The 144179-nt window shown below is 41.6% G+C and overlaps 4 protein-coding genes and 1 long non-coding RNA gene across 25 annotated transcripts; 4 read left to right on the plus strand and 1 right to left on the minus strand.

The window, feature by feature from the left end:
- Positions 1 to 18942: 18942 nt before the first annotated feature.
- LOC134161817 (uncharacterized) lies at positions 18943 to 20549 on the plus strand. Its single transcript, XR_009964104.1, has 3 exons — positions 18943 to 19157; positions 19553 to 19623; positions 19718 to 20549. It is a non-coding gene; the product is annotated as an uncharacterized LOC134161817 (long non-coding RNA).
- Positions 20550 to 20553: 4 nt separating this feature from the next.
- Positions 20554 to 31127, plus strand: LOC134161978 (sperm-associated antigen 4 protein-like; the record flags this gene model as incomplete). Its single annotated transcript, XM_062615374.1, has 7 exons — positions 20554 to 20658; positions 20884 to 20968; positions 21146 to 21261; positions 21366 to 21533; positions 21861 to 21947; positions 22487 to 22576; positions 30942 to 31127. Coding segments are annotated over 7 exons (837 nt in total), but the record flags the coding sequence as incomplete, so codon positions are not given.
- An 8824-nt stretch (positions 31128 to 39951) lies between these two features.
- SUPT20H (SPT20 homolog, SAGA complex component) lies at positions 39952 to 73834 on the plus strand. Of its 16 annotated transcripts, none has more exons than XM_062614999.1 (25): positions 39952 to 40078; positions 41595 to 41695; positions 42920 to 42948; positions 44057 to 44115; positions 44233 to 44299; positions 48865 to 48994; positions 49465 to 49568; positions 50092 to 50208; positions 50339 to 50392; positions 51206 to 51345; positions 52555 to 52711; positions 52789 to 52845; positions 53392 to 53463; positions 54379 to 54536; positions 57725 to 57757; positions 59699 to 59816; positions 61792 to 61900; positions 62119 to 62277; positions 64026 to 64338; positions 65396 to 65550; positions 68088 to 68143; positions 69509 to 69625; positions 71766 to 71871; positions 72380 to 72507; positions 73303 to 73834. In XM_062614999.1, the coding sequence occupies exons 2-25, from the start codon at positions 41689 to 41691 to the stop codon at positions 73438 to 73440; spliced, it is 2583 nt and encodes an 860-aa protein (XP_062470983.1). In that variant the 5' UTR covers positions 39952 to 40078; positions 41595 to 41688; the 3' UTR covers positions 73441 to 73834. The 16 variants fall into 16 exon arrangements, 15 of the variants coding, with proteins under 15 accessions (XP_062470983.1, XP_062470980.1, XP_062470987.1 ...); XM_062614996.1 differs by having other exon boundaries at positions 41595 to 41691; positions 42913 to 42948; XM_062614995.1 differs by lacking the exon at positions 39952 to 40078 and adding an exon at positions 40748 to 40823 and having other exon boundaries at positions 41595 to 41691; positions 42913 to 42948.
- EXOSC8 (exosome component 8) lies at positions 73761 to 83906 on the minus strand. 3 transcript variants are annotated; one of them, XM_062615033.1, is made up of 11 exons: positions 83791 to 83906; positions 82260 to 82296; positions 81089 to 81152; positions 79941 to 80014; positions 79340 to 79385; positions 78336 to 78441; positions 78204 to 78249; positions 77869 to 77965; positions 76732 to 76852; positions 74377 to 74483; positions 73761 to 73975 (listed from the first exon to the last, which is right to left on the minus strand). In XM_062615033.1, exons 1-11 carry the CDS (start codon positions 83805 to 83807, stop codon positions 73860 to 73862), a joined length of 831 nt encoding a protein of 276 aa, XP_062471017.1. In that variant the 5' UTR covers positions 83808 to 83906; the 3' UTR covers positions 73761 to 73859. The 3 variants fall into 3 exon arrangements, with proteins under 3 accessions (XP_062471017.1, XP_062471019.1, XP_062471018.1); XM_062615035.1 differs by lacking the exon at positions 83791 to 83906 and adding an exon at positions 83428 to 83642; XM_062615034.1 differs by lacking the exons at positions 82260 to 82296; positions 83791 to 83906 and adding an exon at positions 81469 to 81583.
- ALG5 (ALG5 dolichyl-phosphate beta-glucosyltransferase) lies at positions 83638 to 111480 on the plus strand. Of its 4 annotated transcripts, none has more exons than XM_062615032.1 (10): positions 83638 to 83657; positions 85049 to 85220; positions 86464 to 86510; positions 87182 to 87250; positions 92017 to 92109; positions 93672 to 93785; positions 95077 to 95136; positions 98003 to 98154; positions 108928 to 109013; positions 110199 to 111480. In XM_062615032.1, the coding sequence occupies exons 2-10, from the start codon at positions 85055 to 85057 to the stop codon at positions 110309 to 110311; spliced, it is 900 nt and encodes a 299-aa protein (XP_062471016.1). In that variant the 5' UTR covers positions 83638 to 83657; positions 85049 to 85054; the 3' UTR covers positions 110312 to 111480. The 4 variants fall into 4 exon arrangements, with proteins under 4 accessions (XP_062471016.1, XP_062471013.1, XP_062471014.1 ...); XM_062615029.1 differs by lacking the exon at positions 83638 to 83657 and adding an exon at positions 83975 to 84172; XM_062615030.1 differs by lacking the exon at positions 83638 to 83657 and adding an exon at positions 83975 to 84130.
- Positions 111481 to 144179: the final 32699 nt, after the last annotated feature.

Genomic DNA, 144179 nt, shown 5'->3' on the forward strand with positions numbered 1-144179 from the left:
GACAGAAGTGTATGTTTGTGGATATTTTTTTCATGGTTATTTATAGTAGATGAAATTGTATCTGTCTCCTGAGTGTATTGACCATCCATGATGCTTCAAAGGACATCTCCCATTGACTTCCATCCAGCCGTGAGTCCTTAGAATTTCTACAAACGTAACCATAAGTTCTCAGACTGGGCAGCCCCTTGACCATTTACTGGCCACCAGAAAATGACTTTTCTATTAGCCCTGTCAGGAGTCTTCCGATAACACCTTGGACTGTGAGTGATATAGCACTGAGACTTCATTTGAGTGTTGTATGACATGGGTCAATCAGTACTGAATTAAATCTTCATCAAAATGTTAAAATAAAACCTGAAGTTAAAGGTATTTCTTCTTTATAAAGGACCCATACAATCTGGCTACACTTTGTAAGCCTTGAAGTCCAGGAAGGCAAACCTAATGTCTGGATAAACTTAAATTGAGGCATTTCTATTTATTCTATGTAATGCATTCTCACTTATTTGTTGTCATGAAATGTATAATTTTTTTTCATATATTATGTAGCAACTGCTGCATTTGAAATAGGTAGCTGTCTGAAATGATATAAAAGTTGTTATTTCAGAAGGCATTAGTTTCAGACAGAAATAGTAAAAAGCAATGCCAGAGACTTCTCCACCTGGACCAACTTCAAAATCTGATTTTTTGTCTAGCAATTCAGAATATTCTTTGCTGAGGAGAAGGGTGAGGTTTTGTAATTAAGCCTCTTCATAGCATCTGCAGAACTGGATAGTTGCCATCTACAGCAGAATAATGCTGGAGTTCTAATTAAAAACTTCATCAGTATGTTTAACTGTCTTAGTATTGTGAACTTAAAATAGGATTATTTACATGACATAAAATTTAAAATGTACAAGCAGGACCAGTGTCCAACACTTCGGGCATGACACAAAAATGATAGGTAGATTAACAGGGAGATGATTAGTGGGACAACAAAGAACAAAGGCTGAAATTATTTCCAGATTTTGAAGATGACATGTGGTGTTTCCTTACCAGATCTAGGGTGGCATTCAGTAGACTTACAGGAAAAACATGGAACTATAGCTGAAGTCCAGGAATATACCCCTACCACCAAAAAGGACATTAAACTCAAATGCTTAGTAAACAAAATCTTCCTCCAGCCTACATAATCAATTGAGTTTACAGAATGACCCAGTTTATTGAAAAGAGACACCTAACAGGTGATCAGCTGAACAGTCTTCTAAAACCGTTCGGCTGATTTCAGGCAACCAAATCCCACCCTGTTCCCTCTACTGATCTCTCTCTTCACTGTATCAGCATCTAAAGTACCTCGCATGAATGTGGAAATGTCAACTGCGACACAGAACCTTAGCTGTCTATAGCCTGGACAAGTTTCCAATCTTGGGCTCTTGAAGATAAAAATACCTGAATGATATATGCAAATATGTATGAGAATTTAAAATATAAATCGCATGCCCTGTCTAGTGCTCAACAGAGATTACAGATGTACAGAAATACAGGAACAGATGGGATGTCCTCAGGTATCAAGTCCACTTTTCCACACCTGTAGAACAAGTTGTAACCAAGAAATGTCCATTCCTTGCACTTACACTCACCAGATGCCATGATACACTTCCTGTTTCCCATACCAAATGTGATACTAATAATACAAAAGACCAAAAGCACCAAAAAATAGCCCTTGACATATGAAGAGCTTAGGCAATAATTAAAAGCACCATCAAACTGAGAGTATACAAATATGTATGATCTGCAAAGGCAAAAAGCATGCTATTCCCTGACAGCAGTTTGTTCTGGGCAGAGCAATTAACATTTCTAGCAAAACAGAACAAAGACAAAACAAAAGAGTCCTCATACTGTAGAGGGACCTAGGTTAGTGAACGATGCAATATGCTGTCTCTAAGGCCACAGGCCTTGGGCTAGCCAGTCTCTTCAGTTAGCCTACCTGGCTGCACACTCTTCCCAGAAAATGAAATGGAACTCCATAGGAAAAAGTCCTTAGAATCAGGAGAAGTAGGTGTTAGTATTGATAAGACATTTATTTTAACACATAAACAGGAACTACAAAACAACTTTTCATTACCATTATGGACCAAATTGGCTTTGTTTACATAAGAAAGGGCCAAATATTCTTGATTTCAGTATCAGTTCAAAGTTTTAGATTTGTCATTTACAGCATATTGTACACTAATAATAATAATATGAAAGGAAAAAAATAAAAAGCCAAAATGAAAAAGAAGCAAATTCCCACAGGAAAACTTTCTGGATTCTCTACACAAAAAGAAGATGTAATGACTATGTTCTATCTGGAAAACAACAAAAAGAAAATGGCTTTGAGTCAATGATCTTAACAGACACACATGAGGCTCATAAAGCTGAAAAAAAGTGGCTGCTAATAGCTGGAAAGAAACATATACCTTCAAACAAAATTATGACCTGATATATCAGACAAAGTTACACCATAAGGATACTTGGCCTTCTCACCGGCTGAATTTTTCCATGCAGTGTCAGTTTAGCAATATTTAATCTGACTTCAGAACAACTTCTTCATAAAAATATTATGTTTACTGAATAGCATTTTAAAACAGAGATATAGTGAAAATTTTAAAATTCTGAGGAACACAAAAAGAAGTATAACATAATGACATTCTTTCTGGGATTGAGAAGCAAATGAAGGGCCTTGCTTTCAGCTATTTCATTGATCAGTTATTAGTTTTACTATAGCTAAAATTAGTAATAAATAACTTAATCTAGATCTCTCTTAAGCACCTGAGTCTCACTGTAGATGAGTCCCAACTGCTAATTTAGGTGTCTTAATTGAAAGTGTAGACCAGCAAGATCACTATTTGGTATCTGTTCAATCTGGAGAGACAGAAACTGTGCAGCTGGTTTCTGATACCAGGTTCACCTGTTCACTACTATGCTGTACCTGGAAATTCTTAGAAGAAATGTACTCCTGACAGCTCTGAGAAGCTCAGCACCTCTTTCATGCATAAACCAAACCAGGTGTTCCTCCAGTCCCAGGACCTTAACCTCAAGAGCTCAATTCATGAGGTGTGTTCAGAGCATAAACAGTGGATAAATCCCTACTTAAAGGAGAACGAAGTGTCCCTCTTTCCAGCATTAGTGGTTGCACAATGGTTAGTGTGATTAGCAAAGATGTGGTTGATGGCCATTTAAGTCCACTCCTTGCTTGGGTGATTAAAGACCGTTCCTGCTTGCCTAAGTAAGAAATCTGCCTCCTACTCCTCCCCAGCTCTAGGATGTTCAGAAAAGTGATTTGTAGAATAAGACAGTGTGAGGGAAGAGCTGCAAAAAGTTGGAGCTATTTTGATAGCTTCATTCTAATTGAGCCATTTTTCATGGATAAAAGAACAAGAAAGCAAGCGAGTAAAAACTCCAGAGAAAGGGATGATAAAATATAGCTCTAATCTCTGTATTTTGAGAGAAAGGACTGATAAAATACAGATCTAATCTCTGTATTTTGACGGAAAGGACTGATATCCAGCCTCAGACCACCACAATCCATCAGCCAATCCCAAAGGACAAAAAGATTGTCATCCTTCCCTCTTTAGAGCCTCACTACCCTACCTCTACTGGGTAACCAAATTAGTTTCAGAAAGCTTCCAACATGCAGCTCCTACATGTTTGTAGGAAAGCTGCTCTCAGGTGGAACCCCAAGGGCCCATTCACATCCAGCCTAACACCCTTAATGCTAGTGACAACCATACCTTCACACAGAAGCCCATAGCTCTGCAGCAGCAATGCCATGAGTAATTCAAAGGTTTAACCAATATCCTTTCATCTTTACCCTTAGGAAGATTTCCAAAGTGAGTTAAAGGGCAATATTCCCCAATTCCAAGATGTATTAAGTTGTTCAGGCTATCAGCTACATCATCAACACATGACTACTATGTAGCAGCAATGCTTGATATTCATTTTTGCATTTCGGAGTAAGTAGAAGGACTAAGATGCTCCGTCTTCTTAAATTGAGTGTCCTGAAAGACAATATCATGGGAAAATTAAAAGGTGAGAGTTAAAATGCTTATAGCAATTGAGGTTTCAGACCTGGCAAAAAACAAAAGAGTCATGGAATCATAAAACAGTTAGGGTTGGAAAGGACCTTATGATCATCTAGTTCCACCCCCCCCTGCCATAGGCAGGGATGTCTCATACTAGACCATGTCACCCAAGACTCCATCCAACCTGGCCCTAAACACTGCCAGGGATGGAGCATTTACCACTTCTTCGGGCAATGCCGCAGAAAATATATGGACTCAGTCAGAGATCAATATGATCAGACAAAAGCCGTTTATTACAAAGCCTTAACCCCTTAAATACTATTTCTTACATCCACTTACAGTGATTTGGCATATTATGATTGGATACATGTCTTGAAGACCCTTTGCAACTAGCATATAATTGGTTAAGCATAGGTGTGAGAACTTGACCTCGAAAGCTTGCCAACAGTCCACAGTTCTCATTAACTCAGTGAATTCCAGCTTCTTCTTATCTTGCTTGCTTAAGCTTCCTTGGGCCTCTCACGGCCTTGCTGTATCTTTCAGGATTATTCAGAGTTTATGTACCAATTATCCATTCTCCTGTGAGAACACTGTCTCCACATCTCCCCCTTTTTGTTTTATATATCTTTTGGATGACTCTACTTGAGCAGGGGATTTGGCCTAGATCATATCTCCAACATATGCCAACTAGAGGCTGCCTGGGCCTGCCCCTTTTTTCTGCTGTATGGCTCTCTGATAACAGGCTGTATAGCTCTCTGATCCTTCACATCAAGGTCTGGCATGGCATGTGTCCCCACCGCTCCACGCCTGCTGGGTTGCAGCCAACAGCGGAGCTAAAGGTTCTTCTTGGTGGCAAACACAGAGGCCAACCCAGTCTTGCCCTTGATTGTGGTAGCAGGCATTTGGTCAGCCTCAGTCCTTGCACCTTGCTGTCAATGCACAGTTTCACCTGCTTCATCGAGTAACAAGTCGCTACTACAGCAAGGCACACACACATTTACATTAGCAGAGTAACTATTACAGGGTGCAGCAGCATGTTGAAGATGCTGATGGCAGTGAAGGACTAGCCAAAGAAATTTCTTACCAGTGGAATTCTCCCACCCTCTTAATTTGTTCCATCACCTCCTTTATAACACTACCATTGTATTAAAATCTTTCTAGCTTTTGCCTTAGCATTTTCTAGCAGCTACTGCAAATTTCCATACTCTAACAACTCTTTTACAAGTGACAAATCTATACAAGGTGTAGTTTCTTATTAGCAACTAGTTAGTAAATACAGGTGGTTTTATACACAAAATCACAGCCTCTAATAATAGCTACTTTACAAGCACACATATTCAGGATGTTACTTTTCATCTGCCCCCAAGTGATGTTTTGCAGTTATTTGTTCTTTCTCTTCCTCTATCTCGTTCTGCTTGGGGTAATCACGGTCAGCTCCTGTAGCTGAGGCATCAGGTTTTTCCATTCGTCTGTCCAGCTCATGGCAAGGCTTGACAAACTTTGCAGGCAGTCCAGGTTATCAGTTCTTGAGAAGTAGACAGGTTAAACTGCATATGTGCAGCATCATTGCTGTTTCCCCCCCCCCCCCTTTTTTTTCTTTTTTTTACCCCTGTAAAAGCCGGCCTGCTGGGCAGCAGCTACAGCCGCCTGCCCGCTTCAGCAGCAACTATAAATGTCTGCCGGCAGCCGCACTTTTACATTAACCCTTTCATGCCCGAAATGTTAAACAGCTACCCGTTAAACTTTTACATGAACCCAACAGTACACAAAACACCGATTGCCCTCAACACACACACACACACACACACACGTGGGATCCCACAAGCACACGCCACACAAGTTCAATATTTGAAACACAAAAAGACAATTATTACTCCCACTACACAGTCCCACGTACAGAACGTGGCATAAGGACCCTGTGGAGACTAACAGCAAACCAGGTCCGAGAAGCATCATTGCAGTGCGAGGTGGCAGGCTCAACCTTAGCGGGCGTCCCCGCAGAGGCTCTGCCTCCCCCACAGCACATGAGGCTTGGGCTTTTATACTGACCAAAATGCACACTCATTCCGACACAGGCGGCCAGCCTGTGCTGGAAGAAGTGGCCAGCAATATCTGCAAAGGTCTCCAAAGGTTGATAGAAACCTGGACATACTTATTTTTACCAAGTTCTAGTTCATGAGTATCACAGAGAGACTGTATTAAATGAGTCACAGTATGCTCAATACCCCTGATAAGAGCATACAAAAACCTTCCCACCACCGAAAACACACACAATACGCCTGTACCCTGTGTTTGTCTCCCTGTAGGTTTGGGGGGTGTGGGTGGGGGGTGGTGGATGGTGGAGGGTTTTTTTTTGTTGTTTTGGTTTTTTGTTTGTTTGTTTTGTTTGTTTTTTTTTTTTACTTTAACGTAAAAAAGATTGCTCCCTTCACTTTAAGAAGGACTGAAAACATTCATAAAACAGAAGTCCTAAGCTGAAATTTCAATTAATTCAATCACTGACAAGGGGGTTGTCCTGGGGTGGTGCTGACTCTTTCCAGGGTTTCACCCATCAAGCCGGCACCCACTGCAGACCAGAATCTGTAGTTATACACATATAACCTCGACCAGTTAGTTTTACTTCTGCAGGACCTTTCCAAATGCCGGTTTCCAAATCCTTATACTGGACCAGAATACCCGGAGTTTTAGTCATATAACCTGAACCTAATGCCTGACCATGTATTATAGCAGGGGGGTCATTAAAGTCTCCTGTCAATTGCACAAAATTCATAACATATACAGCTTTCTGTATCCTTGCTACTGGTGTATGTCCTTCTTCCTCCGTTTTTTGTTTTTCCAACAGTTGTTTCAAAGTTTGATGTGCTCATTCAATAATAGCTTGTCTTTTAGTACCCTCACGATCACCCTGACCTTGTTGTAGAAGGGGTTTAACAGCAGCGGCGAAGGCAGTAGCCATGTAGCCAGCCTTTTCCTCTGCTGTGCTCACTTTAGAACATGCATCCATCATTTCTTGAAGACCAGCAGATTTTGGCAAAACCTGCAAAATACGCTTACAAGCTGGGTTAGCGTTTTCCATAGCCAGAGACCTAAGCATGGATTCTTTAGCATTAGATGCCAGATCAATATTCTTTTCAATAGCCTCTGTCAATCTGTCAATAAATTGCATATATGGCTCAGTAGGTCCCTGCTTTAATGATGTATATGAAGGATTAGGTTTTCCTGCTTCCGGCACAGCTCTCAGAGCAGCTAAAGCCAATTGCTGTGCTTGCTGTAAAACTTCAATTTTCATACAAGCTTGTACTCCATCAGGGTGAAATTGTCCCTTTCCCAATAACATTTCAGATGAAACACCATGCAAAGGGTGATGAGGATTACACTCTAAATTCTCATCTGCAGCCCTTGCAGCAAGCTCCTCAAACCCACTTTTAAAATGTAGGAGCTGTGAAGGAGTCACGCTCTCCTCCTCAGGAGACTCCCACCCTGGCAAAAATTCTTGGGGACTAAGTTCAGGGGCAGTAGCAGCACGAAAAGGGTTAAGATCAGTTTGTTTCGGTTGCTCAGTAGCCGCTACTGACTCCCGAGTATCAGCTGGAGCTACCGCCGGTAAAGGCGTTGTTGACACAGGATAGGGGAAAGGCGCAGGGTCCTCAAACTTTCGTACTGTACTGCACTGCACACCAGTTTTTGGCCAGAATGTTTTATGCCTGAAGCAGACGACACTACCATGGCTGTAGCACCGGGTGCTGAATCTAATGTAGGTGCTGAGCCCTGCTGTTGTGAAGGCGAGTCAGAGAGAGCTGTAAAAACGGATTTTGCTGCCTGTTTCTCAGCCTTCATTGCGGCTAGAGTCCCTTTTAGTAGTAACCAGGGGGCAGCAAGAGACTTCGCCTCTTTAAACCCACAAGCAACTTGATCCCACAGGCGTGCCCCAATTTTTTTCCAAGTCCCGAGATCAAAAGCTTCATTAACCCCCTTGATCAGCTCTTTTTCTTTACTCCAGAGCAACAATCTTTTTAACAGATTATTGTCATATTCTATCCCTCTCACTGAGAGGATATGCTGGAAGAGCTTAAGGATGACCATTTTTTCTTTACTTAATTGATTCCCCATCCTAACCCTCTTCCAGACCCCTTCGGCTGTTACCTTATTTGCACTGCACAGTGTCTTCCGGGCTCACTAGGCTCTGTTCCGAGGCGACCACCTCCCAATCCTGGTCCTGCCAGATCGAACCCAGCCGACATCCCTGCGGCTCCGCGTTTTCCACTTTCTTCGGTGCCATGTTCTTTAATTCCTTCAGTTTCAAATTGAAAATTATGGGGGGTCCCTGTTCGGGCGCCATTTGCCGCAGAAAATATATGGACTCAGTCAGAGATCAATATGATCAGACAAAAGCCGTTTATTACAAAGCCTTAACCCCTTAAATACTATTTCTTACATCCACTTACAGTGATTTGGCATATTATGATTGGATACATGTCTTGAAGACCCTTTGCAACTAGCATATAATTGGTTAAGCATAGGTGTGAGAACTTGACCTTGAAAGCTTGCCAACAGTCCACAGTTCTCATTAGCTCAGTGAATTCCAGCTTCTTCTTATCTTGCTTGCTTAAGCTTCCTTGGGCCTCTCACAGCCTTGCTGTATCTTTCAGGATTATTCAGAGTTTATGTACCAATTATCCATTCTCCTGTGAGAACACTCTCTCCACAGGGCAACCTGTTCCAATGCCTCAGCACCCTCACAGTAAAGAACTTCTTCCTTATATCTAAGAAATGGTCCGGGATTGCCAATGTGCTATAGCAAAAGTTGAATAAGGACTATGATAGCAAATAATCAACTGGTCAGTGTGTCTCTTACAAATCAATACTGATTTATTTGATCTGTCTACTGGAATGGCAGACTGTCTTCTAGAGACAAGACTGTATCATGCAGCTTTTCCTCCTTCGTGAAAAGCTCCACATACAGCAGGTCAAACTATACATTTAATATTGTAGAATACAAGCTATGAGAAATTCATTTTACAGTGTTCCTCACAAACACATTACAGAAAAGGGTCTTTACCTTTTCTTGTCACAATATATATCACCCTTCATCCTGACAGAGATAAGTTTATTCTGCACCTCTTACAGTATTGTGAAGAATATAGGTGAGTCCACATTGTTTTTCCCAACCTTAGTCCACCAAGACAAGTGGAAAATGGAAGGCTGACAAATTCCAGCACATAATCTAAAGGATTTCCTTTACTAGAGAGTATTGACAAATGTGCAAACACATCACATAGCATCCTCTTGCAAATACTGGTATCATCAGAGCTGCTTGGAAACACAACAATAACTTCCATTTGAATTTAATCAAGTTCTGTAAGGGTAAGATTCCTAAAAGATTAATCCAAAAATCATGGAAATAATTCCGGATACACAACCACATATGTGAAATTTTAATTTATTGGCTTTTTCAAAAACTTAAGGATGGAGAGAGATTTCATCCTCCAAAAATGCTAAAACCAAATACTAGCAGACCTCTCAAAGCTCTCAAACTCAATTTAATGCTCAGTCTCCTGGCTCTGCTATGGTCTCTTCAGTTTGTGTTTTGCAGCTTCACTGCTCCAGAGCCCCATATGTCAGATGTCACCCTGATCTGGGATATGTCAACTGGTCAACAAAGTTGGTCAAAATGGCCACTGGGCAGGTAGAACAGCAGCAAAGCCAGGAGCACAATCCCACTCCGTGGCCTACAAAAGCCAGGAGCATGATCCCACTGCATGGCTCTCTAGAGCAGCCACTCTGTACTATCAGCCCTTCCCTGTGGCACCCCCAGCACACATAACATAGAGTGTCCCTACTCCAAAAGAAGGCATGCATTCCTCCTGTGATGCTACATGCACAGCAAGGAGCTGGTGCTGCCATCACTCACCCCTACTTGCAGACACACATCCATAACACAGACATCAATCTGACAAATGAAACCTGTGTATCTGAAGTTTTGTCACTTGAGAGAGATGTTTTAGACATTTTGGACGCTGATCTCATAGCAAACCATGGCAAAGGAATGAGTGTCACTATTAGCTTCAGGATAAATACCAGTTTCTTATATGTTTGGCTTTCCTTGTCACAAGGAGGAGCTGCTTATCTCAGGCTTATAGTGAACAGGGCAAGAATAAGCATGTCTCCTTTCTTACACCAGAAACAATACCAAGATCCCCTGTCTGCCTTCCCTTCACTTTGATATATAATGGTGTGGACACTAATTAACAGTTTGTATAGGTTTGCCACGAGCATCCTGGCTCCCTCTTGCTCTTGCATGTATGCATTTTACAAAAAGGACACTATTAAAGAACAGAATAAAATAATGTTAACAAAGGACTGATCATGTGCTGTGTTTTATTCATTCATAACAAGAAGAAGTAAGATCTTGTAAACAGCAGGTAAAAGTCCATGGACTGGGTGTCAAGCTATGAAATCTTATGTCAAAGACCTTGCCCATCATGCAGATTACAAACTGTGTTAACCCATTCCTTCAAAATGTAGCTGAGAAAGTTACATGACTGGAATTAACCTTCGTCCTACAGAACTAAGAAATGTCCTTTACACCTGTCTCTGATCTTCTTTAGACATTTAAATAAACAGTGTATAAAATGCAATCACAAAACTAGAAATAAAGTTTCAACAATTAAACAGAAATCTAGGGATATATGGATTTAAAAATATATTAGTTATTTTTTTTTGTCATTGCTAACTCAAGCTTTATGACTTTACAATAACCATGGATCTACCAATAGGTCTACTTCAGCAGTAAAAAATACATCTTGTAAATTTCTAAAATTTAAAAACCTCTGACAAAATTTTCACTTCTGGCAACAGGTTAAGGGATTTCTTACTAGCTGATTTTAACCTTAGCAGTACAGCCCTGACCTCTAGTGGGCTGACTGAAATAGTCATGCAGGCAGGATAACACAATAATTTGTTTTCAAAAATAATTTCCTTTAAAGCTGGAAAATGTAGAAGTTCCAGGAAAGTCACACAATCAGGCAAGGACCAGCTGTTTTATTAAACAAATGAAAATTAGCTACAGGCCAACAGCAGTGCTGTGTTTGCCTTACACCAACATCTGATTGATGAGGTGTTTATGACACTCAGCAGATGAATGCTCATTCCCGTTGGGAGTTCTTTATAAAGTAAACCTCATTATTAGTCTCAGCCATTTGCATAGTTCGGTTGACTTCTCTTTTTTTTTTTTTCTTGGGGGGGGGGGGGGGGGGGGGGGTTAACTTAACTGTTGCCCAAGAGGTATCTGTCATTGGATCCAGAAAAACAAGTAAGTCAGGTTAGGGATAAGTACACTGGAATTTTTTTGTAATCTAAGAATACCTGATTGCTGCAAAGACTTACAAACCATTAATACATTTAGTGAAAACTTAACACTTCCATGATACACTCCAGATTTCAAAGATTAAGGATCTTAGGTTTCCTGTTATTTTTGTCCCACAGTGAAAATCAAATCCAGAGCTCTGAAAAGATTACTGCAATGATTTTCCAGTGAAATATGGGAGACTTCAATGTGAAGACTGCAGAAAATATGCAAGACGCAACATGAAATTTATCTGTCTTCATCCAGAAGGCCAAAGAAAGACACAAAGTGATGGGAATGAGGTCTGTGTCTTTCAAATCCCTGACACAGGGTAAATGATGCATGGAAGGTCTTAACAGCATAGCTATAGTTACTCTGCTGTGCTCCTCCCTATACATCCTAGAGTGTCCAGCTAAGAAGTGCTAATGAAAGCACTCACACAGTTGATTCTCTTTGTTACATTAGGTACCTACATTAGTGTAAACAAGGTTGTTCTGATTTACCATGAATAAGCAAAAGGGAAACAGACCAAACTAGACAGACAGAAGATAACCAGGCATCATTTCTCCAATAAAAAATAATTAAAAAATGAAACAAAGATACCTCTTCAATAGTCACAAATGTCCCATATTTTCACATCATCTGTATATGTTCAACATGCAAATATGCAGATATGTTTTCCAGACTCTGGGAACTGCAAGTGAAGACCAACGAATCTGTTTTTTATGAAGTCTGGAAAATTCAGCCCAAGCAGCTCATCCAAAAATTAATTTTGTGGAAATGGTACATTGCTTATTTATTACAGAAACAGGTTAGTAAAAAATGGTTGTTTTTTCTTAATCTTTGAAGGAGAAGAAAATATCCTTTTTTCTATCAATCATTATTTTAGATTAATTAACTCAATATCCACATTAACTTTGTTCATAATAGAAGTACATATGATTTTTGCCAAATGAAAAATAATTTGACAAAAAATCCTAGGGATTCCTGAGCCTGACCTAAATTCTGTTATGCTGAGATTCGTGCATTCAGACATCACTGCACTAATTAGAGGGCCCCATTTCATTGTTCCAGTATGGTTTGCCTTTGCAACCTTACTGTTTAGCAAAGCCAAGTTGACCACTATAATCTGTCATCCGGTACCAACTGGTATTGGACAAATCTTCTCCCTGAGATACTTAAAATGTAAGAGATGGTATAAAGGTAATCCTCCCTTTATATGCTAGAATACTGCAGTCCATTACATAAGCTTGGCATCATAGACATACTTAATTTTTCAGCTGTACCTATACTGACCTGCGTTCTCCTTGAAGTGCTCTCAGTGCCAAACTCCTCCAACCAGAGGCCCCCTGACTTTTGGATAGAGAATAACAGCTATCCCAATTCCAAAATCAAGCAATGGATTGACCAGAACATATTTATAATTAATATATATATTTATAATTAATATATATATTTAATAATTAACAACATTAATTATTAAAAGCATGCTTTGGCATTCTCATAACAGTTTCTATGTAAGCACAGGACAGGAAAAAGACCAGCCAGAGTGGCCTTTATTCATAAAGTATAATGCAGACTGCACACCCTCCTCTGGCCTTAGCTAACCCTGACTGCCTGCCTTTAGATCATCAGGGAGCTAACCTACTCTGACCATTGTCCATCTCCCCATTTCCCACTTCCTTCTCCCTCCCTTTCTTAAGAAAACAGAAAAACTGCACCCAAAAATCACTCACAGTAACCTCAGCCTCTGGCTTACTCTCTGTGGCCCATGATGTTTCAGATGTACTAGCGGCCTGCTGTAACTTTTTCTTTGCTTTATTTGCTATCCCAAGGAGAATGCTAGCTCCTAAATTCAGTCTCCAATTTCCACATTTCTGTGTACAGAAATCCTAGCAAGTCTTTACCCAACTCATGTCCTGTTGACCAGTTTGTGCTGTGGCCAGTAGGAGCTGTCAAGTTCAAGCATGACCAAAGCAGTGAAGAATGGATGGTAATTAAACATTCTGGACCAGGTTGCCCATCCTGCTCCCCCGTGTCTGTGAGATGCTGGTAGGAGTGAGACAATCTGTTATGAAGGGCTGGGAAGTAAAGTGTTTGAGATATAAGTGCAGGGTAGAGCAAGATGGAGATTTTGAAGAAGTTGGAATTGTTTGTGTAATAGAGGTTGTCTCCAGGTGTACAGCTGTGGTGTGAATGCCCTGTTCATCCTCCTACAGCATCATAATGTCCTTTAATGCAGACAAGGTAGTTCATATTTAGGTAGCCTTACTGCAACTGTCATCAGAAGAGAAAATCCAAAGTAACTCACATGGCTGGAACTGAGTAGCTTCAACTATTACATTTTTCTGATAGAAATCATAAATAATTTGCAATGATAAATCAACTTTCAGCCATCAAACCAGAAACTCAACAAAGATGTCTAAATCACTGAGTGTGTCAGAACATTCTGAAAATCAAGGCTGTTTTTAAGGTGTTTCTGGCTGAGCATCCCAAAACTGAGGAACAAGAGCTTTTGCAGAAAGACTCAATTTGAGATGAAGACACCTAATTTAGGTGTCTATGTGTGCTAATGCTTCCATAGTCACAGGAGTTCATCAAGGCAGGCCAGAAGTCCAAGAGAGTGACTCGGCTGACTGCCACAGGCTGACTAAAGGCAGCAGTGCAGTACCATTTTAGACTCCATTAGGTAACACCTCCAGCTGAAGAATAAATGTCCCTTAAGTCTCGTGTCATATTTTCCAGTCCTGAAAAAGTGCTTAAGATACTCCAGGGCAACACAAAAGGAACTAGTTACCTTGAAGCAACCGAAGCTTACCCATGATACCTACTTTAGAGTGAGCTAAACTGATTTCTAGGCTTTATTGAATATAACAAAGATCTATGCTCCCAGCTCACCTACAATTACTTTATGTGTCTTAATTATGTACTGAATCCTACCCCAAAACACTTAAAAATACTCCACAGTATTTCATGCTTTCTTAATGGCTGCTACTTGAATTTAAATTAAGGGGTTTCTCTGTAACTTTATGTGTGCATGTTAATGAAGGAAAACAAATGGTCAGACAACAAATTGAACATAAATTGAATAAGAATATTGCTCATCTCTATTTGCCAACAGTAGAATTCTATTTAAGCAATCAAATTAGAAATATCTGGCTACAAAACATTGAATGGTTATATCTGACAAGGTGTATCTGACCTTAAAAATAAATAGAAGCTGTGGGTCTTCAGCAAATCGTTTAAGTTCTAAATATGGATATACATACCTATGGCAGGAAATGTTAGCCACAGGGCTTTATAGCTGCCCACACAGAAAGTCAATGACATAACAGAGTTAGACTTCAGGAGTTTGTGGCTCTTTGCCTCAGGTTTCATTCACATGCCCAGTCTGTCTGGCTTGAACAAAGAGCTTTCTACTCATAGCACACCATAATTTCTTTTTGCATCTGTACTCAAATGAGACGAACCATACTTGAATCACCGTCTCAGCCTGAACATATAAACCTGACTCAGATTCATATGCTTGCATTTTGAATAAAACAGGAAAACAGCACATGGAATGAAACAGCACAGGAAAATGAGAAACAGGTTTGCAATTTTGTACTGGGACAAGTGTATCGCTTATGGCTACAGAACTCTGCTGCTCTGTTCCCATGAATGCATCAAACGCACCAATCATACAAATCTGTTTATAGACAGCTAGCTATTATGAACTGTTTGTTATTGATAAAAAATAATCCAATTCAGATAGATTAACAATGAGACTGACTCCTCACAAGTTTTTACAGCTAAAAATCCCACAGTGCTGACATAACACTTGGATTTGAAAACTCTTGCCCTATCCTATCTTGTATTTTTATTGTTTGACACAATTAGCAAAGTGAAACATAGGGATAGTAAGTTTGTCCTGCCTAAGAAATTTGAGGAAAAAATTAATCTAACAATAGATATCACAGATCCAGAGTCAGTCTTTGACTGATCTTATTACAGACAACTGAGCTCACTGTTCTTTGTAATTTATAGGTTCTGGTTTATAAACCAGAGGCATAACATCAAGAGGCATAACAGGTTCTCAGCAGCTGCTTTTATGTAAAAGCCATTAGCTCATCAGATAATTCAGGACCTGAAGTGTCCAACCTCCTGCTGACAGCAAGATCAGCTGTGTAAGCAGACCAGGTTGCTCAGGATTTTGTCCAGTCTGGACACCAGGTAGGTAAGAAATGCACTGTAAGAAACTGAGTTTTGATTCTTGTCCCAAGAGGCATCTGAGGTTGCACGTGCAGGAAAATACCTTTCCAAATGAATGGATTCATTTTCCCTCAAGTTTCAAGGGAACAAGAAGCATTGCAAATACTTCTGTTGTGGCTCATCCTGCAAGACAGGGAGACTAGCTATTCCCTCTTCCTTCTGTGGGGCTATGAGTGTAAGATCAACTGATTTCAAAGCTTAATTCAGTGAAGAAACAATGCTGAATTAATAAGTATTGTCCAGTATTGTTCTGTCAGCATTAAAGAATAAAACCAACTTTGCAGACCCAGGGCAGAACAGCCACACCACACTACAATTGAACGGGATGAGGAAGAGACAGACCTTAAGGGAAGCTCTGTCCATACAAAAGCAAAAAAGGGTTGGGGAGAAACGGCTTTAATTATTTATTGTTGGCATTTTCTATTCTGAAGGAGAAAGCATTGTTTGGTAGCAAGAGCTTTTTGTGAAATTTAGTGAGTAAACTGCAAGATGAGTTGTAGTACAATTTCTTGGACTGCATCTACCTTACAATGCTTTGCATGTGTAGGAGGAATGGTAATCAAGGAGGTTTAACTGGCTTTTTAAATGAGATGCTGCACAAAGAAGAAAATGAGAAGATGAATAAATTGAAAAACAGATGGAACAAACTGAAAGGTAGTATAGATGGAATACCACCCATGAGTTCTGATTTTCAGTTTTTTTCACTGGAAAAGTCACCAGATTCCCAGATCAATCCTGTACCTCCAGCTTAGCTGGAACACCTGGGTTCAAAATCTTCACACACTTTTCCACATGGATTGTAGAGGGCACTGGGAGAATACAAAACCAAATGGATTAAGCTAACTGAAATCAAGAAAATATGACTTGCTTTAGGAAAGTCTACGATTTCCCAAAGTATGAGTAATTGGAGATGGCAGGCTTTACCATGAAACCCACTGTGGTTATTCAAGACTGTATAGGAGTTCATATTTCAAATTATCTCAGCCTGATGTTCAGGATTCCTCAGAATGGAAGAGGTTGGCAAGGATGTTCACCTAACATTATAAATGGTTATATGACAAGGAAAGCATGTCTGCTGCTCCAAAGTTAATCACTGAACTCAGAAAAACCTTGAATGTAAAGCCTCCTGTTCTGAGCAAGCATAGCAAAAGCCAGAAATGTATTGCATTTGTATCTCCATCACCAATCTTTTCTATCCCAAAACCATCATCACAAGTCTTACAATCTTTCCAGGAGGGTAAGAAGATGGACAGAATCTCCCAAGTGTTTCTTGATGCTTATTTTTAATAGAATTATGAAGAAATAAATATATTTTATTTATGCAGATGCTTTGTAACTCTAGCTTTAATGATCTTAGACGTATTATTGTCATAGATGTGATTTTTAGCTAGTTAGCTCCAATGACAAACTATCTGCAGTGAAAGACTGATTTTCAGTAAAATGCTTACAACTAATATATGCCAAGTGAAGCAGAAGGTAGAATGACCATACTAGACAATGGCAAGTGTTCAAAACACAGTAATCACAATACTCTTTATCACTCTGTTAAATTTGGCCATGTGTTCTCATTTATTCCATCTGCATACAGTAAGGAATGCATATTGTTTCTGATGAGGGGAGAAAGAGGACATAAAGAAGCAGGATGTTCAGAGAATATGCAAAACCATCCATGATTCTGGGACATCTAGTTCTGTCATGTTGCTGGGCAGAAAGACATTGCCTGACTATCTCAAGTTGTCCTGGGTTCAGCAGTAGCTGGTTTTCAGCGCAGGGCTGTGATAGCAGACCTGCTTCCCACACTCTGTCATCTCTGGCTAACACAAGTCCTGCAGATAACAACACATCAAGGGTCCCGGTCTCCCACGCAGCAGCCTTTACACCTTGATCCTCCCTTAGCACCCAGCAAAAGGGGAGATGGGCTTTGCAGCATGATCGGAAGGTGAATGTGTCTGGCCTCTGGCTCAAAGGAAAGGGGGAGGGGGGGGATGAATGTATCCCTAGAATGAATGGCCTCCATGCACAGCCTCATTTGCAGCACTGTTATGGTTCTGAATGTTCCTGTGCCAAAAAAAAAGAAAGGCTCCTTCGGTTATTGATATTTCTGCATGACATTTATTTTCTTTATACTGTTATGCAACCCTTCATCGACAGGTGTGGTCACAACATTTAGGGTCCCCACGCTAACAGGAGTGCGAGCCCAGTAGTTTTTATCCCTGTTAAATATCAAAGAGGGATGTGAAATGCTATCTGTTTTTAAAGGACATTTGTTGAAATCTATTTTTGTTGCTGCTAAAAATACATATTTATTGTGTGGCTAGGAAAGAACTTGGTCTGGCTTAGCAGCTGCTCAAAGTGATGTGTACATGTGCTTTCAACCTCAGGTACAAAGCAGGGTCCCTTGGTCTTCGGTTTGACCATTCAGAAGTCACTAGTGAAAGAGCTCCTGGCAAGTCTGGTGTACAGCTATGGCATTTTCCTTCCCAGTGAGTTGTTTCAGCTACTGGAAAGGAGTTCCTGCTGCCAGGCGGATACTACAGTCACCAGTATGCCCTCCTGTGCAAGATAAACACCTCCTGTGTAAGACAGGTGCAAACACACTGGAAAAAGTCAGGCAGCAAAGCAGGCTTATCCAGACTCCGGACTGAGGCAGGTGTGTGGGCGAGGAAAACAGGAGTTCATGGCTTCAGGAGTAAAAAATATCCTCATCTGACATGCAAAGTGACCCTCCCATGGAAACACAGATAAACAGAGATTCCATGAGGGTCTCTACAGCCATAATGCCCTCATGAAGCAGCTGAGAAGGGCTCTCCTTGATGTAGTTCATGTACTGTCCCAGACCAGGCTCTCCAGAGAATGGGAGTTCCCAGTTACTCCCAGTTAGCCCTAGAAGGGTTTTCAGTTGCCTTTCGGACATCCCAGTTACCCCAATTACTGTAGTACTCCAGGGATTACTACAGGTTCTTGAGGGGTTCTCAGTTACTGCCTGTTCCCCTGATGGGCATGGGGTTGCACTTGAGGTTCCCAGTAACCCCCAGCAGAGTTCTTTTTGTGCTCAGGGGTTCCCAGTTACTCCCAGAAGGGGTTTTGGTAGCCTTTTGGGGTTCTCAGTTACTCCCATTTCTGAAAAGCCCTCGGTTGCCCCAGAAGGGTTCTCGGTTGCCTTTGAGGGTTCCCAGTGGTTCCCAGAATTGTTCTGGGTTGCCCTAAGGGGTTCCAAGATAGCCCCAGCAGGGTTCTGTCTTACCCTCAGGGTTCCCAGTTACTCCCAATTGCCCCCAGGGTGTGTTCCTCCCAGGCGTCCAGGGCAGTCCCCCTGAGGTTGCCATGGGCACCAGCAGTTCTCTCTTGTGAGATCATAAAGCTGCCCCTTAGAAAAGCGCCCCACGCGGCAGTGGGGACAGTGCGAAGCAGTGCTTTCAGCAGCTAGCAACGCATAGCGAAGAGGTGCTGGGATCTCGTGAGGAGAGAGGGCTTTTCCCTGTGCCCGGACAGTGTGCTCAGTCTGCAGAGATGCCAGCCAGGTTGGGCAGCTGGGAGCAAGGGGGCCCAGAGAGCAGGGAGGGATCGTGCCACAAGCCTTGTGTGCTGCCTGGCTTCCCGGCAGCAGCAGCAGCAGCCCCAGAGCATGGGGTCTGTCTGCCCCGCTGCCCTGCAGCACAGCACCCCCATTCCGGGGACACAGCCCTGACCCTTCTCTGGGGAGAGCCAAGCAGGGCCAAGCTGTTGTCCCTGTGTCAGGCCCAGAGGTCTTTGTGTCCCAGACCTTCTCAATGACCTGCAGGTCTTGGGCCCTCAGGCGTGCAGCTGTGCTGGGCACACATGGAACGTGGTAGCCCAGCGAGCTCCTAAATGGATCCCTGGCAAATAGGTGTTCCAACCCTGGGCTTTGGCAACAACAGCGCTCCCTCTCTTTTAGACAGCTTAACACCTGCCAGAAGGACAGAGGGGGCCTGAGGCTCCTTTTCCTGCTGCTTCCCATCCTGTTCAGTGAGTATCCCTGACCAAAACTGGTTCCCTCAGTCCTGGGAAGAGGGACCAGCTCCTGAAGAAAATAATCATCTCTTGACAATGTGACTCACAGCTCTTGGCTACTGGTGCGGTGCGACGATGTGGCTCAAGGATGTGTTGTGGGTAAGTGCCTCTTGCTGTGGGGAAGTCAGCATCTGCAAAGGCCATGGCTCTGCCCTCCTGCCTTCCCTGAGAACATGGGGCGCCTGGCCAGAAATACCCATCACCACTGGGGCGGTGTTGGGGGGAGGCACCTGTGCTCATCCTCCAGTCTCCTCAGTGGCTTGATGGAGTTCAGAGTGGGGCTCCTCCTCAGTGACCTCCACAGGGTGGCAGGCTGAAGAGGGGAGCACTTTGCCAGAAGGTGCCTTTGCTGCTTGCATACCTCTTGGAGGGCTGTGGGGTTCAGATGGAGACCCAAAAGCTTCTCTGCTGAACGTGGCTGGTTAGGGAGCCCAACCTTTGGGTCAGGGTTTCTCCAGTGACTCAAAGCAGCAGGATGTTCTTCCAGCTCTACCTAGGGTAGTCTCCTTTGGGAAGCCCTGGCAGTGATCCTCACGCTTGTGCGGTATGTTAATTTTGCAGACGTCCAGGCCTCACGGGGCTGAGCAGGAACTACTGGGGTAAGAGTGCTTTCTTCCTAAGGGGCACACCCTGTGGAGCTGTCTCAGACGGCCTCGTGCTGCCTGCCCTTGCCTTGTGTCCAGGGATCTTGATCTTCCCTATGGGTGGTGGAAGGGAGCCATCTGTAAGCCGGAGGAAGGAATGGGGCTGGGGGATGTGGGGTGACCCAAGCCCATGGGACTCTTCTCTGCATGGCATTTGGAGCCTGCCCACAGGGGCTGGCAGCTGCTGGTCAAGACCTGCTTTTCCTTTGCTTCCAGCAATTCACAGGCTTGCGTGAATCAGGACTTCAAGCAGAAGGTGCCTCAGGTGTATGCTGCTAGGGGAAGAGTACTGAAGATTGTGAGAGAGGTCCTCAAAGACCATGCTGTCCAAGAGGAGCAAATAGAGGTAAAGCTGCTGGGGCTGGATCACAGACCTCGCTGCCTTTCTGGGCACCCTCCTGTTGCTTCCTCTCGGCACTCTCAAAGTCATCATTTTTTTCGACAGCTCTTGCCTAGGGTTGTCCGACACAGAGATGCTCCTCGGCTCTGTGCCAGGACTCGGTGTTCATGCAGAACTGCCCCATGTGCCTTTGTGTTCACTGCCATCTTGCCGTTCCCACTTCTTCCCCAGGAAATTCTGCAGTTGACAGAGGTGGCAATTAAGAAGGTGCTTGAGAACTATGTCCCGATGCCTGACTGGGCTCTGGAAGCCATAGGTATGTAGACAGAAAGTATCCCTGCCATCCTTCTATGTATGGCACTGCCCCGGGCTCTGGCACTGCCCCGGGCTCTGCTAAGCTCTGCTTTCAAGCCTGAGAAATACATGGTAATGCACTGCTGCTCCTCCTAATCTCTGGGCTGTCTTAGTCAACTTCTGTCCGCCTTCATGTCAGGTGCCAGCATCGATGAGGAGAGGACATCCAAGAGTTACGGTGGGGAAGGCATGATGACCTGGCTGCTTTCTCGATTCACCTTCTTATTTGCAAACCCTCCAGTGACAATCTTGCAGGTATGACAAGGGAAGGCCTGACCTGTGGTTCAGCTCTTTGCTTTCAGGTTGGCAGACCAAGTGCACAGCGTTTACTGCTGATGGTCATGGCTTTCTGGTTTCAGCCCAGTGTTACCCCTGGCAACTGCTGGCCTTTCCATGGATCTCAGGGCCATGTGGTCATCCGGCTGCCTGTGCACATCTGGCCAACAGCTTTCACCGTCTGGCACATCTCCGAGGCAGTGTCTCCCTCTGGGGAAGTCAGCAGCGCCCCCAGAGAGTTTACTGTCTTTGTAAGTCTTTGCCTTGTGCTTCTCAGGGGGGCTGGCCCAAGAGAAAAGCCATACCTGAGATGTGCTTCTTGTGTCAGCTCCTCTCAGCACCCCATCCCCTATGGGTACGTGGGGGTTCTGTGCCTCTGGGAGCTTCTTCTCTGCTTCATGCCCAAAGATCCTGGAGCATGTGCTCAAAGCACCCTGACCCACAATCACCCTAAGCTGTGCTAGACTACTGCTAGAGCCCAGGGAGGTGGGGAAGGGTTCCTGGGTTCAGCCTCAGCATGCCCTTTTCCTGGTGCCCTGCTGGAGCCTGACCCACTCTCTTTGTCTCTTGTCTTCAAGGGAGTGGATGAGGCAATGGCAGAAACTCTCTTGGGAACATTTACCTACGACGTGCACAAGGGGATCGCTCAGACGTTCCATGTGCAGGTACTGCAAAAGCTGTGGCAGAATGCCTGGGAAGAAGGCAGGGTTGTCTGCAAGTCCCTGGAGGAAAGAGTGCAGAGTATCACCCCAGCCAGCCCCTGCTCTCCCATGCTCCTCGCTCCTGTGGGGAGGATGGCAAGAGGAGACCAAATGGGGCTTTGCTTTGCTGCCAGAGACAGCTGTCCCACCTTAAGGGCTTTCCTTTTTCTTCAGGCAGCACAGAGAAAGCAGCAGTGGGAAGGGGACCGGGAAGGGAAACAGTCCCCCTAGAGCAGATGGTGGGAGTGAGGACGGCAGACATCTTACCTTCAGTGGGACCCTCCTCACATCCCACGGCTGCCCAGGCAGCAGTGCTCCTCCGGTTCCCAATGCTCTGCTCAGCAAGGCTCCAGGGCCTTTGCTTTCCAAGCACAGAGGGCTCCTCCATGGCCCTTGCAAGGGGACATGTGGTTGCCCTTGCTTCCTCCTTTCGTCAGGAGCCCCAGTGATGTGCTGTGGCTCTGGCCACCTGTGTAATGATGGGTCCCCTCATTTCTTTACAGAAGGAGCTTCCCGGGACCTTTCGTTACATCAAATTCCAGGTGCAGAGCAACTGGGGAAATCCAGAGTACACGTGTGTGTACCGAGTACAGGTCAGTATATGATGATCTTACGTCCATCCGGTACTTGCTGTATTAGTGTTTTTCAAGTGTGGGGCTTGGGCTAAGGTTTTTATCCCATTGTACTTTATGGTAATGACTTGTAATACAATAGAATCATTGATCATGAAATTGATCTGGCTTATGTTCCCAGTGTGGTCACCACCTTTATACTTTGGGAGGTATATGATGGAGGTGCTTAGCAATTACACATCTTTTTTCTCCTTCTCAGGTGCTCAACCTGGGAAGGAGACATCCTTTTACCCTCCTAGTCGTCCCCCCAGACCATTTACATTTGAGAGTTTTGAATTTTTTGAATGGCCTTTTAATGCTGTTGAGACTTGTTTGCTGATGGTGATGGGAATCACCATGCTAACACGCATACAGAGTGTGTTTTACCCACTACTGATTTCAAGAGTTAAGCAGATTCAGGTTTGGGTCTTGTCTGGGTCAAACGACGATGTAGGAGGACCGAGAGATTTTCCCTGAGGCTGGACAGCCATGAGTGGCAGGGTGTGTGGGATAGTATGGGCAAGTATCTAGGTCAGTGGGCCCCTCCAGTACTTTGGAATTTCACTACTGAACAACTGCAAAATCCAGAAGAATTAGTAAAACACTTAAATGAGGTGTGTGGTCATTCTGGCCATACCAGAGATGGACAAATCATGGCAACGTGCTGGGGCTTGGCCTATGCTTACAGGGCCTTGTTCAACACTATCCAGCACCTTCAAAAGGAAAAGAATGTCGGCGGATATGAGGGCAAAGCAACAGTCGCTACTCAAACTTTGGCTGCAATGAACAGCACAGCTGTCCCAGTGGCAAGTACAGCAGCTGCTCAAACTTCAACTGCAACAGACAGCGCGGTTACCCCAGCTCCAAGCACAGTAGCTACACCACCCCCAGTAACAAGTACAGTTGCTACTCAAACCACAGTGATAATCACTGCAGCCAAACCAGAGGACCAATTCGTACCAATATCAGTTGCCCCTGTACGCAAGAGAACAAGCAAAAAGGAGGCAAAAAGGGTGAAGCGAGATGAAGAACCAATGAATTCACCACCCGGTCCAGAATCTGATCAGGAGTCATCATCACATGACGAAGAAGAAGAAGAAGAGGTAACTTCTCGACCTCGGACCTCAACCGAGCTGCGGAATATGCGAAAAGATTTTACCCGTCAACCAGGGGAGCACATCATCACCTGGTTACTCCGATGCTGGGACAATGGGGCTGATGGTCACGAACTAGAAGGTACAGAAGCCAAGCAGCTGGGATCACTTGCTAGAGAAGGGGGAATTGACAAAGCAATTGCAAGAGAGAAAAAGTCCCTCAGCCTTTGGAGGAGGCTCTTGGCAGCTGTGAAAGAAAGGTTTCCGTACAAGGACGATGTTACGAGTCGTTCGGCCAAGTGGAATACTATAGACAAAGGCATCCAGTCTCTGAGGGAATCGGCCATCGTAGAGATGATCTATCACATCAAGCCGAATAACGGGGATACACCTATAGATCCAGATGAAGTTGAATGTACACGACCCATGTGGCGAAAACTTACACGGAATGCACCGTCATCATATGCCCATTCATTGGCAACAGTAACCTGGAATGACATAGTACCACTAACAGTGGATGAAATGGTTCATAAACTCCGAGAGTTCGAAGACAATCTCACCCCTTCCATCATCTCAGCTGTGAAAAAACTGTCCCAGGACATCGAACAATTGAAGGACAATCTATCTGATTTATCCGGCTCCTCACGTGTACCAACACACGTCTCAGCTATTAACAAAAGGCGTCCTATTGTTCAAGAGAGGAGATACAGGAGGTATACGCCACGGGGTACCCTATGGTTTTACCTGCTGGATCACGGAGAAGACATGACAAAGTGGGATGGAAAACCTACTTCAGCTTTGGAGGAACGGGTGAGTGAACTGAAGAGGGGAGCAAGGGCCAAGACTGATCGTCCCATGAGAGCTACGGCTTCAGTCTCTGGTGATCAGTTTCCCAGATGGAGTGGAAGAGCTGATTTTACTCCAGCTCCTGTGATAAAGAAGAATAATCCCTTTCAACATGACTTAAGTGTCCAATGCTGTGACGACTGTTAGAGGGGCCCTGCCTCCAGCCAGGTGGAGGTAGGGGACAATCGGATTTACTGGACTGTGTGGATCAGATGGCCTGGCACATCAGTCCCACAGAAGTATAAGGCTCTAGTAGATACCGGTGCACAGTGTACCCTGATGCCATCAAGCTGTCAAGGGGTGGAACCCATCTATATTTCTGGAGTAACAGGAGGATCCCAAGAGTTGACTGTGCTGGAGGCTGAAATCAGCCTGACTGGGAGGGAATGGCAAAAGCACCCTATTGTGACTGGTCCAGAGGCTCCATGCATTCTCGGCATAGACTACCTCAAGAGAGGGTACTTCAAAGACCCAAAAGGGTACCGGTGGGCTTTTGGTATTGCTGCTTTGGAGACTGAGGAAATTGAGCAGCTGTCCACCTTGCCTGGTCTCTCAGAAGATCCCTCTGCTGTGGGGTTGCTGAAAGTTGAAGAACAACAAGTGCCAATTGCGACCACAACAGTGCACCGGCGGCAATATCGCACCAACCGAGACTCCCTGATTCCCATCCATCAGCTGATCCGTAGACTGGAGAGTCAGGGGGTGATCAGCAGGACCCGCTCACCCTTCAATAGCCCCATATGGCCAGTGCGAAAGTCTAATGGAGAATGGAGACTAACAGTAGACTATCGTGGCCTGAATGAAGTCACACCACCATTGAGTGCTGCCGTACCGGACATGCTAGAACTTCAGTATGAACTAGAGTCAAAGGCAGCCAAGTGGTATGCCACGATTGATATTGCCAATGCATTTTTCTCAATCCCTTTGGCAGCAGAGTGCAGGCCACAGTTTGCTTTTACTTGGAGGGGTGTCCAGTTCACTTGGAACCGACTGCCCCAGGGGTGGAAACACAGCCCTACCATCTGCCATGGACTGATCCAGACTGCACTGGAACAGGGGCAAGCTCCAGAACACCTGCAATACATTGATGACATTATTGTGTGGGGCGATACAGCGGAAGAAGTCTTTGAGAAAGGGAGGAAAATAATCCAAATCCTGCTGAAAGCCGGTTTTGCCATAAAACGGAGTAAGGTCAAGGGACCTGCACAGGAGATTCAATTTTTGGGAATAAAATGGCAAGATGGACGTAGACAGATCCCCACAGATGTGATCAACAAGATAACAGCAATGTCTCCGCCAACTAATAAGAAAGAAACGCAAGCTTTCTTGGGTGCAGTGGGGTTCTGGAGAATGCACATCCCAAATTACAGTTCGATTGTAAGCCCTCTCTATCATGTGACCCGGAAGAAGAATGATTTTAAATGGGGCCCTGAGCAGCAACAAGCCTTTGAGCAAATTAAACGCGAGATAGTTCATGCAGTAGCCCTTGGACCAGTCCGGACCGGACCAGATGTAAAAAATGTACTGTACACTGCAGCTGGGGAGAACGGTCCTACCTGGAGCCTCTGGCAGAAAGCTCCAGGGGAGACTCGAGGTCGACCCCTCGGCTTTTGGAGTCGGGGATATAAAGGATCTGAGGCCAGCTATACCCCAACTGAGAAAGAAATACTGGCAGCCTATGAAGGGGTTCGAGCTGCTTCGGAAGTGATTGGCACTGAAGCACAGCTCCTTCTGGCACCCCGGCTGCCCGTGCTGGGCTGGATGTTCAAAGGCAGGGTCTCCTCTACACATCATGCAACCGATGCTACATGGAGTAAATGGGCTGCACTAATTACACAACGAACTCGAATAGGAAATCCCAGTCGTCCAGGCATTCTAGAAGTCATCATGGACTGGCCAGAGGGCAAAGATTTCGGAATGTCACCAGAGGAGGAGGTGATGCGCGCTGAAGAGGCCCCACCATATAATAAACTGTCAGAAAGTGAAAAGCAGTATGCCTTGTTTACTGATGGCTCTTGCCGTATTGTGGGAAAACATCGGAGATGGAAGGCAGCTGTATGGAGTCCTGGACGACAAGTTGCAGAAACTGCTGACGGAGAGGGTGAATCGAGTCAGTTTGCCGAGGTGAAAGCCATCCAGCTGGCCCTGGACATTGCTGAACGAGAAAAGTGGCCAGTACTTTATCTCTATACTGACTCATGGATGGTGGCAAATGCCCTGTGGGGGTGGTTGAAGCAGTGGAAGCAGAGCAACTGGCAACGCAGAGGTAAACCCATCTGGGCTGCTGCACTGTGGAAAGATATTGCTGCCAGGGTGCAGAACCTGGTGGTGAAGGTACGTCATGTAGATGCCCATGTACCCAAGAGTCGGGCCACTGAGGAACACCAGAACAACCAACAAGTGGATAAAGCGGCTAAGATTGAAGTGGCTCAGATGGACTTAGATTGGCAACGTAAAGGTGAATTATTTTTGGCCCGGTGGGCCCATGACACTTCAGGCCATCAGGGCAGAGATGCAACATATAGATGGGCCCGTGACCGAGGGGTGGACTTAACAATGGACACTATTGCCCAGGTTATTCATGAGTGTGAAACATGTGCTGCAATTAAACAAGCCAAGCGGTTAAAGCCTCTTTGGTATGGAGGACGATGGTTGAAGTATAAATATGGGGAGGCCTGGCAGATTGACTATATCACACTGCCACCAACCCGCCAAGGCAAGCGCCATGTGCTTACCATGGTGGAAGCAACCACCGGGTGGCTGGAAACATACGCCGTGCCCCATGCCACTGCCCGGAACACCATCCTGGGCCTTGAGAAACAAATTTTGTGGCGACACGGCACCCCAGAGAGAATTGAGTCAGACAATGGGACTCATTTCCGGAATAACCTTATAGATATTTGGGCCAAAGAGCATGGCATTGAGTGGGTATATCACATCCCCTACCATGCACCAGCCTCTGGGAAAATCGAACGGTACAATGGACTGTTAAAAACTACACTGAGAGCGATGGGTGGGGGAACTTTCAAGCATTGGGATACACACTTACCAAAGGCCACCTGGTTGGTCAACACCAGAGGATCTGCCAACAGGGCTGGCCCAGCCCAGTCAGAACTGTTACATATTGTAGAGGGGGACAAAGTTCCCGTGGTGCATATGAAGAATTTGCTGGGAAAGACAGTCTGGGTAATTCCTGCTTCAGGTAAAGGCAAACCCACTCGTGGGATTGCTTTTGCTCAGGGACCTGGATATACTTGGTGGGTAATGCGGGAAGATGGGGAAGTCCGATGTATACCTCAAGGGGATTTGATTTTAGGGGAAAACAGCCAGTGAACTCAATTGTATGCTGTTGCCTGCTGTGTAATGCTTTTATAGCCCATCAACTAGATGTCTCCAGGTCACCAGCGACTGGCCCTGACTTCCCTCCAGCCATCATCCCAACAGAGAATGAACTTTGAACATCATGGACCGAATGGACTCGGCAGCATTATAGGGATTGGTCCATGCACTAAGAAAATGATTTTTCCTCTTGGTCTGTATGTATATGGATGTATATATGTGGGAGAGCGATGGTGTATTGAAAAATGTGGGATCTGAGCACGACGTGAATGGTATGGAATAAGGGGTGGATAATGTCCTGGGTTCCGCAGTAGCAGTCATGTTTTTCCTTTGTGTTAACTGGTACAGTGCTGTGTTTTGACTTCCAGTTTGAGAACAGTGTTGGTGAAGCCGATGTTCTCGGTTGTTGCTAAGTGATGTTTACCCTGACCAAGGACTCTGTGAGGCTCATGCTCTGCCAGGGAGGAGGGGAGGCTGTGAGGAAGCAGAGACGGGGCGCCTGACCCGGGCTAGCCGGGGAGGTATTCCATACCACAGCACGTCATGCCCGGGGTGAGGGGTAACTGGGAGTGACCCGGAAGGACAGGGGTTTCCGGGTGGAGCTCGTTTCTCTTGGCCGGTGGTATCGTATTCTCTTCCCTTGTTATTTTCCCTTATCATTGTTGTAGCTGATAGTAGCGGTGGTGATTTGTTGCTGGACTGTTTTTGTCTCAACCCGTAGGAGTTGCACTCTCTCGATCCTCCTCCTCGTTCCTCCGGGAGCGGGGAAGGGGAGAGCCCCGGTGCGGGGAGGCAGGGGGGGGAGACGGACACGGACCTCGATTGTTGTCAGCTCGGCACCACTCACTGGGAGTGAGTGAACAAGCTACCTGACTGGGTTTAAACCACGACAATGGGACGATGGCGAGCCACACCACCACCTGAAGGCCCTAGAGCTACTTTAGGAAAAATAATAAAACAAGCATGTGTGCAGTTGGACTTGAGTATGTTCCTTGCAAACATTCTTCCAACGATGCTTCCATAGCTTGCACCACTAGTGGGGAAGGGAACTTTCTCCCTTAGGAAAAAGATACTCATGGTCTGGGCTGCAAAGGACGGGACAGGGGAATGGGGCTTGAAGGAGAAGCCCCAGTGGTCCAGCTCCAGCTTCTGCAGCGCAGGGTCACAGGGAGAGCAGAATCACAGCCCCGGGAAAGCCCTCCCGCTGGCACTGAGGAGGAGTGAAGCAGGTTTGTCTGCAAGGCTTGCCTGCCCTCCTTTCCCGAGCAGTGCACAAAGGGCCTCGGGCCATCCTGGCTCACAGGTGCCCCATCTTCCCTGGAGCTGCTTCGTGCAGGAGGGGGGCTTCCCTCAGAGACGCTGGCCTCCTGCTGGCTCGGCAAGGTGATGAACAGGGGAGCCCTTCTTCAGGCAGGTCACACCTATGTGCAGTGCATGGCTGAGCAGAGAGACCAGCAGCTTGAAGGGACTGAGGACACCCTCTGGCCATACACCCAGCTCCCTGTTCTCTGGGCTCTGCCTCCTGCCTTGCAGTAAGGGCAGGGCTCTTCCCAGCAGCCGCCGGAGAAGGCAGCCTTTCCCTCCCTCCTTTCCAAAGAATATCCTGACAAAATATCGTGTCCAGCTCTGCTGGCAAGTCAGCAGTGGGTCTCCTATGACTCCCAGTTGCCCCTAGAAGGCATCTCACTAGCTTTTGCACTATATCTACCTTTCTGACTTATTTTGGGAACGTGGTGTCTACTCTGGCTTTTGTCTGTATCCCACATTTCACAGAGTAGTTGCATCTGCTGAAACACCAGCACATGCAGACACCAGTGACAGCCCTGTGCCTTGGAGGGTCTCTTGCAAGGACATGCAGTTTCCCAGCTATGCTTCACTAGCACCCAGAGGTACAGTCCAGGAAGGTAATGTACAAACCCTATGAGAGTACTTTTCATCCCCTGCTCTTAATAAATCAAAACCCCAGAGTAGAGAGTCAGGTACTGGCAAAGAGGCAATGCTTATCCACAATCATACATGGCATAGTCATCTTGCTAGGTCAATAGGGAGAGTTTTCACTTGATCTGAAGGTACTTTATTAATACTACTGGCTCGTAGAGCATTTAATTTAGGTTTTATATCGGAATGATCAGGTTGTACAGTCTCACAAAACCCACAAAAATACTTACAGACCTTCGCACTGAGGACCCGTTTGGGGTTTGACATATGTGCTGGGTCACACTTGGGATTCACGCATTTTACACGGATGCTGGATGTGCCAAATCTGTAAAGCCGGCTGGAATGGGTGGTGCTTTTAATTAACACTACAACTCTGTCCCATACTCAATCAAAAGGGCTACTGAGTAGCTTAGGCTAAGTAGAGAGAAATCTTGTAAATATTCCCTTGCTGAATAACCTCTGAGCAACTCCCTGCTCCATTTATATTGCTTTGAGGTCAGGCAGGAAGCATTGCTTGTGTGCTGAAAATTAAGTTTTTTAAGATTTCTTATAAGGCCTCTAATGTTGCCTTCGCAAGGCGTGGCGACCTGGTTCAGGAACGGCACGGCGACCAACCACAGGCCGCTCGGCCCATCAGCTCACAGATACCAGTGTGGTGGACAGCAAACGGCGTTTATTAGTTCGCAACACAGCGTTATATACTCTGGGTTTACAGCGTCACTTTCGTCTGCTTACATCACAGGCTACATACTATTGGCTATTAAACAGGGGTCCCTATCTTTCCGTACAGCGCGGTATCTTCCGGCCTCCAGGCCCTAACTACCTACATTTCCCCCCTCCCTATGCTTAATAAAACTAGCTGGGTATAACAACAGTATATGGTTTATGCTTTCACACAACACTGAAAACAGTTTCTGCAAACGCAATATATGCTTGAAATAGGGATGCAGAGCGCATCGGGCAAGGCACGTGAAAACAAGTGATAGCAGAGAATGACAGGGTATAACTGGGGATAGACCAAAAATTCTGAACAAGAGCATTCCTAAAGCAACTGTTGGCGTTCTATGAGCATGATGTTAACCTTTCCCAAACGGTTTTTGACAAATGACATCAGCTTATTCAATATACAGGGTCCAAAACTCAATGCTATCAGGACTGCTATAACCGGCCCTATCAGGGTAGATATTAAGGAGGCAAGCCACGGTGAATCGGTGAACCAGGATGTGAACCAATTCTGTTCCGCCTCTCGTTCCCTTTTTCGTTTTTCTAGTCTCTCCCGTAGTTTGGCCATAGTATCTCTCACTATGCCAGTGTGATTGGCATACAGACAACATTCTTCCTTCAGAGCTGTGCATACTCCCCCTTTATGTTTTATATATGGTTTGGGTGACCCTACTTGAGCAGGGGATCTGGGCTAGATTGTATTTCCAACATATGCCAACTAGAGGCTGCCTGGGCCTGCCCCTTTTTTTCTGCTGTATGGCTCTCTGATAACAGGCTGTATAGCTCTCTGATCCTTCACATCAAGGTCTGGCATGGCATGTGTCCCCACCGCTCCACGCCTGCTGGGTTGCAGCCAACAGCGGAGCTAAAGGTTCTTCTTGGTGGCAAACACAGAGGCCAACCCAGTCTTGCCCTTGATTGTGGTAGCAGGCATTTGGTCAGCCTCAGTCCTTGCACCTTGTTGTCAATACACAGTTTCACCTGCTTCATCGAGTAACAAGTCGCTACTACAGCAAGGCACACACACATTTACATTAGCAGAGTAACTATTACAGGGTGCAGCAGCATGTTGAAGATGCTGATGGCAGTGAAGGACTAGCCAAAGAAATTTCTTACCAGTGGAATTCTCCCACCCTCTTAAATTTGTTCCATCACCTGCTTTGTAACACTACCATTGTATTAAAATCTTTCTAGCTTTTGCTTTAGCATTTTCTAGCAGCTACTGCAAATTTCCATACTCTAACATCTCTTTTACAAGTGACAAATCTATACAATACAAGGTGCAGTTTCTTATTAGCAACTAGCTAGTAAATGCAGGTGGTTTTATACACAAAATCACAACCTCTAATAATAGCTACTTTACAAGCACACATATTCAGGATGTTACTTTTCAGTTGCCCCCAGGTGATGTTTTGCAGTTATTTGTTCTTTCTCTTCCTCTATCTCATTCTGCGTGGGGTATTCACGGTCAGCTCCTGTAGCTGAGGCATCAGGTTTTTCCATTCGTCTGTCCAGCTCATGGCAAGGCTTGACAAACTTTGCAGGCAGTCACCATGGACCTGTAGGCACGAGGACACAAATATACCCCCTCCCCCAGGTTATCAGTTCTTCAGTTCTTGAGAAGCAGACAGGTTAAACTGAACATTGTTAACTGGCGAGGAGTTTGCTGCATCATTGCTCTCCCCCCCCTTTTGTGTTTTTTGTGTTTTTTGTTTTTTTTATCCCTGCAAAAGCGGGCCTGCTCGGCAGCAGCTACAGCCGCCTGCACGCTTCAGCGGCAACCATAAATACCTGCCGGCAGCCACACTTTTACATTAACCCTTTCATGCCCAAAATGTTAAACAGCTACCCCTTAAAAACTTTTACAATAAACCCAACAATACACAAAACACCGATTGCCCTCAACACACACACACACACACACACACGTGTGGGATCCCACAAGCACACTCCACACAAGTTCAATATTTGAAACATAAAAAGACAATTATTACTCCCACTACACAGTCCCACGTACAGAATGTGGCACAAGGACCCTGTGGAGACTAATAGCAAACCAGCTCCGAGAAGCATCATTGCAGTGCGAGGTGGCAGGCTCAACCTTAGCGGGCGTCCCCGCAGAGGCTCTGCCTCCCCCACATCGTATGAGGCTTGGGCTTTTATACTGACCAAAATGCACACTCATTCCGACACAGGTGGCCAGCCTGTGCTGGAAGAAGTGGCCAGCAGTATCTACAGAGGTCTCCAAGGGTTGATAGAAACCTGGACATACTTGTATTTACCAAGTTCTAGTACATGAGTATCACAGAGAAACTGTATGGGCTCCCCCTGTCAACTGCAAGAAAAAATCATAACATATACGGCTTGAGTATAAGAGGATTTTAACACATACCCGGTCACTGTCAGGCCTCCTTAACTATTTTGAGATCAAGAGCTTCCCACTCTTTAGCCCCCTGCTGCGTAGTAAACACAGGATATGCGAAGATGCCCATTGCAGAAAATTCCCCAGTAATGTTCGCATCCTCGGTTACACATTGTTACAACTGAGCGTCTCCAGGGCCAGTGAGTCTGAGCAGACCGACGCGGGAGATGAAGAGTCAGGGTCTGGAAGCAGAGTGTAATGTGTGGGGTTTGTTCATCAAGAAGTTTGGGGGGAGGGAGGCTCTCTGGCTGTCCTTATGTGAAACAATACTCCTTTTGACTCTGTAACTGTTGTACTCTGTAGGTAATGGGGGGAGATCAGTTGTATTGTTGCGCGGGATTGTGAGAGAGAAAAGGGGGCTGGGTGGCTCGAAGTGGTGTCTTGTTGCAACGCTTGAAGGGAGGGGGCTGCGACGGTGAGGAGGCTGCCAGTGGACGCTTCTCGAAGCCTCTGGCAGCTTCTCGAAACTTCCCGAAACGAGACCCCTGCAACAAAGGGAACCAATGGGGAAGAGCCATGTCAACATCCGAGTGAGGAGGGGCGACAGGATTGGCCGGGGCCTTGAACCGGAGAAGATAAAGGACCGCCTCCCAGGGACCGCGTGTGCGCGTCTTGGGCGGAGCAGAGGACTCCCCGGCGCACCCAGCGCTGTTTTATCTGCTATCGCTTACTCAGTTTAATAAAATTTATACTTTAAACCAAAATTGTCTAGAATGTTGATAACAAGAGGATATAAATCTGGATCGGATTCGGGGGCTGATCCTGCGCCGAACTCGGGGTCTCCATTGCTTGCAGCTGTGTCTTTCTTATCAGGTGTCTCCCGTTCGGTATGTGGCCATCTGCAGACGTGGCTCCTCCGTGACTGAGTTAAAAGTTTTTTCACTCTAGGGCATAGTGGGTTGGAGAGGCTCGCGGTTCCTTTAAATCTCCCGCTCGCGCATGATCCCTATTTTCTACTGCGTGCTTCAAAATGGCGCCGCAATCGATCCGGCTCCGAGGCACTGCCCTCTTTCGGATTTCTCGACATTTATCATACGTATACCTTCTAATATGCTTTCTCTGTCCTTTTCAAAGTCCCTACTTTCAGAACTGGGGTGGTGGGGGAGCAGGGGGTTACACCTCCTCCACGGCACCTTCTGATGGAGGAGGAGAAAAGGGGGGGGGGGGGGGAACCCTGTGCTCCCGCGAGTTGGGGGGAACGAGTTGTAATCTTCCTAGACGTCTGTTCCTAGTTTCTCCGTTGCTACCGCGGCAGTTTTCTGCCTTGTATCTTTTTATACAGTTTATTACTTCCCTCCGTGGTTTACCGAGTTTCTTTGCCTTTTTATAATCATTAAGCACTGAGTCAAATAGTTCATCACCAAACTTTCGCCACTCACTCTCCTCAAATATTGTATTAGGATCTGCAAAAAATCCCTTAGCCTTCCCTACAGCCACTAGACCTGCTAGCTGCTTTAGAGTCTCAGGCTCAATTCCCCGCTTTTATAAAAAGCACTGTAAAAAGTTCAGGGCTCAGCAGAATCATCGACGTCTGGGAAGTGCAAAGTCTGTGTGGCCGCCCCGACTCCCAATTTAGGGGTGGCCAATAAACAGTTCTTTGCCGCCTTCAGGTCTCCTGCGCTTTTATTGCCTTCTGCAGGGCCCGTTCGACTTTTCCCCAGGACTTAAGGCTTTTCCCACAACCTGAGGACTTCGTCTCCTCAGCTAGCACTTTAGTACATTTATCCCACGCTTCAGGGTGGAGTATATCCACCAGCTGGTCAATGACCCCGATTTGCAAGAGTCTCGCAACAGCAAGAGAAACATATTTAGACTTGCAATCAATACCCCACTGTTTATGTAACTGTGATACGACCTTCACAAGGGCTTCCATCTTCCTTGTTGGTCCGGGAGCGTCCTCCGTGCTGGGCCGGTCCTGCCGCTCCGGCCGCTGTTCACCCGTCCAGGCGAGTTTCCCGGGTTTCGGCACCACTTGTTGCCTTCGCAAGGCGTGGCGACCTGGTTCAGGAACGGCACGGCAACCAACCCCAGGCCGCTCGGGCCATCAGCTCACAGACACCAGTGTGGTGGATGGCAAATGGCGTTTATTAGTTCGCAACACAGCGTTATATACTCTGGGTTTACAGCGTCACTTCTGTCTGCTTACATCACAGGCTACATACTATTGGCTATTAAACAGGGGGCCTTATCTTTCCGTACAGCGCGATATCTTCCGGCCGCCAGGCCCTAACTACCTACACTCTAATACTTGTATTTTTAGAGATTTAAAACAGATTGCTATTGTCAGTTTTGCATTCTGAAGGGCATGAGTCTGTGTGGGAATGTCATTCGTGATGTGGCTGGACCATGAACCTTATAACACATAGTTTGCTCCACATTTCACTGACAGCTCTGATGCAATAGGAAAGTCAGAGGGCAAGACACACATTGGATGCAAACAGGAAAATAATTTCTGCTGGGATCTCTTAATAAATGGTAAACAGTTTCACACCTTTGCTGCAGCCTGGTGTCAGCAACAACAGGGTGCTGTAACAAGAACTGTACACAGAGCAAGGTTCCTCGATAAATTCTTTGTGAGGAGATATCCAAGACTCTACCTGGCTTCTCAAAGACAGAAGCCTGTCGAAGAGGAAAACTGAATATGAGGAGCATGCATAAGAAACTCATGTTTCAGTAAGAACTTCTGCCTTATATTGAACCTGAACTTCCCTTAAGTTTAAACGCATTACCCCTTCTCCTGTCACTACAGTCCCTTATGAAGAGTCCCTCCCCAGCATCCCTGTAGGCCCCCTTCAGATACTGGAAAGCTGCTCAGGTCTCCACGCAGCCTTCTCTTCTCCAGCCCCAACTTTCTCAGCCTGTCTTCATACGGGAGGTGCTCCAGTCCCCTGATCATCCTTGTGGCCCTCCTCTGGACTTGTTCCAACAGTTCCATGTCCTTTTTATGTTGAGGACACCAGAACAGCACACAATACTCCAGGTGAAGTCTCATGAGAGCAGGGTAGAGGGGCAGGATCACCTCCCTGGACCTGCTGGTCACACTCCTTTTGATGCAGCCCAGGATACATTTGGCTTTCTGGGCTGCAAGTGCACACTACTGAGTCATGTTGAGCTTCTCATCGAGCCCCAAGTCCTCCACAGAATCTCTTATGTCCTCCAGGCTACTGTTATCTATATCCTTAGCACTCACATGTATCACTAGAAGTGAGTAACAGTGGGACTTACCAGAGCAGGCAGCCTCTCTGCAGCATCCCTGATCTGTGCCCCTGGGACACAACACACCTCCCTTGAGGCTGGGTCAGGCTGACAGACCAGTGCTTCTGTCCCTTTCAGAGTCCCCTACTACTATGACCTGACGCCTCTCCCTGGCAACACCAGTAGAGATCTTCTTTACCAGGGCATCAGCTGTCTGTTTCTGGTGCGAGTGCGTTTTCTCATCAGCCCCCGGCAGGACAGCAAAGCGGTTCTGGGTGAGGACAACAGATTTAGGAGGAAGCCCCTTACTTTTAATTTCCCTCTTCCTCCTTTTTTTGTTGTTTCGTTTTTTGTTGTTGTTGTTGTTGTTTGGGTGGGTTTTTTTGTTGTTGTTGTTACTATTTCCCAGATTCCTGGGTTAGTGGCCTCCTTTTTTCCGCCATGAGCTACCGTGGACACTTGAGGCCTCTGCACAGTTTGGGCCAGGAGCAAGCATTCCTGCTTCCTCTCAGCTTCCCTGACATCTTGCAGCCTATTAATAGCACCCCGCAGCTCAGCCCCTGCTGCAGGAGGGCCTCCACCAGGGAGCACGGAGCGCAGCCCTGCCCATTGTGCACCCTCCCCTCACCAGACCCGTGCAGGCACTCTCTACACCCCGAGCTCTGCGCTGCAGCCTCCCCTCTCATCGGTTCTGTCTGGGTGCCTACGCCGGCCACCGCCGGGGCAGCCAGAGCAGAGCTCCCGGGCCGGGCCCTGGTCACAAGGCGAGCGCTCACCACGCCGCCCGCCTGCCCGCGCAAACTGCGTTGACCCGCCCTGTTTGCCCGCCCTCCTGGCCGCTCGCGCTCCCTGGGGCAGGTTTTAACCGGTCAGGGCTGGTGCCGCGGCTCCTGGCTCCGCCCCCTGCGAGTCCCTGCTCGCTCTCGTCAGCTGAGCTGCCGGCTCCCGGGCAGGTCCTGTCGAGGACTTGAGGCTCCCTGGGTGGCTCTCGCTGCTCTGAGTTGAGGCTCCTGGGCGCTGAGCTTCGCCCCGCTCCGGTGTGGAAGGCGTCCTCTCTCGAGCTACTCACCTCAGCAACTGACCCACTGAACCACTGCTGAACTGGTGCTGGCAGCAGCATGAGGGACCACCCCGCATGCAAGACCTGAAGATCTTTTTTTCAAGAGGTTTTGTATGGGCGTTGGTTAGCTCTGCTAACACAGCCAGAACATAAATCTGGACAATTCAACTCAGATTTATTTTCCCACTAAATGAGCAGTTCCGCTTTAGTGTCTCTGCCTGACTGCTGTGCAAAGTTGCACAACACGCTATTCCAACTTTTGAGACATTGCTCAAGGTGAGCAGCTTGCTTCTTAGCCACCATCCCTCCTTTGAATGGTCACCACAAGGCCTGATGAAATGTACTGGCAGGTGTAAAGTGTTCCTACTCTTGCCTGAAAGGGTCTCTTCTAAGGACTGAGTTTTTGTATTACACCCCAAGCATGATTTTCCAGGCTGTATTGCCACTCTCTTGTGACACAGGCAAAGCTTCCCAGCTTTCTTTGCACAAATAACAAATGTGCCAGGTCTCAAAGTGCTGCTGGGTAGATTTTTTTCTGGCAAAAGCATCTGACAGAGACAGTAAAAACAGGGGTTACCACAGGTAAACACTGCATGGAAAGGGATCTTCTCAATAGACAAAGGAGACACTCCTGAAGCAGAACCTCTCAGGGAATTTCCTTGGCTTGAAAGCATTGACACATCCACGTTACATCTTCACACAAACACATATACATGCACATACAGAGATATATTTATACACATATATTCATACATACACAAATGATTATATAAACACATGAATGTGTGTGTATATATGACTGACTGCCCTTGTGTCTGTGCATATATAATTTATTACGTTCTGCTGTATTTTTGACATTTGTTATGACATGTAGAATTAGTGGTCTGAGAAGGCTGAGCCATGAAATTTGGTGAGCCAGACTGATTTGAATGTCTTCACTGAAAAACGGGGTTGCTTTAACAGAATTTTTCCAAAAAAAAGTAATCTTGAAATAAGAAAAGAAAAAAAAAATCTCCTTTTTCAATTTCTTATTTTTTATGCCTCAAGGAGAAAGCATGCTCTGTTGCACACCCTCTTTTTTTTTTTTTTCAACCACTCGCCAAAGGGCAGAAAAAGCAGCAAAAGGTAAGAAGCAGACATAGGGTTTGGTCTTGGCTATTTTATCTCTCTACTTTCTTCTTTTCTACTCTTTAATGAAAAATAGGAGGTGATATTTTAGGAGTAACAGAAAGCTGGCCTGCCAGTTTGTTTTCTTACCATCAGAATGATACCATGTTTTCCTAAACAAAAATAATTCACGAAAAATTTCCAACAAAAAGTCTCTCATTTTTTTTCCATTATATGGGTGTTTACTGAGCCTCATTGCTGTGAATTGCTCTCTGCCCTGACTACCAAGGAAGACATCACAGGAAGCCCTTGGATGAGCAAGACAAACACTGGACTTAGGATGAGCAGCAGAGTTCCTGGCATCTAGGCATCCATCATTAACAGAGGCATCCAAGGGACTTGCAGCCGAGGCAAGTGGTGATCGTACGTTTTCCCATTGTCTGCTCAGGTCTTCATACCATATATAATCACCTTCCAAAGGAGAAAAATAGAGAACTGATGAACATCTGTCAGGTCCCAGCCTGGTTCTTGGGAATTAAAAAACGAAGACCTGTGTTGCTCCTGGATGATGGGAGGGCAAAGACATACCATTTGTAAGTGCTAGGAAACAGAGAGATTTGTGGTCATTCTGAGCTGTGTTCTACATTGTTTGGGGTACTCCTGAGGATAGCCCAACTCCTTCATAGAGATGCTCTCTGTTGCAAAGGCAACACTACCAGCACCAGAAGGGACTCATTGTGATTCCGGGAAGTGAAGAATTACTTAGAAATTATGCAATCCTATAGAAAGCCCAAAACCAGCCCTTTGACCTAGATGAATTCCTCCCATATGTACCGCAGTGTAGGAGGCCAGAAAGGGGGGGGAAGGGAAGTAGTGAGCAAGAAGCTTTGTGGCTCTGAGTTAGGGGCTGGACTTAAACCATGACACAAGTCAATGTAACAGAGTTCAGAAACACAAGAACTCTCTCCATTCTGGTGGTGAGCCAGTGCTCCACAACACTGCTCTGAAATTAAACGTAATTTATGCCTGTCTTTTGCCATGTTCAACTGTGACTAATCATATTAAAATATGGAAAGTTAAGCAGAATTTAAAAAAAAAACAAAACAACCAAACATCCTTTTAAAACACAGGCTAGCTAACAATTTAGCACTTTCATATTCCTAGTGTTCTTCAGTTCACAGAAAAAAAAATAACCAAAAATGGCTTTCATAATGACAATTATGTTCTGATTAACTTTCATAGTTAATCACAGCAGATGGCATAAAGCACACCAGTTGCAGAATTGCAGTACCATGCATGTATCAGGTGCATGGATGCATCCAGGAAGAACTGGTACCTGCTCCTAGACCAAGGTGGGGCCCTGTTCATCTGTGGCACTCAGGATGAACTCGGGCTCCTAACAAACCATTGAAACAACTTTTCGCATGCTGAAATTAGGTGTTCAGCTTGATCCATCAGAGATTTTTACTGTACGTACAGAGAACCTCCGAGGGTCCCCGGGTATCCCGCGGCCCTCCTCAGCACCTAACGGCTGCCCCAGGAGCCAGCTAGCCTCCCCAAAACCCATCTCAGCAGCGACTCCGTGAGTCCCTTCCCGCTCTCAACCTACACCACCCCGCCACCATGGCGGCTGTTCCCGCCTCTTCCGGGAGCGACTCGGAAGCGGCGGGGCGGGTGCGGCTTGGGGCGCCGCGGTGGGGCGGATGAGCGGGTGGTGGGGGTTGTTGTGCGGGACGCAGGGCTCCGTGGGAGACCGGCAGGTAACGGCGCTGGGTATCACGGGTCGGGGAGGGGCGGCCGGGTGGGCTGGGTTGGGCCGCGCCGGGCCGGGCAGGGCCGGGCCAGCCGCGGGAGCTGCGGGCTCGGCCTGTGCTCTTCGGCCCAATTGCAGCGCGGCCCTGTGACTTGACGCGGGCCGGCCCTTCCCGTCTGACGGCCGTTGTCCGTGGCTCCGTCCGACGGCCCTCGGCCTAGTAGAGGCAGCGGAGATGAGGTTGGCCTGGCTGTCGGCCTGGCGGTGCTCGGCGGGGCGGCCACCGCAGATCCTGAGCAGATTGGGCTGCCCGCCCCTCACCCATGCACCTGCATCTCCGCCTCGCCTGCAGCCGTGCTAGGGACACTCGGGCTCCCGCTCTCAGGACTTGGCTTCAGCCTGGGCCGTGTGGGGATCGGAGAGGCGGCTCGAGAAGCAGCTGGCCTGGAGGATGGCGGGCATGGACGCCCCCCGGGCCATTGTGTGCAGGCTCCTTTCCCCCGCCACCTCGCTGTCTGCTAGGAGCCAGCAGGTTTGAGCCTTGTGGGGTGTGGGGAGTTCTGAATTACTCCCTATGGTGGTTTTTTCCTTTCCGTATTTTTTTTTTTTTTCTCCAACCTGTTCAAATTTGTTCCACGCTGAAACACCTGAGTGAGGTTCGGGGATGTGTCAGGTTGCAGACATATGTCATCTAAATTCTAGAAAGGCATTTGCCAAAATCAAGGCTAATGTGGAATGTGGCTGCAACAGAAGTATTTCTACTAAAATTATGCATAGTGGGATTTCTTGAGTGAACAATTCCAAGTATAGTGGGGCAGTGAAATGTTCAAGTGTGAAAGTAAGATTGCCTTGACTTTTTACATTTCTTGATTGGGAATGATGTGAAGAACAGGATTTAAAGGCTGGGCTTTGAGCTATTTTTTCATCAGACAACTGTCTAACTGAACTTAAAAATGAAATGGCATAGGGACATAGTATCTGAGGGCAAGAACGTCTAAAGAAGGTGCTAGTGCTGTGGAAATTTTATTCAGCTCATAATTGACAGCCTACTGTGAGTTAGTATGAAACTAACATCTCAAAATAGTGCTAGAAGGCACTGCTAGTGGAGGTGGTGGTGTCTATGGAATAATACCTCTATACAAGCAAAGTAAGAAACCTAATAGAGCATGCTAAATATTGTGGCGGCTGGTTGTTAAATGTTCTATCATTGTATGCATCTGTGGATGTGATATTTGAGGTGTGTATGTCGACTGCTGCAAAAGAGAAAATTATTTGGCTGTATAATTTCAGTTACATACTTACTGTTTAATGTAACTAATGTAAAATGATGATACAAGGTAGTAGCAGTCATTAGAATAAGAGCCTCTGCACTGAATGGACCTTCTTTATTTCTCCTTTTGGAGGAAAGGTTACTATGCATGTGTGATTTAAGTACAATTAACCACTGCAAATGTTGTATTTAAATACAATGCTTATTTAGTTTCTTAGTGATTATCTCCTTGATTTTTACCTTTTTTTTTCAGTACCCCAAGTGTGACCATAAGATATGATTCTTTGCCTGCTGTACCAAACTTCTTAAGTACGTTTTTGCCATTTGATCACCTGGCTTCAGCTACAATGGTAAGTTGTGATTCAGAAAATGTATTTTCAGATCTAGTCTGCTAGCTGTCTGGCTGATGAGGAGAAAGCTGTAAATGTTCAGCATTTTCTAAAAAACAAAAAGTTTTTGCTTGTCACTTCTGAGTTAGTGGTATACTTTCAGTTAGGACTGATGTTAAACAGTTGGGTATGTATAAATCCTACCTCCACATAGAAATTATTCTATTCATGGGTTATAATATTACCATACATATTCACCTAATGTCAAGCATTGAGTGAATTGAATGTCTGAAATCAACTAGACATATAGAAAGCATGGTGACATTTCCGTATATACACCAAGACACTTCGACGTTTAAATGTTCTGTAGTGGAAGGTTCTAATGAGCAATAGCATGTTGTTAAGTCTTTAATTATTAATTTTATTTTTTTTTTTTAAGAATAGGTAAGAAATTTTGTGTTGGAGACACTACAGGGGAATGGTAGAAGGCCTGAGTTTATTTGCTATGTATTTCTTTGTTGTTACTGTAGTATTTTTCCTCCCCTGAATTCTGTTCTAATGTATGAAGTAACTGCTACTGCCATGTATTAGAGATGGCTCAAATGCCTTCTGTTCCTTGAAGTTCAATAAAGGTATCTGCTTTCATGCACAACTGATAGGGGTGGGTTAAACTGAGGAAACACAAATATATCTGTATATATATATAGATACATATATATGTGTGTGTGGAAGAAGTACCTATTAGAAATGTTTCTAAGCTTTACTGAAGAGTGGAGGATTTTCCAAAACACTTCTCTGTTTTTTTTTAGTAGTGTAGCTTATTTAAAAGGTTCTGGCTGTGGGGTTTAATGTGTAAGTTTTTTTTCAGTAACAGGGTTTTTTACTATTATTAGTGCTTGTCACAAATACATTCTTAAGGACTTTATCCACCTGCCACTGAAGTGAATGCATTGCTTCTCTTGACTTACCTGGAGTTTAATCAAGCCCTTTCATTCTTCTAAGACTTCATAATTTAGCCAAAAGCCTGCAAATGTAGGCACTTGGTAGTGGGATTAATTACTGTTGATGCAGTTACATGAGGTTTCAGCTGCTAAGTTTAGTATATGGCAAAGAATGATTGATCCCATCTTCTTAACTATAAATCCATATCAGTAGTAATAGAGGTTTTGTGGTGTTTTTTATGTATAAGGATGTTCAAACAGTTAATACGATTTCTAAGAAAACCCTTTGTAATTATTGCAGCAACAAGCTTTAGAACTGGCATTGGATCGTGCAGAGGTAAGGAATAGCTCAGTTATTTATTTGCACATAATATATTAGTCTCACAGTTAAAAATAACTATTGCATTTTTATATTTCTTCAGAAAAGAAGTGGAGGAGAATGTTAAGTAAATATATTGTGTATAAATAATCATTGATACATATAACACCGGTTTTGCAAAATTCTCACTAAAATTGCTGTCTCATGTATTTGTTTCTTACCTCTTGTACAGAGAGCATCGTCTGGTACAATGATGATAGGCTGTGCAGGACTTCAGTTTTATCCTTTTATGCAAGCATATCTGTGGTCTGTGAAATATGAAGAGCTGTACAGAGACAGCTGGCAGAAACATATAGCAAAATCCTGTTTCTGTTTTTAAGTGTAGCATATTTAGAATAAAGAGGCAAGTGCCTTCACATTTGTGTTCTTTCATGCTGACATCTGATATAATGTTTATCTTGAATCCTGTTGTGTGAAATACATGTTTCTGTGGGAGAACCTCTCTTCACCGAAATTCTGACCTATGCTGTTAGTCAGAATATTTCAGACAAACAATAGAGATTTGGAAAAACTTTGTTAGAACATAATCTATGTTTAATGTAGGATAGCTATCTTTTTTAATTTGAATATTTAATGTAGATGGGTTGTATTTATAATACGTGACTCTATAGAGAAAACTAGCATAAATGCAAGAGAGAAGGGGAAAATTAAACTTCTTAAAATTGGTTTTATTGAGGAGTACTTGATCTGGAACTGTTGTTGAGCTAGTACGCATAAATTTGATTGTATCTTAGCGTGTTAACTTCAGTATGCTACCACATTAACTATAGTGGTGTTGTTTACTACTGTAATTACAAACCACGAATGTAGAATGAAGACTTTTTGTGCAACTTATACTGTAGCCATGAACTGTTGTGTTTCACACCTAAACTGAGCTGTGTCCTTTTTGATGACTATAACATACATCAGATCATGTTTAGTACGCATTTGAAACAGTTGTGTACCATATCAGGTAATTACCTTCTGTATACATAGAATTCTATCTGATCTAAATTTGCATCGTACCTACTAATAATTTCTTTATAATATGTGGTTTGTTTTTTTTATTTTTTATTTTTTGTTCTAGTATATCATTGAAAGTGCCCGTCAGAGACCTCCCAAAAGAAAATATTTATCTAGTGGAAGGTAGGAAGAGTTTGACTATTTAGATTTTTAAATAGCATTTCTTTGGCTTAATTTTGGTTACATTTTAAGGTTATTTTTTATTTCAGAATTTATTTATTAACTGTTTTCTTATTTCAGAAAATCTGTATTTCAAAAGCTCTATGATTTATATATAGAAGAATGTGAAAAAGAGCCTGAGATAAAGGTAAGTGGAAATTGCTAAGCAGCTTTTTATTGTTGTCTAAACAGACAGGTTTAGAAAATACTTTATTTCCCTTAATTCCTTTGTTAAAGAAAGAATAAACTCTGGTTACTGTAGTAGTTACCTAAAGCTAAGACTACAAGAGAAACTATTAGGACTTTTGTGGACTAAGCTGTGTAATTTAATATCATCTTTGTTAAGTTTTAAATGAAAGCAAGATGGTGGATGGCCCGATGACTATCTGGTAACCCTAAATCTGCTTTTAAAGTTGATAAAGGTGAATGCTGGCAGAGGATTGTAGAAATTGTGCTCTTGAAATGCTTGTCTGTATATGAAAAGAGAGAATTTCAAGAGAATGGTCTAGAATGGAGGGAGATCCAATCCAAAATGGGTGATATAAAATGAATAGTAAGTCCTGCACTGGCTTGAGTGACCTGTTTGTTCTGGTTTAATCCTGTGTCACTAAAGTCAGTTGCGGTCAAGTTCAGGGCCAGAGTCAGTGCCTTGTGTGGTGTTGTCAGTATCTGTGTTTCAGAATCAATTGCTTAACATGACTATTCTTGGTGTTCATAGGGAAAATCAGATTTTCCACAGTAACTCACAAAGTACTAATCAATTATTCATCGTCTGTTAGTCCAGTCTGCCCAGCTTAATTAGTTCCCAAGCGTCTCTTCTGTTTGTGCACATGCACACTACAAGAGGGGGGCTGATTATCTAGAGTAATTTGTTTCATTTGGACTCTAGTGTGCAGCATTCCTGTACCTAAAAGCTGAAAGACATAAAAATCAAACCAGTGATTTTGGAAGCAGTGTTAAACATGAATGTAGAAATAGAGTTGGTCTTTGGGCTGGAAGTATATCTGTCAGGAAGGTAAATGAAGAGCTCAGCTACCAAAAAAAAAAAAAAGATCACTGCTCAGTCACCTGTTCTCAGTTGAAATACATACTGAGTTGAAAAACATCTGGGTAATGAAAGTTTCAGAGTGCTGAGTTCCATGTCGGACTTGCGCAAAAATGAGGCATTTTTACAGCAAAGTAGCAGATGAGGTACACAGATAGCTGAGCCAGATAACACTGGGGGCTTTCTTGTTAGTTTTGGTAGTGTTTCTTTTTGTCCTTGATTAATCTATAGTGGTGATGAATGATATGCAGAGTTGGATGTATTTGGGATATTGTATAAAGCATTATATTGCACGCACCTTTCTGTTCTTGAAGAAAATGTAGCAAATTTGCATGTGTAAGGTGAGGAAACAATTGACTGTAAGAATGCACTTTAAAGCAAAACAAATTGACTTTGTTCAGATCACAGTATTCCCAAAGCTTGATCCGCAAAAACTTACCTTAGTTGTTACTTACGAAACTGAAAAGTTTTCTTGCCTCCGCTACAGAGACTTTTCGTGGCCCCTGTCTTTGAGCTGCATTAATACTAGCCTCTATTGGCATGGCAACCAATAGCGTAGTATAATTAGTTATGAGTTTCAGTCCTCTCTCAGGGCCCAATTTTGGTCTGGCTAGGTCACAAACATCTTTAGGCTTCAGGTTGTTCCTTCTATTTTGTAATGAAAAATTATGCTTCGAGTTGGGTTTTATTTTTCAGTCAATATATGCAAAACTCTGCTTTGCTTTTTCTGCTTCCTGAAAGAACAGTGCTTTGTTCTTACAATGTTTTGCATTGTTCATTAATTTAATTTTCAAATAGTTCTGTTGAAGTTGTGACAAAATTGTACCTTCCAAGGTGCATCTTCTATGCATAAAATGGTGCTGGGGTTAATGAAAAGTGCCCAAAGTCAAGGGAAGAGCTCAGGGTACTGTTTTAGATTAGTAAACAGATAGATACAGTAAATAGCTACAAGAGATTTTTTTTTTATTATTATTTTTTATGATGGTGATCTGTTTATTTAAAGGGTTTTGACCAACTTTTCAGTCATGAAGTGAGAAAATCAATTGAAGGTGCTACAGTGCGGGGCAACAAAAGCAGTCATGATAAAATCATAATTTTAACACCAGTGTACCCTTGAAGGAGTAGGTAAAATTAGCATTTTTCTCATAGCCAAAGATGGAGGAGTAACAGATAGATTGCCTTTTTTATTTTTAAGTCCAACTTTACTGTAAATAATTAGTTTGTTCTTCTCCTGTGTAACCTGATGATCCTTTTTTAAATCAACTCTTCCAGAATTCTTGTATTCTTTTCTTCCTAATGCCATTGCATAACTAAATGTGAAAGTATTAATCTGTCCAACATTGGAGAAAAATGCGAAAGCTTTTCATCATGAAAAGATGACAATATCTAAATTATTAAGAGAAAAGGATGCCATCCAGAGGGACCTTGACACGCTTGTGAGGTGGGCTGATGCCAACCTCATGAGGTTTAACCATGCCAAGTGCAAGGTCCTACACCTGGGTCGGAGCAATCCCAGGCACAGCTACAGGTTGGGCAGAGAAGAGATTTAGAGCAGCCCTGTGGAGAAGGACTTGGGGGTGCTGGTCGATGAGAAAATGAACATGAGCCGGCAGTGTGCGCTTGCAGCTCAGAAAGCCAACTGTATCCTGGGCTGCATCAAAAGGAGCATGACCAGCAGGTCAAAGGAGGTGATCCTGCCCCTCTACTCTGCTCTTGTGAGACCTCACCTGGAGTATTGTGTGCAGTTCTGGTGTCCTCAACAGAAAAAGGACATGGAACTGTTGGAACAAGTCCAGAGGAGGGCCACAGGGATGCTCAGGGGACTGGAGCACCTCCTGTATGAAGACAGGCTGAGGAAGTTGGAGCTGTTCAGCCTGAAGAAGAGAAGGCTGAGTGGAGACCTCACAGCAGCCTTCCAGTATCTGAAGGGGGCCTATAGGGATGCTGGAGAGGAACTTTTCATTAGAGACTGTAGTGACAGGACAAGGGGTAATGGGTTAAAACTTAAACAGGGGAAGTTTAGGTTGGATATAAGAAGGAAATTCTTTCCTGTGAGGGTGGTGAGGTACTGGAATGGGTTTCCCAGGGAGGTTGTGAATGCTCCATCCCTGGCAGTGTTCAAGGCCAGGTTGGATGAGGCCTTGGGTGATACGATTTAGTGTAAGGTGTCCCTGCCCACAGCAGGGGGGTTGGAACTAGATGATCTTAAGGTCCTTTCCAACCCTAACTATTCTATGATTCTATGATTCTATTGCCTTTGTTCTCAGATGACTTTTACTGTACCTCAGGCTGCTTCATACTGTGTCTCAGTAAAAGCCCAATAGTTACATCACCTACTCAGCGATGTGTCTGAAAATTGAAGCAGGGCATGTGCAATCTCCTGGTTTGGGGTAGATTGGGGGGTGGTTAATAGGAATTTTAACTGAAGAAGGTTTTGCATAACAGACTGCATCTGCAGAGTCCTAGATGAGGAATTTGCTTTCCTGAGCAGTCTTGGTTGTTGCCATGATGTGTTTTCCCCCATCACTCCTCCTCCTCCAGTTCTTTCCCCATTAGTTCTCCAGGATTTATGTGCTACTTCGTCCTTTTCTTTGTGTTAGTGTCCATCACTTCTAAACTGTAAAAGCCAGTAAGATGTAGTCACCACCAGTTATGGTGTATGGGGAAGAGTTAACTTGCAGCAGTGGTTCTAAAACTGCATAGCAGGAGATGGAAAAGATTTTCTTCCTTCTTTTCCTCTGCATATCTGTTAAAATGGTGTGTTGGATTATATTGCTGTGGGATTGGGGGTTTTGCTTTCAGTATGTTTTTCTTAGTTTGTTCCCTTATAAGTAATGATTCTCCATGCTATCAGTATCCCTGGAAAGATAAATCTGATCAAAAAGAAACAGCCCAGTTCTACTTGGTTGAGTGTATGTGAAGTGAGTAGTTGGGCAGCCTTAGTAGCACACTAGGGTTAACTTGCAGTGAATGGCTTCACCCAGACCTTGTATTTAGCTATGAAATCTAGCTTCCAACCAGAAAGTGTAAAACTCTGAGGTTTAGAATTCATTGGTTTAAATTATAAATGTTTAAATTAGTAGGATGTATATGGGGTCTTTAAAACATAATAATTAATTAGGAAAAACCTCTGTTTACCTGGAAAAGATGGTTCGTACAGTTAAATAAAGAGATAGTCTGCAGCTGCTGGGTCAGATTTCAGTGAATACAGACAAGGCAAATCAATTAAGAAAGCTTCCAAATGCTGTAGTGCAATATTTTAATGCTAGAAAGAAATATCGCCTCCTGTTAGGAGTATTTGAAAGTACTAAATATTTTGTTGCTATTATAAAACAATGTGTAAATGTACAAATGATGCTCATAGAAATGATAGTGCACTGTAGATTGACAACATTGTAACATAGGGTTACTTTTGTTAACTATGTCTCTGGACTTATAATTCAAGGGGGGTAATTTAAATGAATAGGTTTTTAAAAAAAGTCTGTGTATAAGTATGTATAGTAATATACAATGTATATACTCTGCTGAATACAGTCCAATTAAATTTAACTGGGATTGTTTAGATATATACTTCATTAAGCTAAATAGTACTCATATTCTAGCAATTGTTTTTATTTCTACTGATTACTTGATAGTATTACGTTCATGAGCAATGTTTACTTCTAAAGCAGAAGCTGAGGCGAAATGTGAATTTACTTGAGAAGCTGGTTATGCAGGAGACGTTGTCATGCCTGGTAGTGAACCTCTATCCGGGAAATGAGGGTTATTCACTTATGCTCAGGGGAAAAAATGGTTCAGGTAATATTTTTGCTGTTCAGTTTTTAAAAATACTCAGTATGCTCTATGAATACTTAGAATGTGTTATTGCTTACATGTAACTGTTTTACGTGTAGTGTAATCCCCAAAACAACCAAAAAATAGCAGTAGTTGAACTAAAAATTTACATAAAGCTGTGAGGTGCCCAGAAACAGCCTCTGATGGTACAACATAAATCAGTACATACGGGTCATTTTGGTAGCCTTCCATTCTCTTATTTCCTCTTAGCGTCCTGAGTTGCTTATCCAAGCTACTCTTACTTCATGTTCCTTCTGTCAAATTGTTTATTCCAGAAATAGATGTAAAAATTAATACTCTGCAAAAAAATTGCCTGTTTCAGTAGGCTTCCACTGGCCCTGCTTTTTCCTGTGGCAGACTTGTTTTATATTTCACATTGTTGATGTCTGAACTTGAAAGGCAAAAGAAAAGCAGTGTGTTTTGTTTCAATTCAGATTCTGAGACCATCCGGCTGCCTTATGAGGAAGGAGAGCTGCTTGAATATTTGGATGCAGAGGAGCTACCACCTATTTTGGTTGATCTTTTAGAAAAATCTCAGGTTTGAAAGTTTTGCTTTCAAAAACAAAATTTATTTTTGATTTTTTCTTCCTTTTTTTTTTTTTTAATGCTTCACATATGTGATTCCAACCAGACGTAAACCAGTTGTGCATTTGGAACTGTAATATTTAATGCACAAATAAATATTTTATTGATATATATAGCAAAAAAAAAGATACTGGGGGGGAAGTGATATAAGAGAGATTGCTTTGGTTAGGGCTGCCAAGCAACTTCAACTCCATGCTCTAGCAAAACGTCTTTTGTTCTTTGTCATTATGATATTTTTGGCATGGGGATTTCTTAAAACTACATCGCTTGTGTATGAAAAAGCTACATTTGAAGTTTGTATTTTGGGTATGTCGAGGTATGTAAAGACCACTGGTCTGACAAGATTAGTCATTAGTTTTATTCATAGTATTACTGAATTTTATATGATACAATCAGACTTCTTTTTTTGGAGGCAGGGGCTGAGGCAGATTGATAAATATTTTTGTTTACAAGTTGTTTTTTTTTGTTTCAACTAGGTTAATATTTTTCACTGTGGATGTGTCATAGCAGAAATACGTGACTATAGGCAGTCTGGTAACATGAAATCTCCAACATACCAAAGCAAGCACATTCTTTTGCGTCCTACAATGCAGGTAAGAAACGTTTTATGTCGTTCCTCAGTGTTACAGTAGTTCCTAGACTGGGTATGAACTGCTATTGAACATACGTTAGGAAATTTATTATTTAGTTGAAAGCTAATTACCATTATGTCTTCTTCCTCAGACTTTAATTTGTGATGTGCATTCTATAACAAGTGACAACCACAAATGGACACAGGTGGGTTAGCAGTTATTGCAAAACTGGTTATATATATTTTTTTTAACTAATTCAGACTGTCAGTGATGTGCATAATGGTGAATGGTACATGTTCCAGAGACATGCCAAATTAACTTGCTAGTAGCATCTTCCCAGAAGATGCCATAGAAAACAAAAGGATTTGCTGAAAGTTCTGTAGAATTGGAGCTTACTGTCATTCTGCATTACCAAAAATTACTGGTTACTTTAACAAGTTTGCCTTACTTAAGTCATCTTCAGCAATCAGCCCCAGAAGAGCAGTTAGAGTCTAATGACACAGTTGCTCCTTTAGCATTTTACTATTGATACTGTTACAATAAAGAGAATTCTAACTACAGTTGTACAGTTCTAGTTAGTTAAATGCTGGATAGCATGGTGTACTCAATGTGCTCATTTGTATTTCAGAGCCACAACCATGCTCAATTCTGTTTCAAATTGTAATCTAAAGTCCCAGGTAGATCCTCTTTATGACTGGTTGTCAGTCCATCAATATAAATCACTGACAGATAATGGATTTCATTGCCACTAGTGCTGTGTTTAAAACAAACAAACAGAGCATGCCCCCTACTTTTGAAAAGAATTTATTTTCCTATTGGAAACCTCACCCAAATTTCTGTAACTCCTAATAATGGTTAGTGATTCTTAACTGTTGACTGTTTATTTTCTTTTGTTGACTATCAACCCATCATTTTTCTAACTTACCTCTAAAATTATGTGCACATAGGTAGATATCATCTTAATTAGTGTAAAAGTCTTCATATTTTTTACATTTATTAATAGCTATATATATTACAGGAGGACAAACTCCTACTTGAAAGCCAGCTTATTTTGGCTACGGCAGAGCCTTTGTGTCTTGATCCTTCAATAGCGGTGACCTGTACTACAAACAGACTCCTGTACAACAAGCAGAAGATGAATACTCGCCCCATGAAACGGTAGTTTTCAGTGCAAAGCATGTTGAGACTTTCTTTGCAATTTTACTCTTTCAAAGAAAAATAGAAGTAATGCTTTATGTGAAAAGTTTGCTGCTCATGTGCAATGTCTACTTAAATATTAGGAATATGAGGAACAGTCAAGAAATTATGTCTTATTTTTAAGTGCTCTGAATTGTACTGTTTCAGTTAGTAGTAGATGGCGTAATATGCTTATTTTTGTATATCAAAAGAATGTGTATATAATTTTGATAACATAATACCTTATATTGCAGTTTTGATTTTGTCCTTTTTATGTAAATCAGATGTAAACTGAGTCAGATGGCAGCTCAGTAACCTAAAATATATAAATGAATATGTTGTATATAAGTCTCTGATTTGTTAAAAGCTATGTGCAGGTTTAACCCTAAAGGAGGTAATCAGGGGAATTATTTTTATGCTTGACATTCAGGCTAAACAGAAGCGTAGGCGTATGTGAATCTTGGAAAATTAAATGTAATGTGGAATTTCCTGTATCTAAAACACTGAAATATTTTCACATTTGTGCATGATTGGTCACTTTTTTCCACAAAAGCTTGAAATGGTTCACATTTGTTCTACCAAGAGTTGCTTTCAGTCTCTAGAATTAAAATAGTCTGTCAGAATTACTGAAATACTTAAAACTAGAGTTGCATTGAATTGCTGTATTAACATGCAATCAATGGTAGTGCCTAAAAAAAGTTAATTACATTGATCGAGCTGTCTTTAAAATTAGAGCTTGATGATCAACAAACATTCCACTAGAGTAACAGCCAAAGGTGTTAAATGAATGTCCAGAACAGCATTAATGTACCAGTGGGTTTGGCATGAGACAAAGAATGGAGGGCAGTTGCTGTGTTTATAACCTTACAGTTATATAAGTAGCAACCTGTGAAAATATGCAAATATTTTAAGCTTGACAGCTTCAGTGAGTTACTCATTTTGACAGTGTACTTCAATTGTGCATTAAAAAATAACCTTATTCTTAGTGCTCAAACCCATGAACAGTATGCTAGTGTTCTTAAAAAATTTAAAATCAAGAGTTTGAGTCATACAGTGTAATCCAGAATAACATTTTTAAATTAATATTTCAAACAGTGTAAGTACCATTTCCTTGTATATTTTTGTTTGTACATAGGCTGTGGGGAATTTAATTTTGATGGTTTTGCAAGCTTATCTGTCATTTTACCATAGGTGCTTCAAGAGGTACTCAAGGTCATCTCTGAACAGACAGCAGGAAGTAGCTCACTATTCAACTCCACCTCAGCTCCGGCTACTTGACTACTTGCAGAAGAGAAAGGAGAGGAAAGGAGCCCAGCAGTATGACCTCAAAATTTCTAAAGCTGGAAATGTAAGTGTTCTGAGACATTGGTTGAGTACTTCTAGCTATTTATTTAAAACACTTAATACTGCTTTTTCATCTTCCAGTGCGTAGATATGTGGAAGCAGAACCCTTGTTACTTGACTGCACCTTCTGAAGTGGATGTAAGTCCAGTTGTTACCATTATTCATAGCAATTGTATTGAACACTGTAGTATGTGAAGAAGTGACTAAAGAGTATCCAATGTCAAATAAGGACTTTTAAAAAATAGGAGTGACTTTAAGATTTTAAATTATTTTTCTGTACTGTGAGGTCTAAACGCAAGCTAAACCGCATTGGAATACATTGCAATTGTAATGTGATAGTTTGGATGGGATAAACAGTGTGAACAAACCATGCAAAACAAATACACCGTTACACATTGCAGGCAGTGATTTAAATCTGTAGTCTTAAGCCAAGTTTCACACTTTCATTAAGTTTAACATAGCAAATGTGGTGTTACAAGATAAATGTAAAGTCCTGAAGGTTCCCCAGTTTGCTTTTTTCTGAATGCACAACACAAAGAGGGGATGCTGTACAAAGTATCAAGCTCTCATAGCCTGTTTCTTGCACTCGCTTTTTAAGAATATTACATCAACCACTGTTAAAAACAAAAAGCTGTGCTAGTTTGATTCTGTTCTTTCTTTTCTGGTATCTTAATTTTCTTTAAGGTGGAGAAGTATGCCAAAGTGGAAAAGTCTATCAAGCCTGATGACTCCCAGCCAACTGTCTGGCCAGCACATGTGAGTAGTTCAGGCCCTTGGCCAAATTTCTCTGTCTCTAGTTAAAATGCCTCCTATTTCAGCAAAATCAGTGTAATGAGGAAATAATCTTCCCTCCCCCAATTCAATCATCCATGAGTTATATAGACATAGAAAGATTATTACAGTTACTTGTAACTTCATACAGCGCAATATGCATGTGATTGGTCTTTTAACTTCCTCAGGTTTTCCAGAAATACAAGGAAAAGCAACTTTAATCTTTCAGATAACCTGTGCTGTTGCTGCATAGTAAAGAAAGCATAATAATTTACAGAAAACAGAACTCTGATCCAAAAATTACTCAGATACTCAAAGGCTGATGGAAAAGAGCTTCAGTTAAAATCAAAATGTTACATTTGTAAAGATTAAGTAATATTAAATACCTCTTAAAAAACTTTCTGCAATATTTAAGTTGAACCTTAAAGATTTTTTGGCATAAAATATGTGATTTGGTAAGAAGTAGTCGTTTAATATAGTAAGTCATAAATTAATTAATTCTTTGCAGTTTCAGAGGCAAGATACTATCTTTATTAATATCATGATGCCTTTGTAGATTAATATTGGCGAAAAGTAGTATGTTCACATAGACCTTAATATTCAGCATTTTACTTGGAAAATTTTTTTGCATCGTCATAATTTATATAAAACTGCTTCCGTGTATGTTTACTCAGTCTGCCTTGTTTTTGCAATAGTTTGGTATTTGTAAGAGAAGTTAAACTCTTCTCATCCCTTCAGATTTTTTCTGAAACCACTTATATTTTGTATAATGCACTCTTTCTTACGAAGTCTTACTTTCCTATAGAATGCTTCTTACTGTATTGTATAGAACTAGCATATTTTACAGTCTTTTTCTGTTATTACTTGCATAAGATTTACCTGATTATTCTGTCTTTTTAGGAAATAAAAGATGATTATGTGTTTGAATGTGAAGTTGGTAATCAGCTTCAAAAAACAAAACTGACCATTTTTCAGTCTCTTGGCAATCCTTTGTATTACGGTAAAATTCAGACACTCAAAGGTGATGAGGAAAATGACAACCTATCAACTCCGTCACAGTAAGTTACATGTTCTTTTAAACTGTGCTGTGATCTGGTAGATGAAGGAAGACAAACATTTTTTCTTATTTGCAGTCACAAAAGTACTCCAGAGCTAGAAATCGAAGAGTTTTGTTTGAAAAATTCAGCTAATGAACAAAACCAAAACAAAACAATATATTCAAGCAACCGTCATGTCTTAAATGTACTTTCATGTTAAATCTGCAAATTTTTACATTAATAATACATTATAAAAAACAAAACCAAATAAAAAAACCCAACATCATCAACAAAAAAAACAACTCAAATTGTGGAGACACTGTGAGACGTTGTTAGCACTCTTTTACTCATAAATTTGATTGTTGTCAAAATTAGCCTGATGCTGCAAAAACGTAAGACTTGATTATATAATGTTTACCCTTATGCAGAGAAATTTAGGCTAAATAAAGGATGAAGCAAAACATGAGCTCCTAATAAACTTCATCATTTTGAATTTTTTTGAGTCTGCTATTGTTGCCTGTGGTTGTACAAAAATTCTCTCTTCTTAGCTCTTTTTGTTGTGTGTACCAGATTCTTTGTATGGAGGAATCTGCAGCAGAATAGGCCCTATTAATTTCAATAAGACAAAGATCAGTAAGCCTGAGCACTTTTTAGTTAATAAAAGTTGGTTTGATTTTCACAATCGTAGAATGGTTCTTAAAGCTTATCTAGTTCCAACCGCTCTGCTATGGGCCAGGGACACCTTCCACTAGACCAGGTTGCTCAAAGCCCCGTGCAGGCTGGCCTTGAACACCGCATTGGATAGGGCAGCCATAGCTTCTGCGGGCAACCTGTGGCTCACCACCCTCAGAGGAAACAACTTCTTCCTAATGTCTAATCTAAATCTACCACCTTCAGTTTAAAGCCATTCCCCCTTCTCCTGTCCCTCCAGGCTCTTGTCAAAAGTCCCTCTCCAGCTTTATTGTAGGCCCTTTTTAGGTACTGGAAGGCTGCTATAATGTATCCCCTGAGCCTTCTCCTATCTTATTTATTAAAATCTTAAAATCTTCTTAATACTCAGGATGTTTTATCCCCAGACTGAGCTATTTACTATTTGTTTCTATATTCCTGTGGTTTAAGCCCAGCTGGCAACTAAGCACCACGCAGCTGCTTGCTCACTCCACCATCATCTGTCTCCCCGGCCTCGCAAGACCCCCACCCTGGCAGGAGGGAGAGAATTGGAAAGGTAGAAGTGAGAAAACCCATGGTTTGAGATAGGCAGTTTAATAGGTAAAGCAAAAGCTGCATACACAAGCAAAGCAAGGAATGTTTTCACAACTTCCTACCTGCAGACAGGTGTTTGGCTGTGGTGGTTTAGCCCCAGCTGGCACCTAAGAGCCATGCAGCCACACGTTCACTCCCCATTCTCAGTGAGGTGGGGAGGAGAACTGGGGGGAACGTAAAACCTGTAGGTTGAGATAAGAACAGTTTAATAATGAAAATAAATTATAATAATAAGGCTAATAATAAAAAGGGAAATAATGAAAAGAGTGAGAGAGAAAACAAAAAATGCTATACCAAACGGCAGTGATGCACAATAAAACTGCTCACCAGGTGCCGACTCATACCTAGTCTGACCTGTGCAGCAGTCAGTTCCTTCTGGGTGACTCCCCCCAGTTTATATACTGGGCAGGACCTGCTGTGATGTGGAACATCTCTTTGGCTAGTTTGGGCCAGATATCCTGTCTCTGCTTCCTCCCGGCTTCTTGTGCTCCTCCTCACTTTTAGAGTATGAGAGACTGAAATGTCCTTAATCGGAGTAAGCGCTACTTAGTAACAACTAAAACATCGGTGGGTTATCAGCATTGTTCCCAGGCTGAAACCAAAACATGGCACTGTGCCAGCTACTAGAAAGAAAATTAACTCTACCCCAGCTGAAACCAGGACATTGGGTATCTAGAGGAAAGATGGGCTCCATCATGCATAACAGTTACTTGGGAAAACAAAATGCTGTAACTCCGAAGGCCCCCCACTTCTTTCTTTCCCCAGCTTTATATTCTGAGAATGATGCCGTATAGTATGCAATATCCCTTTTGTCAGTTGGGGTCAGCTGTCCTGGCTGTGTCCCATCCCAGCTTCATGTGTACCCCTGAGCTACTCACTGGTGGGGTGAGGTGCAGAAAAGGCCTTGACTCTGTGTAAGCCCTGCTCAGCAGTAACTAAAATATCCTTGAATTAGCAGCGCTTTTCTGCACAAATTGGGAACCTTACCCTGTACCAGCTAGTGTGGAGAAAATTTTCTCCCAGCCAAAACCAGCACACATACTTAGTATTGATATTCCTAGAACAGTAGTGCTAGCTTATAATTGTGTAACAAGGTTGGGAATTAAAAGGATCTGTAGGTGTTAAATGCTTCAGGTTTTTTAGGAAATCACTGCTCTAGTCCTTTCTTTTTAAGATGTTTGGTGTTTGGACTAGGTGATCTCCAGAGGTTCCTTCTAACCCTAACAATTCTGTGATTGCCAGTTGAAGTTCATTAAAATTTGGGTATTTCTTCAGTAGCGAACTGTGTCATGTAAAGTGAAAGGTTCAGAATATGTTTTTGTTGTTCTATAAAATAAAGTGATTTTTTTTCTTTTTTTGAGATAGAAGGTCTGTGTTTAGAAAAAAAAAAAAATCACTAAAGTAGTAAGTTTGCAAGCCATAAGTGTTATACAAAAGGGAAAAACTTATTTAGGAGTTCTGGAAAATCATGAGGAATCAAACTTGGATTAAGTGAAGTCAAGCAATGGAAATGAAATGTTTGTTAGAATGTTACAAGTCGGGCTGTTTTTGACATGCAGGACACTTAAGTTTATGTTTCAACTCTAACATGTTGGTATGTTTATTTATACATAACTTTTCCCTTTTACTTTTTACAGTAGCAATTGCCTAGCAGTTACTTCCTTTTTTTTAAGTATAAAATGCAAAACTTCCATTTTCTACCTTTTGTAAATAATTTGCTCTTAGAGGAGACTCTGTGTGTATGCTGTATATGTAACTGTGAAGCCGCATTTGTAATTCAAGTACTAAATAATAACCCAGCCCATTAAATGGGTACAGTATCTCCTATTTTCAGCAGATCTGAAAGAAGAGCAGCACTGACATTTGTTTGAAGTTTTGTGGTTATAAAAACATATTCTTTTAATCCAATTTGTGACTGAAAATGTATTTTATATTTTACATTTCAGGTTCCTTATTGGTTCCAAGACTGATGCTGAAAGGTTAGTCAATATAGTATGTATAACCGTATGGCTTGATGCCAAATAATTGATTTTGTTCTTACTAGCCATTATGACTGCTAATGTTATGGTTATGGAAACAGATGCAGAGCAGATGAAGGAAATAAGAGGAATTAATCATCATAAGTAGAATATAGTGTGCAGTTTCTGTATTTAGCAAGCAAGGAAAAACAGAAAAAGCAAATACGTGAATACAGCTTATACCTAAATTTCAAGCATGTTGTTAGCAATTTGCACAATTATTCCTGATTACACAGGTAATAATAAAATTCTGAGAGCAGTTAGCAGGAATTTCATCTTGACATTTTGTATGGTAAATTAGCATTCGTTGAAGTGGTTAATTTGAACTTTTAAGTGTAATCTAAGACTTAAGATGTATACAACTTATTTTTGTGTGTTGTGCATGCCGTGATTCATCTTTCTTAGATAAGCAAGTAACAAAACAGTTTTCCAGTATATATTAGTTGTAGAATGATTAGGAGTAGCAACTGCCAGATAACAAGCAGCAAAGTAAGTAGTTCCTTGGATATTCATGCATCACATAGACACACCTGCATTTGTGCATATGAGCACAGAACCTTGAAAAGGCAATCTCTTTTCCACCCCCCCATTTATGTGCCTGGCAGGGAGTCCTTGATTTGGTCAAAAATCAATAATAATGTTCATTTTAAGAGATAGTTTTGATAAAGAAACTCTTTGCTTATATTTTCTCCTTCCTCCTTTGTGCTAATAAAGACTTTTGCTGTTTGTGCTGCAAGCTGAATTGGGGGATTGATTGGCTGAAAACTAAAACAATAATACAACAGTTTAGTTTTAACTGGGATTTATCTCCTAATCATGTTTGTTACTGGATTGCACAGATCCTTCTGTCAGGATAAACAGTTGAGTTTCAGGGACTAGGACAAGAAGAAACAGTAGAGGAGGAAGGAGGCAGGACCACCTTTTTGAGCACATGGTGCTTTATTACTCTGACACCACGTTAAGGCAGTCTAAACTCAAATTGCTGAAAAATGTACACTGCAGCCTTTCCTCTGCTATATGTCTTGGGCCCTTGCTTATGCCTGCATTAGTCACATGGCAGGTACTTGAATCAGTGCTATACCAAAATAAAGTGTAGTTCATAGCATTTAGGTATAAGCTAATGGAACATTCTTGCAATTTGTCACTGAGGTTCAGTCTGCCAGAGCATAAGAGACGACAGGTCTTCAGCTTGATCTTTCAAGTACTTAAGGTCGTTTTGTGTATTCTGCTCATGTTTGTGAAACAGTATTCCCTCAGCTTGGTTCTTTCAGATTAGTAGAGAGGTAGTATTTGATTTGGAAGAACAGTGTTTTAAACTTGTTTGCCTGATGGTATTTATGCTTATTAGTCTCATAGAATAAGACCTGGCTGCCCTGGTGCTCAAAGAAGAGTGATCACTTCTGCTGAGATAACTGGTTCTTGGATGTACGTTCAATGTGGACCTCTCAATTTATCCCTTGCTTTCAGAGTCCTCATCTGACATAGGCCTCAAGTTAAAGGAGGGTTGACTGTTCCACAGGGAGCATTAAGCGGAGAGGACACAGCTTTATAAAAGATACTCAACCCTTGTAAAGGGAATGGGATCCCTATTGACTGACATCCCAAAGAACTGCAGTTGCTTTTGGGAACTGTTCTGTTTTACATATTCCTACAAATATATGTCAGGAAGAGACAATAATTGAAAGAAAACTTGAAACAGAATAAATCTAAGAGAAGTGCACAGGAACATAAAGTAGAAAGATATATAGATAGATTTTATATATGTGCATCTCTCTATATGTACACTTATGTGTAAAATTTGTAACATATGACTGGGTAACATACACAATTACATTTTTACATATATGTATCTACTTTGAAGTTCAAAGTTGCGAATCTCTTTGTTCTTACTGTTTGTTTCAGAGTGGTGAACCAGTATCAGGAATTAGTACAAAATGAAGCTAAATGTCCTGTGAAAATGTTTCATAATTCGGGTGGATCCGTCAATCTTAGTCATCTTTCTCCAGGGAAGGAAATGGAAGTGAGTTTATCAAGCCATACAATTCTTTCATTTGCACTTGATTATTGGAATAATTTTTACTTTGTCATAATTATTGAGTGTGAGTATATTGAAAAAGTTAGAGGAAAGCACATTCTTTTCACTGTTCAAATGTGCCTTTCAGCCGTTTCCCTCCCCACCCCCCAGTGTATGGTATAGGTAGATCCAAGGTTTTGCATTTTCCCATGGTTTATATGAATCTTTCACAGGTCAGTAAGCATAGAACCAGATGGAGTAGCTGAACTTCTTTTACCTTTAGAAATTATTAAAATTACTTTCTCTTTGGGGACAAAAACTTTCCTGAAATACTCACCAAAAATCCCAACTCCAAAAACTTTAAAGAACATATGCTTATATGCACACATCCAGTAGGAATTCCTGCATTCCTGGATTGTCATGCCTGTTGGCACTGCCTTCTGTTTCACTTGCTGCTCTTGGCTTTGTTGGTTGGATTCAGTGCTCTAGCAGTGACCTGTATTTAGGGGGTCCAACTAGTAAAGGAATTTTGTATCTGTTGGGCTATTTCCTTTGCTACATTTTTCCCCTAAATAACTGCTTTTAAACTGCAACAACATTGATCTGAAAGAGGTAGTCCTTGATGTCAGCCAGAAGAGCAGCATGCAAAGACCAGCAGTTGCAGAAAAAATGTGAGTGTTTCTGCACGTGTGTATACGCCTACAGACAAGTGCATGTGCATTTGTATATATATATATATATGTATCTGTGTGTATGTATTAAAACCATAGAAGTAACTTGGGGTGGAAGGGTACTTCCAGAAGTCATCTGTCTGGCTGTTCACGCCCTCACCAAAAGCTAGACCAGAGTTACTTAGGTTACTGTATTTAATGATCTAGTCCCCTTTTGAATGGGACATTAGTCTTTATTTTCAGAGTAAAGAAAGTGGGATATAATAGTAGAAAACTTGTCCCCAGAATTTTCCTTTTTTTTTTTTTTTTTTTTTTAATAAGCAAGCAATTAGAAACATACAGAGGGAGTGTCTTTTATCACTGAGAATCAGCAGAAGCTAAGCTCTCCAAAAGGGTTCTGCACAGAGCTGAATGCTCTGATTTGTTACCTTATGCACATCTAATTTAGGCTTCAGCATTGAAATATTCCATTCACTATACTGACAGACTAATTTTCTAGTTTCAGCAGTTTTACTTTTGTTTACAGGATGCCTGCTTTATAGGTAAATATGTATGTAGACTAACTGTAAATGTGTTTCACTGTTGAGTCAGTTCATCAAAACACTGTTTTGATGGTGTCATCTTATTGAAATGATGGATTTGGGGTCTGTTGTGAGTGCCACAGAAGTACAGGTTTGATTAGCTGAAGTTATTTATGTTCAAACAACCTGATAAGTAGGTCATAAGAACAAACAAAAAGGGAGCACCTTTCCTCTGAAAATGTTAGTGAGGTTCTGATCCCGTAGAAGTCAATGGAAAAATGTGTATTGACTTCCATGCATTCAGAATTTTCCTGAATGTACTTAAATGTACTCTTTGAATCAGGAAATCTGATCCTGTTCTCTAAATACATCTTGGTTGTAAATGGCAGATGTAGAGAGATGGTGAATAAATGAAATTATGTAATTTTTCAAGTAAGACCAAATCGTCCTTTTACTTATAGTGCATCTGTCAGTGTGTGTTTATGAAAATTACTAGGAAGGATTTCAAAATTGCAGAAACAAGAGAAACTCCTTAATTTTATTTTTTTTTTTTGCTTGGTTTAAATTTTACCTGCATTATCAAGCTGCTTCTTTATGGTAAGCATTATATCTGAAGAGAGTGTGTCATAGGTTAAGTTTCTAAAATACCTAAGTAAAAATCTGAAATGTTTGAAGGTAATTTTTTCATGGTTGAGAAGTCTAATACAAATTAATTGAATTGTCTTTTCTGTCAAATATGTGGAAGTTCACATTATTGCTGTGGTAGTGTTAATTTCTCTTTCCTCCTAGCAGCCAGAGAGTATATCAGGCTCTGTTCAGTCTTCAGTATTGGGGAAAGGTGTAAAACACCGACCTCCTCCCATCAAATTACCTTCAAGCTCAGGAAGTAGCTCCTCAGGTAATTACTTATTGACTTGGGCATCTCCTTTTTATGTGTTCTGCCTGTTGTAAAATGACATCATAACCCTTTAGTAATGATTTAATTAAAAAAAAAAAATCAGTATCTTATCTGTGAAAAAAGCATTTTTTTTTTTTTATTATATTGTTCACAAAATTGTATCCTCAAATTAACATCTACTAACAGAACAATAATGTATTTTAATTATGCTTTTTCAGGTAATATTTTTAGTCCACAACAGTCAAGTGGCCATCTAAAATCCCCAACTCCTCCTCCTCCTTCTAAGCCTCCTGGTCTTTCTCGGAAACAATCTATGGATCTTAATCAAGTTAACATGCTCTCTCCAGCTGCCATGTCACCTGCAAGCTCTTCACAAAGTGAGTCACGACCTAAATTCTCCATTAAATCTTAGGCTTTTGCATAAATGCTTCCTGAGATAAACTGCTTAACCTGTGGAATGATGATACTTAAGTGTACAGTGTACCCTAAATTGTATAAGTTGTGCAGGCTTAGGCAGGTCTCTTGTTCACTGTATGTATTTTATGTTTATTGTAACTGTGTTCGTTTTTTCTGTATATATGTATGCACCCTCTGTGTATACGTTTTAATACATTTTATGCAATTAGTGTGATCTCCTCATTTATGAAAGGCTGGTAGATGATGTGATAAAATTCCAAAGTGTAGCTTTTTTTCCTCCAGTGTGAAAACAATATGTTAGGTCAGTTTGCCTTTACATAATTTAAGCATTTTTAAATGTTATAGGAGCTGGTGCAGTTGTATCTCTATGTATGTATATAATCTGATCAGTCCCAAGGTGGTGATACAATAAACAATAAGATGATTTTTTAAAAACACTCCTGCACTGTTTTACAAATCATTGCTGATTGCAAGTGTGGTGGTGATGCTGCTGCTGATAGCACCGTATTCTCAGGTGTTAAAATGTAAATTCCAATAAGTGACATCCTAGTTTAAATATTATTATTAACACTGACAGGATCAATGAAATCATAGCTATAGATCATAAATACCTTTTAAAATATGTATGTGTCTTGAGACATTTCAAGAACAGACTTGTACAATGAGAAATCATAGCTGCATTTTTTTCAGGTTTTTATGAATAATTGTATACTGTAAATTCCAGTATTCTGCACAGTATTATAATACACTTTTTGCATTAAATAATTTAAAATCTGCATAGCTCAAAAGGTGTAATTTTTCTGCCTTCTTGTTTTGCACAGAGAAAAAAAGAAAACTTACAAAAGTTTTCTTTTAACATACTGACTCTGTTTTTATGTTAGTCTTACGAATTGTGTAAATCTGCTGCACACAGTTGTTACTTCAAGGCTCTGGTCACAACATTCACATTTATTTCCTTTCTTGCTGCGGGATGTGAAAGCTAAATAAAGCCCAGGAAAAAAAAAAACAAACCAGAACACCTCAAGCTTTTGGGGTTTTTTGTTTTTCTATTGATAAACTGTGCTTACTGCATCCACAATGAGGATAGCTATACAGTCTACATTTAAGCAGAAGGAATTACACATTAACTTTTAAAGATGCAGTATTATCCTCTGGTTCTTAAATATTTTTAAAAAATATTTTTATTTGGTCAAAATTTGACAAATGGAAGTTTAACTGTCTCATGAAACTTAGTTCAACCCCATGATTATTTGCAGTAGTACATGTTCTTTGTTGAATCCGTTGTTTTCCATGATTTGTTTTTAACACAATGCTATTGTGCAGGCAGTGCATATAGGCTATATGTTTAACATTTTAGGACAAAACCATTAATTACGTTAAAATGGTCACTAAGAAACTGTTTTAATTTAAGTATTTCTGAATGGAGTTAGGACTTAATGTGTGATAAAATATGAGAGGCCTTAATTGAGGATACAAAGTGGTGTATGGCTTGAGGAATTAAGCATGGAGAGTGGGTTTTCTGTGTGATTATACCGCATCCTTAACAATGAGTGCCTGCTGCAACACTCGTGTCATGTAGAAATTAACACTTGCAGTCTAAAAAAATGGAACAAATTGTCAGTGCTAAATAACATTCCATTAACCTTATTATACAGAAAGGCTGGCCTTTTATAACAAACTAGCATTTTTTATTTTTCTCAATGAGCAGGGTCTGGAACTCCTAAACCATCTACTCCTACTCCAACCAACACCCCTTCATCGACCCCACACCCTCCTGATGCTCAGAGCACAACTCCTATTACCCCTTCTGCCACCCCTACTCCCCAAGATTCAGGCTTCACCCCTCAGCCCACTTTGTTAACCCCGTTTGCTCAGCAGCAAATGTCTCTGAGCCAGGCACTGCCTGTAATGACCATTCCTCTTTCCACCATGGTAACATCCGTTACTACAGGAACAACATCCACCCAGGTCATGGCAAACCCTGCAGGACTTAACTTCATCAATGTAGTGGGCTCTGTGTGGTAAGTTCTGATGGTTTTTAATTTGCCCTGGGAAGGTTGGTTGTTGGGGTGGGGGGGTGGAAGTGGTACAAGACTGTCCAGCATCCAGTGGGATAGATATTTTTCAGAATCTGCAATCCAAAAAGATTGTTCACTTTGTAATTATGAAGTCAAAAGCCGTGAGAAACTGTTTGTACTTCTTAAATGTAAGGCACCTAATATAAGAATATATTAAGAAAGACTTTGTATTGTTTTCAGCTTTTTGTATGTCTATAGTTTGATTTTGTAAAACTTAACCTCAGTTTGAGTACTTTCTGAGGTTTTTTTTCTCATGAATTTTAAAACTTTTTTATTAATCCAAGAGGAGATGAAGTATCATAGGTAGACAACTCTAAACTAAAAATGGAAAGAGATTTGGTACTAAAGTGCCTATGAACGAAAGGTAAAAAACAACAAATCTGGTTTCTAAGAATTTGATCAAACATTGAGGTTAAACATTCTTTGATCCTTAAAACTCATTTTGTGGTTTAAAAAAAGAAAAAACCAGTAACTGCTGATGTCAGAAATACATTGTGTGTTATAATGTGAACTGCTCTTTAGACTAAATAAAACTCTGTGATCAATAGAAGATGGCCAGTATAAGACACATGGTGTTCTTCAGTGCAAGTGTCAGACACTTGAGTTACTCATCCAAAGTGTTCAGCAGTTGATCACTGTTGATTAATTAGAGGGTTTTTTTTAATTCAAAAAGAAAACATAAACTTGTTCCTTAACTTTGTCTTATGATAGTTCAACTACTTTGAAGACTGACAATATTTCAGTATTTCTAGAAGAACCACGTGTGTTTTATTTTTGTACATCATACCAAAGGGGGAAAAAGTGTATATTCTGAGAATATGGGTTTATGTATTGGTTATGCCCTAAGCATAATGATTTTTTTAAGCTGCCTTGATACCTTATTCATAATCCCATTTACAGCAAACAGTTAAATTACTTGTCATGAGACAGGGCAAAACTTTAGTTACTCAGATTTACTTGTACCACTTGGGTTTCATGCATTGTCTTTCCTCTTCTACAGTGGAGCGCAGACACTGATGAGTGGTTCAAACCCTATGTTGGGGTGCAACACTGGTGCCATAGCCCCTGCAGGTATAAATCTGAGTGGCATTTTACCATCAGGAGGTCTGGTACCAAATGCCTTGCCTGCTGCAATGCATTCTGCCTCTCAAGCAGGTTAGTGTGCGTAAGTTTGTAAGCCACCCTACAGATAGGGACAGTGTGAAAACATATTGTGAGTACAGTGGATAAAAGTGGCCACTGAGTGGCTAGATTGTGTATTTGATGGCTGGAGCTCAGGAGCAACGTGTGTATTTTTGCATTCAAAGTGTAGGCTATGCTTTAGATTCATTTTTGAGGAGCTAGAGTGGGGAAACATACTCTCAACCTGGATTGTTTGGTATGCTCACTAGGAAGTTTGAGATAAATTCCAAATTCATATGCAACTTTGATAATGATGACCGCTAGAAAAAGCGGCATGACTTAGAGGCCTCACTTTTTAAATGTGTGAAGTATTTTATTCTGTCCTTGGTACAGCTTTATTATTATAGAATCATAGAATGGTTTGGGTTGGAAGGGACCTTAAAGATTACCCATTTCCATCCTCCTGCCATGGGCAGGCACACCTTCCACTAGACTAGATTGTTCAAAGCCCCGTCCAACCTGGTCTTGAACACTTCCTAAGATGGGGAATCCACAACTTCTCTGACCAACATGTTCTAATTCTAGTAGGACACTTAATTAGTTCCTTATTGCCTTCAAATATGGCTATATAAATCTCTATGCCTTAATATTCATTAAAGCAGGATTTTAAATTTTAGTTTTTTTTCTGAACATACAAGAAACAAAAACTAATGTATGATTATGAAATCAGTATGATAGAAGAGACTTCAAGATATCCATTGTTTATGCTGAAATAGGGTCAGTCTGTCTAAAACACGCTGAACCAATGTTTGTATAAACTGACTAAAAATGCCTTCACTAAAGACGATTCTGATCTTCCTTGGTGGCTGTTTGGAGTAGTTCATCTACACAAAATGTTTCATTCTAATTACAGTGCATCTCCTTAATAGCAAGTTAAATTACTTTTTTTTCCTCATATTCCTTGCAGACATTAAAAATAGTTGTTCACCCTTTCTCTTTACCTCCTAAGTATCAAGCGTGCTGTCATATCCCACATTTGTCTTCTCTTTCTGCTAGGTCGTATTTTTCAAACCTTTCATAATCTGTCACTCTCTTCTAGACTGTCCAATTTGCTTACATCCTTCTTAAAATGTGATAACCAAAACTGGACACAAGCCTGAGCTTGGCTGATTTACCACTGTGAAGCACAGCAGAATAAATGCATCTCATCTCTTTCACAACATTCCTGTTAACATTTCCCCAGATGAGGTCTGCCTATTTTTTTATCTATATTTTTTGCAACAGCATTACATTAACATAAGAATGGCATTACTGGTTTAGGCCAGAAATCCATCCAGTTTATATTCTGTCTCTGACAGTTGCCATTATAGGATACTTAGGTGAGAGCTTAAGACGAAGCAGAAGTGTGAAGTGAAATATCCCTTGTATGCAACCTGTTCCTCTTGTGGAAATCCACAGCTTTGAGACATTCTCAGCTGAAGACTATTGACATGGATCTTTGTGCTTAATTATCCCATGCTAAACTTCTAGTCTGTGGATTTATCTGTTCGGTTTTTGAATCCATTTATTTTTTTTGGACTCAACAGCATCTTGTGACAGTGAGTTATTTATAAATGTAAACTGTATGAAAAGATTCTTTTGTGTGTTCTATAGTTTGTGATATGTTTTGGATATGTGTGTGACTTACTGTAACTTCTTATGTCCTTTCTTGCTGTACATACACAAAGCTAGTTACAATTTTGTATTCATTCCTTTGTCTTTTTTTATTCAGTGTTACTGAATTTTGGATCCTTTCTTTAATTCACTAGGATCACCTTTAATTCTGTCCTTTCAAACACTATCAAACTTTATCAGTTTGATATCAGATTTTTACATGCTATGCTGTCACCCACGTAACAGATGGAAGCAATGAACTGAGCAAGGTCTGTGGAAGACCTTTTGGGAGTTCTGTTTGACAGACACTATTTTACTGGAGAGTTTGTATCAGTTCTCTACCCACCTCATCACTTACCACACGTACATCTTTCTTTAGCATAGCTTTTAAGAGTCCCATGTGGAATAACGCCAAAAGCTCTGGAAGTCAGATATGTCTTGCCAGAAGCCCTTTGACGGGTGGGCAATTGCTAAGATTTTGAGTAGGACTGTTTTCTGTTAGTGATTGGGAAACTGAGAGCCTGTTATTTCATTGAGCCCTTGGACATTTCTGGATTTACTGTACAAACAGTAAAATGTTTTAAAGCCAGAAGAAGAATGACTGAAGAATAACTGCTAATATTCTTCACATTCACCTTTGTGTAAATGCATGAACAGGTTGTATGTTAACAGGGTACAGTGTTTAGTAGTGATACACATTTCTTTCTGTTTAGTCAGCTCTCTGTAAATTTGAATGTGGATAACTATGAACTCACCAGCATTACAGAAAATACAGCATTGTATTAAGTATACAGTAAGCCAGTTTTCCAACTTCCACGTGTTTAGAAATAATCCCAGTGGAAAGGGCTATTAACTGCAATACACAAATGTAGTTAAGTGAAGAGTTCCTACTAATAAAAAGATGTTTTCTTTAACAGGCAGCCCCTTTGGTTTGAAAAATGCATCAAATCTTCGGCCCTTAAATCTTCTACAGGTAATTGATATACTTGGACACTATGATAATGATAATTTCCTATATTTCTTTAGAGACATGTTTAGTACTGCATTGCCCCCCCCCCCGCCCCCCCCATCTTTTTGAAGCCAGTTGATTGGACAAACCATTTACTGCAAATTTTAATACTTATTTAGAATGCTTAGAATAAGCAAGAAAGCTACTTCCATACTAAGTGGAAATCATATTCCTAACTCATAACAAAGCAGCTGGTTTTCAGTAATAATCTAAACATGCTGATATTTAAATTCAAGAGATTAATCCTAAAATACGATCTTTCATTTTCAAGATTCACCTACACTTTAATTGCAAATCATTCTTTAAACTGAAATTATTATTATTTTTAAAGTACAAAACTGCAGTAGAATCAGAGGTTACACATATAATGCCTAAAAGATAAGCTCAGCATGCACAGGTAGGTGCAGTAATTAATAGCTTTAAAGAGCTTCTGGTAATGGAAATAGAAATTCATGTCAGATACGGAGTTTAGAAGGTCTGTAAATGTTTTCTTTCCACTAAGCATCCATACAAGTACAAACATGAGCAGAAGTTCCTTATTATGTCACAGTTCCATTTAAAAGGAGAACAGGGTGTTTCTAGAACCAGGTGGAGATCCTGGATCTTGAAGTCAGCTGCAAATGCAGTTTCAGCATTCCACAAGTGTTGCACCATGCTTTAAAACATTAATACCAGTAAAAGATCAGCTATACTTCCGCCTCCCACTCCTGTACTCACTCCAGAAACATGGAAAAGGGCAGGCACAGGAGGCAGTTACGCCAGAGTAGAGCTTTTCTGTAAAACTGAATGTGTGTATTCTGTTTGTGTGATTCCACATTGAAGTACATCCTTTCAAGCTACCTCTGCTACTCATATGAGCCAAGAATAATTTGGCTGAAATCAGTGCAAAAAGCTGGGGAATCAAGACTGTTTCACTGAAGCATTGTTTGGTTGGGTGGTTTTTTTTTGCATTAGACCTTGCAGTTCATTGACTGGAAGCATCTATTAAAATTCAGTGGAATATTCCAAAAGGGAAAACAACATACAGTGCTTTGCTTTTGAAGCCTAACCTTTACATTTTCAGAATATAAATAATAAAACTCTATTTTCCTGTGAAAATACCTTGCTATAATTTGTATTCTGAGCATAAGGCTTTTTCACAAACAGCAGCAGTTGTAAACTGATTTATTTCAAAGGATTAAAAAAAACAAACCCAAACTTAGAAACAACAAACAAAACCAAAGCCAAACCTCCAAGCAGTACATCATTATCAATATCATGTTTATCCTCATATAGCGAGAAACTCAGCAGTTTGATTGAATTATGCCTTTTGTTTTTAATCCTCAACAGCTTCCAGGTGGTTCACTTACTTTTAACCCACTGCAGCAGCAGCCACTGTCACAGTTTTCTCCACAGCAGCAATCTCAGCAGCCTATAACCTGTAGTCCTCAGCAACAGGGAGAACAGGTGTGTGCTAACAACCCTCAGCCTGGGGTGCGTGGATCAAACAGTTTCTCCTATTCTCCACATCTACACAAATAAATGAGCCTTTACCCAGTAGATCTGAAGCAGAGGGGAGGAAAGTCTTCCTCCAAACCTTTCTCAATCTGCAGAGACTGCAGCAGCTTTGTTGCCGTGGCTGAACTGGGTTATTCTCCGTTACTTACATCCTGTAAAAAAGAGCTGTAACGAAACAACTGGCTAAGCGCTAACTCTAGCATAAAGAGAGCCAGCTCACTGTATGAGAGGTGTAAAATCAGCTTGCTGTTGTCCTGTTTATAACTAGCTGATGTAGAGATACATCAGATAAATACATTAAAACCATATTCAGGATAACTACAAAGTACAAATTCTCACACTGCTGTGAGTTGGTGTACAATCCTCACCGCTGTAGTTCAACACAATTGTTCTCTTTGCACCAGAGGAAGTACCAGTTGGCTTTAAAGCTGTCATCTTAGGACACTTGCTACTGCTGCCTGTAAGTAGCATTAAAGGCTTTAATCACTGAAGAAGTCTAAAGTCCTGAAAGTGACTGATCTGCCTGTTCTCAAAATGATAGACTTTGAGTGGTTGGTTCTACCTGTGCCTAAAAACCTTTACCAGCACTAATGCACCAGTATGGGAGAAGTAGCTGCTCTGCTTTTGTGGTCTTTAGCTTTTGTCTTTCCAGATGTGTTTGCCAGACTTCTGTTTGCCAAATAGCCTCTACTGGATACTCTGTTTATCATGATAATTATGTTCATTCTGCTGTAGACTGGTCATAAATGAGATACCTCTTTATAATATTTGTATGGCATATAGTCTTCTGTGTCACAGGCCTTATTCTGGAATGTGGCACAGTTTAATGGGATTTGTTCGCAGAATACAAATGTCAGTTACTATTTGAACTTCTAAAAAGAAATGCAAGTGCATACTATTGGGTTTTATTTTTGAGATATTCAACTTTCAAGAGCATTTACAAAAAAGCTGATGTGAGCCTAGTTCTTCATGTGGCAGAATGGTTTCCTCCAGAAGAACTGTCTCTCTGCGTTGGCTGACTTGCCCTAAGGAACTTCTCTCTTACCACACATTATAGACTAGGACTAGGGTCATGAGCTAAAATGAGCTCATACAAATATTCAATTCCTTAGCTTTCACAAAGGACAAATATGTGTGTGCTTATAGTGCTGTAGTCAAAGTGCTTTGTCGAAAAAACTTACGCTCCAAAAGACTAGCAGTTTTCTGTGCTGCAAACAGGATATATATGTTTTCACCTCGTGTTTAGGAGTTTTCTCCAAATGTTGGTTGTGACATTCTAAGTCTTGGTCATCTCCATCAAGATTATGATGTCTTATTAATGTGTAGTCTTTTGATCAAATTTAATTAGGTCTTAGTGGCATTATTTCATACAGTTATTCTGAAAAACCATTGCAACTCTGGAAATGCACCAGCTCACAAGATTTTATTTTCTGACAGATAAACCATGCAGCTTTTTTGACTTGCATATGTAATACTTTATTTCCCCACTTCCTAATCAGTGCACAATTTAAGTATAGAAGAGGTCATAATTCAGTACCCTTTGACTTAAGTAGATGCTAGGTCAGATTTCACTAATTCCATTTGAGTGATTACTGTGAGAACAATTCTGTTCTGAAAATAAAATTTTAAAAGCAGGATTTGTATTTGTGAATTCAAGGACTGTGTGGCACAATGTGAACATGTGAATGTAAGCTTCAGACTTGGCACATTTTGATTGATGAAGACCTTTGCACATGGATGGTTTCAGGTGTCATCTGAAGACTGGGGTTGGGAGTGGGACAGGATATTGTCATAAGACTACAACCATGAACTGTAGTCTGCTGGCTGTAGGGAAGTTTACAACTACGTGGGATTTCTGCTGGGTGACAGGCATTATAGCATTTCTGCCAAAATGGAGCTGGTTTGGGGCATTCATTATCTGTTTTACTTTAGTAGTGACTACATCATAGCCTGTATCTATACACACTGGAATATGTAGAATTAAATGGTTTTAAGTGGCACTTCAGAAGTTTGCCTTCACACTGGTTTATTTACTTATTCATTGTTACCAAAGTTTGGTAATAAGGATCAAGCTTTTCATTTTTGCTAGGGCTCTGACCAAGGTCCATCTACTCAGGATCAGGCATTATCTGCCCAACAAGCTGCTGTAATAAACCTGACCGGAGTAGGGAATTTTGTGCAACCTCAAGCCACAGGTATGCGCTTGCTGAGCCTCCTTGTGCGGTGAAGTGTGTATGTCAGTAAATTCACACTGAGATGAAGTTTGGTCTTAAAGAAGTCTTACGTTACATTAGAACAATTTTCTATTTATTGTCAGCACATGAATTATACAAGAAGTACTTCAAAGCATGCACTTTCCTGCTTTGTTTTGCAGTTAAGTGTAGGAAATTGACATCACATGAACATCACACTTGATACAAAAAGAAAATAGAGAACTTCCATTCCAGACTTCATTGAAGAACATGTCTTTTAACTGTGTGCTTAACATCCAATATGAGAAACCTCTGTGTCTCCACAAGCACTTCATAATCTAATTATGCTCTAACAGAGCATGGTTATTCTGCACTGTTTCCAATTTAACTCTGAAACTAATCCTCTTGATCCCTCTTTTCTATTACACGCTATTCCTGTCTTCCTTCCCTGACCCTGCCAAACTCAACCTGCCCTCTTTGACCTGCCTGCTCTCCCCTTCTCCTTTCTTAGTGTTGTCTCAGCTTGGCTCTGCTGTGAACAGACCTGGGCAAAGCCTTCCTCAGCAGAGACTCCAGCTCTCTTCTGCCTTACAACAGCAACAACAACAAGCCTTGCAGCAGCAGCAGCAACAGATACAAGTAATCCAGCAACTTCACTCTGTTTTAAAAAAATAATAGATTTAAAAAATATAATTCTCAGCTCCAAACAAAAAAAAAAAATACCCAATTTTGACTTTCAAACTAATGTCCTTATGGTCTGGCAAATGAAAAACCCATGAATTTTGCAAACTATCATGGAAGATTTAAAATCTGGTTCTCAGCTTGGAGCACTGAATTTATTTTTATTCATTTAAGCCATCCACCTTCCTGATTTGCTAACATTCAAGGAGTGCTTGTGGCACACACCTAAATGAGCTTATATTGGTCAATGTAAGTTTTGAGCTTAGCACTGCTGTAGTCAGTACATGGAAGTGACAACTCTGGCCAAGCATTCCTTTAGCACTCTGTTGTTCAGCTGCTTTATGAAAAGATAGTAATACTTTTTTTAGCACACAGCCTCCTCTTTGTGATACATGTAGAAAATACGTACAATGCATACTCTGAGAAGGTATTACATTAAAATATACTATGTAACCCAAACATTCATTGAAGTTGCTGAGTTACTGCAGTTACTGCGATGGAGAGAAAGGGCAAAGAAACAAAGCTGCCAAGAACACATGTGAAATGTTAAAAATGCCCTCAGCAGGCTTCTGTGCCACTGGTGCTGCTTGACTGTACTTATTGCCCCAGCACACTGTGTATTCCCTTTGTCAACCTGGTGCTTCCTCCTTTGTTCTTTTATTCCACACCCCTTCCTCTCATTCCTCATGATGTGAAACAAAGCTGCATTGTCAACACTAACAAGCTTTTTCTCCCCCTTCTCCTTCATGGCAGCAGTTGCGATTCTTGCAGCATCAAATGGCTATGGCAGCAGCAGCAGCACAAGCAGCTCACCTGCAGCAGCAACGGCATTCAGGCAGCCACTCAAAAAGTAAAAGGAAAAGAGGCACATCAGCCCCTCCACAGTCCTGAGACTTGCTCCCCCCCCGCCCCGTACAAAACTCTTTCAGAGGGGATTGTTTTTTCTTTTTTTCCGATTTATAAAGGAGAAAGCTTATAATCAGCGTTTTATAACACTGGTGGGAAAACAAACTTTGATGTTAACACTGAAATAAATTAACTGGTTTTGGAAGCCAACCCTCCAGAACTTGGAGATTTCACCTATAAAGCAGCTACTCTGGTTTCCTTAAGTCACTTAATTTTTTAACAGAATGTTGTATTTTTTACCACTCAGCAGCACTGTATATAGTATAAGGGTGAAATACATTTTAGAAAAAAATGAACTTTGTAAATGTAGTACTGGTATTTGTTTATTTAGTATGAAAGGTTTGTGAACACTGTAACAAATACAATTTTTACAAATCCATTTTCAAAAAGATCTCTCCTTTTATTCACTTGGGCTTAATACTGTTTATTACTTTGTCTATCAGCTTCTTTACTTCTCTCTGTCTTGTAATTGCTCTGCTGATACAGTCCTGAAGCTTGGCTCCTGTGAGAGGACTTCCACCTAAAAATTAAAGGAAACAAGTATTTTCTACTAATACGTCAGTTATGTATCTCTAAATGTATTTTCCAGATGAGCATATTAAGTAATACAGTAATTCTCATGACCAGCAACTTCCACCTGGGGAACACACAGCAAAGAAAACAGAAACAAACTAGAGGTATAACAGGAGGCATGCTCAAAATCTGCTCTGTGCTGTACATAGGTCAGGCTGTGACTTCTTGAACTTCAGGCATGCCACCTTTTTGAAAAACAATTTCAAGAGTAAGTCATTTAATAAGTTCTCAAGTTGACAGTGTTCTCATGAAGCACCCACATTTTACAACAAAAAGCAAGTACCTAACATCTAGGTCAAGAAAAGGTTATTGTCTCCACAGGCTCTTGTGTAATGAACTTGGAAGTACCTGGTTTGTGGACAGAACAGAGTCTCTCTTCTTCATCAGTCACAATAGTCACTGTTCCAGTTGCCAAGTCTTCTTCTTCAGCATTTGGATCAACAATGAGCAGTGTGCTTGTGAAAAAAAGACATGCGGATGTGTCAGTGTGTTATCGCAAAATACACGTAACATTAACTTTTACTGTAGTCTTTTACAAAATACTATTAGGTGGATTTAGTGCTCAGGGTTATCTGTTTTCTTACCAAAATGCACTGATTAAAAAAAAAGAACCAAAAGATGTGGAAGATTCCACATATTCATGTGCATGTATCTTATAATACCAGCTGCTGAAAGTACAGCTTTATGCCAAAGTTTCACAGATTTGTGACACCCAATCTTATGAAACTGCCATTAAACTGCCACTTGCAGTCACTTATTTTGTGGTTATCAAAGACAATGGTGTTGGGTTTAGGTGTAGGCTGCGTTTATCTCTACCAGACCTTAAGGCAAAATTAATTTCCAATGGTAAATTCACCAGAGTAGTTCTCAGTTTCTTGTTAGAAAACTTTTAACAGAAGACTAGGAACAGTCATAACTGGTTTTACTGGGTTCCTTAAGGCAGCCAAAATAAGCTGTCACACATAACAGGATGCACACCATTGAGAAAGACTAAATATTGTTATTTTGAACCATTTGAGTTTAAAATAGGGCAAACCAATGGGGGGGAGAGGGAAAGAGGATCTAAACTACAAGCCAACTTTGCACAAGAAAATCTTGAACTCAAAGCTGAAATTTAAAGCATCACAGTTTCACATTGCCATTTAATAGCCATGATGTAAGGAAAAACATAAGTCCTTCTCTGCCCTATTCATACATATTGCTATATTGGTTTTATCCACATGCACTGTGCATCATCAGCTATTTGCATGATGTGCAGAGGGACCTGGCACACATGGAGAGTTTGAAGCATCAGACTCATTATCTATGTACCAGTTGCTGCGCAGGGGCCAGTGTTGCAGCTGCACAGTGCCTGCACCAGCAATCCTCACCCATGGCCACATGTCCAGCAACCCAGGAGTTTCATTGATTCAAGGAGGGCTTTTATGCAGAAGAAAAATGTCTCTGGAAGCCAGACTATGTAAAACACATTCTGTAGAAGGCCGCATCAACAGATGTACAAAAACTAATAAAACAGAATTTAAAAGAAATCCAAAACACCCAAACCACAGGCACACATAAACACACTCACCCTCAATATTTAGCTTTAGGAGCTAAAGGGAGACTTGGGTAAGTTGTTTAATGCAACAGCTGGTTTCAGTGAAGGGACAAAGCCCAACAGCCACTGAAAGCTTTTTTCCAAAGGCAACATTTTTTTTTTTTCTATTGGCAAGTATGTGTGTAACTTGTGTGCAGATAATACCCTGCCAACAAGATCTGCCGGTGGTGCTAGCCAAACTCTCACTTCCAGTTTACATCACACTTCAGACCCACAAAAACTGGTATTAAAGCAATTAACAGAAGCACTCTAAAGTACTGATCACTTTCTGCTTTGATTCATTTTGGTAATCACTTGGTCAACATTTGAGTTCACTGCTCCCTGCTCCCATATGAATGAAAGAGCCTATTAATCATTTCTGCATATACAGATTAACGTGCTATAGGCCCCCAAAGTCTCTAATCGTACCTAAATCTTAAATCAGACGCATAGCACAGTGAGCACCATCTCATTCGTCATTTTTTACTTCTCAAATGGATGTCACCACAAATCCCTGCATTTCTTGTAAATGGCAGCAGAACAATACATATCACATCTGGACTAATGAAGAGCCAGTAAACAATTTCAGGTAAGGAGTCAAGTTATTGGATATGGTTATTTTGAAGTCTTATGATCAGATTCTTGATCTACATGAACAATGACTTAAGAGTGTTGGGTAATTATGTTTTCAGCTATCCAAAGGCTCTGTTGTTCTTACCAGACTATTACTTCCTCTGTTAACCAAGTCCTTGATATATGTTGTTCAAGAACTACCATCTTGTATATCAGTTATTTATATAGGCTTCTAAAACATTAGTTCTTCTTCTCAGATACTGCAAAAACATACTTATTCCTGTACTTCTAACTGTATCTTTTAGGTTGGGAACAAGTTTTGTGTTAAGGAAGAAGTTGGACAGACTTTGTTTTGTCATACTGCATAATTGTTCATATTACTGAACTACAGGGCAGTTAACAAGAGAGGCTGTGAATTTCAGATCAAGTGAAACAGCACTGCCCAAGGCTGCATGCACTTCACTAGCAGAAGAGCATTAACATCGATAGCATCCTCCGTCTTTCACTTCTTTTCCATAGTGTTGTTCATAAGTACAAAACGATTATGAACTTACTCATCAAATATAGCAAATGATGTGGCAACCGGATGCTTTCTGATCATCAAAGGATTCTTCTGTTTAAAATTAACTTCTGATAAACCAGTTTCTTCATTTATAGTAACTGATGGCAGTTGTACTGAAAAATGACAATGGTATAATATTAAACATTGTCCAAGACTACTGAAATATTTAAGTCCTTCTAAGCCACTAAAAATTGATAAGAGTTCTGGCTACAGTACTGGTGTTCTGTACAAAAAAAAATAGATTACTGAATATGAGGAAAGTATTTACCTTACAATTACCTGGCCAAGGAATTATTTGATTTTTATACTCAAGGTAACATTCTTCCTTGCACAGAAGTATCACTTGCTTCCAAAATGCCATAAACTACATTACTTTAGAGACATATTTAACCAAAAGTATTTTTTTCCAAAAGAAAGTCTACTGGACTATAGTCTCATCATGAGGAATACAGTTTCATCTCCTGAGTTACATGTATCTGTAGAATCAATGAATTTGATCTTCAGGTAAGTCCTGCTTTGAAAATGAGATCCATACAGTTTTGGGAGATGGAAATCAGGAGCAAAGCAGCTTTAAGAATTCAAAGGCAAGCAATTCACAGCTGGAGAAGGAGGCCTAGCTGAAAGCTCCCCTCTGCTCTGCCTCCTATGTGCATTTATAAGCCACATACCTGTGAACAATCAATCCACACACTGCATGCATGAAATTTTTTTTTTCAAACTGTATCACATTAAGCTAGGAGTACTCTGTTGTTGAGAGAGTATTTGTGTAAGCAAAGCCCCCAACAACATCTGCCTACACAAAATACATTAATGAGGTAAGAACCTGTTCCAGACATTAAAGTTGTTTATGGCCACTGCTGAAAGATTCAGCTCTCTGACATGGAAGAACACAAGGCAGAGTAGCAAGAGAGCATACAAATGGCTCTTACTCCTCAGGTGTTACACATCTATGGCATCCATACCATCATTTCCACCTGGGAGTTGCATTTTAATAATTTGGCATTCAAATGAGAGGAACCAAGCAGTCTTAAGAAACTGTGACTCCAGTACCTATTCACCATGACTCAAAACTAACATTTCTCCAAGCAACACTAATTAGAGTGTGTCTCTTTCTCTAGAGAAGACTTACCATTTTTTAATGCTGCTAACAAAGCGAAGGCACTGGCATCCAGAAGATTTCCATCATAGTCCATACATATAATATCACAGTATAGCACCCAAACAAGCTATTGAAAAAGGTTTGTACATGTGAGATGTTACAGCAGCTAAGCAAATGGTACAAAATCTGAGAAAATGCTGGCCACATGATCAAAGCTACTTATTTCCATCATACAATTTTTACAATTCAGGTGTAAGCCAAGCTATGAAAACTAAAAAGCAGCAACAACCCGTAACTCCAAATACCGTAACATCTCAACACTGATCCTGTTAGTACATCTCTCTTCATTGTGAGATACAACTTACCTTGCCATTTGCAATACATAGGTCTTCTTTCTCTATTATCTGTGAACTGAAATAAAAAAAGAATGTAAACGAGGAAACAGAAAACTGTCTTGCTGAGTTCTTATGTTTTAAGCGCATTAAGATTGTTCTTACTTTTCAATCACATCTGCAATGAACTGGCTTGCTGCTTGAGCCTCTTCACCAGGTGGGCCAGAGCGAAACCTCGGTGAGCAGAGGGATGGCAGTTCTACATTTGGAACTAAGTAGCAAGAATCATTAGTCATAAGCTAAAGAAAGCAGGCAGTGGGATATCAAAAACAAGTAAGACTATACACACCCTTAATATCATTTTATGTCTTCAAATTAAAGGCAATTTTTCAATCAAGTCTTCCTACTTCTCTCAAAAATAAAGTTAGGTATGAATTTGTATTAAAGAACTTGCAGTACTCTGTACTCAGAAACCATACAGTCCACAGAGAAGCACATACTCCTACCTACCATCTTCTGTTTGCAATCCTGCTACGAATATGACCCCACACAAATGCTTCCTTGAGTGTTAAGCATTCTTAAACTGAGCAAGAAACGGCATTTTCACACTATTGCCTGACTTTACTGGTATGCCATGTGCTTTCCATCAACCATTAAAACCTGATGCTTTAGACCTGAAGCAAAACCAGGCATAAATATTTATGGAAAAAAAAAAAAAAAAATGAAAACACCTAAGCAGAATCAAGCTTACTGAAAACAACGTACTTCAGAGATGCCTTATAAAAAGGGAATTTGTCTAAGCTCTCAGTTCCCACGTAATTACTGCATTTCAAAAGAAACTCCAAACAGGCACGAGGATGTGCACCTGGGACTTTCACAGTTCTCCTACAAATAAAGAGGGTTTATGTCACCTTTCATGCCACAATCTTTTATAGATGAACTGCCTTCCCCTTTCTAGAATACATACTTCCTTCTGGCACAGGTCTGTTTTCAGACTGGCCTGGAATCAGCTGTAAGAAGGTAGCTGTAGATGGAAATTCCACAAGAAGAGCAGGGGGAATTCTGACATTTCTGAAGGACCACTGCTTATATATCAAGCTGGAAACTGACTTTAAGTAACACAATTTTACCCAAATTCATTCTTCTTTTAAGAGGCCTGAAAAACTTACCAATATATCCCTTATTAGCAGAATCTTCTGTGGGTGTAGCAAGTTCCTAGAGAAACAAACAAACAAACAAAAGATAAAAAACTAAGAGCTGGATTTTGTACAAAAAGATTTTCCAGCTATTCTATAAATAAACGGTCATTTTCTTGCCAGTTACCAATACAATGACTTTTACAAGAGCCACTTTTATCAGTCCCTGTCTGTATTTTTCCTATGAGAAAACTCAATACAGTGATATGTCGTCATTTGTCTCACAGTTCATGGCAGTCCAGCAGTAAAATTGAAGCTACAAGACATTTAATAATCCAGCCAACTAATTGGCACTTATTGATCAAGATTCAGCAACTGCTTAACTATAAAGCTTTTATCTAGAAATAAAAAAGACTTAATTTTTGTATTTGTCTTTCCCCATACACAATATATGGAACAAAAAAGCACATTCTCAGACTATACAGGTAGGATTAGACAACTCCAAGTCTGAAAGTAACTCAGATGAAAGACCCTAATGGTGTCTGACTGGTATATTATTTTAACTCTACAGGAGATTCGTTCTAAACATAAATGCACAAGTTCAGCTAACAGCTAAATTAAAACAAAAACCAACCGCTTTAACTCCACAAATCACTGTAGTATTTCCAAACTTCACCAGGGCAGAACCATCTGCAGTTGTAATTGAACCTGAAGAAAGAAAGCGCTCTTAGATAACAATCTATTTTCCAGTTCAGACGGCCTTAATAAACACCCACCTTCACAAAGTGTTTACTTTCCATCACTTTATACTAAGCACAGCCTAAGCAAAGTCTCAATGAATCCAGGGTGGGAGCAGAATCTATATTAAACAGTCAATCACACAGAAGGGTTGAGGCTGGAAGGGGTCACTGGAGGTCAGCTGGTCCAAGTGCTCTACTCGAGCAGGGCCACCTAGAGCTGGCTGCTCAGGAATGTATCCAGATGGCTTTTGAATATCTCCAAGGATGGAGACTCCACAACTCTCAACAAGCTGTGCCAGTGCTCAGACACACTCACAGAAAAAGCATTTCCTCATATTCACAGGTAACCTGTGTTTCAGTTTGTGCTCATTGCCTCAGGTCCCATCACTGAGCACCACTGAATAGAGCCTGACTCCGTCTTCTTTACGCCCTCCCTTGAGGTATTTATACACATGGATAAGATCCCTCTGTGCCTTCTCTTTTCTAGGCTGAACAGTCCCAGCTCCCTCAGGTTCTCTTCATAGGAGAAATGATGCTCCAGTCCCTTCATTATCTTTGTGTAAGAATGGCAGGTAAGTTGCTGCCCTGTATCTTACTGCATAAGAGGTATCTTGCCTCTGCTTGAGACAGCTGCTCTGCTTGAGACAGCTGCTCATCAAGCTTAGAAAAAAGCAGAGGCCAAGAATCACTGCCTCTTTTACATGCTATCCAGTGCATCCATTTTGCACTGATCAGTATACGCCTAGATATTGCCTTCATCACCTGTATCACATGCTGCTGATCTCAGAAACAAGCTTCCGTGACCACCAAAAATGTGCTGTGCACACCAGCCCAGAAGCAGGACTGAATAACACCACCAAAATCTATCACTCTATCATGCATTCTCTTTAATGCTTGTTGAAACTATAAATAAATATTCTTCCTCTTTCTTGTTCCAAAATGCAGGAACCAAGAAAACTCATCAGCAAGTCACAAAGTTCACTTCTATAATCTGAGATTAGTAATACCTCCTCCATTATTATTATTCCAAATAAGCACTTGCCTATATTGACAGTGGTTGTCCGGAATTCACCCAACTCTCGTCCATCAGGGCGACAGTTCTCTTTCTAAACAAAAAATACAAAGTTCAAATTAAAAAACATTTTATTTAATAACACACCAATATTTTTTCTATAGGAGTTAATATAAAATAGTATTGTCTTTTTTAGCAGATACACACAGCTACAAAGATGCTAGGGAGATCTCCATCACATTCTAGCCAATTTTCATCAACTGACATGCAGTTTGTGCCTATAAGCCTGCAAAAAAAAGCTATTTTTTAATTTATTAAGAAAACAAATACCCTTGAGACAATCAATCTATTGTTGTAAGTTCTACAGGCTAGATTCAGGATATCGCCCAAGAATTGATACTCACTGATACCTTAAAATGAGGGTTTCTGCCCATCTGCATTGTTCAGATTCTGTAGGCAATTCCTTCCCCCATCCACACCTAGTGCAGCTCTTAAAACTGTTAGGGTGAACTAAAGAAAAAAAACCACACTAAAAACCAACCAAACACCCCCCCCAAAAAAAACCCAACATTCAAATACTGTCAGTCAGAAGCTGTACAATATCTGAACCTTATGTTAGAAATTGCACCAATTCACCATCATGTTAGATATTAATTATTATTCATCACAATTTCAAGCTTCTCAAAAGAAAATACTTTTGGTTCAATTATGAGAACCAAAACTGACTGCTATAATACTGGACCCATTTCTAGGTAGATTAGTATTACCTTAGTAATGGATAGACTAACTGAAAATAACAAGTCAGTGGGCTTCCTTCACAGCTATGGAGGGCATGGTTAGCAGCAACAGTCTCTATTATTTATTTTTAGTCACAACATGCAAGAGCCTGGTCTAACATGATTTTGTACTAGACACAAACCTGCACCACCATCTTGGTCAAATTTAACTCACATTCCTTTCAAGGCCAACAGAAACATTTACTCATAAAGTTGAGCAGAGACACAACCTGCTGCCGCAAAAACACCACACATAGCAGGAAAAATACATTCTGAAGACTAGGACCATTTTCTCCCTGCTCAGCACGATTTCTGGCTTTCCCATATAGTTTTAAGTTTCTATGCAGACAAATCAGAAAAGCAGAAGCAAGCAAGAAAAAAAATGATTACAAGTAATTTATACATGCATATAGTGTTCTACTCACCAAAAATCTCCTGTAATATTCCAATGGTTCCACTGTTCTAAAACAAACAGAACAAGAAGTTCACATGCAAGCTCCCAAGTAGGCAAGAGCAAAAAAGATACACAAGCACTACCTACAACAACAAATAACTTGAAAATCAAGATAATTCACAAAGCTGCTTAACAACATGTTTACAGACAGATGAGAAAACTCTAACCTGATCTAAGAAAAAGATTTTTTAACTTCCAAGATGTTTGTATAAGGAACCTGCCTGCACAAATACCTTACAAAAAACTCCTAGCTTTCACCTCAGTAATCTTGACTATTACTTTTAATTCAAAAGGAGTGTTTATTGAGATAAAGATGTAGAATGTTTTTGAAGAAATGCAGGAAGGGTAGTTTTATTACAGCAACTGAAATATCCATTAGTTCAAGGACTGCATTCTGATCTACAAAATGGTTTTAGTCTTGAAATGTTACGTTTTCTCTTAGAATCTAAGAAACTCTAGAATGTGAAATATGCTTCATATTTGTACATGTCGTTGAGAAACAATTAATTCTTACCATTAATTATATACTACTAACAGCATTTACGTTTTAGTATTCTAAGCAGCAAACATTAAAGTAAAAAAAAAACCCAAACTCATAAAAGTATTATGAGTATTACAACAAAGCCTTCTCGCTTTGTTAAAATAAGCAATTAAGAGGAAAAAAAAACAACCCAAAACAACCCAAAACCCCAACAATTTCTTCAAATGTAAACTAACATATAGAAGTATCATAACTCATAATAGTAATTATGAATTAACCCCTATAGGTTTCCCACATGTCCTGTACTACTGGTTTTTGTCCCAAACACATGGCCTGATCTCTTCCAGTTCACATAAAAGCACTTGCTAAACCCTGGTTAACACATTTACGCCATAAATCTGAAAGAAGCAAGGACACTGGCTGCCCAGAGAAGCTGTGGCTGCCCCATCCCTCGCAGTGTTCAAGGACAGGTTGGACAGGGCTTGGAGCAACCTGGCCTAGTGGAAGGTGCTCCTGCCCGTGGCAGGGCTTTGGAACTGGATGAGCTTTAAGGTCTCTTTCAACCTAAACCTGTCTGTGATTCAATGATACACACACACAAGCTCCTGTTTCAACCTGTATCTACGGCTACCTCTTCAGCTCGCCCAGCCCCAGCTACCTCAACTCCCCGCCGCTCCCCGCCAGACACGCCTTCGCCCGGCCACATCGCCCCGGCACGAGACGTCTCAAAGTGCAGCCAACAACCAGGTGCCCCGCGCACGGCCATGAAGCGCCAGACGCCCAAAGGGAAGCTCCAAGGGAGCCCCCGACACCCGCCTGCGACTCCGGGCCGTGGCCGGCTTCCATGGAGACACCACAGCAGCGCGAAACCGCATCGGAGTGAGAACGGTAAGCGAGAACACACGCCGGAACTCCCCTCCCCTCCAGCACAGGCGCTGGACTGAGGCGGGAAAGGGGTGAAGGCCCCGACGGTCACCAAATTAACGCTATCCCAACCCTCGGGAAAGAGCCGCACACCTACTTGAAAGCCTCCGCCATGACTGCACCGCTACCGCCCCGGAGGTGGTGCCACTTTGTGACCGACCGGAAGTCCTTCCCGCCTGCATGTCGGCGGTGATGACGGGCTCCTGCCTCTAGGGGGCGCCGACGACTTCAGAACCAACCCCCGGCAGGGTGGCCGCTCTCGGCCGCGGCTCTGTGTTCGCTTCCGTGTCGCTGTCGCTGTGCGGTAGGGTGGTGCCTGCGGCGCGGCGCCTCTTTCCTCAGCGGCGATGGAGCTCCCGCTGCCCCCGTCCCTGCCCGCAGCTGCAGCCGTGCTGGCGCTGGCGCTGCCGGGCCTAGCTGCCTTTCTCCTGGTGCTGGTGAGAACCGGGCCGCGGTCACCGCTGTGCCGGGAGGGCGCGGTACGTGGGGCCTCACTGCCGCCACAGCGGTGCGGGGTATGGGCGCTGCCAGCACCGGGCCTGCCGGGGGGGGGCTCTGCGGCCTGCAGCCGAACTGGAGCCCCCGGGGCTGGCCCGGGCTGGGCGGCAGACCCCGGTTTGTGCAGCCGCTGGCGGGGTTGTGCTGGTGTGTGGTGTTCTGTGGGGAGAGTGTTTTCGCAAGGCGTTGGGTGAAACGCCTCGAAAACGAGTTAAAAGTGGAGCGTTTCATTCTGACAGCGCGCCTTGTAAAATATCCCCTTAATGCGCTTACACAGTGACCACTTGCTGGGAGTCCTGTATGCTTCCGAGTGACTGAAATACCGTACGAGTGGGAAAAGTTTGACACGTGGAGAGTGATACTCCACTGCCTGCCAACAGTACCGTGTATATGATGTTTCCAAGTACTCCTACTCCCAAAGACCGAGTTCTACAGGTTTATTTTAGCTATGCATAAAGTTGACCAGAGCCTCAGTTTTGCAAGCACTGGTCCCGAGTAGTGCCATTGATTTTGGTGGCTCTGTTCAGGATCAGAGGCAGTTGTGTGGTAGAGATTACTCAGGGAAGGGGCAGCAGGGCTTGGGTCGCCACTTGAGAGGTATCTACATGCTTTGCAGTTAAAAACAGTAACAAGCCAATGATGCTGGCAGTTGTCAGAGTGGGTGAAATGATGCCATCAAATGGCCTGAGAAGGTTTTGGTCCTGTGTGATTAGGTCAGTGGATGAAGGACTGCACTGTTGACCCACCTCATTACTGGAGTATAGTTGGTTGCCCCTTGCAGCACATTCAGCAGTTAGATAAACCTTTAGTAGAATGCTCAATTATTTTTTCTCATTTCTTTTTGTCTTGCATCACAGATTTGTATGATTGCTCATATAACTGCCAGAAAAATGCCAACCTTTCACCGACATGAAAAAGAGAAATTCTTCGTAAATGCTGAAGGCAGGAAAGAATCTGTGCCAAGTATACATGATCCCCCTACCAGGGAGCTTTCTGTTGTTGTGCCTTCGTACAATGAGGAAGACCGGTGTAAGATTTTTCTTGCTTTATGAAAAAGAAGAAAATCTATCTGTTGTTGCTTTAATAGTGCAGAGATCAGTTTATGTTAGCAGTAGATTCTGGCAGGCCAGATTATGTATCTGATTTGGACACAGTTTCTAGAAAACAGTCTAAGTACATTGAACCTCAAAATTAAGACACTGTGTAACTTGATTTCTGCTGCTAAAAATAGCATGGGGCATTTATAAGGAGCCTCTTTATTCTAATGAAGTCCAGCAGAATAGCTGCTCATTGCCTATGTAAAATGCTGTAAGGCCAGAAATAGAAAAAGACTTTAAAATTGGTTTGAGAGCTTCCCATTCTGTGCACAACAGCTGCAGCTCAGACGAGCAGGAAAAAAAGGATGATCTCACAGGTCTCTGACTTGGCCATATATGTGAGTGTCTGATACTAAAAAGCAAAGGCTTTCAGATGCAATAGAAATAATCAAGCTTTAAAGCTTGACATGGGGTTTATGTGGCAGCAGATGTTGTCATTCCTTTTCTTGGTGGGTGAAAATACTGAGCTGTTTGGGATCCCGTGAAGAGAGATGTTGATGAAGTCTATCTGGACCCAAGGTAGGCCTGGCCCTTTCTCAAGTCTAATGCATTCCTCAGTTCTGGTTCTTGTACACCTGTTTTCAGTAAGCAGGGTCTTAATGTGATTTTCATTTGGTTGTCCCTCTCTTTGGTGATGGAATAATAACCTGAAATGTGCTCAGGAATGAACCTGCAGTGCAACAGCAAGTGTAAGGTTGAATGCCTTTCTGAACTGCAAATGCATCAGCTGCAAAAGTAGTGGCTATTTGTTGGCTGAAGCATCAGGGTCAGCAGCCTTAGTAAGAGAAAGCATGTTATTAGCTAATGTTAGGAATTTCTCTTGTTGGTTGAATAGATAAAGTCAGTGCTGATTCGTAGGGTTAGTCATGGACAATGATTATTTTTGTTGCTTTAGTATTGTGTAGATACATATTTCAAAATGTAAAGTTTGTTCTTCAGAAGAAATCTTTTTATCGTGTCTTACATGTGTGATTCTCTTCAGTGTTGTGTTTGCATTCAGAAAGGAGGAGACTTAAGAGTTGCAGGTGCTAAGCTTGTTTACTGAAGGTAGTGTTTGTGCAAGAGGGCGTTTGCTCAGCTTTGTTCTGTGGTTATTTTCAGCTTGCTTTTGCAGGTGCTTTTGGTGCTTTGCCTGTTATGATTTACTAATCTTACCTCCTCCACCTTTTCTGTAGTACCTCTTATGATGGATGAAGCCTTGGATTATCTAGAAAAAAGACAGGTATTTTCATTTTGCATTCAAAGTTTATTATTTTTATATGCGGCATGTATAATATTGCAGTGATCTATTCACGTTGTTATTTTGGTGTACATTAAAACAGTGTTATTTAGCTGCTTAGAAGCAGTGTTTCTGACTCTTATCAGTTGTTTTTAAATTGAATGCTGGTAAGTTTTTAAATTAAGTAAAAATTTAATATACTACTACATGACGAAAAGTCTTTGTATTCATGATATCTCTCCAAGATAGAAATTAAGTTTTAACCATACAATTAGCTTCCTAAACTAAATACTGGTTTGTTCCAACAAGTTCCTTAAGCATTTGTTCTCAGGTAAGAAGCCCATCCTGAAAGTTTGAGGATTTTGTTTGGCTGGGTTTTCTTAACATTGCTGCTGTTATGAGCTTTCATCTTTTAAAACTAAGTTGATTTTTTTAGTTCTAGGTCATAGCTGAAGAAAACTATGAAAACCTGATGTAATGGATCACGCATCAAATATGGCAAAAGTCTTTAATTATGCCATCTTAACAAATTTACATTATAGAATCATTAGTGTCTGTTAGCAACCATGAATGAGTTAAAAACTGATAGGGAGAGAAGAATGCTGATGTTTGGAAGGCCTACTACCTACTTCAGGAATTGGATGAAATACATTATTTCTGGTTTTATTTTTAAGAAACGAGATCCTTCATTCACGTATGAAGTAATAGTGGTGGATGATGGTAGTAAAGATGAAACTACAAAGGTAAGAAAAAGAAGTGTCTCACCAATCAGGTGTGGGTTTCTGTACCTATTTATGGAATATAGCAATGTTTTGCATTTGTATTTCATTACTTGTAGTAGTTACTAATTAAAATTCATGTTTCTGAATACTTTGTCATTGTCTTGTATGCATTGTGGATGTCACATACACACATGCATACATATAGAATTATTTTACAAATACTACTATTCTTATTTGGCATCTGTGACAGCTATTTCCTGCAGCTGAGATTCTAAAAATTCTTATCTTGACTTCACGGAATTTCTTATGAAATATTCTAAACATGCACAGTGATGTGAATGTGAACTTGAGGAAGCTAAAAAGCCTTTTTAAATCACTATTCTGTACTGTGATAGAGCAGCTGGAACGTTGTGTTGCTCTTTCCCATACGCTTTGTGGCATTGTTCATTTAAAAATCCCCATGTGTTGCCTACCAGGGGCATGGATCAGGGATGTGGCAGAGAGGCTGCCTGCTCTAGTAAGTCCCACGGACTATTACCCACTTCTGGTGATACATGTGGGTACTAGGGATATAGATAGCAGTAGCCTGGGGAACATAAAGAAGGACTACAGAGCCCTGGGGGATGTGGTTAGGGGCTCTGGAGCTCAGATAGTCTTTTTATCAATTCTCCAGGATACAGGGGAGGACCTAAAAAAAGCTAGGAGGATTGGCCAGATTAATAAATGGTTAGAAGGGTGGTGTCATAGTCAGGGGTTTGGGTGTCTTGAACACGGGATCCAAGTTTGTAGGCCAGGTCTAGTGGGGGCTGGTGGAGCTGGTCTGATAAAGAAGGGAAAAAGCAGTTTTGGTAGGAGGCTTGCCAGACTGGTCAAGAAGGCTTTAAACTAGATGTGTTGGGGGAGGGGGGCATCATTCCATTCCAACACACCCATGAGTTGCCAGAACCTATAACAAATGCTCGGAGCAATGTAGAGATGTCCCAGCAACTCCAGCCAATGAGCCGGCTTCATTTGGAGCTCGGCTCAGATGCCTCTATACAAATGCCTGTAGCATGGGGAACAAACAAGAGGAATTAGACATGTGTGCACGTCTACAGGGGTATGATATAACAGGCATCACAGAAACATGGTGGGATGGCTCCTATGACTGGAGTGTTGGAATGGCAGGTTACAGGCTCTTTAGGAAAGAGGCCTGGCATGCGGGGAGGCAGAGTTGCCCTTTATGTTAGGGATAGGCTGGAGAGTATGGAACTGTCTGGGGACAGGTGAGCAGTTAACAGAGAGTTTGTAGGTCAGGGTTAAAGGGAATATAGCTATGGGAGACATTACTGTGGGGATCTGTTACAGACCGCCTGATCAAGGAGAACCTGCGGATGAAGCACTCCATAGACAGATAGGAAAAGCCTCACGCTCACAGGCCCTTGTTCTCATGAGTGACTTCAACCACCCTGACATCTGTTGGAAGGACGGTATGGCCCAGCACAAGCAATCCAGGAGGTTCCTCGATTGTGTGGAAGACAACTTCCTTCTGCAAGTAATAGAGGAGCCGACAAGGAGAGGTGCCATGCTTGACCTCGTGCTCACCAACAGGGAAGGGCTGGTTGAAAATGTGACTCTCCAGGGCAGCCTTTGATGCAGCGATCACGAGATGCTCGAATTTGAGATCCTCAGGACAGTGAGAAGAGCGTGCAGCAAGCTCACTGCCCTGGACTTCAAAAGAGCAGACTTTGGCCTCTTCAGGAACCTTAGGAAGGTTCCATGGGATACAGCCCTAGAGGGCAGAGGGGCCCAAGGCTGTTGGTTGATATTCAAGGATCACCTGCTACAAGCTCAGGGGTGTTGCATCCCAAGTAGAAGGAAGTGCAGCAGGAGGGCCAGGAGACCTCCTTGGATGGATAAGGAGCTCCTGAGGAAAATTCAAATGAAAAAAAAGGCTTATAATAAGTGGAAACAAGGACAGGTGGCATAGGAAGAGTACAGGGATGTTTTCCGGGAAGCTAGGGACCAGGTTAGGAAAGCTAAGGCCCAGTTAGAATTAATGTTAGCTAGAGGTATTAAAGATAACAGGAAGGGATTGTACAAGTACATAGCAAATAAAAGACTAGGGAGAATGTAGGCCCCCTCAGGAAGCTCTCAGGAGAACTGGCTACACAGGATTTGGAGAAGGCTGAGGTTCTGAATGACTTCTTTGCCTCGGTCTTCACTGGCAAAAGCTCTGACCACAGCACCCAAGTCTTGGAAGGCAGATGCAGGGACTGTGAGAATGAAGACCTTGTGCCCACTGTAGGAGAGGATCTGGTTCGAGACCATCTTAAAAATCTGAACATGCACAAGTCCATGGGTCCTGATGAGATCCATCTGTGGGTCCTGAAGGAGCTGGCAAATGAAGTTGCAAAGCCGCTGGCCATCATATTTGAGAAATCATGGCAGTCAGGTGAAGTTCCCGATGACTGGAAAAAGGGAAATATAACCCCCATTTTCAAGAAGGGGAAAATGGATGACCCAGGGAATTACATACCAGTCAGTCTCACCTCTGTGCCTGGCAAAATCTTGGAGCAGATTCTCCTGGAAGGCATGCTGAGGCACATGAAAATCAACAAGGTGCATGGTGACAGCCAGTATGGCTTCACTAAGGGGAAATCCTGCCTGACCAATTTGGTGGCCTTTTATGATGGGGCTACAGAACTGATGGACAGGGGTAGAGCAGTTGATGTCATCTACCTGGACTTCTGTAAAGCATTCGACACTGTCCCACACAACATCCTTGTCTCTAAATTGCAGAGACATCAATTTGATGGATGGACCACTCAGTGGATAAAGAACTGGCTGGATGGCTGCACGCAAAGAGTTGTGGTCAATGGCTCAGTGTCCAGCTGGAGACCAGTAACGAGTGGTGTCCTTCAGGGATCACTGTTGGGACTGGTCTTGTTCAACATCTTCATCGCTGACATAGACAGTGGGATTGAGTGCGCCCTCAGCAAGTTTGCTGATGACACCAAGCTGTGTGGTTCGGTTGATATCCTGGAGGGAAGGAATGCCATCCAGAGGGACCTCGACATGCTTGTGAGGTGGGCTGATGCCAACCTCCTGAAGTTTAACCATGCCAAGTGCAAGGTCCTACACCTGGGTCGGAGCAATCCCAGGCACAGCTACAGGTTGGGCAGAAAAGAGATTCAGAGCAGCCCTGAGGAGAAGGACTTGGGGGTGTTGGTCAATGACAAAATGAACATGGGCCAGCAGTGTGAGCTTGCAGCCCAGAAAGCCAACCATATCCTGGGCTGCATCAAAAGGAGCATGACCAGCAGGTCGAAGGAGGTGATCCTGCCCCTCTACTCTGCTCTCATGAGACCTCACCTGGAGTATTGTGTGCAATTCTGGTGTCCTCAATATGGAAAGGACATGGAACTGTTGGAACAAGTCCAGAGAAGGGCCATGAGGATGATCAGGGGACTGGAGCACCTCCCGTATGAAGACAGGCTGAGGAAGTTGGGGCTGTTCAGCCTGGAGAAGAGAAGGCTGAGTGGAGACCTCATAGCAGCCTTCCAGTATCTGAAGTGGGCCTATAGGGATGCTGGAGAGGGACTCTTCATTAGAGACTGTAGTGACAGGACAAGGGGTAACAGGTTAAAACTTAAACAGGGTAAGTTTAGATTGGATTTAAGGAGGAAATTCTTTCCTGTTAGAGTGGTGAGGCACTGGAATGGGTTGCCCAGGGAAGTTGTGAATGCTCCATCCCTGGCAGTGTTCAAGACCAGGTTGGACAAGGCCTTGGGTGTTACGATTTAGCATAAGGTGTCCCTGCCCATGGCAGGGGGGTTGGAACTAGATGATCTTAAGGTCCTTTCCAACCCTAACTATTCTATGATTCTATGATTCTATGTCACTGGTAGGGTTTTTGAAACAGTTCTGCATTCTTGTGTTAGTTTGATGTACGTCACTGGAAAAAAAGGCTGGCCAACTTGAGGGTTTTTTTTGCTACTGCTTAGAAGATGTTTTAGTTAGCTGCTGAAATGAACACTGCTTTCTCTTTTACTTTCCTTAAGCTTGTCCACTAGTGATTGCTTATATATATATCTATTTTTTGCCTGCTTTGCATTCTTTCTGAATTAACTGGGAACACTATGGCCATAGGCTTCTGGACTTACAAGGGCTTGAGATAACCTTTAGAAAATAATAGAAGAAAACTTATGCTTTGTCTTCTCCACAATATGGAACAAAATGTACGCATTCCTGCAGTGTGAATGGGATTTTAGGTCACTTAATTTTTGTTTAAAACCACAAATAGCAGCAAGACAAGTGAAAAACAGGTAGTGGTAGAAAATTATTTTTCTTTTATTAACTATTGGTGTTGACGTAAAAGGTCTGTAATAGTATGATATAAACTATATTAGTATTGAGGTTTTTGGACTTGGGTGAATGGGGTTTAGAATTACTTGGGGTGATACCCTGTTCTTACTGAACATGATTATTTTCTTCCCTCCTCTTGCATTGACTCTGAACTGGTTTTTATTTTCCCAAACAGACTCCAGCAAAGACCAGGTTGGACGAGGCCTTGGGTGATATGATTTAGCGTAAGGTGTCCCTGCCCACGGCAGGGGGGTTGGAACTAGACAATCTTAAGGTCCTTTCCAACCCTAACTATTCTGTGATTCTATGAAACACTGGCAATATATTTGCCTGAAATGGTTATAGCTCTGTGATATTTTTTTTTAAAAAGGGTGAGCAAATGTAAACTTCTATCTTGATTTCTGTTTTTGTTTTATGTTGGTTTTTGTTTGTCTTATCAGGTTGCAATGAAGTACTGCAAGAAATATGGAAGCGACAAAGTGCGAGTGCTTACTTTGGTAAAAAATCGAGGGAAAGGAGGAGCAGTTAGGATGGTAATTGATGCTTTCATCTCCTTCTCGTTGTCTGAACTACCTGTGCCCAAATATGCAGCAGCTGTGCTGATAGACGTTTTGAACTCCATGCATTAACAAAGTTATTATCAGAAAACTGAGTATGGGTTCTGTAAATGAAGGCAAAAGCTCTTTTTAAAATAACCTCATTTTAGAGCTTGGAAAAGGTAGTTTCTTGACAGGAAGATCAATAACAGGGATTTTTTTATTTTTTTTTTTTTTTTAGCATGACAGTTCAAAAGCAGAAAAATAAAAAAAAAAAAGATAGATTTGAATTTTACACTCCTGCTAGTTCCACTTAGAAATAGGCTTGCCTTTAAAAAAAGTGACCAGCCAAACAAGGAACCTTTTACATATTAAAGTAAAGCTTTAGTAGAAAAAATACAGCTATATTTGTAAACATTGATTTCCACATCATGCCTGTGGTTTTAAAAATGGCTAACAAACAAACAATCACATGCAGCAAAGTTTGTGTTCATTGGAGCCCACTGGTATCACCTGCATTTGATAGTAAAACCAGTACCATTTATGTTTTCACATACTAATTTTCGCATACATTTTATCATAAAATCATCATGTTCTAAAAATAAAATAGCTGTTACACATTTAGAAGGAACATTTTTTTCCTAAGATGAATGACATCTTATTTTTATGAAAAATTGTTGTGTCATTTATGGGTTATCAGTGACTATATTTTAAGCTCTGTCTTTAATAAGTCAATTTAAATTATTTTTTTATTAAACACAAGTAACTATAGCAAATGGAGAGAACATTAAATTCAAATGTATGGAGCTTTTGTAAGGGATGTAATTACAGTTATTCCAAGAGAAGGAGAAAGATTCTCTGTGTGATACCTTTTTGCACTACAAAGTGTGAGGTGGATGTATATACTACTGCTTCCTTGACAGGTTCTTCTAAAGTCACACATGCTTGGTTCCAGCAGTACTTTTGTCAAACCCACTGCTGATTGTTTTCCTGTCTGGACATCTTCAAAAATTGGCAAAGATGTCTGACCAATAACATGGCAAAACAAGCTGAGACCTGTGCATCACAAATGCTTTGCAGTGAGTCTGTGACTTAAGACTTACTACTCACAACTAATTTAAGATTATCTCTTGAATGCTCTTGAAACAGTGTTACGAAAAAAATATCACTGCATCCTCCTTTCCAAATGACAAAGTAACACTATCAAAGGCAGTGGCAGCTGCCTATCACTGCTGTTTTGTGCTCCCCTGTGTAGCTGACTCTAGCAACTTGTTATCTCTTGGGATTTTGGTTTATAAAGCTTTTAGTTTGAAAGTTTTTCTGAAGAAGGAATTGTTAACCTTTCTCGTTCATGCATTGGCTGTGGCTGTGGCAGACTACTCAGTGTGCAGTCCTTACTACAATATAAATTGTTAAGTTGTTGTCAATATTAACGTGTCGAATTTTCGAGATACCACTGTTCTAATTACTTCATTAGGTTTTTGGGAGTGTCTTTTAGCTAGCTTAAGATAAATACTGATTTCAAAGGTGTTGATATTTATTGATTATTTTGACTGCAGGGTGTCTTTAGTTCTCGGGGGGAAAATATTCTTATGGTTGATGCAGATGGAGCTACAAAATTTGCAGATATTGAAAAAGTAGAAGAAGGTCTAAAAAATCTTCAGCCATGGCCTGTGAGTATAAATTCTCATGGTTTCATTTTAATGCACATGCGTTCAGATTGATTTTTCTAATTCTCTTCAGTTTTTTGAGATCTGGTTGAAGAGATAGATGTAAGTCTAGAAACCAAGGTGTAAGCCAAGCTGCAAGAATAGGCTGTCAGAAGGTGGCTTTGCCAGAATTCTTACCTCTTTTGTATACACTGTGCCTATTTCAATGCAGTACATAATGTTCGATTGACCATTCTGCCTTTGAAGTTGTTCTACTCTGTGTAAATACCGTATGTTGCCTATTCAGTTAAAAATCAATTTTTCCTTTTTTAACTGTTTTGTACTTTCCTTTTATTTGATGTCATCTTATATACCTTTAAGGATGCATCTTAATTTCACCCTGCTTTAAGAGGTTCTCAGAGTTGTTAGTTTAATGACGGTATTTGGAAGAACTTTTATTGTAAACCAAAATTCAAAAACCTGTAGAACAAGAGCTCCTCCCTGCATCGTCATTCTCCTTTGGGTGCTTGACTTGAAAGAGAGGAGGTTTATTTTCTGCTTAAATGCAGATGAGTGAGGTACTTGTAGCTAGTTTCTCGAGGTGCTGGAAGCAGTGTGCCCCCTTCCAGCAGGAACTGCGAGGGATGCTGCGTGCTCTGCGAGTGCAGGACCAGAAGTGCGGCAGCCACCGGGCGGCGGTGTTTAGCTGATGCTGTCTGCTGTCAAAGCGGCAGCAGCAGTCGCTGCTTCTGCAGCATCAGTCCCGCACTCTCAAGTATACCAGATTGAAGATATTTCATGTAAGAAGCAGTAGCATGAGAATAATATTAAACCTTTCATTATGATTACATCTTTTGATTAATTTCAGATGGTGTTCTTGGCTGATACCGTGGCATTTTAGTGTGTGAAGGTATATCAGTGCACCAAGTAGTTTATTGTCCATGCTACAGTGCAATATTTAGGGAAAGCATATTATAACACTAAGTGCCTAGGAATGCTAAATGCTTATCTGTGATTTTTAACACATTCAAAGTATGCATACCTCAGAGGAACAATGTAAGCTAAACCAGACCTGAATAAATTGCAGCAATCTCTATCCAGCATATGCAAAATGTAATAAATTTTAGATGATCTGTTTAATTGTAGAAAAGACCGATTTTAGCCTCAGAAACTAGCAGTAGAAAAAGTGCAGCTACAGGAGGCAGAAAAGTATACTGCTTTGAAGTTTTTTATTATACAGTTCTCAACACAAGATTCCACTGATTCAGAAAATGTTAGTTTAAATAATAACTATTTAATTTGTATTTGTGTGCAGAATGAAATGGCTATTTCCTGTGGTTCTAGAGCTCACCTGGAGAAGGACTCAGTAGCAAAGGTTTGTTTCCGTTTCCTGCTGTGTACGAATACTCAAATACTTCCATTGTTTGATGCTGTCCTGCATATTTTACAATTAAATAATCAATAGTTGTAAAAGCATGGAAGCTAAAAAATAGGAAAAGCTTTTCATAAGTTTTTTCATCATGTAGCATGTGCTCCATCATATACATAGGATGTGTATGCCTGTATATGTGCCTGGATTTCTAGGCACTTTGAACTGCTTTGGGTTAGTGCTTCAATTTATGGATTGAATTTTCCTAGTTCAGAACACCTTACAAACAGAGCTTCTAATTGCTGACAGAATTGGTAGCTGGTAACAAGTACTGGGGCTAGAGTGGAATGCAATTGATGAGTTCATTTTTATTGATCCCCTTCCAGTGTAAGAGCTTGACCTGCAGATCTTGAAACCTGTTTCAAATGAGTAAGGGATAATTAGCAACAAACTGTTTGAAGAGTCTCTCAATTCATGGGCAAGTGCTGTATTTTTTCCATATTACTCATAGTAAAATTTTTGAATTTTGAACATACAGACAGCACTGTTCTCTGTGTGACTCTTGTGGAATAAACAGTGGTGTATAGGCTCACAGTCTTATCTTGCATCTGGTTTTCTGATGTCTTGGCTGACAGTAGTTGACAAAGCACAGGCATGGAACTTGTATTGCAGCTGACGCATTGCTGGACTCATTTTTTCAACATCATTGGATGTGTTAATCATGTTGAATGTTCTCAAGAGTATGCTTTGTTTATACTGATGTTTAATACTTGAAATTATTCTAAAATAGGTGCACAACTACTAAAATAGTTCCAAAAGTTCCAAAGAAGTTACACTGGTAATGTTCAGCCCCTTGTAGACCTTTAATTTCTTTCTTCTGGTTTATCAGGTAATATTGGAGTGGTTCACTGGAAAGAGTTCTTGTAAACACTGCTGTGGGTATGTTAGTGTCCAAACAAAACAAAAAAAATCCAAAACTTTCATCATTATTAGAAATTAGGGTAAATCTTTGACATGGTACTTGCCTGCTTATAGCACAGAATATACCATTTGCAGTTACTTGTTACCTGTGTAGGCAGTGTATCCTGGAAATATTGCTACTCAGGATGATCATGTATGTGATGAATTTGAGCCCAGAAAAAAATGCTTCATTTTGTGGTCAGGTACTGAATATAGGTAAACTTTCTTTAGTGCATTTATGTGTCTTTTCATGTTTAAAGGTCTTGATACATGAGGGAGAGGAATTGGAACAGGACTTTATCTTTTAATGCAAAAGACAAATTTTAGGATGTGTCCATCCTTTGCTTCCTGTTGCTTCCCACATTTCTGACTTTCTGATAAAGGAATCGCCAATTGTAGCTCATTTCATTTCATCAGCCATCTGTCCCTCAACTGAAAAGGAAACACTGCCTTTACTACATTGAGAAGAGACTGTTGTGTAGTGTAGTAGGTATAAAAAAATTTGCAGAACAATCTTTGAGAAGTTGTGATTTCTGTCTGGGTTTAGTGGCATCTGAAACAGTAGAATGAAGTTGTGATAAGCAGCTGCATGGGATTTTTTTAAGATAAGAATTTAAACCTTAAATTCATTCTTGAGATCAAGAATTGTGTTCTGCCTGTGGAGGTGGTAATGTACTTTAACAAACCCATAGTATGATATGCATAAAGTCATGGGAGTGATAAACATAATCCAGGAACATTTCTTTGTGGAGTAAGTGCAGTTTAACTGGCTGACAGTCATGCAACCTCTTAGAGCTTCACTTTTGGGTCTGGTAGCCTTGTGTTCTTGGTCACAACCTGGTTCACCTTCATCAAAAGAGCCAAAGAATCCACACCAGACCCATCATAAACCTAGGGCTAGAATGTCTTTTGAGAGGCACAAGTTATGACTATTATGTCAGAAACAAAAGTATAACCGAAGAGTAGACTGGGAGAACATATACCAGGAATATAAAATATATTTGTGAAAGCAAAAAAACAAAAGAGGTGACTGTGTAACATTGCTGGAAATATAAACGGTTTTGCACAGCAGCTGTTACTTCAGTCCTGTTATTTACTTGGGCCATTGTATACTGCCCAAAAAAGTTCATTCTTACTGCATTCCCTAAAGTGCCTTAACACAATGTGTGCAAACTCTGGAGATCATTCAGTCTTGAACAAAAGAAGTGGGTGGCAAACAAGAAGAGATGGTCCCATTTGCTGGTTTTTTAGTATTATGAAACCTGAGTTTATTATTACTTTTGTGTCAAAGTAGGAGCTGGAACCTTTCTAGTGTATATTCTTAGGAGTAGCAGTCTTTGTGCAGTCCTGCTGGCTTGTTCTCCATTGTCCATTTGTCCTGGTAACTTCTGAATTTGTTGGACCTGTTCAACCGATTTTTAGGAAAAGGACTAGACAGAGGAGGAAAAATAGCTTGTAAGTGTCCAGTGGAGTAGAGAATGTAGCGTGCCATTCCCCCACCTCTTTCACTCTCACTGGCGCAATTCCCAGAGAATCATGCAGAAGATACCATGGCTGCCCCACTAAGTAATTGAAATCCATCTGCAGGTTCCTGCTCCACTTGGTAAGGCATTATGCAGAACAGAAAGCTGCACTGAATTAGGGAAAGCAACAAAAAAGAGCTTGGACTTTTCATACCCTAAGTCAGAGTACTAACCATGCACTTGACTATCAAGTCTTTCCTTTTCAGCTGAAATTTTGTTTCATTGTAACAATTGAAAAATTCTGGTTTCACCCCAGTGCAAAACAAAAACCATTTACAAACTTTGAAAGCTATCACAAAACAGAGTTATTGTCCTGTAAGCCAGTCTTGCACAAATACCGCACTCATCACCTAAATGCAACCATCTAACTTCTCACTTTTTGTCCACAGCGCTCTTACTTTCGAACTATTCTAATGTATGGGTTCCACTTCCTTGTATGGTTTCTCTGTGTCAAAAAGATCAGGGACACGCAGTGTGGATTTAAACTTCTGACCAGAGAAGCTGCTTTACGGACTTTCTCAACACTTCATATAGAACGCTGGTAAATTCTTCCTTTTTCTGTTGTTTCTTCCTAATTTACCATATTTTTGAAAAAGTAATTTTAGTATTGAAGCTACTAGGAAGCATGTGATGTCTATGTATAAATCCTAGCTGCTCAGTTTAACCAGTTATAGTACTTGCACATCAATTTAGATTTCTTGTTATGTTAAAAAATATCCTGGTAATTGCTAGGAATTCTGTTTTGTCATTAAGAGACACTTTAGGAAGCAGTTGGGTATTTAGTTTTATTCTTTCTTCTTATTGTGATAAGGAGAAAGGGAGCAGATGGGCTTACTAAGTTGACTTTAAAATAGCATCCAGTGTAAGCTGAAAGAAGACTACATTGGTGTGCTTTTGGGTGGCAACAGTTGACTCCTTGCAAGTTCTTTTTTCTTTGGTATGTGGTATAGAAAGAGCTACGTAATACTAAATGGGCATTTTGGTTTTGCTTTATCAGAGCAACTGATAATTAGTTAGGAGAGGGGGTTAAAAACAGTGTAACTCTTCTCTCATCACCTCTAAAAGAAACTCCAATCACGCAATTTTTTGATTATGTTGTAATCCACTCTCTTTCTGAGAGTCCTCTCTCCTTTTTCAGATGCGAGCCATGCAAGCAGAGTAAAAAATGGAGAGAAGCTTTTATTATGATACAAAAAGTTCAAAACTTTATTAGCCTGGTTTTATGCATTACAATTCAGTACTGCTTAACCAAAACAAGGTACCTAAAACCCATATCTGATAAGAAGTTTCTAATTACTGAAGGCTCAAAGTGAAAGGAAATGTCTACTGTTTTGCAGCTTTTATTACTAGAATATTTCATGAGAGGATTCTTGATAGAGCTCATTAATAAAAGACAGTAGAAAATGATGTATGGTCTTTGAATTACTTTAGAGCTCTCTTTCATTGTAATTTAGATAGAACAGTTCCCTTTAGAGAGTGATGCAGTTGTGACTACTTTTATGGGACTGAAACGCTGTTTCCACACAAATACCATAATTAAATTTCCTACACCACAACTGTTTATAGAAAGACTGGCTTAATTAAGCTTAATTAAATCTTTTCAAACTATTGTCTTCATCCAAGAAAACCTCTCATGGACTACTGTTTGCTGACAGAGAACAGAATGACTCAACAAAGTTCTCATACAAAAATGTGTGTAATCCTATAGTCCTAGTCAATTCCGATACATCCAGTTTTAGGCTGAGCTTTGGCAGTGACAGTTGAGTTATATTGCTCCTTCAGAATGGGACTGCAAAGGTAGTGTTTGGACACATGAATCTGATGCTGAATGTAGAGCTTCTGTTGAACTGAATCTGGAACTGTGAGCAGTCAACTTTTAGAAAAACACTTTCCTGCTGGGTGGTTTGCTTATTGCCCTAAAAGAAACTATAGCTGAGCCAGATGTATGATTTGTCCAAACTTGATCTGTAAAATTCTGTAAAATTCATATACAGGGGGTTTCTGAGTACGTGGTTAAACATGTATGTGAGGCCCAGAACTGCACATCTCAAAATTGTCCTGTTTAACTTGGCTTTATAAATTAAGTGCTTCAAGAAGAAATACTGAAAGAAATGAATGAGGGTAATCAGTTTAATCTGTAAAAATGCAGCCTTCAATCTTCCTCTGTTGTAAACTGAAGATTTTTGAATATAATTGCACTTAATTGTCAGACATATTATGTAAAATATTCAGGGGTTTTATTAAAAAAATCTTCACAAGCTTTCCTCTGTCACTTGGATTCTCTAAAAGAATGAAAGAGTAAAAATAATAGTGCTGTACCCCATTATCCAGGAATAAAGCCAATGAAAAAGGATATTGCTAGCTTATAGTAATTACATTGCAGGTGTGAAACATTATGAGCATGTCTTGGTGTCTTAATTCATTGCTCTTATATGTGCTGCTATAAAATGAGCCTTCTATTCTTGATCTTTTATTTACTGTAATCCATAAACTAACCCCCTGAGTGTTTTCTTTTTTATCTGAAATTCACTGGTTAGTGATGAAGAATGTTTTGTTGGTCAAAAGAAGAATAACTCAAGTGCTTCCAATGAACAGCTCTTCAGATACTTCCAAGTCACAAATTTGCCTAAAACAACAGTAGTTTGGTTTGGTTTGGTTTGAAGTTGGTTTCATTTTTTGCCAAAGTGGGCAATATATTGTCTGGTTTTATCCTCATCTGTCCTTCAACAGTCTCTGTGCTTCCCTGCCTTCATTTTCATACTTATTGGCTAATTTAACCCAAATCCAAAGGAATAGTAGACATTTTGAGATCAAAACCTTTGGCAAGTTTCATGGAAACTGAAACCTCCATGGAGGAGAGAAACTGCGATTATTGACGCTGCTAAAAGAGAAAACTACAATAAGGATTCAAAGTTACTTGTTAGCTTCGCAACCAGCCATTTATCATGTGTAACTGGAAGATAACAAAGTGTCAGTGCACGAAACAGAGTACTGTTCCTTTCCAGTTAATATTTATAAGATCTGGAAACAAAATGGGAGATGGGGAGGTGAAAGTGTGTGGGGAAAGTGGGTATTTCAAAGGAAAAGGTAATAGTGATTGAAATGTCTGTGTTGGACTCACAGTTGGGATAACTGCAGTTGGAAGTTACAAAGGGATATCAAATATTCATCCCATAGAACCATACATTGGATTCCTGTGTATGTAATAATGTAAGAATCTGAAACAGCCCAATACTGAAAGCTTCTTATTTTAAGCAAAAGTGGGCCCTGATATCTTACAATTGCATAACATGTAAAAACGAAAATAAAAACTGGTTAGGCATTGTGCTGTCGAGGTTCTGTATGAGCATGAAGATGTAAGGGGAAGAAATAGTAGTCAGTATTATATTTCTGCTAACCTGGAGCAATGGGGACTCCCTAATGGGTCACAGTACAACTCACTGATACTGAGACCAACAGCAGAGGAACCACCATCTTGATACTGGACTGGATGCTCGGAAGTCTGGGTTTATTACTGCCTCTGCATTAGGGCTGTTTGACATCTGAAGAAATTACTTGATTCTTTCGGAATCTTAGAATCCCATTAGTGAAGTGCAGCTCTGTTAGGTATTGAAAGAGTTCAGTTCAGTATGGTCACTGCTTAGACATTCTAGTAATACTGAAGGAGAGTGATGGAGAATATTCGACAAACAAGCAGCATTTAATAGAATAAAAGCCATCTGAGAGCCATCACCCTAGTCACTGAGTCTGTGGAGGGCTCCCCTGGAGCTGAAGCAGAATGTGTGGTGAGCTGTTGAAGAGAATGAACACGATTTAGTTTTTGCAGAAGCCTTGTCTGTCCTGTCTGCTCAGGTTCTGTCAGACTCAGATTTTTTGAGGTGCTACAGTAGAAAGTGAATTCTTATGTGAGGACATAATAAATATTTGAGCCAGTTAATATGCAACATATTTTTGCATGATGTGATATAAAATGACTATAAAATTGGCTACCTAATAATTCTTTCCCTGAACTGTTAAGCTTACTGCTCAGTTAGGATATGAATATGCATACACAATAGACAGGATTTGCTTTATCACACCTGAAGAGCATCTACTTGTCATCTAATCTCCTGTCTTAGACCAATAGAAGGGACAATTTTAGAGTACAATTAATTTCATCCTAATACAGGCTTCTAAAATACACCAGATGAATTGCAGCCAACAAATGCCCATTTCCTGCCCTTGGCTGTAAAGATACTGTAGATAATTTGTACAGAAGGTGTATCCACTGTAAATGACTGAAGTTCAGCAGGGTAAATTTAACTCATAGCGAAGCAATATGTAGGAAAAAATGTGCTGCATTGCTGGTACCTCAGCTGTGTCAGAAGGATAAACTATTCAGTAAATCCTGGAGGTACTGAGTTAGAAAAAAAAAACTACTGAAGTAATTCTGTATCAAAGGCAGCTCAGTTTCTGAGTTGTTTAGGCAGCACCCGTTGTTTCTGTAGCCCAGAGAATTCTTCCCTTTGGATAAAGGAATCCAGGAATACCTAGGTATACAGGAGAGCACCAGTGCTGAACTAGCATTGGACAATAGGAGACTGCCTTAAGTGCTGGATATTGCTGCTACTGCTCCAAAAGGCAAATCAATACAAATTCAAGAAATTATATTTTTATTTGTACATCTCTAAGCAGGCTGATAACATACTTCAGTCAAAGAGCAAGTCTGAGGAGCAGTCTCAGTGTCTCATCACTCACAGTAAAGAATTTCTTCCTAATAGCTAATCTAAATTACCCTTTTTCAGTTTAAAGCCATTCTCCCTTGTTCTAGCTCTACGTGGCCTTGTAAAAAGTCCCTCTCCAGATTTTTTGCAGACACCTTTTAGGTACTGGATGGCTCCTCTAACGAGTATCACCTCTTTAATGTTAAAAATGCTGGAAAATAAACCAAAGTTTTCTTCTTGCTGTTCTGAGTTTTATTTATAGATGCTTATATTTAGGAAATCTTAAAAGCAAACTGAAATACTGCAGAAAACCACTGTTTCATCATTATGATGATCAGGGTTATGTCACACTTTTTAAAGAGAGAGGGATTTCCTATAATGTTTTGTTAATCTAATAAAGTTTATAAAGCATTTGAAAATTAATAGATATTGCAAGCTACTTATGTATTTGATACAAAGAAGTAATGCTTATATCCTAAACTAGATTTTTTGTGACTGCATTAGTCTTTTTAACGGGTCTTTGGAGAGCTGGCTGTGCATGAATATGGAGTATGACCTGAGAAATGTAACTGTTTATGTTAAATTTTAATGCACAGGAGCAAAAGTGGAGAATTAAATGTTCTCACTGGCAGAATTTTCCTGTCCTAATTTTTTTCATTGATTTCTTCTGCCAAAACAAACAAAAAAATCATAAATTTTCTTTCAGCCAGAAAATGTCCTTCCTTACATAGGAGAGCTGGACATAGCAGCACTTACTCTCCTACCCGGGATATTGATAGGATGATGGCGGATTCAAAGCATAGTTCTAGTCCTGGTTTGATTGACGTACTTTTGTGAAGTGGCAATTTATAATGATACTGTGCAACTCAGCAGATCACTCATTAGATCAAATCGTTGCTATTACTTTTGACTATAAAAATTGCCATGTGCACTGAACAAGCCATGCTGTTTCACATTTAAAATTCAAAAGCTCAATATAAAATAATGTTTGTTGCTAATATCTAAATGTAGTGTCTATATAAAAATTACAGAAAATTAAGCATTAAAATTGCTAGAGGGATTTCTTTTCCAGTTCTTTGGCATTTTAGACTAACACAGGCAGTGGAATTAATTGTTTTTCCTGGGTTTGTGCATGGCAAGTAGAATTGTTTATGAAGTCTAATCAACACAAGAATATTTTGCTGTTATAACTATGTCTGTTTTGTCTTGTAAAAACTTCTGCTTCTGGCAGATATACGTGGACTTTCAAAAGCCCCAGTTACAGCTACAGCACTTGACTAACCCACTTGACATCCTATTTCATTGTTGGACCTCTTTGACTATTGAAAGTTTTCTCTTCCCATTGAGAATTTGCTGGAACAACTTATTTTGGGTTCAGAAAAGTTCTCTATTCCAGTTAAAACAGTATAACTGAAAGCCTGATTTTGAAATTTGAAACACTTAAAATTGGTGTTTAAAAAAAAAAACACAACTGTTTTACTGTAATTTTAAAATACAGAATAAATTTGCAGGTTGTATATTTTATAAGTTGAAGCATTTTAATATTCGGTTTAAAAGGTTTAAATTCAGTTAAACACCTGCCAATTTGGTGTTCAACTGAATTTTAGCCAGCATCATCTTAAATTGTAAGTTAACCAGAAGCACTCCTCAGCACATACACAAACAGATGGAGAAGATTTTCTGTATTTTACACTTCATGTTTGTGTTAATTAACATATAATGGAGCCAGTATTAGAAGTTGGGGAAGCTGTCACACCATGTTTGTTTGACTGTCTAACTTTGGATACTTAGATTAGAGCCTGAATGTCATTTAGGCTGGAGCCAAACTTGGGTATCCTAAGCTGTCTCCTCCCTCCTTAGAGGCACCTACTTTCTCTCTTAGCAGCAGGATCAGGTGAAGTAGGTGATGTGAATAATTCTCTGCTATTTCTGAGAGCAGTTCTGTCACATGTTAACTAGCCACAAATGGCTTCATGTCAAAACACATGTACTACACTCACCAACTCATCCACTGGTGTTACTTTGATCTCCTCTAGGGTAGGCTCCAGATTACATACCCACGCTTAAATCCTGGCTATAGAAATGTCTGTACGGTTCTTCTGTACCAGCTGGATCTGGTGATCTGCAGTATGGGTGTAATACCATCAGTGTATTGAGTACACTGCACTCTATATTCCCTGATTAACTACTCTAGGATGTGTATGAGGTGTAGTAAAAAGTGGTGGGAAACAGGGGAAGCAGCAAGATGTCCCAGCAGTATACTACAGAAGCCATTCTCCATTCAGTTTTGAGTAGGGGTTTTTTAATTTCAGGATATGTTCATTGTTACACAAAAGACAACCACATGTAACAGTATTAGTGTTCAACCTGATTAATTCCTGTGTCTTTAATCTTTTACTTTGAGCACTGGAGTTCACCAGATTATTTAATGCTGTTGTGCTATGATGCATATGCTGACATTCGAGTAATTTGTTGTCCATAGGAATTGTTGCAAATAGCTATTAGCTCACTGGCCTAATACTTTCTGTAGTAATATTTTTTAGAGCAGCTTGTACAGTATAATTCATCAGACAATTAAGATTTTTAGTCAGTTAAGTAGAAAATATTACAAAATTAGATTTAGTCTTAATTCACAAGACTCAAACATTCAGAGGCGAATACATAGGAGTTTTGGCTTACAAATGTAAAATGTCAGCAAAAAAATAAATAATACAACTTCAGTAGAAGAGACCATGGCATAATTAATAAAACAGTATTCAACCCTCATTTAAAGAAAATCATGAAATGGCAAGGCTGCTTGGAGCAGATTCAGTTCGCTGAGGTAAAAAAACCACCAACAACACATTTCTTCCTGTAACTTTTTTGTGACAATTAAAACGCCTATGTCCCAATCAAAAAGAGGTTTACAAAGTGGTTCTCTATCCACAGCAACTGTAGTCTCTGTAGATAACCTCTGTTTCTGCTGTCTTTGCAGAAAGAACACTGAGGTATGTCAGTGCTGTCCTGTGACATAAATGCACAGGGCGAGTTCAGGTTGATGCATGTTCGGTAATGATTTCACTTGCAAGCCAGCATGCTGCAGTCTATACTTCAATGGGAACCTACATGTATGTGTCCTAAGTGCGTATTTCAGAGTGGACTTCTGTTGTTGCATTCATTAATTATTTGCAGAAATGCACTGCACTGCTTAAAAGGAGGCTAGAAGTAGAGGGAAATAACATCTGAACTTGGCTAGCAACCTGCTGAAGTATGTCTTTTTGCCTGCACTTGAACACCTGTTTGTCCCTTTCTGCCCTTTGTGTAGAGTTAAATGGTATTACCAACGACTTCAATTCAAGCAGCCATTGAAGCATGAACAAATATGTTGTTATTTATTGCATACACTTTCTCCAGTGGCAAAAGATTATTATTTTTTTTAATTATTATTGATTTTAAAAGAAAATTGCCTTGGACTTTGCAATAAGAATTTAAGCAGATTCTAAACTTATGATATTATTGAGAGAAAATGTGGACTAGTGTTGAACTGTACTTGGCTGCTTTGTGGCTGTATTTTCAAGACCTGTGTAAGCTGGTTTGGAACGTCTGTTCCGTTTACTTCAAACTGGAAACCTTACCAACAGCTACATTAAAATGTTTCCAATTTCTTAAATTTCAAGGTTTGCTTCCCTAGGAAAAAAACCTCTGAATAATCTTATGTGGATGGCCATTGACAGCTTTTTCCAATACAGAATAGGATTTTTTAAAAAAACTTTTTATTGGGAGGGGTTGGGGAAGAGGATGTGGAGCTGTTTCGCTTAAATTCCTGTTACTAGATGTCATTTAAGGAACAAGAAGACCCCTACTGGCATTTGAAGACAACAAGGGGAGGTAGGGGAGAAACTCAGGAATCAATAAATCTTAAGAAATTTAACCCAAATCACCAGAATCTTTATAATTGTGGTTTGCATTCACCCTTGTCAGTACTAGGTACTGGTAGTTTCGTATGCTGATTTCTGTATGGGCATTACAAGCTGTAGTTGCCAAAACACTTTTCTAATGTAACTTTTCTAGTGACACAAGGGCAGCCTTGGCTGCACTGGCCATGAAATGATGGAGTTCAAGATCCTTAGAGCAGCACAGAAGGTGCACAGCAAGCTCACTACCCTGGACTTCAGGAGAGCAGACTTTGGCCTCTTCAGGGATCTACTTGGTAGAGCCCTAGAAGGAAGAGGGACCCAAGAAAGATGGTTAATATTCAAGGATCACCTCCTCCAAGCTCAGGAGTGATGCATCCCAACAAAGGGGAAGCCAGGCAAATAAGCTGGGAGGTCTGCATGGATGAACAAGAAGCTCCTGGACAAACTCCAGCATTAAAAGGAAGAAGAAGCAAGGATGAATAGCCTGGGAGGAGTGACTTTTTTACCTCAGTCTTGGTAAGTGCTCCAGCCACACTGGTAGAGTCACAGATCGCAAAGGAAGGGACTGGGAGAATGAAGTGCTTCTCACTGTAAGAGAAGATTGGGTTTGAGAACATCTAAGGAGCCTGAAGGTGCACAAGTCTGTGGGACTTGACAAGATACATCAGCAGTAACTGGCATATGTAGTTGCCAAACCATTTTCCATCATATTTGAGTTCTAAGGCACATGCAAAACTAAGGAGGTGATTGGTGACAGCCAACATGGCTTCACTAAGAGCAAATTGTGGCTGACAAGTTTGCTGGCCTTCTAAGATGGAGTCACAGCACTGGTGGATAAGCAAAGAGTGACTGACATCAGCTACCTGGACTTGTGCAAAGCATTTGACACTGTCCCACTCAACAACCCTTTCTCTAAACTGAAGAGACTATTCAACGGATAAAGAATTGTCTGGATGGTCACAGTCAAAGAGTTGCTGTCAATTGCTCAATGTCCAAGTGGAGATCAGTGAAGAGTGGTGTTCCTCAGGGGTTGGTGTTGGGACCAATCCTGTTCAACATTGCTGGTGACATGGAAAGCGGGATTGAATGCACCCTCAGCAAGTTTGCCAGCAACACCAAGCTGTGTGATGTGGTCGACATGCTGAGGGAAAGGATGCTATCCAGAGGGACCTGGAGACACCTGGGAGGTAAACCTCATGAAGTTCAACAAGGCCAAGTGCAAGGTCCTGCACCTGGGTCAGGGCAATCCCTTGTGCAAATACAGGCTGGGCAGCGAAGTGATTAAGAGCAGCCCTGGGGAGAAGGACTTGGGTGTTGGTGGACAAGAAATTCAACATGACCAAGTATTGGGTGCTTGCAGCCCAGAAAGCCAACTGTCTTCTGGGCTGCATCAAAAGGAGCGTGACCAGCAGGTCAAGGGAAGTGATCCTGCCCCTTTACTCTGCTCTCGGGAGACCCCACCTGTGTTCAGCTCTGGAACACTCAATATAAGAAGGACCATGGACCTGTTGGAGCAAGTTCAGAGGAGGCCACGGAGATAATCAGAGGGCTGGAGCACCTCTCCTATGAAGACAAGCTGAGAGACTTGGGGTTGTTCAGCCTGGAGGAGGCTGAGGGGACACCTTATAGCAGCCTTCCAATCAATACCTAAAGGGAGCCTACAGGAAATCTGGAAGGGAATTTTTATAAGAGGAGATAGTGATAGGATGAGGGGGAATGGCTTTAAACTGGAAAAGGGGAGATTTAGATTAGCTATTAGGAAGAAATAATTCACTATGAGGGTGATGAGGCACTGGCACAAGTTGCCCAGAGAAGCTGTGACTGCTCCATCCCTGGCAGTGTTCAAGGCCAGGTTGGACAGGGCTTGGAGCAACCTGGTCTAGTGGCAGGTGTCCCTGCCTGTCTCAGGGGGGTTGGAACTGGGTGATCTTTAAGGTCACTTCCAATCTAAACTGTTCTGTGATTGTAATATCAAAAGCCTCAGTGTCTCAGATCCAGAAACCCCACTTGAGTGTGCAGTTGCAAGAATGAACCATACAGACAATTCTCTGTGCAGAGAAGTGAGAGGATTAAAGTGTTATTTTAGACAAACTGGGCAGGGAGGGGCAGCTGACTTAAAGTAGGACCATTTTCCCAATTCATTTTGCTGCACAGCCTGCAAACAACTGTGCCAAGGCAGGTCTTGAGGGTTTCTGTCTTGTACATTAAGTAGTCACCAGGTGAAGAACAACTGTTGTTCATGTTCTGTTATGCAAAGTAACATAAATAATTTCTCACATCTGTGCTGCTGCCTTTATTCTTGACTTAGAAAGTACAGGGAGAATCCATCAGATCAGTGTAAAACCACAGCAGGTAGTTGTCCCCTTTGATGAAGCTACTAGAGATGTAGATTGACAGAGCACATTTGGCTGTTTTGTCTTTGGAAATGTTTAAATCATGATTGTGGCAGAATGAAGAGTGAGCAGTGGTCTGAGCACAGCATGACCTGTACCTTTGGGAAAAGGAGGCGGTGTTGTCTGTATGCTGGCTATGTTCTGAGCCATTCACTCAGGGAAATTAATTTCCCTTTCATGTGCATCTGACCTGGAGAGCATTGGTATCAGCTTCGTAACTGAACACCAACCTCCTTAAATCAGGCTGGGTATTTAATTAACAGTGCCACCATCTTTCGTCTGGAAATAAGTGTGACTGTATTTGCTATTTTGTGTTCTTCAGGGCATTTGATGTGGAACTTCTTTATATAGCTCAGCGCTTGGGAATACCTATAGCAGAAGTTGCTGTCAACTGGACTGAAATTGAAGGTAGGGAAATTATTTATATTCTTGTAAGATTCCTTATGTGTCAATCCAGAATAAAATATCCAAGGGTCTTCCCATATTTTACCCAGTTCCGATAACTCTCAGCTGCCTTTCCATACAAATTTTGAATTTCATGTCCTTGCCAGCCTTTTGCCGTGACACAGTACAGGAAGTGTAGCTGAAGGGGTAGCAAGAGAGAGAAACTTTTCAGTCCCACTGGAGACAAAAGTAGGTAGTTATACTGATACTATAAAGCACTACTTTGGCGTGCCCCCTTCCTATAATGTGTTAAGAAAAATACTGCAATTGTAAAACACTGTGCAGGAAGTCTGACCATCGCTGTTCTGTGATTCAACTCCATTTTACTATGGAGTTCCAAAATCCTCAGCCCACCTGTTAAGGCCTCCTCTTCTGAAGATGTGTTGTTCTTTCAGACCTGTAGGGAGGTCTCTGTTACTGGGTTACTGGAAGGTATACTTCCATAGATATTTCTTCACAGGCAAAGCCAGTTTAAGAGATACTGCTTTGCTTCTTCTCACTTCCTCCCTTCCATCAAAGGCAGTCCTTATTTTTTGCCTTTTTTTTTCTTTTTTCTTTTTTTTTTTTTTAATCTGAATATCTTCTCAACACAACCACTGAACAACAGAAAGTATAATGAACTGCAGTGGTGATGGAGAGTGCAAGTAGAGAATATCCTCAGCTGACTTTACTAGAAAATAAATGCTTTCTTTCAATGCAGTTCCACATGTATATTGCACCTAACACGAAGACTAGCAGAGATGGAGGAGGGCTTGGTTTCATAGTGTGGGTTCCTTACCTTGCCTGAAGACTGGCACATTCATATTACTGATGGTGGTCCTCTTCTCCAGTGTTGCTAAGAAATCCTTAATTATCGATGTTCGCATTCCTATATACTTGAACAAAACTTTGTCATAGAGAAAACTATGCATCTTGTGACATACACAGAATTAATGTGCTGCTTGCAAACTAGAATCTCCCATTTATGGTATAATGTAATTAGTACAAAGCAATAACTTTTGCAATAGAAATTTTTATTAATGTTAAAGTCTAGGTTGTGGGGCCAAATGTGCTGAGAATGCAGAGGTTCATGACTACTTAAATGTGTCTCTTGCCAATGCTCATTTTTTCTAACAACGTCCTTCTGATTTTCTTCTTCATTAATCACAGGTTCTAAGTTAGTTCCCTTTTGGAGCTGGCTGCAGATGGGCAGGGATCTCCTTTTTATACGACTGCGATATATGACTGGTGCCTGGCAGCTTGAAACAAGAAAATGTAATTAGGTTATTTACATTTTCCAAATATATTATTATACTTAATGGAACATGAGAACAGTTTCAATCAAGTGAAGTGGTGATGAAAGCTGAGGTAATTCTTCATTACTCCTGTTGTATGTTTCATTTTTGCAGCACGTATGTGTTTTATAAGGTTGTCAGCAGGAGATTTGTACCATGTTTTGAAAAGAGAAAGCATTCCCAAAAATATTTTCTTATCTGTTAATCAGGTTTTTATAATATTAAATAGTAGCTTTAACATGTCTTATAAGTTCACTCAAATAAATATATCTTCTTTTGTCTCATCATACATTTGGAATTTCCTTACATATATTAAAAGGAGGCAGTCTGTTCTACCTGATGCAATATTGTGTTGTGAATGACCACAACCATTTGTTTCTAGAGTAGCTGGAAATATAGGGCCATATTGCAACTTGGAATTATCAATCATGGTTCACACTGATGCATGTTTAGATTCAGTGTTACGGGAAATATTAATGGGTTTTACTGAGTTACGACAGTAATGTTCATAAGGCTATTCTAAGAACTTTCAGTAGTCTATTGACATTCCAGATGTTTTTGTCTGAAGCTGAAATAGTTTGTCTGAAATCAAACTGTGGATCATCTCCAGACTGTGGAAGATCCAAGAGAAAGTACTTTTTATGTTAAAATGTTGTCTTCTATAAATATGTTTTGCTCATATGTACTAAGTAATATGGTATGTTCAAGGCTGGGAGTCCTTGGCATCTACAAATCTGTAGTGCAAAGGGTATGGAAAGATAATTCAGAACATAAAAATTGAGACCCAATGTACACTGGGGGCCTGTGCATTACCGGTGCCAGTCTGATATTTCCACACTTCAAATGAGATCAGAGAGGGAGGAAGGGGTCTTGAGCCTTTCCTCATAATATCATACCCTGTTACTTCTGTAACAAGTGTATGACAGGGTTCAACAGTGCTTTCAAAACAGTTGTGGACTGCCAACAATCTAAGCCAATCTGTCTTTCGGAAACGTACAAATCTGTACAGATTTAAAGAACGAGTGGCATATGGCTGTACTTTCACATATGATTTCATTGGTGATTTTTCTTATTCCTTCTGCAATATTGAGTTTTGCTCCTGTTAAGGTTACCTCAGTTTTCTACGCATTGAAGTATTGGAATAAATTATCAAGAAGCACCTCCAGTTTGATATTGCAGTCTTTATTCTCTTGCCTAGTTCACATCCCATCTCAGCTGCCTTTCAAAGCAGGCTTGCTACATCTAAACTATTTGTTGGCGCTAGTTGTTGACCTGCCCAAAAATATTTTGAGAGCAGGGATAAGCAGCTTGTGGGACACCTGGCAAAGTGTAGTCTGACACATTCATTCAGTACAAGCAGAACAGGGATGAAAAAACAAAAGGAATAAACTGGGATAGAGGGAAATGGGGAGAAACAGAAAATGAAATTCATCTGGGGCTGAGATTGGAAGCCAGAGAGTGAAAAGGAAAATGGGAAGTACTGAGACTGCATGAGGAATGGGTGTGGAACAGCAATGGACTCAGCAAAGACTGGAGCAAGGGAATGGGGAATGAGACAGATCAGTTAAGGGTGGAAAAAAGGAAATGTTGCTTCCAGGGGAAGGGGAAGCTGAAAGGCCTCACTAAGCCAAGTAATCCACAAGAACAGGTTTAGGACAGAAATTGTCTAAAACAAGTTGGGACTCAGGGTACAGTAACATTTAGAGTCTGGGCTGGAATGTTGGACCCCTTTTTCAGAGTTTCTCAGCCATTATTTGACCTCTACAAAATCCTTTGGCAAATCTCTCATCTTCTTTCTGTGCCAGTCCATAAAGAGAACAGCTGGCTACCAGTATCAGTTGTTCTTCTGCCCTGGTCACTGAAACTTGCAGTACATCTGCAGGCTCCAATTCTGAACTGCACGAAGGAGCAATGGAATCTTTCACAAAGATGTGGAAGGCAATACAAACAAACGAAGTTTCAATGAAAGGTCACTTTTCAGAATTACAAAGCCAGGTAGGAAACAAAAGTAGCCTTTCTGATTTATTCCCACATTGTGTTTACGTGCTATGAGAGGAGATACTTTTGTGTGTAAGGATTACATTTCTTAAAAGACATATTTTCAGTGCATGGGGCTGATTCAGGAAACAATTGAGTTGTCCGGCAAAGGCAACTAGATTGGCCTTCTGTTTAGAAAATAAAAGTTTGGATAGAGTATAAATGAGACAAAGAATTAAAGAGAGGCTGTGTATTCTCCATTACCAGATAAAGTTAGACAGGCATATCGTTCTTTTCCTTCTTGCCCAAATGGTCAACGCATTCAGAAAGGATATTAGAGGTACAGATTCAGTTCCTTTATTGCTTAAGGCCACATCTAAAGTGGTGAAAGAATTGCCAAGCCCTTCTGCGAATCACTTCAAAGGGATATTTGGCAGTTCAGTGATGCAGATATGGCACTGTCCCAATCTTTCTGAAGATCAAAGTTTAAAAAATTTGAGTTCCAGGTCTGCCATAGTGTGTTCTGGGGTTGAAACATTATCGATTGCTTTTCTGAGAACTGCTTTTCTTCGCATGGAATGATCTCAGGTCTTTAACAGTTACCTGCACTTCTTGAACTAACTACTTAAAGCTTGCTCTGAAGCAGAGGCAGCAAAGGAGGCATTTTAGCTGAAAAGGATAGTTGGCTTTGCCTTCTTGCCTTCGCATAGTGACCAGAAGTCTTCTGGGTGGCATACTCCTAGTATTTGCTGATCATGAAAACACAAGGTTCAGAGGCTCAAATCATACAACATCAAGCACATGCTCTAATGGTGTCATGGTTTAAGCCCAGCCAGTAACTCGGAACCACTCAAACATTTGCTCACTCCCCTGCTTCTTTCTCCTGCTCCTATAGGGATGGGGAGGAGAATCGAAAGAATGTAACTCCCACAGGTTGAGATAAGAACAGTCCAGTAACAACAAAACCGTGTAACACAAACCACTACTGCTACAACCAGTAATAATAATGATAAGGGAAATAACAAGGGAAGCCAACACAACCGCTAACCACCCGCCAACCGGTACCCAGCCTGACCTGAGCAGCGATCCAGCCCTTCCGGGTAACTGCCCCCCGTTTATATACTGGACATGACGTGCTGTGGTATGGAATACCTCTTTGTCTAGTTTGGGTCAGGTGTTCTGTCTCTGCTTCCTCCCAGCTTTCCCTCCTCCCCAGCAGACCATGAGACTCAGAAAATCCTTGGTCAGAGTAAACATTACTGAGCAACAGCTAAAAACATTGGATGAATCATAGAATCATCTAGGTTGGAAAAGACCTTTAAGATCATCAAGTTTGACCACTACCCCAGGACTGCCAAGAACACCAAAACTACGTCACTGAGGGCCTCATCTACGTGTTTTTTGAGCACTTCAAGGGATGTGATTCTACCATTGCCCAGGAAAGCCTGTTCCCATGCCTGATCACCCTCTCTGAAGATATTTTTCCGAATAGCTTTTTGCTCACAATCAGTTATCATCAGCATTCCCCTAAAGGTATGTAGGGCAGGTACCTGTGAACATGATACTCTTGAAGCAAAGGTGGATCTTAATAAGGAGCAAATAAAAAATTAGTAAAAAGTGGATTTTTCTCTGTCAAAACTAAAGTTCATAGGACCTTGTCCCTCATGAAATGTAGTACACCTGAGAAACTTCAAAAGATTAAAGTCCATAGCTTTTACATGTCTTCAGACCAGGCCATAGCAGGGAGAAGATTTTGAACTGGTAAACTTCAAGTTTGGGTCAGATGTCTAAAGTCCACTTCTGTCTTGAGCCCTATACCAATATGTAGGTTAACATTAGCTTAATCCAAATATTTACTGAATGCAGAGAAAAGGAAGAACAATGGCAAGTATGAACTGTAAACTATTAAGCAAATATGAAGGATAATCAGATATTTTGAAAAGCAGCTACACAATGGCTATGAATTGGTTAAATAAGAGATGCCCCCATAGCAGAAACCCCAAATTACAGTATTAATTACACAAGCAGCAGTATCTGACACCAAAACATTTTACATTAACCTAAAAGACTCATAGAAATATCCGAGGCAGAGTGATGGGAAACGTAACTCATTTAGAACTGCCATAAATGAGATCCTTTAAAAATTAAGCACTTATCTAATAGAAATCTGCAGCTGTCAGAGATCAGAGATGCCCTGTCTTTGTATGAATTATATATCCTAAGTCAATCACATCCTGGTCTTCCCCAGGCTTTTACCTTAAGAGGGTTAGCTCTTCTTGTTAAATCCATAAATCTGTAGATACTTGCTCAGTTTAGTTTATTTCCAAGTTTATTTAATTTATTGCCTTATTTTTCTGTGTAGCAATTTGAAACAATGGGTAGTTTGGAGTCATGTATCTTGATTTTCCCATGAGGATCACATCCTGTGACAGAGGGTTTGGACTAGACCCAAGATATGACAAGTTAAGCATCAGGTTCCTGGGTGCCTACATTTAAGGTTATTGGAGGCCAGAATCCAGAACAAGGCACCTTTTATCTGTATGAAATACTGCACTTCCCAGGCCAAGCTGCTGACTTTAGGCAGAGTTGCCTGACATAAGCCTGCTCAGCATGAGGGGAGATCTCTGCTCCCTGCATAGGCCTGAACACTTTTCTTAGGGTAGGAAGGAGTAGAAGCCTTTCAGAAAATAGGTCTAAGCTTTCCCTTAGCAGCACAGGAGCCTACTCACTAGTCTACTGATTCAACTCTGTATGTAAGTAATGGAAACCAGGAGTAGATTCCCACACTGGAGGGAGATCAAGCCTGTATGTCCGATGAGCTGTTCTCTAATTGCTTTCCATTTAAGCTGTTGTCATAAAGCCAAACAGAGAAACATAACTCTGCCTCATTTATCATGGCACTTGACTGAGGGTGAGGAAGACCTGGGTTCCAGCCCTTCTCTTTGCTGTCTACTATATATTTACTATACTTAGGTGTCCTGGGTTCAGCAGTAGCAGTCATGTTTTTTAAAAAAAACATGGCAACGTGCTGGGGCTTGGCCTATGCTTACAGGGCCTTGTTCAACACTATCCAGCACCTTCAAAAGGAAAAGAATGTCGGCGGATGTGAGGGCAAAGCGACAGTCGCTACTCAAACTTTGGCTGCAATGAACAGCACAGCTACCCCAGTGGCAAGTACAGCAGCTGCTCAAACTTCAACTGCAACAGACAGCGTGGTTACCCCAGCTCCAAGCACAGCAGCTGCACCACCCCCAGCAACAAGTACAGTCGCTACTCAAACTTTGGCCTCAATGAACAGAGCAGCTACCCCAGTGGCAAGTACAGCAGCTGCTCAAACTTTAACTGCAACAGACAACGTGGTTACCCCAGCTCCAAGCACAGCAGCTGCACCAACCCCAGCAACAAGTACAGTTGCTACTCAAACCACAGTGATAATCACTGCAGCCAAACCAGAGGACCAATTTGTACCAATATCGGTTGCCCCTGTACGCAAGAGAACAAGCAAAAAAGAGGCAAGAAGGGTGAAGCCAGATGAAGAAACAATGAATTCACCACCCGGTCCAGAATCTGATCAGGAGTCATCATCACATGACAAAGAAGAAGAGGTAACTTCTCCACCTCAGACCTCAACCGAGCTGCGGAATATGCGAAAAGATTTTACCCATCAACCAGGGGAGCACATCATCACCTGGTTACTCCGACATATACCTCAAGGGGATTTGATTTTAGGGGAAAACAGCCAATGAACTCAATTGTATGCTGTTGCCTGCTGTGTAATGCTTTTATAGCCCATCAACTAGATGTCTCCAGGTCACCAGCGACTGGCCCTGACTTCCCTCCAGCCATCATCCCAACAGAGAATGAACTTTGAACATCATGGACCGAATGGACTCGGCAACATTATAGGGATTGGTCCATGCACTAAGAAAATGATCTTTTCCTCTTGGTCTGTATGTATATAGATGTCTATATGTGGGAAAGCGATGGTGTATTGAAAATGTGGGATCTGAGCATGACGTGAATGGTATGGAATAAGGGGTGGATAATGTCCTGGGTTCAGCAGTAGCAGTCATGTTTTTCCTTTGTGTTAGCTGGTGCAGTGCTGTGTTTTGACTTCCAGCCTGAGAACAGTGTTGGTGAAGCCGATGTTTTCGGTTGTTGCTAAGTGATGTTTACCCTGACCAAGGACTTTGTGAGGCTCATGCTCTGCCAGGGAGGAGGGGAAGCTGTGAGGAAGCAGAGACAGGGCGCCTGACCCGGGCTAGCCGGGGAGGTATTCCATACCACAGCACGTCATGTCCGGGGTGGGGGGTGACTGGGAGTTACCCGGAAGGACACGGGCTTCCGGGTGGAACTCGTTTTCTTGGCCGGTGGTATCGTATTCTCTTCCCTTGTTATTTTCCCTTATCATTGTTGTAGTTGATAGTAGCGGTGGTGATTTGTGTTGTACATTGGTTGCTGGACTGTTCTTGTCTCAACCCGTAGGAGTTGCACTCTTTCGATTCTCCTCCCCGTTCCTCCGGGAGCGGGGAAGGGGAGAGCCCCGGGGGGGGGGGGACACGGACCTCGATTGTTGTCAGCTCGGCACCACTCACTGGGAATGAGTGAACAAGTTACCTGACTGGGTTTAAACCACGACATTAGGATATTGGGTGATAGATTTCTTGAGAGCACTACTCTCCTCTGTGTTCCTTCAGGCCAAACATATCTCAGCTGTTGCACAGCGACCCCAGAACCAGTGGAAGATTCCCCTATGTACTACTTCAGAAGCAGCTGTCATGGTTTAATTGCACAAAGCCATGAAAAGGAGTGTTCCTGCTCCCTCTACACATTTCTGGGGCCACTTGGAGTCCCTCAAGCCAGCTCAGCCCACTAGAATGGCAGGCTGTGATCTTCCACTTGTTTGGGGATTTTTCCTTTCTTTTCATCTGAGAGAGTGTTCTTCCATTTCAGTGATTTAAAATGACTCATTGAGTAGTCCAGCAGGCACAGGGTGCCCCAGCAGCAGAACTCCCTTTTTGACAGCTGTGAACTCACCACAAGCTTAAAGAATGACTTGTCACCTGGAGGCTAGGACAGTTTTCTAAGGTTAGAAATGTGAATCTGTATTCCTCCTTTTTCAGACCTGAGGGCTTGTTGCCCTCTCAAAATAAGACCTCTAAATATGGATCTCCAGCAATAAAGTCATGGCTCCAACTCTTCATGTACTCCAGAGCCCCCAGTTGATTTTACTGAGTGCCACAACGCAGAATAGGAGGCTTAGGTGGAACATTTTGCAGTCATTCCTACTAGGAAAAAAACTGATTAATTCACATTTGATGCAGTCCTGCTGAATTGCAGAGACTGTAGAGAACCAAGTTCCTCTAGCACATGTAGACAACTTCCCTGATCACAAAGCCTGTTATGCAAACCAGTGCACTGCCTAATTGTCCTCACCCTTCTTTTACGGTCTTGCAGAGATTCAAAAGGTCTCCTCTGTGTTTCACTGGAATCTTAGCCCTTACTATTTCCTCCTACCCTTGCATTTGCAGGATGGCGATGAAACTCTTCTAGATGACTCACTGTCCTGCATGACCCAGCTCTCCAAAGGCACATCAAAACAAAGTAATCACACACTTTGAAAAGGAAATCAAAAACAAATAGGAGAAAATCTACATGGTAATTCTGCAGCATCCTTCCCAACTTCAATGCCTGTGTAGTTAGCGTTTTCATAAGCACAGATTTCAATTTTAAAAACTAAATTTTTATATCTCCGCATAAACCCCTTACTTTTCTGCACCACTTTACTAACACTTCATCCAAGACTTTTCCATACGATACACAATATCGAAGAATTTTCTTTGAAAAACACATGCAAAAAAAAAACAAAAAAAAAAACCAAAAACCAAAAAAAAAGTTACTGGAAAAGGTTCAGTAGTTTACACAAGTTTTTTCACTGTTACCATTTTTTATCACAACCCAAAGCAACAGAAATGCAAAATCCCCTGATCTGGCTTTTATCCTTACAAGCCATGTTTTTAACTCATGTTTTAAATATGGATTGGAAAAAACAGTAAAAATGGTCTCTTTTAACTCCCAGACACGTCCAGCTGATGCACAGTGTGTTTTCTGTCACAGCTCTAGCAGTTTATTTAGTATTCTTAACTGGTTTCAGTGACACTGCAGCATTACACAGAGCAGGGTGACTCTTAAATGAGTAATCACACAGATTTAATAAGTTTAACCCATATAAAGTACTCAGAGATCACTACTGTGAAGAATAAGCAGACAAACATAGAAGACAGCTCCAGTTCATTCTGCAGAGTTGTGTTCAGCAACACATCAATTTACAAAGCTTCAGTGCACACCTTTCTACTACCACCAATGCAGAGCAGTCCAGGTTAGCTTTTCACCATGAGAAATAAAATTGTATTAACATGTATAAGGACAACAACATCTCCAAGCCATTGAATAGTCCCAGCCTCTATGTAAGTTGAACCCTCTGCTAATGTTTAAGTCTCTGGAGACCTATCCATAATTATTTATGTACCTATTGTCCAAATGTTCCTTCAGTTCACAGTCATAATGCTGACTGCAAACTAAAAATAGTCTAAATGAAGAGACAGGAAAAGACAGAAGGCTGCAATGAAGTTTCTGTATCTCAGTGTTTATCACTTAAAATAACATCTAACCTTATTTATGATCTGTGCATGTTTCTTAGGGATGCAGTGGCATGTCTGTTACAGTTCAAGGGACATGAATTAAAGTAGTGTTGCAGCACTGTTGAAGGCTGCACCCTGCCAGAGGAACCATAACTTATCTACCTTTTTGGGATAGGGATTCAGAGGTTAAGAATTGGATGCTACTATGTCATGCCTATTGCATTAGCTAACAGCACATAAAGGAGTCTCGAGCACACTAGCCCAAGGGGTCATCTAGGCTCAGGGGAGAAGCTACAGACAAACTTTTGTTTCTTACTGGAAAAAGAGAGGGTATTTTTATAGGACCAAGCTTAAGTAATAGTTGTGAGATCATAGCTGAGAGGGGTGTGCTAGGTTATGATTTCATTTAATAGATCCATCAGAAAAGAAAGAGCTAACTAGCCTTCATTTTCCTGGATATTTTTCAATCCATTTTTCTTTGTACTGTTCATTGATCTGTTCGACTGCCCTAACTAAATCATTAGATATTTCCCTGGTGAAAAAAAAAACAAAACAAAACATCAAACTCTTCCATTCCCTCTTGCTGGGAGCAGTCTTCCAAGTACCAGTAAACTTTTGCATGGAAACTGAATCAGTCTGTAAGTTATCTGCCAGATTCTTATGCTACACACACAGCCTTCATATCTGCACATTAGTGCAAAGGGTAGATCTTTTTCTTGCTAAAGCAATGTTATTAATATCCCCCTTTCTTGCAAAAGGAGATGAACTCTTGCTGTATGTGGAGTCCGCTGGTAATAGCACTCCATACCTGACAAATGTAGAAACACCCATTTTAAAAGAAAGAAGTTAAACTGTGCAGCCTATTTCAGACCAGCAGCCATATCAGCATTAGCTCTTCCATGCACTGTAAATGCATGGCTGCAGTTACTAGCAGTAATCTGACTTTCTTGAGGCAAAGAGCAGCAGGCAACTGCAGCAGCACAGGGTGTGGGTCAGCTGGGTGTGTTGGCAAGCAGCAAGGTGAGCATGACTGCAGCAGTTCGCCAGGCCCAGGGAAATGCTTCCAGCTTCTCCTGAGGACAGCCACACTAGCAGGGAGTACTCCTCTGTGGACTTCCTGCAGCTCCCAGGTATTGCATTAAGTCTCCTAATTCTCGTACCTTTTGCAAGGACGGTTTACCATCAGTGAGCAGTATTCAATCATAAGCTCTTCCACAGCCTATGGTGGTTATCCTTGGTATACATTTACTCTACCACACTTAGCAGCATGCAATCAGCAAATGATATAAATAACATACTCACAGTCTCTTTCTACATGTACACTTCCTATCCAAGGGACAGCTGCAGACCAGACAAATGTCTTCCCAAAACGGCTTACCTACAGGTGACTCTTCTTACGTACATGACCTTAACTCCTTCTCCATGCCTTTGCATGAGCCAGGCTCTACCTTCCCTGGGTCTTACTGTTCTGCTTGTCAAGATCTCTTTTCTTCTTTGAACATTCAGCAATTTGTTGTTCTAGCAGAGTGAACTTCAGTATCTAGACTGAATCCAAGCCTTTGTTGCTGGCATGTTCTGTACTATATTCCTTAAGTATGAGGTGACACTGACCCTGGAATTCCCATCTGTTTTTTGCCATGTTCTAATATTTCAGCTGGGGTTATTCTGAAGCTGTATAAAGAGTCCATTCCAAAACAAAGGGAAATACTGAGTGTCAGCTTTTGGACTGGAGATCAGAAGAGCTGTTTGAACCACAGGATGATGAAGAATCATTGAGTTCTGCAAACAGTTTTGGCAAACTCACTTGCATGGTCTCTGGAAAGCAGCCTTCCACATATGGGACAAATCTTTATATTCCCATCTTTGTAGTGTAGGGAAAGGTTTAGCTAATTATGTCAAGGACAAGCTTCATCCTGTAGCCACATTACAACTTCAGTTGCACATACTGTCATAAACTACACCACTGCATGCTCTCAATCATCTGCTGTCAAACTAGGAACTAGGTCAAAACCACAAGGAATTTCTAACTCCTTTTGGCTGACTAGGTCTGATGCCATTTAAGGTCTCAGCAACAGAAGTGCTGATAACTTTTGTATCTCATTGCCAAATTGCCAAAAACAAACAAAAAAAAAAACAAAACCATACCCATGGCCATCTTCCAGTCTTCGAGCCAAGTCATAAGATTTGGAAATGGTAATCAACTGTGTCAGCCCTTCCTTTGCTAGTTTAAAAAGTCTGGCTAGGTTCTGCCTGGTAGAAAGTTTTGTGATAATGAGAACTTAAGCACAGATGAGGTTAGAATAACCTTTACTGGGTTTTAATCAAACAATAAAATTCTGGTCTCACAAATATGTTTTCTGATGTTATGTTTAATTTTACTAATCTTGACAATTTATTTACTTAATAAATGCTTCATAAAAATAGGAACAGAAAAAAAAAACTGGTTTTCTGCAGGAGTACTGCAATGGGACTACAAAAAGGACCAATTATTCTCATAAAGGAGACAGCAAGCAGTTTCATGCCATTATTTGCTAGAAAGCTAGAAAAAAAAAGAATGGCTGACTGCACAAGAATATATCAGATTTAAGCAACTTTTGTGTGCACTATTCATGTTTTCATGCATTGCCTCAACTTCCATTATACCTCTGAAATTCTTATACCCACACTTGTATCTGCTATATGCAAGTGATCCCATGGCAAAAAAATCTGGACTTTTTTGGTTCACTTACCAAATTAATTAATTATTGGGAAGGATTGTTTACCAAAATTGATAAATACAGCCAGAAAGCTTATTATTTGTGTTATGTTTGTCTTTCATACAATTGCCAGTGCCTTCCTGAGCTTCCTAAGCTAACCAAGGAAGAGCTAACTTCCTATCCTGGATGTTGCCTTCTCCAGACAATAGAAAATGATCATGGTCCCACACGACATCCTTGTCTGTAAATTAGAGAGACATCAGTTTGATGAGACATCAATTTGAGAGACATCAATTTGATGGATGGACCACTCAGTGGACAAAGAACTGGCTGGATGGCTGCACGCAAAGAGTTGTCGTCAATGGCTCAATGTCCGGCTGGAGACCAGTAACGACTGGTGTCCCTCAGGGACCAGTGTTGGGACCAGTCTTCTTCAACATCTTCATCACTGACATGGACAGCGGGATTGAGTGCGCCCTCAGCAAGTTTGCCGATGACACCAAGCTGTGTGGTTTGGTTGATATCCTGGAGGGAAGGAATGCCATCCAGAGGGACCTTGACACACTTGTGAGATGGGCTGACGCCAACCTCATGAAGTTTAACCATGCCAAGTGCAAGGTCCTACACCTGGGTCGGAGCAATCCCAGGCACAGCTACAGGTTGGGCAGAGAAGAGATTCAGAGCAGCCCTGTGGAGAAGGACTTGGGGGTGTTGGTCAATGAGAAAAAGAATACGAGCAGGCAGTGTGAGCTCGCAGCCCAGAAAGCCAACCATATACTGGGCTGCATCAAAAGGAGCGTGACCAGCAGGTCAAAGGAGGTGATCCTGCCCCTCTACTCTGCTCTTGTGAGACCCCACCTGGAGTATTGTGTGCAGTTCTGGTGTCCTCAACAGAAAAAGGACATGGAAGTGTTGGAACAAGTCCAGAGAAGGGCCACAAGGATGATCAGGGGACTGGAGCACCTCCTGTATGAAGATAGGCTGAGGAAGTTGGGGCTGTTCAGCCTGGAGAAGAGAAGGCTGCGTGGAGACCTCATAGCAGCCTTCCAGTATCTGAAGGGGGCCTATAGGGTTGCTGGGGAGGAACTCTTCGTTAGGGACTGTAATGATAGGACAAGGGGTAACAGGTTAAAACTTAAACAGGAGAAGTTTAGATTGGATATAAGGAGGAAATTCTTTCCTGTTAGAGTGGTGAAGCACTGGAATGGGTTGCCCAGGGAGGTTGTGAATGCTCCATCCCTGGCAGTGTTCAAGGCCAGGCTGGACGAGGTCTTGGGTGACATGGTTTAGTGTGAGGGTCCCTGCCCATGGCAGGGGGGTTGGAACTAGATGATCTTAAGGTCCTTTCCAACCCTAACTATTCTATGATTCTATGGTTAAATCCCAAATACAGGGTCACTGCTCAGGTACCCTAGAAATAAATTACACCTCATTCAAAGGAGAGAGAATGTGGTTGCATATTACACTGAATACTAAAGGAAGGAAAATCCTGCGCAAGGCCCACTCCATTCCCTGAAACCATAGATGCTCTGCTTTCAATACTGAAAGTTCTGCAGGTAGTAGTGAGGAAAGGTTGATCTTGCTGCATGAACCTCCCCCTTCACAAAGGAATTCCAGGAGTGGCTTGAACAGACCTGCATGTTTAAGAGAATCTAATTTTACATGTACTGATTTCTCTGCATTGTAAAATAATAAAGCGTTCTTTCTATCCATGGCCACTTCTGATTTACTCAAGATTATACAGTTTAGTCCTAATCAGGAAGATGGGCATGAGAATTTATTTACCCTCAAAAAACCCCTACTGAATTTTACAACAGTAAGGCAAAAGATTTTAGTATGTTAGAATAGAAGCTCTTCGATGTGAAACAGCAAACATTCACAGTGGGGATATGATGTGATTTTGTTGATTACCAAGGACTCCAATTACCCTGCCTGCAAGCTGCGCTAAACATCCTGGGGTTTTAGCTCCTTCCCTCCTAAGATATCCTCTACTAAAGTAAGCATTATGAATATAGATCTGTAGGTGTGCAGTGAACACCAAGCAACTACATTCCCTGCTTTAAGGAAGCTTTATTATGCACAGTGATTACTTTAGGGAGAATATCATCTTTGCTACTAAGTGCAAATCTAATGCATAATACAGCTGCATGAGTTAGTTTGAGCAATGTGCTAGAGCTTTTATTTTTCCATCAAGCAAGATGTTTGGGGAAAGCATTTGCAGAGTGGTCATTCATAAAGCCAATACTGCACTCAGTATAGTTAAGAATTAGGAAAAGTCAGCAAGCATGTAGACTGCTATTCTCAGCTGTGCTTAGATAATAATTTACAAGGACCCTAAAGTTTCTTAGGAAATTCACATTCCCAGCTAGCTTCGCAAAAGGTTCATTCTTTCCATGTTTCTGCTGGAGGCTTGTCAACATTTTGCCCCTAATTTAATCTGCATTTCTATTTGCTTACAGTTGAATCCCATATAGCCCTTTTAGATAGGACTGTGTTCTGTATTTATTAATTCTCCATTCCCGAAGAAGAGGACAGATCAAAGTGAGCAATGTACCTAAGATGGCCATTGCCTTTTTAGGCAGTAAGACACTAAATAACTTCAAAATAAATTGGCTCATGTTTCCCAGGGCTTTGCTTAACACAGCAAAAAACCTTATAGGAAACATTCACTGGATGTAAAGTCAGCGGCAAACATTATCTTTCATATCTGAGAAATGATGTAATTAAAAAAAAAGTGTATTTCTCATTTTGCTAAGATACAAACACCAACATGTTATGTGGCAATGCACCATTTGTCTTTGATATGCACCACTAAGTCAAAGGGAACAGATTTTCATGTAGAAGAAAGGTTTGCAGCATAGAAGTTTCACACAAGAAACTCCCCAAATGCCAGAACAGAGCCCCAACATGGTAGTGCTAACAGTATCTCATTTTCTATTGTGAGGCATTATATGTGCACACAGTATTTCAAATACAGATGTCATTTAGTAGATTGATTACATTGGTGCAAGGCTTCTCAAGTTTTATGATGCCATGGCTTTCTCAGCAGCAGGGAACAGTCACTCTTACAGATCTACTACATTTTTGCCAGAAAATAAAAGGCTAATGACTTGAAATATGAATGCCACACTAATGCACATGATTAATAGCCACTGAGTAATAAAATCATTGCTGACAAAATATGTCCACTGAAAAGTTTAAATCTTTTCCAATGAAAAGTTTAAGTATCCCCCTGGGAAATGAGTCCTCAGTCTTGTTTCCAATGCTGTGGAGGCACTTTATTCAATGGCTTGTCAGGCAAGTGTTGTGAAGCAATACCCAGCACATGGACAAGAACCAAAACTTCCCATTCTCAGACACATTCCTGTATAAAACAGGAGGCTGTGTACCCCTCCACTTCGACTGTGTCCTCAAGAGTCTTGCACTCTTTGCTGAACAGCAGCCCAATTTCAACAAGAGTTCAGTGACCTCAGGCTAGATCTTTCCATAGCTCACTGGCTATTTCAGAAAGGAGGTACCACAGATTAAATTCCTTTAAGCTAAGGAGGACCCAGAACCCCTCTGCTCCATTGTGCTGTAACTGTTATGTTGCTGCGGTAACATTGTCCATCATTCCTACCTTTCTCAGAAGATGGTCTGGTGTTCAGTCTCCTACAAAGAGGTCCAAGTCCCTTGTGAAGCCTTGAGGCAAGTGCCTTTTGAAGCACACATTTCAAATGTATCAAGTGTTTTCTAGCAGCTGACTCCAAATGGCTTTGTCCACACACACATCAAAACAAAACTAGAAATTGCCTTGGCAAGGCATTCAGAGCCCTCATGCCGTTGAGGGAGAGCCACCTCACTAAGCCTACATAAGATTCCCCTACCGCTGTGAGGTATGCCTTGATCTTGTCTGTAATCCTTTTCCTTCATGTCACTAGTACACAATCACACCTACATCGGCATGTTGTCCAGCTGAATGCTAGCACATTTGAAGCGTGCTTCATTTTCAGTTGGACCTTTTATTCATCAAACTCCCCACATGTGGAGACCCAATTATAAATGCATGTACAAGGGAACAGACAAGAAGGCACAGCTAGGGAAGGTGGGACAGTCACTATTGATAGCAGCCCTGCTTTCATCAGCTGAAGATCTTTATAGAGCTCACACATACTGCCCTCACCCCATTTTAGGAAGACCCAGCCTTGGCCATTACAAAGAACCAAACCACCTACTTTACACTGTGAGAATCACCCTGCTGTCACCAAGCACCTACTCATGCTCAACAACTTTTGACTGAGGGATTAAGGCAGGCAGGAAGAACTGCTATAACTGCCATCAAAACTTTTACAGAAGGGGATTATACAGCCACTCATCTTCCCTACCCACCTCTCTTCCCAGCAAAGCCCCACAAGGCTGCACCACTCTACTACATCTTAGTTGTCATGCAAACACTCTTATTACTGGACCAAAACCCACAGCTACGGCTCTTCCCACATTGGGATCTCTGAATCCTTATATCCCAAAACTACAACCTCTCAACCTGCATTCTCCAGCACCTGGAGACTATTAGGTAAGACAGCACATACCTCACACATGCTAGTGAGGAAAGTCTTCATCAGTTTTATGTAATCCCACTGGAAAAGAGAGTAGCCTCACCCAAATACCAACAGTGGCACAGCAAGCCCTTGTCCCATTCACATCAGAAGTGCTACCCTTCTATACAGCCCTCAATTTCCAAGAACTTCCCCATACAACCTTCAAAAACTAAGTAAATCAAAAACTACTCACCCCCAGGAAGCCTTTAAAATCTGCCAGCTAAGACAATTTTCTGTGCTGAGTACTTAACACTTGAAACCTTTTCTTCCTACACAGCTGGGCTGTTGGTGGTCTAGATCATTAAAGGACATAGATGCCCTAATGCAGGCACATGTCAGTACAGGCTAACATCCAAACAGGGAAGTTTGGATGTTACAGCAAAGGGTAACTTAGTTATGGCACTGCTTCAGTATATGTTAAATATCTGTGCCTGCGACCTGATACTTTACAGTGTTGTGATTTGTTATCCACACCACGGCAGAGATGTCCAGACCACATCATATTTTATCTCCCGTCAGAGCTGAAGACCTCTGGCTTCCCTAAACGTAAATGGAGAATTTGAGGAAACACATGCCTTTGATATGTGGGAAGAGATGTAATGCATTTAGGCAGAATATTTTAATTATGTGAATTACAACAGGACAGCCTGCTCTTTTTTGCCTGCTGAGTCATTTCCACTTGGACTTTGCAGTCATGGACCCATCCACTGAGTGTTTAAGTATTTGGAATAAACAATTAATGCTGTGCTCTAGCTTTCGCAAGCCTTAAGCAGAAAAAGAAGTAATCACTCCTTTTGTTCTTTATTTCTCCATGCTTGTTAGCGCCTCCTTTGGAAGAGACTGGAGCTAGCTGAATGTTCCACTTTGAGATACACAGTGCCAAGGGCCAGTATGCTGAAACTATCTCACCCGGTTCCCAGGGACTGACTTCTGAAATGTCTCTGAGGTTTTCAGTTGCCATTAAGTCTCATTTGTGTACAAAATATGCAGAGTAATTTCTTGCCGTTTATGAAGAAAACCTTGTGCATAGCTCTGGTATTTCTATACACAGTTTACATACTTGCCACCAACTTAGTTTTAATTTTCTTTTGAGTCTTTTATTTTTTTTCATACAGTAATTGTTCTGCTGAAGACTGTAGCTAAATGGGGTGTTTATCCAGCACCTATGCCTTCTAAAAATTTACTAATGAATATCTTTGTGAAAAGCTTTTCCCTTAGCCTGTTCACTAGGCAGTGTAACTTTTTCCATTTCTTTGATCCTGAAGCCCCCCTAATTTTTGATTATTCTTCCCTTGGCAGCTGAAGGAAAATGTGGCAGTATATAACAAGCTCTTCCCCACCCCTCCAGTTAACAAAGATACCAGTTGTAGATCAAAGAATCCATCAGAACAAACTGCTTCCAATGCAATAAACCCTCTGTCTCTGGAATAAGCAAGTTTATCTTCATTGTGCATTCCGATAAGATGTTATTATAGTAGTGACTTTAATTACATTTCTCATTATTACATTAGTGTGCAGTAACATAGGGTTTCACTGAACCTAAATGTGTTAGTTTGTAGAATATGGTGCCTTTAAGTCTTGCAATGGAGTGAAGTAAAACTTCAGAAGCCAAAAAACAACAAAATAATGATCAATTTTATGGTTAGGGAGATGTTGCTGTGGAAGGAATGAGAAATTTTTTCTGCAATATAGACTGGAAGTGGAAAAAAGATGAAAAGACATAATAAAAGGCAACAATATATGCACCACTGTACATCCCTGTAACTCAAATGTAGTAAGGTTCTAGAAAATAAGTGGCTGCTTTATGACTTAACGAATAAATGCTTTTTTCTCCAAAGTTCCTATAGTGATATACCTAGATGTATATTTTAGTGGCACATCTTTAAATATTGATCTATATTTCTCCATATTCTTTATTCTTCTCTCCCTATTTTTCTTTTTACTGGTAAGACTAGTAGTTGTATGACTAAAGTGCTATCTCAAAGTATTTAATCTTAGGCATTGAGTGGTTTAAAAAATATTTGTAGATTTAAAAATATTCTTTAAGATTTGTACATTTTGGATGTCTAACAAATAGTCACTGAACAGATACTCAGTAAAACAGGTTCTCACGTAACTTAGCTTCTCCAATAACTTGATTAAACGTAAGGCCTGGTATTTGGTGCCAGGTGATTCCCAGAGGAGTGAGTTTATCACATGCTTAGTCTTGCAATTCCTTACTCAATAACTGCTTGATCTCTAACTTATTGAAAATGGTGGCAGTTCTCATGGAGTAAACTTTGCAGTCAACCTTAAATGGGGGCATAAATTACCAAATGCATCTCCCTTTGAAACACACAGACCTCAAAATAGACCATTGCCACTGGTCCTACAGAGTAGCAATAACTTTGTAATCTCCAAGACAACTGCTATTAATGTCTTAATTAGCAAGGGCTGTGTTGGAGTGCAACCATTTTCTTCTTGGAACCCCTAGGCAAAATATTCAGTTGGTACGCAACTTGTTTTAAAGCAAGCACACGGTAAAACGAGGCATTGCTTGACCCCTAGTGCTTGAAGCAACTATGAGTTTATGAGGTTCTTTTTACTTCTGCCAGATACTGAAAATGCAGAGAGATCTGATTCATATAAATCAAGTTTAACTTAAAATACATTGAATTTCTAATACAAATGGCATTTGCCCTCTAATCACCACATCTTGCTTTAATGCCAATACAGAACAAATAAGCTTTGCTTATAAGTACAGTGTTCTTGTCTGTCAAATATCACTAAGAATTCTTTTTCCCCTCTCATTGTATTTTTAATTTTAAATAGTCTAGTTTATATAGATGTCTTCCCCACACACATCACATCCCTGGAAGTCTTTGTTTAAACCATGGGAGTGTTTTAATATAAAACATTAATAAGGAGATGTTTGCCATCAACATTAATTGTGAACATCCTTTCATGTTTTCCTCTGGAGAGGGAAGGTCAGGGACACCATTTAGTGAAGAGAGTTTCAAATGACATTCCGAGATGGGCTTTCTCAGAAGGTGAAACCCATCTTCACAGTCTCTGTTTTGAGACACTTTTTACTGAGCTTGCAAATCCATGAAGAAGGGGGGAGGGAGAAGTTCTTGCCTGTTCCTGGTTGTTGTGACCATTATTTTCCCTTTCTACAGCAAGAACATGAAGAAACCACATAAGTGTGAGGATAGAAATAAGCATACCTACAAAATAAACACAACATCCAAGGGCTTTTTAGGGATTACTGCTGTACTATGGCTAGTTTATGAAGATAAATCATGGTGAGAATTACTAATGTAATGCTTCTGTACGCCTATTTCTTAACATTGAAAAGGCAAAAGCATTTTGTTTCTACTTTGCACCAAACTTCTGTAGATGGAAATGCTTAAGCTGATCTTGAAATGGAAGAAAGCCCACAAGAACTGAAATTAGCACTGTAGGATGACCCCACTGTTAATATTTCTAAAACGTGTTGATTTTCTTCATACCTCTTCTTCAGTGATAGTACGACCAAAAGAAATATCTCTCTGTGGACTGGCTTTTACATGTACTTTCAGGAAGGATCAGAAAGGATATCCTGTTGGGTCAATAATTCTTGTGAAAAGTTCTGATCACTAAGGATGGCTTCCTGAGCACCAAAAATTCAGCATCAAACATAAAAGAAACAGTCAAGACTCAGTCTTAACTGGTAGAGAAAGCTGTCACTACTTTAACAAGACTGACTAAGTGTCAGGTATGACTTGATTGCATTTGTGATGTGTAACCAGAAGATTGCTCAGACAGCTATATGTGTTCTTGGTAATTTAAAACAACATCCCAACAATCCAGTCTTACAAAGCTACAACAGTTAGAAGTTAAATCAGCTGAAAAGAAATAAAATAAACAGAAAAGAGAATAATAATTAAGAACTGCTTAAAACATTCTAGGACATGCTTTCATAACCACAATCTGAGAACAGAGGCTATTCTGGTTAACACAGAACAGACTCAGAAGGATTATGAATACAAATATATTCTATAAAACACAGGAGACAAAAAAGAAATAGATGTTTTAGAAAAAAAAAATAATAATGGAAACAGAAGCAGGAGAAATCCATGGCTAGCAGAAATAATAGTAAGAAAGGAGTTAAGTATCCCAGTAATTAAAATAGTTCAAACAATTATTTGTACCAGTACTAGGTGGAAATTATAGAACAGTGAATAATAAAGCAAAGACTTCAAAAAGTACTGGGAAAAAAAAAAAGTTAAATGATATATTACTTCCAGGGCAAGGTTATAGGATATATTCTGTTTTAATGATAACTGAAATTGACGTTAAAAAGCAAATCCTAAGACACGTTGAAATCATCAGGTCCTGACACTGCTCTCAGGAATTTTAAATATGACCTATGATGCACACTGCTAAAACAGATTTTGGAAGTCTAAGAACATTTAAAGTGGAAGACAGCAAATATTATACCAGCATTTTTACCAACATAACGAGTAGGTGGTGTGCTCAGAGGTCTTTCAGAGCGAAAATCAATCCCACGTAAAACAGTGGAACAATTTACACAGGTCATAGTTGCTACAGAATTAAGGAGAACAATGTAAGTATGACTGGTCAATGAAAATACCTACTGAAATTAAGTTTAGCTGATAAAGGAAATGAGCTTGGTATTACAGACTTTTCAGAGGTATTCAGCTTCACACTACTCAACATTTTAAGTAGGGAATTAATGTAAGCTGTATTGAATTTGTATTATTCTAAATTGATTAAAAACTTGATTAGTTCCTAGGTCTGAAAATGTCACCATAAATGGGAAAAAATTTATCAACTTGATGGGCTTTTAATGGGAGCTCAAAGAGATAATTTCTTGACCTTATAGTATTTAACTATGTTTTAATAATGACACAGGACTATGAAGTTGTTACTGAGGACTTTGCCAGACATAGATTATGGCATTGTTGAAAAGGGAAGAGTGAAAAAAATCAAGGGGAGAATGCAGTCAGATTGTCAATAGGGCAGGTGAGGTCCTTCAAGGTCACTCCAATCCTCCCCATTACCAAGGAATGACCAGCTGTTCTGCCAGATTTTTGCCTAATCTGCTCTTCAGGGGGGAGAAATTCCCCACCATGCATAGAGACGTTGTTCCAGTACTTTCTTGTAAGCCTGGTGCATGAAAACAGTGCATGTTTCTTCACTCTCAAAGTGACATGACATGCAGGAGCAAAGAATGTTTGAAGTATAAGAAGATGGGGAGTCTAACCTGGAATCTAAAGAGATCTGGGGCATCATCTCAGCAAGAGTCAAAATTATTAAAATGCTAATGTGGTGTCTATAAATTGAAATAAAGACACAATAAACAAGTCCAACAAAATCAGCTGAGCTCTCTGTACGCCCTCTGGTATCTGGTAGAACTGGAGAACCCTGGATTCCTGATGCCCACAAATCAAAATGTTGTTGCTAATTTGGAAAGGACTCAAAGGAGACCCCAGAAACACTTATAATTATTTAATCACCTGATAATTAAGGGTCATTTTCCTCAAGTGAGGAAAAGGTAGCATAAGCACAGATTGTAAAGGAATAATGAGCTTTAGCCTTGTGTGTAAAGATACAAGATCAAATTGATAGAAGCTGAAGTTAGACAAATTCAGAGGAGGAAAAGCCATTTTTATTTACAGAAAGGATAAGTCTAGCCTCAGAAGAACTTAGCAAGGCTTGTAATGGGTTTTCCATCGTGAAAGATTTCAGAATCTGTTTTTCCAGAAGATTTGCTCTAGTTCAACCACAGTTATTGGCTTTGATGCCAAAGTCCAGGGTAATCCAGGGACCTCTAGGTATGTGTGAAATCAGAGGACAATTGTTCATTCTTAATGTTTATGAATCTTTGCAAAGTTTTTTTTCCATACTGTTTCTTTCCATTTAAGCAAATCCTCAACAAGAAAACTGTTTGGGTTAAGACAAAGAGTGGACTCAGATAAAATGGTTGACAGTTCATTGGAGTCACCCCAATATTAGGTGTGAAGTCCAGAAGGTGAAGTGAAGGCAAGGGATTACAGTGGTTCTTGAACCAATGCCAGCTGAGACTGAGACACATAAATATTTCAGCCAGGTCAAGCAAACAGCAAGAAAGTGATTTATTACACATTTCAGACAGTGCTAGCTAAAAAATCTGAAACTAGAATCATTCTAGAGTTTACCTTCTAAGGTTTACTAAGTCATCCACACTGTTATGCAAAAGGAACAAGTGCAGAAGTCCATTGTCTCTGTCCTCTTTCCCCACAGTCTCTTAGTTGTGAGGAGGAAGGAATACTCTGTCACCCAGAAGATCTTGTACTTCAGACTAATCTCTTCTAGTTGAGGGTCATTTCACCTCCCCTGGAATAAAAAGACATTCCAACAGCCATATTGTTCTGAGCATCCCAGACTCTACTTCGTCTTCATCAGAGAACAAACTCAGCACAAATAACAAGAAAGGTATGTGGATCTCAATGCATTAAAAATTTTGGTGGAATTAACTCAAGACTTTGTATGTGGACCAAAGAAAAAGAAAAAACCAAGGGAGTGTTGCTATAACAAGATGCTGACAAATTTCACTGGAATTATTTAAAATTTATGTTCTTGTAGCTCAGAGCAGATTTGCCCCCAGAATCTTTAATCACAAGCGATATGACTTCATTCTTGTGCAGCTGCTTCAGCAGGTACTTATATACACAAAATAACAAATATCTTTAGCTCAATTATGGTGCTGGGTAGAACATTATCCTTTCCAGTTCTAAAAACTGTAGTAACCTGTACAGTTCAGATGTTTTCCTGGGGTTTTTTTTTGGTTGGCAATTGAAAGTTTCCACAAATGTATTTTAAGTTCATTTGTCCTTATCACAGTCTGCTCATTCACTTCTTGACAACTGTTGCAACTCTGGATGAAAAGTGCCATGAAGCTAAATGATAAATTTTAGTTCCCTAAAATTCAGTTCTGATCATCTGACCCAAAAGGGACTGAGTTGACGCTCAGCCTGTTCACCTCTGTGTCTCTTAATATTTCTGAACTACTACTGTACAGTCTTCTCAGGTGTACCTTGTTACATGTCCACTCTAGTGTTGATTCCCTTTTTTCCATCTCTCCCTTTAGGCATTCATCTCCAAACCTGCCTGCCTACCTCCTTCTTCTGCCTCTTTGAATTTATAGCTGCACTTTTAAGTCTGAAGCAAAGGGTAGTGAGATGAGCAATTCTAATGCCTTTGATGTGATCGAACAGCGAGCCCAACTGCCCAGCACAGTCTCTGCATTGCTGCATTCACCAACATGTTGCACAACATTGCAGATGCTTTTTTCCACCTGTTTTTCTTCTGAGAATTAGCATCTTAATTCACAAACATGCAGACAATTAACAGAGTAGAATGAAACATGTTTGTAAGAAACCAATGTTTTATCCTGCATGTGCTGCAAAAGATGTGTGACAGAAGACTCCCTGATGGTTCAAGGGTTCATTGTTAAACCTGATAAAGATGTGTCCAAACTCTTCATACCTTAGGATACTGAGATACCCAAACTACCTGTGAGTAAGAAGGTGGGCAAGCTGAGCAAGCTCCAAGCTTCTAGACAGCACAAGCAATGTCAAACTTGACCAAACTCAATGATGAAGGGCTGGGGTTGACCCAGTCCTACTCTGGGAAGGGGAACAAAAGGTGTGGAGCTAAGTATCCTGGCAGGGCTTGGGTTCCTTGCTCATGCACCCACAGAGGGAGTGAGGTGGTGATTGCTGCTGCTTGAACAGTTAGCTTCTTCTGGGCAGTGCTGCCCTGCACTTCTGACTCTACTCTGTGATACAGGAACAGCCCTCAATTTCCATGGCTCTGTCATGGGCAAAGTGGGCAGCAGAACCACAGCTATGTTGCTATTCCAAACAATTTGCTGCCAGAGGCAAGTGCCTGCTGTGTCTTTGCCTAGAGAAAGCCCATGACAAAAATGTGACTCACACAGCAAATCCAAGATACTGTGTGTGGCTTGAAGTTTTCTAGTGCCTGCGCCTGCACTCTTGGAGCTGTCTGAGGTATCACCATTGCACAGCATATGACACTGCTGTTGTAACAGCTTTCTTGTTCAGTGGTGGGCAGTGCCCGTACTTCACTAGAACTCTGGAGCAGTGCACACAGTCGATATATTTACAGCCCTTAGGAACTTGCCGTTCCCTCAAGTGGAAAGTTCATGTTATTCAATGTGGTTTACACAGTTTCAGTGCTAATAGAAATTAGAATCCTTCCTTCCCTTTGACAGCTATATCCACTCTTTACTATTTTCTACATAGCCTTTTACCTATGATTTTCTTTACAGAGCTATCCAGCACAAAAAGATAAAATGCAGACTAGAAAAAAAGGAGAACACTCTTAGATCAGTTTTTGGTTTAAGAATAAAGAAGCTTGATCTGTGTTCTCTGATTTGAGAAGGAACGTTACACCATATGCAGCCTAAGGGAGGGCATTTGCATTTACAAGGGGCAGGATGGGAAATGAGGCAATTGGGAGGGCTAATGGCAAACGAGAAATGGAATTAGCAGAGCCCAGGCAATGCAGAGGAGTGACAGGTGATGAGTCACGCCAGCAGGAGATGGTTAGAGGAGCCTTACAGCCAGGACACAGGCTTTGAAAGCCACCAGGATGAGGATTTGGGGTCAATGATGGGTCTGAAAGTGTGTGTGGAGAAAGTAAGGGAGAAGTGGGACATATGAGCCCTGCTTCTGAGAAGATACATTGGGTTTAGCAGAACACAGGGAACTCCAGAATATATTCAACCACGTGATCTGAAATATAACTGTATGCAAAAAAAGTGTTCCCTGCTCTATAATCTGCAGTGTATCAAACTCTAGTAAAAAAATAAAATTATATATATATATATATATATGACTCTACTATCAAAGTAAAGATTTAGGAACTGATTGATAAGTCTAGGCAGTGGATCTCCAGCTCTCTCCCACCAGTTGGGATCACGCCAGTATCAGCAATGGTATTTTAATTCACCCTGACAATGAAGATGGGCTGGGGACAGCAAGCAGGCTGTGCACCAGAGAGGCAAGAGTACAGATCCACCTTGTCCTGCCATGTCTTTCCTGACAGCAGCAACTGTGAGCAGAGCCATAAGAAACTGGAGGTTTCAACACCTGGATAAGACACAGTGAGACCCAGCAGAACCTGGGGATGAGAGCTCTTGGGTATGGCATTTGCAGTGTGATGTCATAAGTGTGTAAATTAAAAATTATCAGAATTATGTATATAAAATGTCAAGTCATGCTGAGTTAGAATGTGTGATTGGTATTTTATTAATGTTTACAGTGATTTATAAATAGCAGCATCTCTTCTGCTGCTCATCTGTCAAGAAGTCTCCTGTAGTATAGTCTCACGTAGAAGTAGGGAAGCTATAGTATTTTAAGATTTTGGGGGGCAAAATGGGAAACAGAGGTATTCAGGGTGCTACATTGTATCTCCCACCATAACTCTCGCACACATATGCCTCAATAAATTTGTGCTGTGAAGCTGTAATTCCATTGCAGCTTTTTGATGTCCACTCAAACAATATTAGCTTTTCTGTCATGTTTTACAATGTAAAAAATTTTGGTGAAAATGTCAGCAGGATGGTATCTTTAATCATATTTATTGATTGACCTAAGAGGCTCAGTGCAATTTCACTGGAACCCCTCAATGCAACCAGGGTCAGGCTCAGCCTGTACCTATTCCTAGCATTGCCTACAGCCCCAGTTTCATGAGTGCCTTTCATTTCTAGTGTCCTTGAAGCCACTTGACTTCCCTGATGTTTCTCTTTCATCCCCTCCTTATTACAGCTAATACAATATGCTATGTAGCTAGAAATGGTTCCTCACAGGTAATAGGAGGGTTTAATAGGTAGTATCTCAAGCAGGAAATACATCTGTTCACCAATGTCTGCAGTTCGCTGTTCTTTGGACAGTCCCATGAATTGACAGCAATATTCAAAAACCCTGTGCAGGTATCGCTAATCCTATTTACGAATCGTTTTTGTTGTTGTTGTTCTCATTGCAGTTAAAAGCTAAATGTAGATCCTACGAGCCCAGCTCACGAAATCGCCAGGAACATTTTCAGGGCAGCAAACTGAAGACGCTGCGCGGCAGTTGGTGGAGCCCAGCGGCTGGCTGTTACGGCCCCAGATGGCGGACAAAGGGGGGTTCTGTAGGGCTCCTCACGCAGGCGGCAGCCCTGTTGTGGGTCCAGGCGGGGAAGCCAAAGGCCGGTGGCCTCTGCACAGCCTGGCCTCCAAATCCTTCTGCTGTCGTCCAGCTGCCCCAGAAGGACATCTTCCCAGTCTCAGCCCACAGCTAGAGCTTGTTGCCTGTGTCCAACAGCTGGGTCAGCATCACCCGGAGCGGTGCAAGGCGGATGTGAAGATGTCCCGCGCTCCACTTGGCCACCGTGGCCACCCTCGGGTGCTCAGAGGCTGGTGCTCGGGGCCATGGATAAAGGGCTGGCTGCGGAGGCACCGAGCAGCGGCCCCACGGTCACACAGAACAGCGTCACCGACCCCACACAGCCCCAGGCCCACGCTCTGCCGCCGGGCTCGCGCTGGGTTCCGAGCTGCGCCGGGCAGGACACGGACAGAGGCTCCCCCTCAGCGGGGAGCAGCGGGGCGGGGAAATGGCGGCGCCTGAGGCGACTGGAAGCCGGCGGGACGCCGGGCTAGGGGCGAGTGTGTTTGCCAGTGGCGAGGGGTGCGTGTGAGCCGGGGCTGTGTGAAGGGTGGTCTCTGTGTGCAGTGTGTGTGCAGTGTCTGTGCCGTGGGGCGAGCTCTGCGAGGGGAGCGACCGTGTGCTGGGCAGGGGGGGAACTCCACGCCTGAGGTGGGGTGAGCTGGGGGAGAAGGCAGCGTGTGGTGGGGTGCACGGCCGCTGTGCCTGTCCGTGTGTCAGTGTGTGTGTATGTGTCTGTGCGAGCGCGGGGCGGCGCGGGCAGGGGCGCAGGGGCGGGCCAGCGGCAGCGGCGCAGCTGGCCGCGGTCCAGCCCGGCGCACTAATACAGCCTGGCGGCTCCCGCCTGACTGACGCCGGCCGGGGCTGCTGCTGCCGCCGCCGTTGCCGCTGAGCCCTGGCCCAGCCGCCGCCGCGTAGCTGCAGCCCCGCTCCCGCCCGCGGCACGCCGATACCCCATTCCGCGCCCGGTGGTGGCAGGTAAGAGCCGGGGTTCCCGGCCGCTTCCCGAGGGAGGGAGGGGAGCCGGGGGGACCGGGGACAGTCCCCCCGCCGCCGCCCCAAACTTCCCACCGGGGCTGCTGCGCATCCTTCCCGATGCGGTGTGGCGCGGGGTCCCGGGGCGGCTGCAGTCCGCATCATTCCCGCCGTGTGCCTGGTGTCCCCGCGGCTGGCGGCTCCGCTGCGCTGGGGCGGTCGGTGCGCGGGCGGGGGCTGGGGCTGGGGCAGTAGCGAGATGAGACAAGCCGACGCCAGGACTGCGAGCGAAAGGAGCACGGGGGAAAAAACGTTTTTATGGATGGCTAAACGCTGACAAGTCTTCCCGCTGTTGGGGTTTCTTTCGTTCAAGTAGGAGGGAAAAATAAAACCCAAACCAACAAAGCCAACAAAACCCCACATGACACGTTTGGAAATACTTTTCCTTTCAGAGGTTATTTTCTGTTCAAGAAATCCCGCCTCTGGACACGCTCCCAAGCAAAACGGAGCAGAATTGCTGGGATTTGGGTTTGTATTCCAGATACAAACGGGGACTCTCTTTTATTCTTCACGCCGAAGTTTAAACGTTACTTGTTAGCAAGTATCCAAAATTTCCCAGAACAATAGCCCTCGATATGGCAAATTATCAATTATTGTCATTTTATCTCCATGCCTGGGTAGCTCCAAGTGGAGGGAATACAAAGTTCAGATAATTTCTAACAATTCGGATATTGCGCAGTAATTTGTTTTCCTGCTTTGCTTTTATGGGTAAATTTATTTGATGCTAACCAGGTCTACTTTAAAGAGGCATTGGTGGGAATAAAAATAAATGACACACACATGGATGTGTGCATACACACGCACGTGTGTGGCTGTTAATTGTTTGCATTTTATAAATTAGTGCAAAGAATTTTCAGCCCAGTGTGGTCAACTTTTCAGTGAATGAGCTTTCCCTTGGCAGAAGTGGGAAATGATGTGCTCAGCTCAGGAATGTATTGGAGTTTGTGGTGGTTTGGGAAGGTCACTGCAGATAGCACAACTTTTGCTACTTTGTATCTCCAGTGTGTGGAAATGTGCATCTTTATACGTGCATATATTTGTGCAGTGGGAGTTACCTTCTCATCTTCAGGAGTGTAAGCTGAAGAAAGCGCTGCAAAATTTTTCCCTTCAGCAATGGTAGGACAAATGTCATCACTCAGGCAAACCTCATCCGTTTTAATACAGCTAGACAACTCCCTTCTTTCAGATTTTATAAGTACCAGTGTCTGGCTTGTTCATGTTTGCTTCCTGTTAGATTTTAAAGCAGAGGCTGGGGATACCTGTAGTTTGTTTGTTGATTTTTTTAGTTGTTTTTAATATTGAGTTAATTTGACATAGTAGCCAAAACAAACGTGCCCAAAAATCTATTTAAAGTGAGTTGCATCAAGAAGGATATCTTGTGTTGCATTTACTGAGTTTGGCAATAGTTCTCATTCCCGTCTGCCCTTTGGGATGGAGCTGAAAACGTTTTCTTCTTCACTTTGTTAACTCACGCAACCTGATAAAGAGTAATTCCACAAAAATGACTGGAATAAGGGTCAAGTGTATTTTATCGAAATGCTCAATGATAATCAGGATTTGTAAACTGATATGAGTTGGAGATAAAAGCTTTTATGTACGTGCAGCAACTGAAACGAATACTCACAAAGCTGTCAACTGTGCAACTTTGTGAAGAAGTTGAGTATTAATATTTTATCAACACACTTGCCCAAGGCTAAGAGGCACACACACACGTGCCAAATATCTGCAGAAGGTGGGGATGCATGTAGAGAAACTGGGTAGCTCCTGGGGTTTGGAAGGTGCTCTTACACAAACTGGTGGTAGTTCCCCCCCTCCCCCCCCCCCCCCCCCCCCCCCCCCCGCCTTCAATAGACACAAGACAAGGCCTAACCCACTAAAACAGGAATGTAGAAGTGTCGATATAATGAATCACATAACATCTGGACAGTTAATCCTCATTTCTCTCCTTTTATTCTTTTACAGACTTTCTGCATCTCGCATTTGAATCCTTAGCTATCTGCTGTTAATCAGCCAGGGAGATAGTGTTTCATGTAATCCTGAATGCTAAAGTGCTGTAATTTTGATGGCGAGTCTAATCTGTCTCTATAAAGTTTTATTTTTCCATTGTTAAATTCAAAGGACAATGACTACTAATTATGAGTGACCTCTAACCAAAACACTAGCTTGAGTTTATCACTGGTGCTGATACTGGCTCACAGTAATTCCAGCATCAGCAGTTCTAGGCACTCTGTTTCAAAGAAATTTAACAGAATAAGGGGAGCCAGAAGGGAAATGCTCTGGGTAATTTGCTGCAAAAAAAAATATAGTGAAAGTGTACAGAGATTCCATTTGCTGTGCACTATACCCCTTACAGTTAATAATTACAGGGATGGGGAAGAAAGACAAAAAAACCCAATCATAAATATTTTAACTGAAAACAGCACAGCACAAACATACATAGGAAAGGTTGTTCTGGTAGACTGCCTGGTTTCCTGCTGCAGGCAGGTATAAAGAATCATTAGTGCTGCTGTACATTAACAGCAAAATATAGTAATAGCAATGACAATTTGAGAGAATCATTGCTGTCCTGTTACTGTCTTCGAGAACATTTGTTGTAAGGAAGCATTAGACTCTGAATACAGTATAATAAAATTAATTTTTCACAAGTATCCCAAATTATTTCCCATCTTTTTTTTGTCTGTAATGTTTGAGTGGTTAATGCGGTGGGAATTTTACAGACAAGGAGGTAAATTAAAGAGTCTAGAGCCTTGTGTATTTATTACACCAGCTGAAAACCTTGCTGTGCTTTTGCAGATGAGTGGATCTAACAGACTGAGGGATCAAAGCCCAGACTGAGATTCTGACTAATACATGCGTGTGTTTAAATTGAAGCAGGTGAAATATCATGTGCCCAAATTTTGTGTGATTTTTAGACAGATCATTCTACAGGACCATTTGCAGGTTTCTGCAAGAACTATTGCAACATCTTAGATGTAAGGCTGAACAGTTTGCTCTGAGATTCAGCTGCTCTGGACAAGGGCATAGCAAGGACATGGTGGAGGTGGACGCAGAATGGAGTTAATTTCTCAGTTTACACAGTCACCTCTACATAAAAACACAACAAAAGAAGACAATCTGATAATCAATTTCAGTTTTTCTGGGACAGCATTAAGATCGAGGTGTGTTTCTGACTGGGAGGAGAAATGCTTTCTCTTTCCCACATCCTTTGCTCTAGAATTTGTTTCCTTCCCACTCTTCTTCCTTGTCAGTAGCATCACCATCCTTCCCTCTGCCAACCTTAGCATCATCTTTACCTCTTCTGTTTCCTCACAGGTCTTGGTACTCCCAGATACCTCTTGACACTTCTTCTTCATGTTAGTTCTTACATTCCTCCTTACTTTTGTTTGTAGCTGCCAAAGCATTAGTCCACACTGTGGCAACCTTCCAGCTTGATACTGCAACTTCCCGTTTCCCAAGAAACTCTTTTCTCCCACCTACGTTCTGCTCCTAGTCAGCATGACCCCTGCCAAAATCCTGCATCTCTTGCTTTTCTTTCTGAAATGCCTCCATGCAGACTCCCATTCTGGAGTCTCTCTGTACGCCTGGTCTTTGTTTAGGCTTTGAAAATATTCCACATTTCCTGAGTTCCCCAGAACTGCTGGCCTCAAACTGGCCATCCACTGAAAGAGAGAATGAGGAGGAAAGAAAATTAACAGACCCATGGATCGTTACAGTTGGTTCTGCTTCAGGCTTCCTTTCACCCTCGTTACATGGCTACAGTAGAAGTCAGATTGGCCATTTCTTGATCATGGTTATTCTGTTTGTTTGGTCTGGTGGTGCCCTCGGTCATGCAGCTGTGCTGTGGGGAGCTGGTGGTGATACCCTCCCCAGAATGCTGTATCTGCTAATAACAAAGCTCTGTGTGATGAGGAATCCTTTATGATGTAATTAACCCTGCTGCTGAGGTCAATACATTTCAACAATACTTTATTTTTAATTTTTTTGCATGTTTTTGTGCCCTATCTTTCCTTGACAGAAAACTTTTTTTTTTTTTTTTTTTCCTTTCTTTTCTGAATCATTCCTGTGCATGGCTCCTCATCAGGAGATCTCATAATGCTTTACAGAGCTGTCCCAGTCAGGGTACCTGTATGACAGATGCAGAAATTGAGGCACCTGAGGGAAAACCATTTATCCAGAGGCCTGTAGCAGGATGCAATCCCACAGAATTGACTGGAGGCACAAGCAGTCCAGGTGGCTTTTCAGACTCCCTTATGGTTACTTGCTGGGCTATCCAAACCTTCTTGTTTCTGCCAAATTACTCTGACCCAGCTGCCAATGTGCAGTTTCTTACCCTGCAGCACGTGTGAGGTAGCTAATTTATCTCTCTCATCAACAGATCTTGAATTACTTCACATAGAGTGTGCAGCCTTCACAGGGACATCTAGAGCAGAAAAATACAAATTCATTCCTGAGTGAGGCAGCAGCCTGTGGCTCCCAGGCCTGCCCTGCTGCAAGTCCTAAAGGGCTTGATGCTGGGACCAATGCTTCCTGGTGGTAACCTGCATGGGATAGACAGGCTCTGCAGGGGCAGAGCTGAGTGCTAGCAGGAGAGAAGAAGGAGAGAAACAGTCCTGAAGAGATGGGGTATTTCTTGGACTCCTGGGGTGGGTTTGCAGAAGAGAGAGATGTTTCTTTTAGAGACTCAGAGATCTGTTTCTGCCTTTTGCTCAGTGTTTTCTGAATCTGGTTGGTAGTGTGGCATGTCATCTTACATGCTAAAGAGAATCCAGCCCTTGTTTTATACTCCAAGCTCAAATGTAGCCCTATGAAGTCTGTTTAATCTCATAAGCAAGTGTTCTGGTTTACAGAGAAGCTGAGCACCCACATCTTCGGCTGAAGTCGCTGGGAATGGCCAGCTGTCCTCTTTTTCCCCCACAGGAGGGAACTAGATAGACAAGTTCTTGCTCCTTTTGTTTTTAGCCCTGTTGTAAGTCCAAGCATATCCAGACATTTTTCGTGGAAAATGCCTCAGTGCTGGTGCATATCAGCATTGGCCCCTTGTCCAAGGCAATCCCTGCCACTGAATCAGATCTTTAGATGGATAAAACACGCTAATATTAGTGCTTACTTGTCCTCCACACTCTTGTTTCTTGCAGTTCTTGAAGGCAAAGGCCCTGTGGATGTTTCACCCTGCTCCCCCCTGCAGGCTTTCACAAACCACTGAGGGCTCAATTAACACAGATTACTGTGGATGATCATGCAAGAGAACCTATATGTCACTGCATTAGCAATTTCCCACAGTTATGCACTGTGAAAGCCTTTTAGGAAAAATAAATTTGAATGTGATATGGTTTGAACACAATGAATGCTAATGTGATTCTATGGAAAACTGCTAACGTGCTGTATATGGAAAGCCTGTTGTGTGTGAAATGTATCTGCCTGTATGCCCTTGGCCAGGCTTTCTCACCTGGGAGCAAGGAGAAGTGGTCAGCGGTAGTACTTCTCCCTTTCCAGGCCTGCTGTCAGTCAGAGAGGAAGCACTTCCGGAAGTTCTTCCTTTTGAGTATTTTATTGATGATTTAGCTATATGATTTATTGATCTATTTTTCACTTGCCAAGCTGTGTGATGTTAAATCTTCTGCAAAGGATGCTTGCTGTGTTAACACCATAACTGAGTAAGGAACCCTTCAAGCATGTCGCACCCTCTCTATGGCATCCTGGGTGTCAGGCAGCGGGCCTCTGTGCCAGGCTACAGTCAGGAGTGGAAGGATAGGGGGCTATCAAGGAGGGGTGCTTAGAGGCAACCAACTCTCCAGCAGACTCCTGGTGTCACAGGTTATCTCTGACCTTGTGGCATTAGATACCTGGCACAACTACACAGCAGATCACAAAAGCATGAGATGCAGTACTTGCATGGGGAGAATCAGGCACCAGTTGGTATTGCTGGGATCAAACCTTGCAGATCTGCCAGCAGAAGCCAGCCTCCTGTCAGTTCGTTGTATTCCCCCCCAAAATGAAGGTATTTGGACTTTGCTGAACCTCACCAAGCTGGCCCTCAGGCCTCCTGTTAGGTAGGTTGTATGTGCTACCATACAAAATGAGGAGAACATTTACTTTATCCTTTTCCCCTGTGTGCACTGTAAATGTACAACCAAAGTTCCAAAACTGCATTCCTTTCTAACTACTTAGGACACTAAACTTTCAGGACAGGTTCCCATCAGACTGAAGCACCACGTCCTTGGTGAAGTAGTTGTTCTGTAGATGTATCCTTATTCACAGCATTCTTAATGTCTAACTCTAAGCAAATCCTTTTCCTAAAATGGGTTTTTGGGAATGGTTCCAAGAATGCCAGTGATTGATAACAAGGATTACAGAATCTGATTAGTGTGGATATAAGCTTTAGGCCAGCAATGGAGCTGAAATTCTTTTCTAGTCCTCTTCTTCCTTTGTGAAGAGCTTGTTCTGGAGGCACTTGGCTGCATGCTTTGTATTAGAGAAGAGTCAGCATTTATTTTAAAAGCAGGAATTCTGTTTTTGCGTATTTCCAACTGTTCCATTTTTAGAAACACCGATGGGCTTTGTTACAGTTTCTCTGGGAATGGTGGGTATGTGAGGAATGCAGGACTGAGTGTCTATAAAGTGGGGATAACCAAATGAGAAGACATTTTTGCCCCACAGGGTAGATTGATGCACCTCCCCATCATATTCCACTGCCTCCTGCCTTCTCCCACAAATACATCCTCAGTGCTCCCCCA

This window comes from Pezoporus occidentalis, unplaced genomic scaffold (assembly GCF_034315485.1).
Source record: "Pezoporus occidentalis ecotype Australia unplaced genomic scaffold, CSIRO_AGI_Poc_V1 ctg18, whole genome shotgun sequence".
NCBI classification, from domain to species: domain Eukaryota; kingdom Metazoa; phylum Chordata; class Aves; order Psittaciformes; family Psittacidae; genus Pezoporus; species Pezoporus occidentalis.

Excerpts from the sequence above, each read along its gene's own strand:
- ALG5 (XM_062615029.1), top strand. The coding sequence starts at position 84,041 with ATGGAGCTCCCGCTGCCCCCGTCCCTGCCCGCAGCTGCAGCCGTGCTG. Across the intron at positions 84,173-85,048 it reads CGCTGTGCCGGGAGGGCGCG|ATTTGTATGATTGCTCATAT; the intron begins GTACGTGGGGCC and ends CTTGCATCACAG. Across the intron at positions 93,786-95,076 it reads AAAATCTTCAGCCATGGCCT|AATGAAATGGCTATTTCCTG; the intron begins GTGAGTATAAAT and ends ATTTGTGTGCAG.
- EXOSC8 (XM_062615035.1), bottom strand. The coding sequence starts at position 83,615 with ATGGAAGCCGGCCACGGCCCGGAGTCGCAGGCGGGTGTCGGGGGCTCC. Across the intron at positions 82,297-83,427 it reads GGGAGCGGCGGGGAGTTGAG|AACAGTGGAACCATTGGAAT; the intron begins GTAGCTGGGGCT and ends TGTTTGTTTTAG. Across the intron at positions 80,015-81,088 it reads GACAACCACTGTCAATATAG|GTTCAATTACAACTGCAGAT; the intron begins GCAAGTGCTTAT and ends TTCTTTCTTCAG.
- SUPT20H (XM_062614995.1), top strand. Across the intron at positions 42,949-44,056 it reads TGGCATTGGATCGTGCAGAG|TATATCATTGAAAGTGCCCG; the intron begins GTAAGGAATAGC and ends TTTTTGTTCTAG. Across the intron at positions 54,537-57,724 it reads AACCTATCAACTCCGTCACA|GTTCCTTATTGGTTCCAAGA; the intron begins GTAAGTTACATG and ends TTTACATTTCAG.